At 52.2% G+C, this 104,920-nt stretch overlaps 29 protein-coding genes and 2 non-coding genes across 36 annotated transcripts; 18 read left to right on the top strand and 13 right to left on the bottom strand.

Moving 5' to 3' along the window:
- The first annotated feature begins 266 nt into the window (after nucleotides 1-266).
- Nucleotides 267-3,460, top strand: NCU00090 (pH-response transcription factor pacC/RIM101). Its single transcript, XM_952121.3, has 3 exons — nucleotides 267-1,120; nucleotides 1,176-1,476; nucleotides 1,597-3,460. Exons 1-3 carry the CDS (start codon nucleotides 782-784, stop codon nucleotides 2,820-2,822), a joined length of 1,866 nt encoding a protein of 621 aa, XP_957214.2. The 5' UTR covers nucleotides 267-781; the 3' UTR covers nucleotides 2,823-3,460.
- Nucleotides 3,461-3,908: 448 nt separating this feature from the next.
- NCU00089 (MYND domain-containing protein) lies at nucleotides 3,909-7,059 on the bottom strand. Of its 4 annotated transcripts, none has more exons than XM_011395441.1 (2): nucleotides 6,343-7,059; nucleotides 3,909-6,272 (listed from the first exon to the last, which is right to left on the bottom strand). In XM_011395441.1, exon 2 carries the CDS (start codon nucleotides 6,152-6,154, stop codon nucleotides 4,454-4,456), a length of 1,701 nt encoding a protein of 566 aa, XP_011393743.1. In that variant the 5' UTR covers nucleotides 6,155-6,272; nucleotides 6,343-7,059; the 3' UTR covers nucleotides 3,909-4,453. The 4 variants fall into 4 exon arrangements, with proteins under 4 accessions (XP_011393743.1, XP_011393744.1, XP_011393745.1 ...); XM_011395442.1 differs by having other exon boundaries at nucleotides 6,442-7,059; XM_011395443.1 differs by having other exon boundaries at nucleotides 6,484-7,059.
- A 1,641-nt stretch (nucleotides 7,060-8,700) lies between these two features.
- On the bottom strand, nucleotides 8,701-10,563 carry NCU00088 (4-nitrophenylphosphatase). The gene is made up of 3 exons (XM_952119.2): nucleotides 10,007-10,563; nucleotides 9,841-9,931; nucleotides 8,701-9,779 (listed from the first exon to the last, which is right to left on the bottom strand). Exons 1-3 carry the CDS (start codon nucleotides 10,070-10,072, stop codon nucleotides 9,016-9,018), a joined length of 921 nt encoding a protein of 306 aa, XP_957212.1. The 5' UTR covers nucleotides 10,073-10,563; the 3' UTR covers nucleotides 8,701-9,015.
- Nucleotides 10,564-13,807: 3,244 nt separating this feature from the next.
- ppm-1 (pentose phosphate metabolism-1) lies at nucleotides 13,808-15,478 on the top strand. The gene has a single exon (XM_952118.2). The coding sequence runs from the start codon at nucleotides 14,018-14,020 to the stop codon at nucleotides 14,801-14,803; it is 786 nt and encodes a 261-aa protein (XP_957211.1). The 5' UTR covers nucleotides 13,808-14,017; the 3' UTR covers nucleotides 14,804-15,478.
- Nucleotides 15,479-15,795: 317 nt separating this feature from the next.
- NCU00086 (glycosyl hydrolase) lies at nucleotides 15,796-16,949 on the bottom strand (the record flags this gene model as incomplete). The annotated part of the gene is made up of 2 exons (XM_952117.2): nucleotides 16,272-16,949; nucleotides 15,796-16,169 (listed from the first exon to the last, which is right to left on the bottom strand). The coding sequence occupies exons 1-2, from the start codon at nucleotides 16,891-16,893 to the stop codon at nucleotides 15,796-15,798; spliced, it is 996 nt and encodes a 331-aa protein (XP_957210.2). The 5' UTR covers nucleotides 16,894-16,949.
- A 2,745-nt stretch (nucleotides 16,950-19,694) lies between these two features.
- On the top strand, nucleotides 19,695-23,265 carry NCU00085 (hypothetical protein). The gene has a single exon (XM_952116.2). It carries the CDS (start codon nucleotides 20,170-20,172, stop codon nucleotides 22,876-22,878), a length of 2,709 nt encoding a protein of 902 aa, XP_957209.1. The 5' UTR covers nucleotides 19,695-20,169; the 3' UTR covers nucleotides 22,879-23,265.
- Nucleotides 23,266-23,786: 521 nt separating this feature from the next.
- On the top strand, nucleotides 23,787-26,561 carry NCU00084 (hypothetical protein). The gene is made up of 4 exons (XM_952115.2): nucleotides 23,787-24,045; nucleotides 24,750-24,848; nucleotides 25,005-25,151; nucleotides 25,294-26,561. The coding sequence occupies exons 1-4, from the start codon at nucleotides 23,865-23,867 to the stop codon at nucleotides 26,463-26,465; spliced, it is 1,599 nt and encodes a 532-aa protein (XP_957208.2). The 5' UTR covers nucleotides 23,787-23,864; the 3' UTR covers nucleotides 26,466-26,561.
- A 586-nt stretch (nucleotides 26,562-27,147) lies between these two features.
- NCU15230 lies at nucleotides 27,148-27,244 on the top strand. Its single transcript has one exon. It is a non-coding gene; the product is annotated as a tRNA-Ile (tRNA).
- Nucleotides 27,245-28,344: 1,100 nt separating this feature from the next.
- On the bottom strand, nucleotides 28,345-28,997 carry NCU10301 (hypothetical protein; the record flags this gene model as incomplete). The annotated part of the gene is made up of 3 exons (XM_001728437.2): nucleotides 28,345-28,646; nucleotides 28,717-28,792; nucleotides 28,933-28,997. The coding sequence occupies 3 exons, from the start codon at nucleotides 28,995-28,997 to the stop codon at nucleotides 28,377-28,379; spliced, it is 411 nt and encodes a 136-aa protein (XP_001728489.1). The 3' UTR covers nucleotides 28,345-28,376.
- Nucleotides 28,998-29,478: 481 nt separating this feature from the next.
- Nucleotides 29,479-32,371, bottom strand: NCU00083 (hypothetical protein). The gene is made up of 2 exons (XM_951300.3): nucleotides 32,227-32,371; nucleotides 29,479-31,749 (listed from the first exon to the last, which is right to left on the bottom strand). Exon 2 carries the CDS (start codon nucleotides 31,700-31,702, stop codon nucleotides 30,620-30,622), a length of 1,083 nt encoding a protein of 360 aa, XP_956393.3. The 5' UTR covers nucleotides 31,703-31,749; nucleotides 32,227-32,371; the 3' UTR covers nucleotides 29,479-30,619.
- A 2,074-nt stretch (nucleotides 32,372-34,445) lies between these two features.
- On the top strand, nucleotides 34,446-35,361 carry NCU00082 (hypothetical protein; the record flags this gene model as incomplete). The annotated part of the gene is made up of 3 exons (XM_951299.1): nucleotides 34,446-34,763; nucleotides 34,905-35,142; nucleotides 35,300-35,361. 3 exons carry the CDS (start codon nucleotides 34,446-34,448, stop codon nucleotides 35,359-35,361), a joined length of 618 nt encoding a protein of 205 aa, XP_956392.1.
- A 1,273-nt stretch (nucleotides 35,362-36,634) lies between these two features.
- NCU00081 (DNA topoisomerase 3-beta) lies at nucleotides 36,635-40,363 on the bottom strand. The gene is made up of 6 exons (XM_951298.3): nucleotides 39,897-40,363; nucleotides 39,639-39,836; nucleotides 39,379-39,557; nucleotides 39,147-39,316; nucleotides 37,768-39,098; nucleotides 36,635-37,671 (listed from the first exon to the last, which is right to left on the bottom strand). The coding sequence occupies exons 1-6, from the start codon at nucleotides 40,062-40,064 to the stop codon at nucleotides 37,630-37,632; spliced, it is 2,088 nt and encodes a 695-aa protein (XP_956391.3). The 5' UTR covers nucleotides 40,065-40,363; the 3' UTR covers nucleotides 36,635-37,629.
- Nucleotides 40,364-40,556: 193 nt separating this feature from the next.
- NCU00080 (DUF1295 domain-containing protein) lies at nucleotides 40,557-42,432 on the top strand. Its single transcript, XM_951297.3, has 3 exons — nucleotides 40,557-41,133; nucleotides 41,195-41,483; nucleotides 41,544-42,432. The coding sequence occupies exons 1-3, from the start codon at nucleotides 40,756-40,758 to the stop codon at nucleotides 41,963-41,965; spliced, it is 1,089 nt and encodes a 362-aa protein (XP_956390.3). The 5' UTR covers nucleotides 40,557-40,755; the 3' UTR covers nucleotides 41,966-42,432.
- Nucleotides 42,433-43,272: 840 nt separating this feature from the next.
- NCU00079 (hypothetical protein) lies at nucleotides 43,273-45,218 on the top strand. Its single transcript, XM_951296.2, has one exon. The coding sequence runs from the start codon at nucleotides 43,931-43,933 to the stop codon at nucleotides 44,501-44,503; it is 573 nt and encodes a 190-aa protein (XP_956389.1). The 5' UTR covers nucleotides 43,273-43,930; the 3' UTR covers nucleotides 44,504-45,218.
- NCU00078 (hypothetical protein) lies at nucleotides 43,300-46,108 on the bottom strand. Its single transcript, XM_951295.3, has 4 exons — nucleotides 45,959-46,108; nucleotides 45,862-45,895; nucleotides 45,457-45,763; nucleotides 43,300-45,367 (listed from the first exon to the last, which is right to left on the bottom strand). Exons 1-4 carry the CDS (start codon nucleotides 46,003-46,005, stop codon nucleotides 45,201-45,203), a joined length of 555 nt encoding a protein of 184 aa, XP_956388.2. The 5' UTR covers nucleotides 46,006-46,108; the 3' UTR covers nucleotides 43,300-45,200.
- A 242-nt stretch (nucleotides 46,109-46,350) lies between these two features.
- mus-52 (mutagen sensitive-52) lies at nucleotides 46,351-49,775 on the top strand. Its single transcript, XM_951294.3, has 7 exons — nucleotides 46,351-47,074; nucleotides 47,139-47,199; nucleotides 47,250-47,765; nucleotides 47,825-48,222; nucleotides 48,278-48,489; nucleotides 48,548-49,032; nucleotides 49,102-49,775. Exons 1-7 carry the CDS (start codon nucleotides 46,440-46,442, stop codon nucleotides 49,111-49,113), a joined length of 2,319 nt encoding a protein of 772 aa, XP_956387.3. The 5' UTR covers nucleotides 46,351-46,439; the 3' UTR covers nucleotides 49,114-49,775.
- A 21-nt stretch (nucleotides 49,776-49,796) lies between these two features.
- On the top strand, nucleotides 49,797-52,995 carry qip. 2 transcript variants are annotated; one of them, XM_011395439.1, is made up of 7 exons: nucleotides 49,797-50,118; nucleotides 50,203-50,445; nucleotides 50,627-51,082; nucleotides 51,138-51,190; nucleotides 51,249-51,992; nucleotides 52,068-52,472; nucleotides 52,537-52,995. In XM_011395439.1, the coding sequence occupies exons 3-7, from the start codon at nucleotides 50,657-50,659 to the stop codon at nucleotides 52,709-52,711; spliced, it is 1,803 nt and encodes a 600-aa protein (XP_011393741.1). In that variant the 5' UTR covers nucleotides 49,797-50,118; nucleotides 50,203-50,445; nucleotides 50,627-50,656; the 3' UTR covers nucleotides 52,712-52,995. The 2 variants fall into 2 exon arrangements, with proteins under 2 accessions (XP_011393741.1, XP_011393742.1); XM_011395440.1 differs by having other exon boundaries at nucleotides 51,138-51,197.
- On the bottom strand, nucleotides 52,954-54,566 carry tim14 (translocase of inner mitochondrial membrane-14). Its single transcript, XM_951292.3, has 3 exons — nucleotides 54,304-54,566; nucleotides 53,987-54,114; nucleotides 52,954-53,706 (listed from the first exon to the last, which is right to left on the bottom strand). Exons 1-3 carry the CDS (start codon nucleotides 54,352-54,354, stop codon nucleotides 53,568-53,570), a joined length of 318 nt encoding a protein of 105 aa, XP_956385.1. The 5' UTR covers nucleotides 54,355-54,566; the 3' UTR covers nucleotides 52,954-53,567.
- A 106-nt stretch (nucleotides 54,567-54,672) lies between these two features.
- On the bottom strand, nucleotides 54,673-56,332 carry NCU00074 (hypothetical protein). Its single transcript, XM_951291.3, has 2 exons — nucleotides 55,903-56,332; nucleotides 54,673-55,789 (listed from the first exon to the last, which is right to left on the bottom strand). The coding sequence occupies exons 1-2, from the start codon at nucleotides 55,993-55,995 to the stop codon at nucleotides 55,331-55,333; spliced, it is 552 nt and encodes a 183-aa protein (XP_956384.1). The 5' UTR covers nucleotides 55,996-56,332; the 3' UTR covers nucleotides 54,673-55,330.
- Nucleotides 56,333-62,726: 6,394 nt separating this feature from the next.
- On the top strand, nucleotides 62,727-65,735 carry NCU00073 (hypothetical protein). The gene is made up of 3 exons (XM_951290.3): nucleotides 62,727-63,742; nucleotides 63,849-64,438; nucleotides 64,574-65,735. Exons 1-3 carry the CDS (start codon nucleotides 63,728-63,730, stop codon nucleotides 65,382-65,384), a joined length of 1,416 nt encoding a protein of 471 aa, XP_956383.3. The 5' UTR covers nucleotides 62,727-63,727; the 3' UTR covers nucleotides 65,385-65,735.
- Nucleotides 65,736-66,364: 629 nt separating this feature from the next.
- NCU00072 (hypothetical protein) lies at nucleotides 66,365-68,338 on the top strand. The gene is made up of 3 exons (XM_951289.2): nucleotides 66,365-67,104; nucleotides 67,239-67,320; nucleotides 67,430-68,338. Exons 1-3 carry the CDS (start codon nucleotides 66,746-66,748, stop codon nucleotides 68,105-68,107), a joined length of 1,119 nt encoding a protein of 372 aa, XP_956382.1. The 5' UTR covers nucleotides 66,365-66,745; the 3' UTR covers nucleotides 68,108-68,338.
- Nucleotides 68,339-70,848: 2,510 nt separating this feature from the next.
- NCU00071 (hypothetical protein) lies at nucleotides 70,849-71,687 on the top strand (the record flags this gene model as incomplete). Its single annotated transcript, XM_951288.3, has 4 exons — nucleotides 70,849-71,138; nucleotides 71,228-71,281; nucleotides 71,376-71,474; nucleotides 71,561-71,687. The coding sequence occupies 4 exons, from the start codon at nucleotides 70,849-70,851 to the stop codon at nucleotides 71,685-71,687; spliced, it is 570 nt and encodes a 189-aa protein (XP_956381.3).
- A 1,136-nt stretch (nucleotides 71,688-72,823) lies between these two features.
- Nucleotides 72,824-76,665, top strand: NCU00070 (hypothetical protein). The gene is made up of 2 exons (XM_951287.2): nucleotides 72,824-75,616; nucleotides 75,995-76,665. The coding sequence occupies exons 1-2, from the start codon at nucleotides 73,097-73,099 to the stop codon at nucleotides 76,139-76,141; spliced, it is 2,667 nt and encodes an 888-aa protein (XP_956380.2). The 5' UTR covers nucleotides 72,824-73,096; the 3' UTR covers nucleotides 76,142-76,665.
- Nucleotides 76,666-76,827: 162 nt separating this feature from the next.
- Nucleotides 76,828-77,850, top strand: NCU16653 (hypothetical protein). The gene is made up of 2 exons (XM_011395737.1): nucleotides 76,828-77,194; nucleotides 77,314-77,850. The coding sequence occupies exons 1-2, from the start codon at nucleotides 76,942-76,944 to the stop codon at nucleotides 77,691-77,693; spliced, it is 633 nt and encodes a 210-aa protein (XP_011394039.1). The 5' UTR covers nucleotides 76,828-76,941; the 3' UTR covers nucleotides 77,694-77,850.
- Nucleotides 77,851-78,109: 259 nt separating this feature from the next.
- Nucleotides 78,110-79,132, bottom strand: NCU00069 (hypothetical protein). The gene is made up of 2 exons (XM_951286.2): nucleotides 78,626-79,132; nucleotides 78,110-78,459 (listed from the first exon to the last, which is right to left on the bottom strand). The coding sequence occupies exons 1-2, from the start codon at nucleotides 78,965-78,967 to the stop codon at nucleotides 78,331-78,333; spliced, it is 471 nt and encodes a 156-aa protein (XP_956379.2). The 5' UTR covers nucleotides 78,968-79,132; the 3' UTR covers nucleotides 78,110-78,330.
- A 1,726-nt stretch (nucleotides 79,133-80,858) lies between these two features.
- On the top strand, nucleotides 80,859-85,400 carry NCU00068. 2 transcript variants are annotated; one of them, XM_011395438.1, is made up of 3 exons: nucleotides 80,859-81,521; nucleotides 81,584-81,662; nucleotides 81,789-85,400. In XM_011395438.1, the coding sequence occupies exons 1-3, from the start codon at nucleotides 81,515-81,517 to the stop codon at nucleotides 85,015-85,017; spliced, it is 3,315 nt and encodes a 1,104-aa protein (XP_011393740.1). In that variant the 5' UTR covers nucleotides 80,859-81,514; the 3' UTR covers nucleotides 85,018-85,400. The 2 variants fall into 2 exon arrangements, with proteins under 2 accessions (XP_011393740.1, XP_011393739.1); XM_011395437.1 differs by having other exon boundaries at nucleotides 81,756-85,400.
- On the bottom strand, nucleotides 85,320-86,549 carry NCU00067 (dolichyl-phosphate mannosyltransferase polypeptide 2). Its single transcript, XM_951284.2, has 3 exons — nucleotides 86,275-86,549; nucleotides 86,087-86,167; nucleotides 85,320-85,959 (listed from the first exon to the last, which is right to left on the bottom strand). Exons 1-3 carry the CDS (start codon nucleotides 86,275-86,277, stop codon nucleotides 85,771-85,773), a joined length of 273 nt encoding a protein of 90 aa, XP_956377.2. The 5' UTR covers nucleotides 86,278-86,549; the 3' UTR covers nucleotides 85,320-85,770.
- A 119-nt stretch (nucleotides 86,550-86,668) lies between these two features.
- NCU00066 (pre-mRNA-splicing factor cwc-22) lies at nucleotides 86,669-90,274 on the top strand. Its single transcript, XM_951283.3, has one exon. It carries the CDS (start codon nucleotides 86,933-86,935, stop codon nucleotides 89,963-89,965), a length of 3,033 nt encoding a protein of 1,010 aa, XP_956376.3. The 5' UTR covers nucleotides 86,669-86,932; the 3' UTR covers nucleotides 89,966-90,274.
- NCU00065 (tRNA-dihydrouridine synthase 1) lies at nucleotides 90,236-92,567 on the bottom strand. The gene is made up of 2 exons (XM_951282.3): nucleotides 92,212-92,567; nucleotides 90,236-92,124 (listed from the first exon to the last, which is right to left on the bottom strand). The coding sequence occupies exons 1-2, from the start codon at nucleotides 92,398-92,400 to the stop codon at nucleotides 90,424-90,426; spliced, it is 1,890 nt and encodes a 629-aa protein (XP_956375.3). The 5' UTR covers nucleotides 92,401-92,567; the 3' UTR covers nucleotides 90,236-90,423.
- Nucleotides 92,568-93,647: 1,080 nt separating this feature from the next.
- NCU00064 (hypothetical protein) lies at nucleotides 93,648-98,873 on the bottom strand. The gene is made up of 5 exons (XM_951281.2): nucleotides 97,599-98,873; nucleotides 96,222-97,353; nucleotides 95,136-96,114; nucleotides 94,704-95,077; nucleotides 93,648-94,638 (listed from the first exon to the last, which is right to left on the bottom strand). Exons 2-5 carry the CDS (start codon nucleotides 97,218-97,220, stop codon nucleotides 94,591-94,593), a joined length of 2,400 nt encoding a protein of 799 aa, XP_956374.1. The 5' UTR covers nucleotides 97,221-97,353; nucleotides 97,599-98,873; the 3' UTR covers nucleotides 93,648-94,590.
- Nucleotides 97,774-98,809, top strand: NCU14114. The gene has a single exon (XR_897855.1). It is a non-coding gene; the product is annotated as a ncrg41 (non-coding RNA).
- Nucleotides 98,874-104,920: the final 6,047 nt, after the last annotated feature.

Genomic DNA, 104,920 nt, shown 5'->3' with positions numbered 1-104,920 from the left:
ACCCCAGTTGCGCCTTGTCCGCACCGGGACCCCTCAGCATCGACCAAAGGCACGCCACATTGCACCACAAACAGAGGGTACCTGTGCCGGATCACGCCTAATGATATGGTCCAATTAGACGGGCTGAGCAGGCTTGGCGTCCGAGCCCGCGACCGCCAAGAGAGGCTGCCAAGTCTTTTCGCCAGTACCGCCAAGGAGCAAGGCCAGAATAAAGACAGTGAAGGCCCGCCTGTTGATCCAACGTGTTTTCTCTCTGCAAACATCTTAAATCATTCAAGACTTTGTGTTTGTTGGGTCTTTTTTTCCTCTTGCAACTTCGAACAGACGACCTGAGCTTTTTGGCGATTCTTCCTGCGCGCGCATCAACCGACTGCAACTGGCACCCCATCCAATTGCAGGTACCGATAACCGATTTGTATCAGCAGCTTCCACCCAAGCTGACTTCCTATTGGAGTCGCCGGCAATTTTTTCTTGGCTTTTCTTGGTGGGGTCTCGTCTTGAACACCTCCCACGTCCCAGTCCCTCGTCTGGCTGTCACTGTCCCGGCATCTTGACTCGGACGGCTGTCACTATCACGCGCCAACCGACAGTGTAGCACATTGTCGCGCTTTCGTCCAACCGTCGCCCAACCGCACCCGGACCGACCACTGAAAATCGGTCGACCACACACTCGGCGATATCGGCACCCGGGATAACCTGATCTCCGTTGTACTCGGTACTTGGGTTTGTGTGTACCTCGGTATACCACTTATACGCCCCATCCGGTCACACAGCAGCAACCATGTCGTCCACACCAGCCCAGGAAAACGGCACTGTCAACGGCGCCAATGCGGCCCCGGCCCCGGCCCCGGCCCAAACAACGCCCACTCCGGCTCCTGCTACCGCTGCCACTCCCACCACGGCCCCTGCCGCTTCCGCCAACGGAACTGCTGCCAATGCCATGAAGCCTGAGGCTTCATCCAACTCATCCAACTCTGCATCCAACGGCACCACCCCCGCTCCCTCTACCACTCCCACCACCGCCAGCAACTCTTCAGCCCCTGCTGCTGCTCAAGATGAGAGCCTTGTCTGCCGATGGGCTGAGTGCAATGAGCGTTTCACTAGCGCCGAGGTGCTTTACGTATGTCAACACTCTGGGGACTCGCCACGTGGAGATTTCCTAACATGATGAATAGGAACACATTTGCGAGAAGCACGTTGGTCGCAAGAGCACCAACAACCTTAACCTCACATGCCAGTGGAACTCGTGCCGCACCACCACGGTGAAGCGCGATCACATTACTTCGCATGTCCGTGTTCACGTTCCCCTGAAGCCGCACAAGTGCGATTTCTGCGGCAAGTGCTTCAAGCGCCCTCAGGATCTCAAGAAGCATGTCAAGACTCATGCCGACGACTCGGTTCTGGTGGGTCGCTCTCCTCAGGACCAAAACGGTGGCATGAATGGCGCTTACAGAGCTCAGGCTCCAGTTCACAAGGGTATGTATATAACCACTACGCTCCGATTTGGTCTTCCGGAAATCTAGGAGACCAGTTTCCTTCAGTTTGGCCTCGTGCTGGGCCACCCTTGTATGCTCTTTGAGGCTAATTCGCCTCTAGCTCCCTCCGGTTTCTATGATCACAATGGCCATATGCGCGGTACTAACCAAGTCCCTTTTGGCCAGCCTCACCAGAATGGTCAGGCTAGTTACTACCACGCACAGTACCCAGCATCCCAGCCCTATCACGCCCCCATGTACTACCCAGCCCAGACCATGGGCGGCCAGCGTAACGACTTCACCGGCCACCAGGCTGCTCCCTTTGACGCCCGGAAGCGTCAGTTTGATGACCTGAATGACTTCTTTGGCAGTGTCAAGCGCCGTCAAATCAACCCGACCTCCTATGAGTCGGTTGGCCGCGCTCTGATGCCTCTCCATGCTCCCTTGGGGCTTCACTCTGGAGGTCTGGCTACTGAGTACATGGCTCAGCCTCCTCACACTCTCGGCATGGCCAGCGCCCATCATCCCCTCACCCAGCACTACTACCTCCCACCCATGCCCAATCTTCGCACCAAGGAGGACCTCCAGCAAATGGACCACTTCCTTGAGCAAATGCAAGCAACTGTCTACGAGAACACCGCTGTGGATATGCGCCACCACTCGCCCACGTATGCAACGCGCCCAAGCATCGACCCGTATCATGGCGCGTCCCTCGCCTCCCCGCTTAGCGCCACCTCTCCTCACTCGGCCGGCACCCCTGCTGTTACGCCCACTCCTAGCAACATGTCGTATACTTCGGGTCACTCACCAAGCACCTCTTCCACCAGCCTGTCTCCCACCTCTCGCCACAGCTCTACCCCCTCGGTCTCCTACCCGACTCTGCCCAGCCGACCAGGTCTCCCCTACCCCTCGACCTCGGGTCTGGGCTCTAACTTCACCCATAACGAGCGCCGCCTCTCAGGCGGTGTCCTGCAAAGCGCGCGCCGCGCTGCCGATGAGGCCGACCGTGCGCCCACCCCCAAGGCCAGCGAGCAGGCCACAGTCAGCTCGCCATCGGAGGATTCGGAGACGGGTGATGTGAACGGACCCGAAACCTACGACGACTGGCTCCAGCACATGCGCGTCATTGAGTACCTTCGCCAAGGCATCCGCGCCCGTCTGGAGAGGCAGGACTTTGATGAGGACGACACTAGCAGGATCGACCCAATGGTGCTCGAGTCGTCGGATCGGAACCAGCAGCAGCGTAACCAGCAGCAACAGCAGCAGAAGAGCCCGAATGAGCCGACTGCGGCGGGTCCTTCGGCACCGGAGAAGCCTCTTTATCCAGTTCTTCCTCGCATCAACTAAGCTCCCCATGTAAGGAAGGCACAAGAGAATCGGGGCTTGGATGGGCGTTAAAGGCTGATAGGCGTGATGGTTGGAATTGAACTGTGTTTTCCTTTCTTGTGTGTGGAGGGCAAATGGTTGACTATGCCAGGCTATTGTTTCTTACTCGGATGCGTGGTTACGTGTGCTACTTTTCCTTGATCGAAGGAAGGAAGGAAGGAAGGAAGGAAGGAAGAGAAGGAATGAAGGCCTTGGCTTTTAGCCGCGTACGTGTAGTTGTTTTGTCTGTCAAGGGTGCATGCTTTTTGGCGGGTATGCACGGATGGGATATCAGGAGAAGGAAAATAAGAAGTTTGCTTGCTTTGTTTGATTGTAATTATACTTTGCTACCAGTCGCTGCGGTCTACGCAAACCTTTCAAAGATACCTCTTCCCCTCTTTCCCGACTTGTTCATCTTTGTGTAGTTTGTGTGGAATCTGGCCGAGAGGTGGCTTAGAGGGAGTGTCTGACCTCATGGTTGCTTTTGTTATTCGTCAGAGAGATGGTGAAAAATGGCGGCAAAGCGGCTACGATGAGAGACCTTACTAACAATGTACGAACTCCGGATTGCATATAATCGAAGTAATCTCATTAGCATCCACCGATGGAAGGCTGTACACCAAACCGATCCCTATATTACCCGATTGTTTGTACTTTGTCGGTTATGCTATGATTTTTTTTGGTGACGAAATTGTATAAGTCAAGTGCCTTTGAATCCTGCTTTTATATCTTTCGATACTTTCAGTCTCGGAGTACTTTCCTCCGCTTAACACCCTTGCCATTGTTCTTCATCTCGTAGTTAACGGTGGAACTTTATTGATATCATCGATGAAAAGGAAACAGATATTGCTTGCAAATCAACAGCTGCGAATCATTCGCGGCTACCAAACATCGACAAATTGGAGGTGCCAGGGATAAGGTGAGCGATCAAGGTGTGATGCCGCACCGATAATGATCCACATTGATGTTCGAGGTGAGGGATTAGGTACCAGTGCCCAAAGAGGTATTTTGTGATGTTCACCCTGATCTCGATCCCCAAATGCCGGTCAGTCCTCTGGAAGCCCGGGCGGGAGGACAAAATATACTTGGCAACTGGAACTGCCCGATGTTCACTAGTGTTTCAACTGTACAATATTCATGCGAATTCCCGGGGTGAACAACAACCCAACCCGGATCTCTTGATGTGGCCAACATGCCGTGTGCTCGCTGGAGGGTCAAGGAACAGAAAATATAAAAAAATAAAAATAAAAGTATAAAAAAAAGAACAAAGGAATACTTAAGAAAAAAAAGGAACAAAAACCAGAAATAATTCTTTTTAGAAAAAACATACCAAGAACAACATATCAACGACGAAGGAGGGATTAATCCAAGCACAACCTGCCAAAACGTATGAGGGTATCGCCGCGCAGCATACTATGGTATGTCTGATGTAGCCTAAATTCCCACCATACTTTTTCCTCTAGACAAGCCATTCGACAAAGAAGTGAAATCCACAATCAAATTTCTTCCCTGCTTCTGTCCAATCATACCAAAAAGGGGTAAGTTCCGTTATCTTTTCCCCAGCCATGTGTTTATCCCAATGTATTCTCCACCACAGCACATTCTCCTTTTTCTTAATCACTACCGTTTGCTGCGGCAGCTTCATCACGACACCTCCTGCACATACACCAACCGCCCAACGCTCCTTGAGCCCATTCCCTTCGGTCCTTGACTGGCAGATCGACGTCGCAGTAGTGATTCAGGATTTCCTCGCCTGCCTTGATGCCACCTGGCCGATTGCCGACGACTCGAGTCTCCCGAGCGAACAATGTCATCCGACCACCCCATTCCCAAGTCACGTTTGGGTCACAGTCGTGGTTAGCCAAGCACCAGAAGGGATGAACAGCTGCTACCTCGGGACGCCCATCACGCAAGCCCTTGCGGGCAGACGCAGTGCCACGAAACTTGCTGTACGCTGTGTTGAAGACCCACAGGTCGTGTTGAGGGAGCGTCTCGAAGATGTCGATGTCCATCTTTTCAAGGACATGAAGAGGGATCTCGATGTTATACTTGAAGGAGAACGGCAAGGTCCACTCGGGCGGTGGGCCGGCGTTGACTGACAAGTCAATATCGTTAAGCTGGGTGGGAACGAAGTCTCCCCAGATGTACTTGATCTCCTTCAACGCCAAAGGATGAACCTCTTGATGGTTTGACATTGCCAGCAGACGAGCCAAGAGGAGGAGGTACAGGGATTCGGCAACATCCTTGGCCTCGGGGTCCTTCGCAATTGAGTCAACGTCCTTGTCGCAAACCGCCGGGTGGTACTGTTCATTGGCCTGAGAGAAACAAAACTCGTCGCAGAAGACAGTATCATAACATTCTGGGCAATTGACGGCTTCTGTTTGCATTTTGAGCGGTGGTAGCTCAGTTCCGCAGGCATCGCACGTGGATTCCTTGTGACGATTGTTCGCCGTCAGCAACGAGTACTCCTTCAAGACAGCCTCGCCAGGGGCAATATCCTCTTTCGCAAAGAGACCCAGCTGGTTACAAGTCGGGATGATCTCGTATTCGTCGGTGTTGCTTTCTCCTTCAAGGAGAACGGGTAGGCACGAAACCTTGACGGCGCATTTGGGCGCCATCGTTTCGAGCTGACCGTTCAGAAATGACAACGACTCCTCCGAAAACCGATCAGGCTCGTACGTGTTCCAGGGGTAGATCTCGCGGCGCACAGCACCAGTGTCGGGAAGATCATGGAAATCGATCGGCTCGTCGGGCTTCAAGCGCAATCTCCTCCTGGCAACCTGTTCGATATATCCCTTAATTTCTAGGAGCTCCTTGTTTCCGGGAAGAATCTTAAGACCCTTTTCGACAAAGTCGGACGCGCTTGCTAGACAACCGCACAGGAGAAGACTGAGTGATAGGATCTGGAAGCAACGAACAGAGGCCGTGGTAGCCAGTTGACGGTACGGCTCGGATCCATCACCGTCTTCGCCGTCGGTCGTGTTTTTGATGTTGGCAAGAAGGTTGCCATGGTCCAAGACTTTGGGATAAGGGTTGGTTGAGTGGGTCTCAAGAGATCCCTTGGCTTGTTCGTGATATTCGAACCCTTCGTTAAGAACTTCGTCTGTCAAAAGGAGAGCACGGTACGCATCGCCAGCCGCAAGGTCGGGGTACGCTAGGTCAGAATAGACGACGGCTCGTTCCAAGTAGAGGATGAGATCATAGGGAGCAAGCGCCAGGGCATCGGTTAGGCGCTGACGGCGATCGACAAGGGCAGCGCGCCGAACCTCCCTCTCGTCAGGGACGGATGTGGCGGATGGGGATGAGCTTTCCATGGTGGGAAACGAGGCGGTTGGCTGCTTCGGTTACTGGTGCCGCGAGTTGGTCGAAAAGAGGCCCGGGTGGTGTAGAAGGGTCAACGAGGTGGTGGTATACTCGTCTGTATTGGTCGGGCTGTTCGGCCTGGTCAGCCTGGTACGGCAGGTGAAAGGTGTGACAGTGAAGGGTGACAAGGACGACAGACGATAAACCTGATGGTGTGCGCGGGAGAGATCAAAGATCGACCAAAACCCACTGCACGTTGAAGGAATATCAAGTCCATGTTGAGGAGCAATGACGGTACCTTGGGAGGATATATAAGATATCGAACAAAGAAAGACCTTACCCTGTCCTCGATGGAGAAATATCTCGGCCCGCGAACTACTGGGGACCGTCGACAAGAAAGACGGAAGAGGGGAAAAAAGAAGGCGTGCCTACCTATCGTCCCTTCCTTATTCCGCCCAATATCTTTCCGGGTCCGCAGCAGCCCGAGCAGAATTACGCCCGCTGCAGTCCGGATACTACTACAGCCAGCACCCAGCTCTACACCCTGAACAAGATCTACTTGGAAATAGTGGGCAGTAGCGAGTGGGCGGATGACGGAGGAATGGGGAGAGTCAAGATCGATGTGACAGGGAACCGAAGCGGAAGCTACCCGCCTTGTATCGCGTCCAAAAAGAACGGGTGGGAGAGGCGAAATGGGTCAAGGAGGGTACTGGGGTGGTGGAAAGGAAAAAAAATAAAAAATAAACGGAAAATACAACGACAAAATCAGTTGAGCGGCTGTATCCAGGTGAATTGCACCTGCCTGCAAAGACCAGAAAAGGACGCCAGTGGTACTAGCAGAGTCGCTAGAACGATCCTGAAACGACGTTATTTCTCGCGTCAGAGTTTTTATTTTTACCTCGCCGCTGGGTTGTGTGTTATCCCCGCCGTTTGGTCCCCCATCTAGTGTATCCCGTCGACGAGTTTGAACCCTGCCCAGGCTCTCCAAGGTACCATCACCGAAAGGGTTGATGCCAGGTGAGGGCTGTCCCTTCCAGGTCCTCGCAGCCGTCGCAAATGCTCCGGATTCGCCCAAGCTAGGCCGAATGCAGAACGCTTATAGCGGAAACCATACTGCGAGGGGGTGGGTGCAACCTCTGGTCAATTGACTGTCGAGAACTGGAAAGCGCTTGATTGACTGTCAAGATGAAAATGAGAGAAAGAATTATAAAAGTTGCAATTTGAGAATGCCCATGGTGTGTACATGGCTGTCACTAGTCAAGTAATCAGGATTCTTTGTGAAAAAGATACAAGAAAGAAAAGACTTTTCTAGTTACAAATTTACCTACTAGACATGAAAGTTTGCATTTCAGTAGACGTTTCAAAATTACAACGCTCAAGGTAATGAACGGTCAACTGACTGCGGGCTTGCAGCCATCCCCCTTGCTGACGGGATCGCTGTAAGTACCTTGATCTAATATCTAATAACGCCGGCCGGCCTGCCAACATCTTCCACTTCTACTGAATTACCGGGTCAACTGTGGGGGGGTTTTGGTCCCGTCTGTCGGGCATTCAAGAAACACCAGTCCTCATCCACTGGTGTCAGGTTTTTGTGGCATGGGCATATTTGTCACAGCACGCCGATTTAGACGTTTACTTGACAGGTAAAAGGTTGGGCTCCAATGAAAGAGGATGAAAAGACTGGTCGACAGAGCTCCTGTCCCTTTCGTACGTAAACGAAAGGTAAGGTCTGGAAGCTTCTTCAGGGCGGCGGAATAGACCTTGAGAGCTCGAGAAGTACAAATGGACCCCGAACTAATGATGTTGCCAATATTACGGTCGCCGTACTGATGAAAGGGTATTCATGGGGGCATCTTTACCGAGGACTGGGTCATGAGAGGACCCTTGGAATCCCGTCGATCTGAACCCTTAGGAACGGCTCCAATGAAATGAACGTGACCCTTGGCGTCGACTTTGGGGACACCAAAAAAACAGGGCGGAAAAGGCAAGGGTTCACACCCACGTCTGCCGGGGTGGGTTGGCCGGCAGGTCAGCGGCGTTGAGCGACAGGCTCGACATGATGTTGTCGTTGAGCGCTTCAGGTTTGGTAAAATTCAGGGTCCTTCCCCAACTGATGGCTTGCATATTACACACCCTCCTTGTCCACGACTAACCGTCAGTCTAGGCCCAGGGTTAGGCTAGAGTTACATCAGCACCTGTGAGCAGGGTCGGCGCACCAGAATGTCAGGGTTATACAGCCGGTTACGTCATGGGCTGCCCAGGGCTTCCAGGCCCAAGTCGAACTTCGATCTGAAGAGAGACAGAACAACGAGGGGGCTTCCCGTAGCCGGAAGAGCCCGGGAAGAAGCCACTCCGAAGTCTGAGTGTTCCGAGCCCCGAAGATCCAGACCGGCCACACTGTCCCTACACTTTTGAAATAAACATGATCACATGTGGCTTTTTTCCTTTCTTGCTCTCTCCACTATCTGCACTAGTTGCCATCAAGGAAACTTCCCGACATACCAGACACCAACATGCGCATCTGCCATCCAATACCGCCAGACCCTTTGCCAATGGTCCATGTTGTCATTCCTCATTAACTATCATAATCAAACCAGCGATAGGGGGACGTGATGGCAGACGGACAAGCAGGACCTTGTTATTCCCTTCCCGGCCGTCTTTGTGTTCCTGTGGCCGGGTCTCGAATCGTTCACTTGTTCTAGTCTATTCCATTGGCTGCCTCAATTTCTTCTATGCTTGCTCTCTATTAGAGCAAAATATGGCCAAAAAGTCCACGCCGTCTATTCTAGCATCTATAGCCCCCGGTCTTACCAGGCTTCCGTAGCTCCTCATATCCGCACCCTGTACATCACCAGTTCCTGGTTCTCCACCTTTATTGCGCTGCAGCCCTAAGGTCACTAAGCTTGTCGACGTAAAACGATGGCACAGCAACCGCATCCGCCGCCTCCCAGTCCTCCTTCTTGTTCACGCCCGTCAGGACTGCAAGCGTGCCACCCAGCCGTCCCTCGATGCCGAACTTGATATCGGTGTTGAGCCGATCTCCCACCATGCACGTCCGTGCGCGGTCCAGGTGGAATTTGCCCTCGATGGCATCCATCATGGCCTGGCTAGGCTTTCCGAGCGCCACGGGTTCCTGTCCCGTCATGTGAACCAGCGGAACACTGATGGAGCCTGCGCCGGGGAAGAAGTTGTTGTTCATGGGGAAGGTCGAGTCCACATTCGTGGCCAGAAACACGGCGCCACGGCGAAGGTATTGGTATGCATGCGACAGCTTCAGGTAGTTGATGTGCCAGTCTAAGCCCACGAGCACACAGCCGACCTCAGGGTTGAGTAGAGATCCGTCCGCAAGGCCATTGAAGTCTTCTACTGTGACGTCTCTCCGGAAGGATGGGTCGGTGCCACCGATGAAGGGGATGTTCTCGGTCGTCAACTCCTGCTCGATGCCTGCCTCTCCAATAACAAAGACCTTGTTCTTGGGCGGCGCCAGCTTCAGAATCCTTGAGATGTAGATGGCAGAAGAATATGCGGAGCCAAAGATCTCATCTTCATCTGCTGGGATTCCTAAGCCCTCAAACTTCTTTTTATACTCGGGACGAGACTTTGTTGAGTTGTTGGTGACAAACACCGTCTTCTTGCCTGTCGTCAATTTTGTCAGATTGGGTCCCATATGAACCTTGACAGGCTGGGGTTGTTTAACCTCTTGATCTCAGCAACTCGAGCGTCTCGACAACACCCTCGAAAACATGTTCTCCAGACCATAGAACACCATCGCAGTCGAACAAAAACACCTGTTTTTTTTTTGTGTGTGAGTATTGCATCCGCATTCATGGTATTACTGATGGTTCCATCCGAGAAAGACTAACATCGAACTTGTCAATGAACTCGTTGATGGCGGCAACGTCGCCACTTAGGTATTTCGGCTGCGCCATGGTAGGGTTTCTAGGTATGTTCTGAACGCAAATAGCTTTTGAATCAAAAAGAGGATGGGCGCCAAGTGGAGGATTGACCTAGGTAACTTTTCGGAGATGTTCGTTCGAGGCTTTCTGAAGGAGTAGTGATTGCTCACTGAATCAGATACTGTGGACTTGACCACGTCTCCAAGGCGTGGCGATCGTGACTCTCACAGCATCTCCGAGCCCGGCCGCCGCCCCGTTCCTGCGCCTGCCGCTTCCAGAGTCACGACATGATTGGTCATTGGCATGGTTGCGGCGCCCAAAATGGATCTAGGTAATTCGGGGCCAGTGGAAAGCTGCCAAAACGAAGCGCCAACAAACAACTGAACAAGCTGGCGCTCGTTGGTCCTGGTTAGGCAAACGATCGCCAGAACACATGGAAGGTGCCGCAAGATGAAGTCTGTCAGTGTCCACTGCTTACTCATGTAGTCCTCAGCGAGTGCTTCATCAAAGCCACACGATTGTCGAGGCTGTTTGGCGATAACCTCTACACTACTTGTACGCTACAATACATTTCAACATCATTCATCTACTCTGTACCTGGCAGTTGGGTACGCAGTACCTTACCTAGAGGTAAGTATGCCGCTTATCATTCTGGGCAAAACGGTCCGTGCCAGCCCGGGACCAGACTCAAAAAACTTGAACCTTCGCATCCCACCCACCGTAACCCGATTAAAGAGCAAAGCAAAGCAGGTGCGTTTTCTTGGATGTGTTTCCGTTCTTGCGGCATTGATTGAGATTGCTCGAGATCATGGTACTTGCGTTTCGTCTGGAACTGAGGTGCTTAAGACTTGGCGAGACAAAATGTGCAAACCAAGAAAGCGCCGAGATTGTAATAATCGATTCCCACACCTAAAAGACAAACAACTGACCTTATCAGTGACGCAACGAACAAGGGCGTTTTCGAGCTACCTCTGCGACCCGTCGAAAGTAAACAAAATTACCCCGCCATGGCCCGCCTTGCGAGCAATAACTGGCCTTGAAATCAGCAACCAGAATAAATCCCTTTCCTCCGGGCTGCCTAGCGATATTGTCAATTGATGAGGCAAGGCAAGGCAATTCCTTGCCGAATGGATGATAGGAGGGTCTTTGCTTGGAACTTGGATTTAACGAGGTGTTTAAAGTTGTCAATCCACATCGCCAAACCGGAACATCGTGGGGGGATACCTTCCCTCTGAGCGGAAATGATCAAGACGAGCTGCCAGCAACAGTGGATCTCCCGTGCCCGTCAATCTCCTGAACTTTCCACTTCCGGGGTATGTCATTGGATTTCATTCAATCTTGCAATTGCCTTGCCAGTATTCAAGGTCCTAGCCTTGCATGTATCCCATCCAACTCCTATCCTACAATACCGAGACAGTGCCGGCCGTTGCCTTTTTGGTGTAGTTGTCACTGCGGCTGTCGTAGATCTTCGCATCGTGCCCCTTCAAAGGTTGAAGGGTGTCTCGCCCTGCGAATCTGAACGACGGGTGCGGGACCAACCAGATGGAACCCTCTTCAAATTCCCAAGGACGGAAGCTCGGAACATCTTCCTTCGAAGCTCGTTCGGTCGGTACTCGGGAAAATCGAAGTTCAGACAACAAAGAAGTATTCATGCCATTGGTCAGCAGGCTGAGAGCGATCTGCAAGTGCATATGCGGAGAGCACATGGCTGGGACATAAGCAGGATATCGTATGATATCTGCATCATATAATAAAAAGATAAAAGAAACAAAACACCTCATTGCGCAGAGCGCTCAAGTTCTTCATTTGGGTATTTGTCAAAGGAGAGCAATAATGAACGATGATGAGAAGTGTTGACCTCCTAGTATATCTAGAAGCTTAAATAAGACTTGAAAGTAACCTCTAGTTAACCTCTACTTTGAACTATGTGTAAACTGATTTGTGATCAAATTAGGCTGTTTCGTGTGAGAGAGAGTTCATCTAGCATAAACTTTGGTAGCCAGTAAGTGATTTACTCAATTAGTTATGCAGCTTTGTGTGATCATTAGTGACGTACTTAGAGCTAGGGTTGTTCACAAAAATTCTCATTGCTCATACCACAACCCAAAAGAGATCAAACTTGTGAATTTTTATATTGGCATCCAAACTGGTAGAGACACAACTAGCTTCAGTAGGTAGAGAGTGGTTCATAAAAACATATTAAAAAAACCCAAGGAGTTGCCTCTTCACTTTCGCCCGGGTACTATGCCGTCATTGAATGGCCTTCGGAACTTTCCAGCTGTCACTCGCGTTTGCTTTCGGACCTATCGACGTATCTTCCTTCCCCTAACCTTGCATAACATACCATGCGTACAAGCAACATATTGAGATTAAAGCCAGCACTTTGTCAGGTCGGTACCTCTAGCTTCATCGAAGTATTCCATAATCATGACCTGCTAGTGCTGGGGCGTCGGCAGGGTAGGATCAAATGGAGGCAAGAAATAAAAGGTTGACCATGACGATGTTGCAAGACTGGGAGCGACATGGCGTCTTGATCTCACTATGACGGATAGTACTTTCAAGAGGCAAAAGAAACCCAGCCTTCACAACAACGGGCAAGCCAAGACTACTCACCAAATTTGTTCTTCAACCATTCAAATGTCGTCCCTTTCCCAAAAAAATGTGTTATAGCGAAGTCAAGCACAGCATCCACAAGACAACAGTATGATATCATAGGGTGAGACACGATGCCGTGGCTTTGTAGAGCTCCAGATCTATCGTAGTGTAGTGCCAGAGTGAACCTTCCTTTGCGAGCAGGCCGACACATACATACAACTTGGCTAGCCTCCAATGACTGACATCGAACCATTACACTTCTATAAGCAGGATGGGGGTCAAGATATGTGATCTTGAGAAACATATGTAGCAAATTACCCCTCAAACCCCTCTATTATCACGGACCCTTGAGTTATAAACCCGCGTGGATGGTGATGCTATGTCCCGCTGTCTCACCCATACCTAGTAGATGCCTCTATCACCCCCACGTGCATCGGTTATCGACAGGGTGAAGGGTGTTATCGCAGGTGCTGTTGGGACGGGCACATCTACGTCTGTTCCGTAGGAAAATTCCCAGACTTTTCTACATGATTCCACGACAGTGTCTTTTGTTCCCACAACCAACCTACCAACCTTACTCGTTGTTGGCTGGTGTAAGCAGCTCCTTGCTCTTCATAGGGTGACCCTGGACTTTGTCTTTACCGACAACCTCCAAAAGCATATGAGGCAAACATAGTTCTCGGAGCACAGAGTACTAGGGTAACTTCGTTCGAGCTCAGACACAATGATCGGTTGGCCGAAAAGATGCGAATTGCGGCTTTCCATGACCATATCGTGAGTACCGAGCGGCTTTGTCTGCCATGAGCTGTTATCGTGGTGTTGGGGGGACACCATACCTGACGTATACCTCCCTAGGTGCCTCTACTACTGCAGTACGTCGCTACCTGGTATCTGGAGGGCCTTCAAACAGGGGAGGTGCAATTTTGATACATCTTGATTGGTCGCAAAAAAAAAAAAAAGCTTTTTGGTTCATTAGTTCCCTGGAGTTCGCCCATTGGTAGTTCCCCACTGTAAAACAACGACGCTCAGAGCTACTATCGCTACGGCCACCGCTACGGCTTTCAGTGACTGACTGTACACTAAAAGCTGGTCTAGTGTGCGCTATCGTCCCGGCCCCCGCAGTCATCGCACGGGGACAAGACACCGACAGACCATAACCCCCCCCCCCCCCCGTTTCTCTTTCCCTTCCGCCCCCCCTCCACGACTCTGAACAATCACGAAGTGAGTAAAACACACAAAAACCACCCACGAAAAGTGTAGAGACCTCCTATCGCTGGTCATCGTAATTGAACAGACCTAAAACGTCGCCGTCCGAAGCAGCACCAACATAAATCCCCCACCACAACATCACAGCAACCTCCTGCGATAAGCCAAGCAACAGCAATGGGCAAGCAAGTCAACCTCTACTCCTTCCCCAGCGTCGATACGCTCGCGACCGCCCTCCGCTCCTACCTAATCTCGTGCCAGGAGGCCGGCCTCGAGCGACACGGCGTCTTCAAGGTCGGCGTCTCAGGTGGCTCGCTGCCCAAGACGCTCGCGCAAGCGCTGCTGGCCCCGGCCAAGGACGAGTCGGACGAGGTTAAGTGGGAGAGCTGGGAAATCTTCTTCGCGGACGAGCGCGCGGTCCCTCTCAATCACGAGGACTCCAACTACGCGCTCCTCAAGAAGGAGCTGCTCGACAAGCTCCCCCAGGGCACCCCGCAACCGACGGTACACACCATCGATGAATCCGTCCTCGACGACACGCAGGAGCTGGCGGACCGGTACGAGCAGACGCTCGTCCGCTCTTTTGCTTCGCGCGACTCGGTCAAGCTGCCCATCTTCGATTTGTTGTTGCTGGGCTGCGGGCCCGATGGACACACCTGCTCCCTCTTCCCCGGACACGAGCTGCTGCGCGAGACCGAGGCCTGGGTCAGCCCCATCGAGGACTCGCCCAAGCCGCCCCCGCGCCGCATCACCCTCACCCTCCCCGTTGTGACGCACGCGGTGCGCGTTGCGTTCGTGGCGACGGGCAGCGGCAAGAAGGAGATCATGAAGGATATCTTTGAGGAGGGCAAGGGGTTGCCGTGCGCCCTGGTGAACGAGGCGACGGGTGAGCGGTGCAGTTGGTTCGTGGACAACGCCGCTGTTGAGGGAGTCAGCTACCCCAAGAGGCCGTTTAGCCTATAGAACAGGACGTGATGTCTTGATTATTTTTTCTTTTCTTTTCTTTGCGGGTTGGAAGGAAGAAGGGAAGGGAAGATTGCGATTCGGCGTATTGCTCAGGGAAAACCCGGGGATATAGAGGTAGACAGGACGGTGAAGGGAAAAATACTCAAGGATGAGAAGGAGGGACAGGGAACAGGGTTGAAAAGGAGGAGGAAGAGTGTCACAAGCGGTTTGCGTCACGCCCTACACGACAGGCTAGGACGAAGCGATCGATAAGGGAATAAAATAAGATAGAAGAATACACGAGGAAGGTTTGAATGGGCGGAATTGGGGGCCTGAGCGGAACAACCGATTTTCTTGGTCAACACATCCCCAAAAGCATCAATAGACACTGGGACGGCGGACGCGGAGGTTGGAGTTGATTTTTGGGATGAAATCGGAGTGATTGGAGTTTTTCAGATTATCCCGTACGTATGTATGTACAGGTAGCGGCGGGGGCTTTGTCTCTTTGCGAACGACGTTGATGATACTGATCTCATACGCACAATGTTAATCTTCATTGCGGTATTCGACAAGGAAAACAGGCTGTTGCGGTGGTGAGAAACGCGGTCTACTGACAGACACTCACTTCCTTCCATCTACCCATTCTTCAAACACCTCATACCATAACGAAAAATATATCCTACGATACAGGCTATGACCCTTGGACGGATCAAGTATGTCCTGCTATTATTCTCAAGTCTCCACAAGTTATACGGCGTCACCAATTGGTCAAGAGGAAGGCTGCAATGTCCCATAGCAATGACTTTTTATCTTTGCTCCCCTTTTTCCCATCTTTTATCTCCCCCTTTGGCCTTCTTATATGTTCGAGGTCCAGGAACCGTAGCAGTGGCGGATCATAACCTGTGTCCGCTCACACCCATCTATTAACCATTCCAGGTCTCTCAGGACCGAGTTCAAAACCATCCCCCGCCCACACAGCTGCCGAAAGATATCAAACCTGCATCCTTTTCCTAAAGTAGCGCAACCCACAAGCTCGCCGCCGACTGCTGTTTTGCCAAACTGCTTCCATCAAACGGTCCCGACCAGCTTGTACCATACGTATCATCTGCGTTTCGTGCCTTCTGATAAGCCGAGTTTGCGTTCTGCTCCAGGTATGTGCGATACGGTCGTCCCACAATCAACACATCGAGCTCGCCGAGGTTGCGAGCAAATATGCCCTTAAAGCTCTGCTGGTCGTAGTTACAGCCCGCGGCGGTGCCCTCGCAGGCGTAGTCGGTTAGAACACCTGTGGAGGGGGGAGTGAGTTGGGGCGAGGAGATGACGGCGTTGGCGAGGGTTGCGGCAGAGCGGATGTAGGTTTCGTTGAGTGTTGTGCGAAAGAGTTCTGGTTTCAAGGGTTGGGTTGTTAGTTGTTTTCCGTTCATTGGCTGTTTCGTTCCATATACAATATTATAAGAAAGGGGTTGGAACGAAGGGGGTACCATACCAACTAAACCGCCTATTACCACTCCCTGGAGGTACGACCACGTCGGTCCCTCGTTGTTGAAGCACACTCCATTAGCCTTATCTTGCGTCAACCCGTCGTTGACCAATTCCTCTGCGTTGATCATGCCCGATTCCACGAACCACTGGTGCGCCTTGAGCGCCCTGGTCAGATAACGAGCATCACCCGTTCGAAGATGCAAACCCGCGGCCAGCTTGATATACAAGGCGTTGGCAATGGCATTCTTGTACGTCATCGCCTTGATGTCCACATAGATGCCGCCGCCACACTCCGTGTCCGTCCAGTAGTTCCAGATGTACTGCTCGTCCTGCATTGCAATCGTCAGGTATTGCTTGTCGCCCGTAAGGTCAAACATGCGGAGCATGGCCAGCGCCCACCAGCCCGTATCGTCGGTCGAGTCAGCCCTGAAGTTACCGTCGCCTTGTGGCCACCAGGGCAGGGGGGCCTTTTGCTTTTCGATGATCTCGTGCGCTTGAGAGAGGTAGTCCCGTGAGCCGGTAACGTGCATGTAGTCCAAAACCGCCTGGAGGGCGGTACCGGAGATCCACCAGGCGACATCAGGAGACCAGCGGCCTTCGGAGGGGTTGTAGAAGGCGTTGTTCATGGCGTCGATGGCGGCTTTGGCGGCGGTTGACGCGTCGATGACCGTAGAAGCTTGGATGGGGCTTAACATGCTTGCGAGGCCCGCTATGCCAGCCAGAATCTGTAGAAATCTCATCGCGTCTGGGTGTTCGGCGGTTGATTCTGCTTGATTGTAGGAGGTAAAAGGGAGACAACCTCACAACCACACAGCTAGTTATTTATAGATGATCTTAGACGGCTCAAGGGCAGTGAAGTGTTTACCAGCGAACTCTTCACCACGTTGATGCTCGGTGTGCCTGTTTGCCATCGTAGAGGCTCCATGGAGGAGCCGATACAGATGACATGAGCAAGTTCCAGTCTGGACGAAGGGAGTAAACGCCTCCGCCGCAGCTTTTTCTCAGCGGGGCGGTATTGAGGGTCACCGCATTGTTATTCTGCCGTCCCGATACGAGGGTAGATCATGGTCGTGTGTTGTTGGTTTGGCAGGAGGGGGCACCGACCAGCTTAAAGGATAAACAACAACAACAACAACAACACCACCAACTCTTAGGACGAAGTCAATGCCCCTTCCTCCACTAGGGAGTTGGCCTGCCAAGGCCGGGAACACCGCCGCTTGGGCAACGGACGCATCTGTGCCATGCCGGACCCATCATCACAAGGTGGTCATCAGTATAGTCTTGGGGCACAGGACGCGGATGACTTGGCTTGGAGAATACAAGTTCTTTTCGAGAACATAGACAGCCTTGAGTCTCGCAATGCCAAGGCAACAACTGGTGTAAGTGCGATACGTCAAAACCCCGGCCCAAGTGGTCGTCTCGTGAACAAGCGTCATCCAGTTGGCAACATATCTCGTCGCGGCTGCTGCTACTTGCAGTTGTCGTGCAACCCTGTCCCATAGCGGACATGGCTCTCCCAAAACGAGAGCGCGAATAACCCCAGAAGTCCCAATCCATCTCAATAAGTGGTGTTTGTGTGCCGAGTTCTTGCGGCGACGAGGGTCATCGTATTTAAACCTCTTCAGTTCATCATGTAATGACCCGGACCCAAATGTTACTCTGTGTCTCTGGGACCTGCATCAAGCCGAATTGGTGTACATCCAACCTGAAGCTCGGGAAGCTTCTTCGAAGCCAAGGATGATTGGTCTGGGTGCTATTGCGGGTTACGTTGAAAGGCACAGAGAGCCCCAGACTTACTTCGTCGATCATTTCAACGTATGGCGTAGGTGTGTACACGTAGAAGGAGAAGGGTGCCAGGAATTGAAGAACCGGATCGGGGAAGTGGACGCGGGAACAACCGCATGTACCTCTAAACTCCAGCTGGATGACAGACCTTCGATGCCAGGAAGAGAGAGGATGGAAAGGAGAAAAAGGAAGGAACGCGAGGGATAAGAGCCAGTAGGTAGTCTAGATACTACTGTACACTACATACACTATATGCGGAGAACCGGATGTTCCCTTGTCCTGCATCATGTTCGCCGTGCATATCGGCACCGAAAGGAACTGGAGTGTAATCCATGCGGAGCCCGCTGCTGGCCGTAGAGGTTAGAGGTGCTCCGTATCCGCCCCGCACAATGTTTGCCAAGTAGAGGTATGTAGCAGGCCATCCGTGCTCCCTCCGTATCGACTTTTCAAGGTCGCAAACCGAGGGTCGTGCGACGATAGCAATTGGCTATTACGATGTATGAATTTGTCTTGCCAACAAGTCTTACGTCCTTGTGTTTTGTTAGTCTCTGGTATTGTGTGAGTGTGGCTTGAAGTGATGACTGGAATGCTTTTCTTCTTTTGCTTTCTCATGTTGAGGTTTAGCAGTTGCGTCATGTGAAATTCTTCAGGGGGGCAAAGGATCACGCTTGCCAGGAACGGAATAGCGTATCCTGGCTACAGACGGAATGTCATGCATAAATTGAAGGAAAAATTCGAATCTCGGGACCCATTGTACTGAATTCTGTATCCCGGGAGAATCTTCAACTTGCTTCATCTAGGTGGACTTTTATGTTTCTAGTCTCCGTCTGAACCTCGGTTTGTCACCGATCCGGCCATACTTTCGTCTGAAGGTTCAGATGATGTTGATGATGGCATTAGGGTGATTCATTTGCATTGAGGCTGTCACCCGGTCTTCGGTCTTCGGTCCCAGCGTCGGGTAAAGGGGTATCTCTTCCGAAGCTATCCCCTTGCACGCTGCGGGATTACTACCATTCATCTACAAGTGCCGATGTACGCAACACGCCTGAAGCCGTTTGCGCCACTTCCTGGCATCCCATGATCCATCTGATTTCTTCCAGAACCACACAGATGCACCGAACATGGCTTCAAATCATCTTCGCAGAGTGAATGCTGCAATTCGCTCTCGGGTTAAGTGCAGACTTTGCATATACAGTATGTGACATATCGTTGCGCATCTGATGGGCCTGTGGATGTTTGTAGACGTCCAGCAGCCCGAAGGCTTTTACTGCTTGGTGAAGATGTGAAGATCATCAGACATCTGTGATTAAGGGCAAGCCTCATGTAACAGCAACAGGCAACAACAACAACAACTGCACGAGCGACTTTGACTTCGTTCGTGCCAAATTGAATATCACAGACTTGACCGTTTGGCTCATCGTGAGCGGCTGTTTCAGAAGAACATGGGACAATGTGACGGCAGGGGAAAGGGTCCCTTTAGGGCGATCCAACTAATTTCCATATGGGCCGCCTCGAGTCTTGCAGGGAATAGGGCTCATGGGAGCCAGGGGGGTGAGGTTACCTCTATGTAACCTTGTCGAAATGCGACTTCATCGTCTGCAGTGTCGTCTCGAATTTTATCGAGTTGCCGTCTTCGCATATACCTGAGCTGACCTACCTACCGTACGCACGATTGCTCGTCTCAAACTCTTTCGCGTGGCCATCTATATCTCTTGCACGAAGTAAGGTCTCACTGCCGCCAGTGGGATTCCGGCGCAGTCGTATCACCATCTCTTCCCAACCGGCAACCCGCCGGGAGTCGCCTCGACGAAGATCATACGAACCCTCCCACTTCATGTGCAACACCACATGCGGGCCTTGTTTCTTGTCCTAGAGAACCGCCGCATCGATCACACTCAACCGGACTTTTGGAGTTGGACCAAATCGCTGCCCTCAGACCATCCTGCTTGCCATTCTGTCTCCCAGTCCTGAGCCGAGTCACACGATATCCTCTTATTGACAGGGAATCTGGAACTCGTATCCTGTGCTTTCCGGGGAAAGGGGAGATACTGAGACACGCCTAGCACCCGAGAGACGGTTTCTTGAAGGAGCATCGAGTCGGACAATCACTCTCCATCATGGAAGCAGCTGCAAATTTCTTGAGGAGGAAGCGGTCCGCTGGGGGAGAGAAGGGCAGATCACTTTTCTCAAAAGCACACCCAACCCCGCCGTCCAATGCCGGACCAAACAGATTGGATTTGGACCTCCCCGATCTTCCCAAACTCGAGCTCTCTGAGTTGCTTCGTTTTGACGGGGCCCAATCGAAGGCTCCCGACCAATCGTTGCTATCGCCAGAAGCAACCACAGGAGGAGCAACAACCAGAAGTCCAGCACCGCCCAAATCCGCGCCGCCAACGACAACAACAACAACGCCCATAGCAGCAACGCCGACATCAGCAACGTCAGCTTTGAGCCCATTGGACAAGAAGCTACCTGTTGCACCAATCCAGACTCGTACTGGTATCTCTGGTCCCCCAACTGGTCCTCCCACTGCGCCGCCTCCTCCGCCGCCACAGCAAGCAAAACCAAAGTTGCTGCCAGCGCCTAGATCTGCTGTGGAAGCACCCAGCTGGGAAAGAACGGCCGGGTCGCAGCATCTCGGAGCTGATAGGCAGAAGGCAGCTACTATGATCACGACTGCCAACGCGGCCTCCACACCCCCTACCCCGACAGCCGCTTCCAACGCCAAACCTTGGAATGCTCCGCTGCCGCCCCTACCGCCCATGTCGATACCCAGACGGCCTGTTCGTCCTGGCATAAGTTCCCCTACTTCACCTTCGCTTGTGAATTCTCCCACGTCGGTTGCGGTTTCCCCAGACTCGCCCACCCTAAAGCCCATCGCAGCTTCCCGGCCATCCTCACCACCCCACTTAGCCCCAGTCCCGGCTTCGGTTCCGGCTTCGGCCTCGGCGTCAGCAAATCTTAAGCCCGCCGTGTCGCCCGAAACTTCGGTTCCCGTGTCACCAGCCGGGTCCGTATCCAGCATCGTGTGGGCATATTCGGATGGCAGTCCTGGATCAACCCCGAGATCCTCGACAAACTCTACCCATAGCTTTCCCGATTCCAAGGAGCCCAACTTAAGCACAACGTCTTCGAGACTGGTCGGACAAGTCCCATATTCCAACAGCCATGAACAAAAAAGGGAAGCAGACAGGTCTCGAAATTTCGCACAATCAGAGCGAGAATTGCCGCCGGCACCGCCCGCGCCTCCAGTGAAAGAGAAAGACGCGCATCTTAACCGTCCAAGGCCAGAGACCCCGCCGAAAATAGTCCGACCAGAAACAGAACAAGCTTCGACAGGGGCGCAAATCGCGCCGATCTCGATCAACGGCTCAAACACTTCTCCCCAGCACGGAGAGCTCTGGAGACGGAGATCGGTGAAAAGTGAAAAGAACTTGGTGGTTGCGGACCTGAAACTTGATTCCAGCAACGGATCCACGGCCGAATCAGGCCAAATTCAATCTTATGCTGCTTCGCGCACCGCCGACGCCCAGCCAACAGTAACACCGCCTTTGTCGCCAGGGCACGTCGACGCATCCCCACCTGCAGCCAATAACAATTACCGTGCCCCAGCGCATAGAACCACTGCTAATGCTCTTCCTGGGAGAAACATCCGTCCTTCAGCCTCTCGTCAACAAGTCATTCCCCAGGTTCAGGATACGATGGGCCAAGCCAAATCCCACTTGAGAAAGAAGAGCCGCGACGACACACCGAGAGCGGGTACGCCCGCAGAAAAGGCAGTGTCGCAACCGCCATTCGAAACCAGCAATGGGCTGCCTGCCGCCACTACCGCTCCTTCCGTCGCCTACCATCCCGCACCCGACTATGGACAGTACGAAGTCAAGCAGCCGCATTGGGAGCCGTCGGTACAACAAGTGCCATCGACAGATGTACAAGGTGGAAACAGACCCGCGATTCAGCGGAAAGCAGTTGGAGGGTACGACTCCCAGATGCGGTCGGTGAACAATTCAAATCTGGCTCCAAGCGAACAAAACAATGATGCCGCCGGGCTCTCCGTGCGCTCGCCTGTTGGACTCCCCGCTTCTCCTGCGGCCAACCGGGGGCGCCCTGTAGAGCGGCCCCCGGCCCCCAATGCAGCCCCGTTTCCCACTCGAACCACATCCAAAACCGGCAACGGATACCAACCCGCATATCCTACTCCCCAAATTCAAGTCCAGGACGAATATCACCAATACTCCAATGGTACCATAGATCATGGCTCCGTATCCGAATCCGGCTCTGCTGTATCTGTCGAGACCCTCCGACCGCCAAAGCAGAGATATGTGGACAACGAGATTGCCGTGATCTCGGACGAGGAGGAGCCCGAGGAGCAGTCCTGGCCCGAGAGGACCGATAACCCCGGCGTGGCTTTCTTCCTGAAGAAGAAGAAGAAGAACTGGTGCACACCATTGCCAGCCGACGGAGTACTCGATGCGCCCCCTCTTACGGACAAACACTACCGGTGCCTCACGAGCCACAGGTACATGACGCCGAGCCGACAGAAATATAATCGAATTGCCTGCCGCACTTGTGGTGAGAGACAGCATGTGGATTGCTACATTTGCAGTGCCTGCGCCCTCAACATCTGCCTTCCCTGCACCAAAGGTTTGAAGGTGTTTGGAGGCAATTTAAAGCAGCTTTTGCGCCATGTGGAAGAGAGCAGACGATTCAATGAGGAGGATGAGAACGGCCAAATAACCCCAGGAGTCCAATACGCGGACCAGAACGGTTTTAGCAGCGGGCCACCAACAGAGAACGGGGTGCTTTATGCCGTTGAGACACAGTAATCGCAAGGGTGGAGTGTTGAAAATTAGGAAACAAGTTTGGGAGGAAGCATAAAGAACTGCATACTGCAAAGAGAAAACAGGCGTTGGCGTAGGAATTGCTTGATGCTATTTGTCGCATGGCTGGCAGTAATAAGTTGTAGAGTGGGTTGGCATTTGGGGTACATATGTTTGACGTGATTTGCGAGGCAAGATACTGAAAGAAGTCATTGGTATATCTGATTGGATGGGAAACATGATGGTGATGCACTTTTTTTTCTAATTTTCTTGGGGCCTTTCTTTGGATTGACTTTGCTGTAGGTAGTGGTGTATGGATGATGGAGGCACACTCCATTGAAAAATGATAGAGCCACTTTACTTTGTAATGAGAACTCGACAATGTTTTCCTGAAGAAGTAACTTTCTGAAGCCCGGTGTGAAAAAGACTAACGGGCGTTTGGTTGAGCTCAGTCGCAAGTTGAATACAGTATCGGATGGGCTGCCGTGGTTTAGATCATCCATCCAGGTCCCGCTGGATCTGCCCTGGCGATCGGTCCCGCCTCTTCGGCTGCAGGTGTACCTAGTGTAGAGTGACGGGCGTCCACCCTTCCACCCGGAATTCAGTAACGGCCCGCAGTGACAGGCCCCAGCTTTTAGCGGGTTCCAGGGGTGTGAAGGCCGGGCACGCTGAAGACTTTGTGGCAACCACGTTGTAACCCCCTGGAGACGGCCACCGAAACATGGAAAGCAGGAGCGGGAACGGGGACGTATCCGAACATGCGGGAACACGTAAAATACTGTACGCGTTCCCATGGTAAGTAACAAATGTCCGGTTTTGAACCATAACTGCCGACCTAACCAACCTGCATTGTGTACATCCATCGAACAATTGGGTTGTTCGCAGTGGCTTCGTCTAAACTCCATCCCAATATCTTCTGGACACACAAGATTGATCTTTCCAACCCGATAATTCAACAGACCAGCACCCATAAGTCACAGCTTCACGAATGAATGACGGACACTGTTGACAACACCATCACATCCCCGCCTCTCAAGAGGAGGAAACTCTCCGGTACCATGTCCTCCCCAACGCCTTCCTTAAAGCCAAGTGCACTGGATCGCACTCAATCACTCCGGAAACCAATGAGCACCGCGGGACTGATGAAGGATACTACCATTACCGCCGCAGTTGGTACGTCTGCTGGCAGCAATATCGCTAGGGGCGCAGGAGTAAGAACGTCAAAGCAACGGCCCGTCTCGATGATTCAAACGCCATCAACAACAAAAGGAGCTTTGGCTGCGCCAGGAATGGTTTCTCGGACTGTCGCCACCAGCAACATTGGCACGGCGATCAGCGGGAGCGGAATCAAAAGGACGGCTAGTGTTACTGGTACTAAAAGCGGCACCACCAGCAGCAATATCAAACCACCATCCTCTGGAGGGCTTAATCGACTGGCTAGTACTAGATTGAAGCAAGAGGGGAGGAAAGTTGAAAATGCAGGCGAAAGGACTGGCGCGGAAGTTGGAACTGGGATCTCCAGTGGTTCTGGGAACCGGGTTGTATCGGGAGCAGCAATGGCACTACAACCATCAAGAACATCAACAACTGCCACAAAGTCGACAACATTGTCAACAACTAGCCTCAGACAACCTCTCCGTAATCGCGCTCCCAAAATACCCGCGACTGATGTGACCGCGAGAACTACTCCTCTATCACCACCTACCACAACACCGCCATCATTTTCAGGATCGTTTGGAATGACTCGTCCAACTACTTCGTCGGGTGCAGGTTCATTAGCCACCATCACTAGCCCAAGAGTAACAGGTGCATCTGGTTCTAGGTCCAAAATAGATACAGGCATTGGTCAAAGGGGGAGAGGGCATGCGCGTACTCAGTCAGCAACAATAAGCTCGCCGAAACCAACAACGCCGAAACCGGTATCAAGAAGCACAGCAGTATCAGGAATTTCTGCCACCGCGTTCTCAAAAACTGCCGTAGGTAAAGACATCAGTGTTTCTGGAGTTGGGAGTGGGAGTGATCCGCCCAAAAACGCTTCCAAAGGAGTTCCACCACCAAGCACTCCTGGTAAAAGTAGGCCACAGTCACTCATATCGGCCAACGCACTCAGACGGTCTCCTGCCACCGCTAAGCCAGAGATAGCAACGACAGGAGGGACGCCCAAAGCAGTGACTGGAACCGGACTAAGGTCATCACCAGCGCACAAACGGCAAAACTCAGCATCTTCAGTTTCTACTACCAATATCGCGACCACCACAGGAACAACGGAAAGGACAGCGGTGAGTACAACAACGACACAGACTCAGCGTCTTGCTGCTTCCAGGAGACCACTCTCCTTACAAGCCCCCGAAGCAGCAATAGCAAATACTGTAAAGCTGGCACCAAAAGTATTATCCTCAACTAGGCCCCCTTCTACAACAGCAACCACCACAACCGCCGTCACCAAATCCCCTCCCTTGCGCCAGCCAATCACGGCACCCTCAGCCGCCGCGACCAGGAACGTTGTCAAACTAAAGCCCAAACCCCATATACCCGAACCTCTTGCGTCTTCGACATCCTCCCTCGCCGCCCCCCAGCAGCAGCAGCAGCCCCGTCATAACTTCGACACGTACCAACAACACTACACTCCGGCCCAGATCCCGCTCTTGCCCAAGCCACTGACATCTTCCTTCCTCGCTCCTCCCACGCCCTCCAAGCAGCCGGCAAACGTTGCTCTCTCCGCCGAGATTTCTCGGCTACAGACGGAACTGTTGCAGTCGCACTTGCTACATCAGGAGGCGAAGCGGGTAAAGGAGGAGTGGGAGGAAGATGCTAGGGGGAAGTTGCAGGAAATGTGGGAGAGGGTGAGGGCGGAGGAGAGAACGGTTGGGGAGATGGAGGGGAAGGAGGGGGAGGAGGGGGTTGTGGAGGGCTTGCTTGCTATGGCTGGGTTTGGGGGAACATTGGACCAGACAAAACTACAGGCGTTGGATGAAGTGATTTCGGGGGTGTGGGCTATGAGCGACCTTTCGTCTCCGTCTTCTTCATCGGGTGTTACCATTGGGAAGTACACGCGTGTGGTGCGCGCCTTTGAGGTGTGGGCTGGAAGGGCGGGGAGGATATTGGAGGAACGGAGAAGAAGCGCAGCGGATAATGAAGATGGCCGGGATGGGGCGTTGATGCTAGATGCGAATGGGGAGGTGGAAATGATCGGGGGTATGGATCTTGAATGGAAGAATGAGTGCGTTGCGCTCGGGAGGCGGTTGGAGAAGTGGCGGAGGATGTTGGGGGAGCTGGGCGGAGTGTCGTCGAAGGCCAACTATGGGTCTTCTTTTCGGTCATCGCGACCAATAAAAGGGGTTGAAGCTATTGAGAGGGAAGCGGACAAGGGAGAGGAAGGAGAAGATGACGAGTCGCCTCTGGTCAGGACGCTTAGCAGATTCGGAAGTTTGGTGGATAACATGCTCGCTGAGTTACAAATCATGGCGCAGATTGAAAGGGAAGCCGTGGCGGAGGAGATTGAGTGGGTGCGTAGACTAAATAGGGTCGATGATGAGAAGGAGGGAGAGGAGATCATGGGGAAGCGAGCGACAGCTATTTGGAGGGTTATTTGATGGGTGATGATTTGTCGGTTCACGACTTGCATGAAAGGAGTACGAAATCAGGAAATCAGGGGGGAGGCACTATGGATGTTTTATGGTTACCTGCAACTCTTTCGTGTGGGATAGGATCCTAAATATACATGTATGGAAATAGACAGTTCTACGGCTTGGTGGTTTCGTTCTTGATCTTCAGTGGCGTTAGAGAGTCCTGCCCCGTAAAGGCCTGTCCAACTTGGCAGGCTAATAAACAATGTTCTCGCTCTTGTCCTCCTTCTGCTTTCCAACTGATCTCTCACACATTGACGTTATAATATGATGCGGTTTGGCTTTTCACTTGTCTCGCTTCCGTAAAGGCTCCTTCTTAAATAGTCGTCAGTATGATCCTCCGCGCGACTATTCTTCTATCGTGCACGGGAATGTACGAAGGTAAGATATGCATCCATCTTCAAGCTGTTCATTGCACATGTATACGGAACACCAACGCCATAAGTATGCCCAGCATAGCGACTAACAGAGGACACTTGTGCCCTAACCCCCTCATTCATTTTCTCGCCTTCTATCGAACTTGAAGCAATTTACCAAACGTTTCCTAACGATCAAACATCTGTCTGGGTAACAGCTCCACGCCGATGTTCCTAGGTTTGTGGAACGATTCAAATATAAGGCTTTCGCAATACACTGCAGTCAACCAACAGCCCGATTAGCTCAGCTGGTTAGAGCGTCGTACTAATATCTGCTCCCCGAGATATCAAGTCATGCGAAGGTCAACAGTTCAATCCTGTTATTGGGCATTGTTTTTGCTTCCTTTTGCTTTCTTTTTTTTTTTCTTTTTTCCTTTTTCTACTTTTGTAAATCATTAATATTCTCCCGCGTGTGTCCGTCCGGCTTTCTTTTCTTCTCTCATCTTTGTTGTAATAATCCAAAACCATTCGTCCGGTTTATACAGGTTAGGAAAGCCACTTGCACGTTGCATCCAAACGCAGTTTGCTACATTATTATTAAGCGCAACCGGGAAGGTTCGATCTACTTGTACGAGGCTCGGGAAGCAATGTTCAAAGGGACCATTGGGAAGGACCTCTTCGAACGAACATGGCAAAAGTCATTACAAAGTTGATTAGAGACGTAGGTTCTCTTGATACGAGGTGTCGAATTGCCTCTTGCCTTCTTCCTTGAGTCGTTCATCTGTGCATCCTTTCAACGGGATGTATTTCAGACAGTATACAGTAGTTCCGACTCCGAACTCCTCTCAACGGATGGCTGGCTTTACAACAACCCCGAAAGCGATACCCATTGCACCCCGTCCACCGGGCCCGGATGGGGCACAAACCCCGCTCCGATATCGGTTATCCCGACGTCCCATCTACATATCTCCGTTGCGGACCGGACCGGGGCCGAGCCAAGCAACTGAATACACCCCCCCCCCCCCCCCCCCCCCCCCCCCAACTGAAGCATAAAAACCCCCGCCGTTTCTGTTCGTTCAAGAAACACGAAAAAAAAAAAAACCTTACAAAACCATCACCAGCATTCACCAAATAGATCGGGACGTCATCCTGCTCTTTCATTTCCCAATGTCTACATTTCCCCGCATAACCAGCGTTCCCATCCTCGATTTTCTTTATCACTTGCATAATGTGAGCAATGCGAACAGCGCCATGCAAGATTGAGTTGTACCTGCGTATATGCGTGGTGCGTTATGCGGATTGACGTTGTCACCAGACACTACACGGTGACGTGTTGCCAGCCAGGTGAACTCATGTTCGTCGTCGCCCCTCTCCAACACGCTTACCCCCCGATTAAACTCAACAAGGTAAGTTCTCTCGTGCGTATTCTGTGGTTTGTGTGCTGTTCGTTTTGTACGTAACGAATCTGCACGTCTAACTACGGGGGCCTTCCAGTAATTTCCGTTTCCGGTATCTCTTTCTTCTATTTCTTTTGGCTACCGCAGTGGTTTTGCGTATTGAGAGCCGGCCGGCTGCGGGCCCGGGCAAGTGGATCCATCTCCCATTTCATCGGGGTGTCGGCGGCGGCCCCATTGCCTCCGTCGCTCGTCGGAGTCATCGCACCCAGCTCGCTCGGGCCGGCCTCTACCCATACATAGATTCTCCTCAGTTTCCATGTCCGCCGCACCATTCCACTCAGACACAATCCGCACAAACCACACAAAAATAACAACAAAAGAGAAGCTTCAAATATCTGAAACATGTCAAGTGTTGGCAACACGTCATCTGCATTGGCGCTAACAGCTAGGTAGGTACTAACTAACCTGACTAGAGCTCCGCACCACATGCCTATGATGTGTTGAGATACGGTTGCAACCATACTCCGTAGTGGTGGCCAGTCTTCAGGTTTTAAAACATTAAAGCTCAAAATTTGTTTCAAGCAATTCCCAAGCGCCGAAACGAACGGCCGGGTCCAGAGCCTCATCCGTCTCCCTCCCGTCCCGCCCCGCCCCGCCCCGCCCCGCCCCGCCGTGACCCACCTTGCTGGTTCCGGAACGAACGTCGTTCGCCGCTCCACTGACAACTCGCTGTTTCCGACCCACATTGCGCTTGTCCTTTCCCGTATTAGGCTCAGGTACCTAACCCATAGTGGATCGCAGGATCGATGGCTGCCCGAAATAAAGACAGAGGGGTGTGCGAACTGCGAGCGATTCAGTGTCCCGGGGGGGGGGGGGGGGGTGGTGATCAGTTGGCCAGTCACTCGAGGGCCCGGGGGAGGGGTGTTTGGTTCCGTGGAGTCGGTCAACGAGCTTGCGCTGTCACCGCCTTTTGCCTTGGTGCGGACCGCACCAGAACTTCCCCGGTTGCAGCAGGTACGGATCGGGATCGATCCGCGAGCGGCCCATGCCCGTTCGTTTCGTTTCTCCTTCGCTCGTTCGATGGAAGCGTCGATATCCACGGTATCATGTTCTTGGTCGTTTCCAGAAACCCGAGAAATGTTTCTCCCATGCCTTCGCCTACATAACCTTGCAAAGCCCTAAGCCCTAGTTCATCCCTCATCCATCATCAATCACCAAATTCGTCAATAGTAGTATAGTCGTGATGGTAGCATAGTTCCAGAAAAAGAAAGTGAAACGAATAAAACAAGTGCTTCTCACGCCCACGCAATGCCTGCTTTCATTCATCATTACTTGTTCGTTGTTCTGTTCATCCTTTCCTGTTCTAGGGAAATTGTGTCAGAGTTGTATGTCTTTATGTTCGCTCGCGCGCCGTCCTTTCTGCCTTGTCCATATCTCTCCTAGAAATTAAGCAACGTTCTCGTCCTTGCCCCAGTGTTCTGCTTTTTAAAAATGAATAATCAAAGTACGGGCTACCGGCCTCAGAAGGTTGACCGGAAAACATGTACACAACGAAACCCCAGGATAACCCGTGACCGGCACCCAGGTGAGCATTAACCTCGAATTGGGTGACTGTTCCGTCGTCTCCTCTGATTCAGAATCGGCAGTCGCGCGTGCCTGTTTCCGTTGCCTTATCACAAGCCAGGAAACATGGCAAACTCCAAATTCGACGGCGCACTAAAAAGGGTATCAAGGGGTAGGTGAAAGACTTTCTTTCAACCAGCAAGGGAAACCAACGCCGCTGATATAGCAAACCTGAGCAATCAAGGCGACATAGCCAAGACGTCTAGGCTAGTATGATCTTGCTCCTAACTGATACTTCCAAAGCGGGCCAAGTGGTTTATGCAAGGTGCCTCTCGAAGCAAACGTGGAAAGGCTATTCAGATCCACGGCGTCCCGTGTGACGAGAGGCAAGGCAATTATGTAAAACTTGCCAATCTCCAGCTCTGGCCGATCAGGTGGATTAGAGCTCACTGTGGTGGAAACCCGAGCGTCTGGTAGCCAAGATGTTCTCCTCCAGGGATAGCATAAGAAGCGAAGTTGAGTTGAGTGTGATCGTTGAGACGCCAAACGCCTCGTAGCAAGAGTAAAAAGCCGATGAAGTCAAAAGTCGATATGAATGCTTTGTTGGCGAGATGGCGCCGTCTTTGGTCGTGTATGAGTGAAGAAACCTGGTAGATGTGGCTCCAAATCCCGAGCACGGAAACCAAGTTTCGTGCCCAGCGAAAAGAGATGCCAGAAATCCCTCAAATGACCGCCAGCGCCCAATTGGGTGCCTAATGTTATGCCCTGCCCCTTGTTGAACGCCGAGCCATGCATGTGTGTGGTATTATACGGATCCAAGTCGAAGGAGAGCCTCGACGGCCTCCCTTTCTTGCGCATCTGACGGGGTCGTCAATGCGGGTGTTGTTGTTGCAAAGTTGAAGGTGCGGAACTGTGGCGAGCGTGCCATTCCCACTGATGAAGAGAATGACCGTAGCCCACCAGTAGCGTAGACACTGTTCGCGTTGAGGAACCGGTCTGATGGGGCTTGATATGAAGTCGCACGAAGCGCAGCCGCACCAACAGCGGCCCAGTCTTCATCATCTGTCGCGTCTTCCGTGTCGTCATCCATAGCAATATCATCGTCGTCATCAGGTGCCTCTGAGCAGGAGGCCGACGCCGAACCATCCAAGGACATCCTGTCCACTTCGTGGTCCATCATGTGCATAGACCGATCGTCAAAGGAGAATGCCGCGCAAGATTCACCGTCGAGGGAACCAGCCGCTGCGATGCGCAAGCGATCCAGGTTCCAACCGCCATTCCTGGTGATGGGAATACTTGCGGGTTGACTGTCACCGTGTGGCGATGCTCGGCGTGCTGCCATATACCCGGAGGGCTGGCCACACCTCCTGGCTTGCCATATTCCCCAGCCCACCTTCTCGAATTGTACGTCACCGTCCAGACCGCCGCCTTCGCCTCCACTTCCTCGACCTTCCAAAGCACCCACAACCAACCTCCGAGCCTTTGTCGGAGGAATCTCAGCAAAGCCAGGGATAGAGCTCGTGAGATAACCCATGATATGACGGATCGCAAGCGGACCGTGGTTCAAGAGGATTTCTGGTAGATGGAACTTGGCCAACATGGCAGCGTTGATGCCGGCCGACTCGTATGGGGGAGAACCGGCACTACCGTTGTGATCGGTGTCGTGATCGCCATGGAGGTCCAGATCCGAGTCGACGTGTTGGTCCATCCGAGCTCTCTGAAGCTGGGCCTTGAGCCCATGGGGAGGCAGTGTAGGGGACATGGAGTTGGGAGGAGTAGGGAGGGGGATCGGGTGAGTTGCCGTCACAGGGACACTCCGGGCCGCTACAGCAGTTAAGTTGTCTCGGCCGAGGGAGGTCGTAGTGATATCGCGAACAGCAGATGCCATGATTGCCTTGTTGACCTTTGTTGACGTAGGTGTGCTTCGAGACGTGTCTGCGAGTCGGCGCCAGTGGGTGTCAGCACGATACGGCGGGAGGAGGGCAGACACGCGACGACGCGTTGGTGAGAAGGTATGATGGTGCTGTTGCTTGTGATGATGATGGTGATGGAAGGAGGAGGAGGAGGAGGAGTGACGGACAACGGCGGTGGCGGTCTTTTTGTTATCAGTCGTGATGCCGACCAGGGCCATGGACCATGTACAACTGCTATACTATAGTATGTATGATACACACACACACATACATAGACGCACACAGTACGGTGTAGGTCCAAGTATAGCCAAGGTACACCAGTCGATATGACGATGTGCCCTAATCGCACACACGCACTCGTCGTGGTCGCAGGCTGATGCGCGGCACCAAAGGGGGGGCGTGGGCCATGGGACACAATGCCCGTGGTTATTATCAGGGGGGACGTGGGTTGGGTTGAGGGGGGAAGTGGTATTCTAGGGTCCGCTCCTGAGTCACTTACCAGATGTCCGAAGGAGATGCGCAGCTGGCAAAGTAACTCTTGATCGGGCCAAAGTGGATTTGGTCGGATCAAAAGTGTGGAGGCAGGGAAACGGCAGAGCTGTTGTTGTCGCGATGATCTCTCTGTGACAGGAGATGACTCTCGGTGCTGAATCGATGGTGCAGAAGTGCGTGTTTGTTTCTTTGAAGAAGGAAAAGAAAAAAAAGAGAAGAAGAAGAAGAAGAAGAAGAAGAAGAAGAGAAGAGGAGGAGGAGGAGGAGGAGGAGGGAAGAGAAGGAGATGGGATGAATGCCAGTGATGATTGATTAGTCCAATCCATTCTTCCTGCCCTGGGTGTGCGCCCCCCATAGAACAGGTACAGACAGCTAGTACCATACAAGTACGGCGTAGGGAGATGACCGGAGAGGTACCACTTACAACAACTGGCAGCCTGACGGGCACCCGACACAACGGGCACAATCTCGACGCGCACACGGACTGGAAGACAGGCAGGACACCATCTCACCTACTGTACCGGTAAACTGTACTGTACTTTACCATTGTCGCGAACACCTTCTGGCCCTCGCTTCCCATTGTCTTGTTCACCTGTCATCGCTGTTTGCCTTGGGCAACCTCTTCTCGGAACCTAGGTACCTACCTAGGTATGTAGGTAGGTAGGTATGGGAATGAACCAGGGGCTCAGCTGCAGTCATCAAAAGGCGCCGCAGAGCAGTCACCGTGTTGCTTCCGCGCTTGCGTACCTGCTGAACCGTGTACCAGAGACAACAATTGGCATCAAAATGGGCATGGCATGGAAGAAGCATGGACTAGGCCATCAGATCGAACAAAGCAACAAAGCCGGTCCAAAGGGCTGTCTTTCAATATGCCAGTCACAAGATCATTTGAGCTTGTCGATAATTGGGGGCCCTGTTGCCATGCCATGGGATGTGTGTGATGAGTGATTAGGGCCTGACTGGTTGCAAATAAATGGGCTGCTGCAGAAACACAGAAGGAATGACAAGCCTCGACAATGGATGGTGACAAAAGAGCTGAGGTGACATCTCTTTCTCCCCGCGCCACCTGGGGTGCACATAGTGGCCATGAACATGTGCGCCTCCCCAGCATATTCTGTCTTTAGTCCAAAGGGAGAGCGTACCGTGCAAATACCAACCTCATCGACTGGCTACTTGTGTTCAGCTTGAAGTGTCTCCATAGAGGTATTGTCTCGTCGAAGAGGACCGCTTGCAAGGGAAGCAGCCAAGGCACACCAACTAACACCGACACAAACCCCCCCACCTCTTTGACTAGTTGACCCCTTCCGCCGGCGCTCCTTTTACGGGTTCCTTGGTCACGATATCCGGCCTACTACCAACTCTCACTCCCGCCTTTTCGCAAGTTCCATCATCGGTCGTCTATTTTGGCACCATGTGGCTAATTATTTTGTGCTTTGTGCGTTCATTTTTCCACCGTGTTGTTGTTGGGTGATCTCGTCATCTTGAATATGACACAAAGATAGATAGTCTTGGTAAGGGTAATCAGGTATATCTGACAGTACAGGACAGATAACAATGTCGTGACAACGTTCAATCAAGCCCACACATAGCCAGACCAGAGAGGTTCTCAATTTTGCACAATTTCGGCGATAGGCTGGCAATTGGAGTTTCACTAGCACACATGGGGGCAAAAACCTAGGGCTTCTCTCCTGGGTCTGAGAGCGGCCTGTTAGTGCGGTGGGCGACGAGTGCGGACTACCTCTACAGGCCTAGGTACCTAGTGTACAGCAGCTTTCTAGCGCTGTAGGCTGTATAGACCTATGTACAAGGCGACGTACAATGCATGTTGCACAGATAGGTGGGTATGTCGGTACATACAACCTCAACACCGTAACCGGGCAGGCTGCTCCGCCGTCTCATTCCTTCACGTGGTGTTGGAGATGCTTCCGTCTTGTCTACAAATTCAGGGCACAACCTGAACTCCCCGTTTTTCCGTTCTTGATGGACAACATACTGGTTGAACTTGATACCCAAATGGGACCGCAAGGGTAACGTAGCTGCGGCGCAGAGGACATCTACGCGAGAGCGGATACTGATATTAAACCCCCCCAGCTCATTCAGTGCTACATGTGTAGTTGGCTTCCCGCCGGTCCCGGACACCTGAAGTCCATTGGGAAGCAAACTACAAGTGCATCATGATGCAGGTTTGCGACGGACGAGTGCACCGGGTGCTGACCATTCAGCCATATGGGCTGTGTACGACTGATGGATTACACGGCCCACGAACCAAGCAGACAAAGCCCGGCCAAACTGCCGCCGTCAGCCCCGTCTTCCCGCCATGGCCATTACCGCCGGTCGCTGCCGGTCCGAAGTGCCTGCGTTCGTACGATTGCCTGTGAATGGGTAATCCTCTCCGTATCCCGCACCTGGGAAGTCCAAACCCCGGGCAACCGAGACTCTGGAACCCCGCCCAACACTGGCTTGACGGGAACGAGAAGCAAGGGGCTGACCTGCCCGAGATGTTCCGCAACCTGGCTGGGAGTAACCTTGCTGGGAACAGTCGCAGTAGGTCAGTCGTCGCACGGGCTCCGTAGCCGCATGGTCAACGAATTGGTTGGGGAGGTGGTAATCGTGTTAGATACCGCACACAATTATCCGTCGATCGCTCGATGAGCCTCTTGGTACATCGTGTAGTCGTCGGTTTAGACTTTGGGCAACATGAGGCGAAAGCAAGGAGATTCCGGGCGAACAGCCACTCATCTCGCCCCGTGTAGTATGTCGCGGACGTCCGAAGGCCACAGAGTTAAAGGAGCACAGGGCAACGAAATGATCTCCGTCCATCCCCAGAGAAGATCAGATACCATGAATTCCAAAAGGGAAATCACGTTGGATAAGACGCTCGTTCTGATTGGATGGATGTTCGAGAATGGCGATGGCCTATCGGGTGAGCACAACCGAAGCACACCTCTTCGCCATTGGATTCCTTACGTACCTCATTGTGTGTGGGGGGGGAGCAGATGTCCGGAAGAATTAGCGAACTCGACCGCCGGAACGTTCCCTTTCGGTATTATTAGTCTAAGTTATTGCCCGTCGTCCACTAGTCACCAGCCCCCTCGGTAAGAGAGGGGAACATAGTCTCAGTTTAGAAAGTCACAAGGCCTAGGTTGTCGTGAGATCACAGATAACGAATGGCAGTAGGCACGGCTTGGCATCACCATCCTGAATATCGCTCACCACATCGATTCCGTATAGTTCCAGATAGCAGGGTCTTTTTGAACTGGGGCAGACAATGCACACGCACAAAGACAAAACAAAGGAAAACAAAACCTCCAAACCAAAAAAAAGTCCATTCCCAACCCTTCGCTTCTCTTTCGGGGACGTCGAAAACCAACCACTTACGTACACCCCGGTTACAGAGAGAACAAAATCTCGAAACCTTTAGGACTTAGGTCTAGTAGAGTGTTCTATAGCGTTACTGGCAACTAGCAAGTGGTAAAGTGATGTGAAATGTCCATCATGCGACGACGATCCACTGGGTTCTCAACATCTCAGAATGACCGGGAGTCAATCCGTGGTCCACCTGTTTGGACCGTGGCTGACCTGTTGATGAGCCAAGCTGGCGGTCCCGGTTTTCTTAACCCCAAGTTTCAGCATCCGCGGCGGTTTCGGGGGACTGCGGAGAGCGGGGCGGGAGACGGGAGCGGAGATGATGCCGAGTCCACTAGCGCTGTCGTCTACTGTATATCGTGAAGGCTGCCTTGCTTCCGCGGCTAGTAGGTAACCTTCTCAACAAAACGCTGCAACAAACTAACCCATTCTACCCAAGACAGCCAAGACAACCACCTCGACGGTTTGAAGCATGAGAGGAAACACATGGGTCTTGTAAGGGTCATTAGCCTCGAGGCCCATGGTGACCGAGGTATGCGATCGTAGAATCAAGTTGGGCAGAGAGGTGACTAATCAGTAACCACGTCAGGAACAAGCAACTGGCAGTGTACATCATGTAGAGAATAGAACACATGTTGGGGGCAAGGGAAAAGCTAAACCACACAATGGGTTACTAATTGCCGGAACATCTCTTTTCTTTGTGCACCTGAGAACCTTAATGGCCTGTTACCTTTGCATTAACCTCCAGACATCAGTCGAAATTTGTCCTTTGTGCGCCCGTATCCGTTCGATTTCTCGGCGAATAGACTCCAAGGTTTGACACCTCAGGCCCGTTGCTCGTTCCTTTCAATGTCGATGTCGGTACCAAAACCAGGTCCTGTAGCGGTAGGTACGGTAGCGCCAATATTTGAAAGAGTGCCATGAAATCCACACCATCAGATATCACGGCCGTCTTTGCCAAACCTCGTCGCGAAAAGGGACAACACCCACCCATCGATATCGTATCGTGGGTAAATTTGAGCCGCGCGTATGCTTCAAATCTTAGTACTAGCGCTTCACAGTGCGGCAATGCCTGGAGCACCCTGCTTACAAGAAACGTAGGGAATGAAATGTACTGACTGGAAGATTACATCACCTTCCGCCGGCAACAGTTGATCGGACTCGGAATGTACAATGTGCCAAAATTCGTGGAGAGGACCCTTGACCCACTCTCAAATATTCTGAAAAGTTGAACCAAATGACCATCATTTGACTGGAGTCGGATGGGCAGTTAAGTGGAGGAGGACGACACACCATCACCGATATCGCCTTCTGCGCATGCGAATGAGCGTCGACTATTTGGTATCGTCCTGTCCTTTTCGGTCCTGCCCTGCTACTACTTGCGCAAATAGAGAGTTCGTAGCCATACCAGAATATACACTCGTCGTTGGGCTTTTGAGGTATACAGTACTTATTCGGCGACAAGCAGAAGCTGGCGCTGCTGAAAGTGCCACAACCCCCCGAATGGAACACTGTATCCTCCATCGAGAAGGTCGAGTCGGTGTCTAGTTCTATGGGTAGCAGGTTGTGTAACGACACAAGAACCTGCTTTGTGTATGGGACCAAGTGCTTCTGCGGCCCAACACACCACCACCACAACTACAACCGCGACGACGTTATGTAATCTGTAGTATGTGCTGCATCGCAGCCACCCACGACAAGACACGCCTCCCATTACGACATTGAGTTGGAATGGATGGGCAGTTGGGCTCGGCTCGGTTCGTGTTTGTAAATTCGCGAGATGGCTAGAATGTTCTCTCGGCCTTGGACATTGTATTGCCACGCTAAATCCATTCCAACTTCAGGTAGGAGATATAGTGATATTGGGTGGCACCAGGGCAAACTGGGGCGTTTCGATACGATGATCCCCATGTTGAGGTGTCTGCTCGGCCCATAATCACACGCTGTTGAAGCCTGAGTTCTGTGAGGCATAGAATAATAATACTGCTCTCATACCAAACTTGGTGAGGACTCTCCACCACCGCGAATGTTGACCCTCTAGAATTCAAGCCCCGCCATTCTGGCCAAATACATACTGTCTACAGGCCTAGATTTTCGCTTCTGTTAGTAAATGTAACAGCACTGATAGTTCCATAAGGAATATGGGAACAAAGCGATAGGGATCTCGAAGGAAGTTACTTACAGCTTTCAGCAAGTTGACCTCCTCCCGTGACTGATCATAAACTTGACGATAACTCGCAATACTCTCCCGCAAGAGGGCATCCCTTGTAAGCCGACCTTCGCAAATTGCCTTCATCTTGAGCTCCATCTCCTTGCGGAGGAAGGGCTTGCCGAGGCTGGTTTCGAAGTTCATCCTCTCAAAGCCCTCAATCAAGGCGACACCCAGGCTGGTCGGGATAAACTCCTTGACACCACCGCGAGCGCCACCACCGCCAACTCCGCCTCCTCCTCGTCCGCCCCGCCCACCACCTCTTCCACGTCCTCCCCGGCCACCGCGTCCGCCCCGTGCGCCACCAGCTGCACCGTCATCCTCGTCGTTACCGCCGCCTCCATTACCTCCTCGCTCAACCACCTGCACATACTGTCTCTCCTTGATCTTCTCAATATGCTGGGCCATGGTCGCATCGGTGCCAATTCCATTCGCGTCCATGAGGGCAATCAGATCCGCCTCGGTCAGATAGCTAGGGGCAGTGGTCTTGCCTTCGGTCATCATAGCTTCGGTCGGTTCAAACGTCTCGCCCACGGTGAATTTCGGTAGCCCGGCCGTTCCGGTCCAGTTTTCGTAAGGGTAAACGTCGAGGTAGTTGCGCTGGTGGACGATCAGGCCATGGGCGACGAACTTTTCTTCGCCGTAGGTAATTTCCACGTCGGTGGCTGCTCCTCTGGCGTCTTCGGAGCAGCAGGCGAGAAATCGGCGGACCACGAATTCGTATAGTCTTTTTTCCTGATCGTCAAGCACGGTGGGTGCCGCATATATGATGGGATGAATGGGAGGATGGGCCTTGTCGTCATTCCTACCTTGGCGAGGTTGTTGGAAGGCTCCGTCGACCAGATTCTGTGCGAAGGGACCCCAGCGTTGGTCCTGGGTTTGCTTTTGGACGAGCGCCCGCAAGTTCATGCCCTTGTCAAAGCGGTCTGTTTCTGTTCTGGGGTAGCTGATGAAACCCTTGTTGTATAGTTTTTCTGCTACCGTCATGGCTTCTTGACCCGTCATCCGAAGAAACCGTGTGGCCATCTTCTGAAGCTCGACGGTGGTGAGGGGAAGAGGCTTCCATTTCTTGGTTTGCTTTTCTTTGACTTCTGTGACCTTTGCAATCTTGGCGGCGAGACATCGCTCGTAAAGGAGGAGCACGGACAACCTGTCGAACAGACGGTTTCTGGACCAGTTGAAGTTGACTTTGACACCTTCTTTCTCGTGCATCACCTTGATAGACCAGAACGGTTCTGGAACAAAGTTTCTGACGCGGAAGTATCGGTCGACGACGAAACCAAGAGTTGGGAACTGACAGGATCCTGTTCAGTCAGACTCATAATGACAGTATAAGCTCCATTCGGACTTACCATAGCTGAGCACAAGGTCGGCCATTGCCCCACCAAGGGGTCTCAGACTTAACGTCAAAAAGCGAGTGAATGCAGATCCGATTCTCAGGTCCAACTCGATACGCGCAGCGACTGCTTCAGCCTGTTTGTCGTCCAAGGCTACCGGACGTCGGGCAGCAGACAGGATATGTCTGGATATCGGGTTCGGCATGTCAGTTATGCTTGGGTTTAGACACCTGGATGGCGAACTCACGCTCGTTCAATGTTGCTGAACCTTGCTCTGTAGACTTGAATGTTCCTCTTGCCCTTCCTTGCGGCCTCCCGGATCTCACTTCCAATGTGCTCACCTTCTCGATCGCAATCCGTCCAGATGTAGAGTATGTCAGCTTGCCGAGCCTGGTTTTCGATGTTCTGGGCAATATTCTTCATGTCCTAGCATGAATCCCTTTGTCAACATCAAAAATGCAAGCAAGGATGATGTGCCCGACACTTGTTGGCGATGGCGAGACATACATGCGGATAGACTGTCTGGACAGGCGCGTCAAAGAGGCGATCTGGTGGTGGGTATTCCCACTTCTTAAACTCCTGGTGAAAGTCTAGCTGCGTGAGATGTCCCCTCACAGCAGTCATGGTGACCGTAGATCGTCCCCAGGGAGGGCCGAAATCGCAAGTGAAAACATAATTTTTGGTATACCTGTCCCGAGTGTCATGCTGCCTAGCACGTTAGCAATGATCTCTTCCAGACATTGTGAAGACGAAGCGGCAACCCACGGTTTGATATGAGCCACCAGACAGATGTGTAGCGACCGCCTTTGCAATCGACGGTTTTTCAGCCACACACAGGATTCGCGGCATTTTGGAGGAGTAGAAGCGCACAGAAGGAAGGGACGATACTCCCGGAATGAACCCGCCCCTTGGAAGCAAGGGATAGCGGGGCATCAAGCGGTCGTCTGATGTTCCGGTGAAGTAAATATGAAGTGAATCCCATTTATGACGAAACAAAGAGGCGTTCGTCGTAAGACAGACGAAAGGGCCGGTGCAGGTTCACTTGAACCGAAATTTATTGCGGATACATCAGCTCCTGGATTCCGAGAAATTGACAACCTTGGGGCTCTTCACAGCCTTTGCCAGTAATACCTGTTGCATGCAGATATCCGTCTTCGCCGGGCTGATCAAGCAGCTATGGAAGTCAGTTGATGGTTGATGGCGAGGGGAGACGCGCTTCGCGTCTGGTGTTGTAGTGTAATCCTTACATTCAAACGATTTGGTCGAGTCGCATTACATATTGATTTATGCGAGCTATGCATGCAGTGCACTCATGCGCTTGCGCTAAAAGAGGTATGACGATGCAGGTTGCGTTCATGCCCCGCCTTTTATGGGCGAACTACTGGCTGGAGCCCCGGGCTGGACGGATACTTGTGTACATCAACACATGACGCCAATCCTCCGTCATTCACTGGTACCTCCAACAACATCCCGCCGGATTCTTCGATTCGGTGAATCATTCTTATAGGGAGAACTCGAAATACACGAAAAGTAAACAAAACATCCATTTTCAATTCGGAAGCCTTTGACTGTGCCCATTCTTGCTTCTTGCCTCGTCCACCGATCAGCTACACAGCTGCCCGCCATGATACTGCCTTACGCCACGGCTCTGCCCAAGTTGGGCGCACTCCAAGACTGTTCCGACTTCTCAAAGACAGTCACCCCTTTCCTGCCCCAACTTTACGCCCTTCCGCGTCAAACTTTGGATACCATTTTCAATGGGGGGAGCTTCCTTAAGCTGTACATGGAGACCAACCCCTTCATCAGCGGGCTCGGGATCTCCATTCTCCTAGGCGGCGTGTTTCTCGTTGCTGCCGAGGTCAACAGGAACTACTCGCAAGTCGACCGCTTCTGGAGCATACTGCCGACCCTCTACATCGCCCACTTTGCGACATGGGCGCGTCTGGCCGGAATCCCCAGCCGGCGCATCGATGCCGCGCTGCTTTTTAGTACCATTTGGAGCGTAAGTCCAGTCGCAGACTGCGAATAGCAAGAGTACCTACTGACAACGGCAAACTCTTTAGATACGCCTGACTTATAACTATTGGCGCAAGGGCGGCTATAACGTTGGTTCTCAAGATTACAGGTGGGATATCGTTCGTGCTTCGATGCCGAAGTTGGCTTTTCATATCCTGAACTGGACCTTCATCTCCTTCATCCAGAGCGTTCTGCTTTACATGCTCGCTTCTCCTGTTTATGTCCTTCTCCTGGCCACTCAGTTCGAGCCTGAGCTCTCTACAGCTGATATTGGCTTCGTCGTCATGGAACTGGGTCTTATTCTTACCGAGTTCATTGCTGATCATCAACAATGGGGTCAGTGTTGTGGTACATGTATTCCTGTGGGGAGCGCCCGCTAACATGAAGCGCGTGTAGTTTTCCAGTCAGCGAAGATCGAGTACAAGACCTCTGGTCAGATCCCGGCCGGCCACAAGCAGGCTGATCTCGACCGAGGCTTCATCACATCAGGTCTCTGGGCTTACAGCAGACATCCGAACTTTGCCGCTGAGCAATCCATCTGGCTCACCCTTTATCAATGGGGCTGCTTTGCGACCAACACCCTCTACAACTGGACCATTGTGTCCCCCATTATGCTTATGAGTGTTTTCCAGGGCTCCACGTGGCTGACAGAGCGCATCACCGCCGGGAAGTACCCAGAATACAGCGCGTACCAAAAGCAGGTCGGCACGTTCGTACCCAAGACTTTGAAGGGGTACAAGACCCCTGTGCCCAAGTTTATCCGCACCAGCGATCTTGCCAAGAAGCTGCAGGAGAAGGAGAACAAGAAGCAAAAGTGAAGACAGCCCAAGACCTTGGCCTTTTCCATTTTGTGACTGGCAAGACAACCAACTGCGATGGCTTTGGCATATGCTTGAAGGAAATGGCCGGGCTGAAAGCAGTGGATGGAATCTTGGCGGCGGGCTCGGGAGTACATCATGCAGGGGGTTTTGGATGCAATTTGCTATGGCGAACGTCTACCAACCCTTGCAACTCCAAATTTACGGAGTCCATCATTTTCACTTGCGTCTGTGTCGGGTCAAAGTGGCCCAAGGCTGATACTCATACGGACTATGAGTGATGGTGAAATGCTCTACCTAGGTTTCTGGGGCATCTAGCACCCTCAAAATTTCAGTGTTGTTATTGCATTAAGCTCTTCGAACACAGTGGGACGGCAGCTCAATCAGAATCCCAAAGTACAGGAAAATAGCACGTGAAATATGGAATTTCAACAATTCGTTAATAATGTGTCAGGGGTCCGCCGTGATCCCACATGACCACCCGTGAAATTACGCCGTTGATGCTTGTTCGAAGCGTGGAGCTCGCTAGTGACCCGACGAATGGTTGTAAGAACAAACCGAACACGTTACGGTTGGTAAATTACATCGGGTGTTTACTCTCACCAGGCATCAAAGCAAGCATCGTTAGAGGTAATATACCTTTGAACCTAGATTTCAAGCAGTTCCTGAATGGAACATCCTTTATCAAACGACTCTAGCCGATGTGTTTCCAACTTATCGTGATCCCTATCACTGCTATTTACGCCTGTCAGAACCCAAGCGGGCTTCAAAGGACTGTGCATGTTAGTTTATATTCACGACCACTTCGCCTAAAAACCTTAGCATGCACCAGAACACGGGAAAAAATTGGGACCTCTTAAAATCCCTGAACAAAACGTGAAGAGCCTAACTGATCACAAACCCCTGAAGTGCCCGATGCACGGTAGATCTTCACACAGGCCCCGGCCCCCGGGACCCCTATCCCGGCAGAGCAACCGATGGGTCCCCTGGGCAACAAAACATTAAAGAGGCTCCGTGAAATTTCCAGATTGCCAAAATCCAAGAGGATGACACGACGCACGTTCCATCTCAAGATGGAATCCCTTCATATCTGTGATGCTTTTTTTGAATTATTGATGTGGAGACGTGCTTATGAGATTTTGCAAGGGGCTCGCTCGGCCAGACTTTCCGCGCCAGCACAATTGGGTGTCCGTAATTTATTGGGTAGCGAAGTCCGACGAAGGCGACATCTGTCAAATCGTGGATATTTGTGAAGTATAAAGAAGATATCCTACCCCTCGTTTTGACTCCTGAATCTGGACCTTTTGTCTGTTTATTCCTCTTTGGTTGCCTATCTCGGCCTTGGTACTTCATTCACCTTTCTGTCACTCGTTCTCCGACATTGATCCTACTAATAACTAATCCATACTAACGCTCTCTCATCTCTCCGTTGTTCCATCACTGCCGTTGTACTTCGAGCCGGGCACATCCCAATACTTTTGGCGTTTTCCAACATCTCATCCCGAATTTTGCATCACTGGTACTCTGGAACCGAACAACTCCACCCGATCTCTTGCGCATGATCAAACACCGAACCTGACGATCTTTCGCCTCACCTGTCTGGTCTTGAAAGCCCAGATTTGCAAACACTCAGAAATTAGAAACCCAATTTTTCATCGAAACAAGTTTTCGTTGGGGTTATCTACTTTCCGTTCGAAAACCTGTGACAACCTGGTGTAAAGAGGACAGTATTGGGCCCAAACCAAAATTACCGACGGAAAAAACGGTCAATCCAGAACAACTTGACACTCACGATAGTTCCTTACAATACGAGTTGTACCCTTCACTCGCGCATCTTGCAGCCGTTGAGTCACCAGGACCAGGGCTACAGCACACACACACACACGCGCGCGCACATAACCTTGCAGTTATCATTATATAATCCCGCACCCCACATCTACTTTTTTCCCCTCCCGCTTCTTCACGATGGCCTCCTTCTCCCCAGAAGATCCCTTCTTCAACCTCTTTTTCACTCCGGCACCAACTTCGTCCGCCAGGAACGCTAGAAACGGCGGCAGCAGCGTGACAAGGAGTCGCAGCCCATCGCCATTCCCCCCTCTTCCTCCCACATCTACCGCAACCCCATCTTTGGTCAGGGCGTTGATGTACTCGACGTCTACCCCAATGTCCATCATGCCGTCCTCCAAGGAAACTCTCATCAGCAAGTCGCCAATTCTTTCCGCCTTGCGCTCCCCGGCGGGCACCGCGTCTGGTCGTCATCGCAGCTCCATTTCCTCCACCACCTCTTCCGTTGTAACCACCTCCACCATCTCAGATGCTGCTGTCGTCGAGGTTCGAGTTACTACCAAGCCCGCGGAGGAGGCTACCATCGAGGAGCTGCTGGCCCGCCCTCCCCCCAAGCACTCGCTCAGCTACTACGTCAAGAACGCGCGCGACAGGCGCATGCCCGTTGTTGACCCTGAGGAGGAAAAGATGCGCTTTGAGAAGGCGAAGGCGGAGTTGTTGGCTGCGAAGGCGGCGTTTGACCTGAAGATCTAAAGCGACAAACACCTTGGAAAGTTTCGACCTCTGGTCGCGATCGCTTCCATCTCATCATCCATTACCTATGCAACACGGCAACTTTGGTTTTCTGGGTACCGGCAATCAATTTGGCAAACGCTGTTGACGGATGGGAGCTTTGCTGCCTCAAGCGACAGTAGCGAGCGAGCGAGCGACCATGAAGCTCGGCACCCAATTTCGGCGGTTTTCTTGAATTATTCATTCTATTCTCATTCAACAAGCAACTTTGTTTGGCTTTTCGGACTTTTTCCTCCTCGTTTCTCCTATCGACTTAGTCTTGGATCGGCATCAGCCATGTCGAGTATCAACGAGACGGACATAGACAAGGGAAAAACGCGGATTATCAAGTTCCTCACGGAACAGGCGGCGGCGGCGTTAATGGAGTGTTTTTATTGGTCCTTTGTCAACCACGGAGCCGAGAAACGTCAAAAGGGATAAGAAGCTGATGCAGAGAGGATTTCGTATGCATTATTGAGGAGGAGTGAAGAGCAAAGGGAAAAGGAATGGAGAAGGCAAACCTATATAATTTGGTACTAAGGGGAAATGGGGTGGATATATGGCTTGCAATCATGCTTTGCGCGATCCAACAACTAGACAGCAGGGAAATGGATGTGCCTCAGTAGCCCTTGAACAAACTTGAACAAACATGAACACACCTGTGCATCTATGCCCTCCTCTAGTCAAGACGTGAAGCCAATGTGAAGCCATACACGACAGTAGCGATGAAGTTGCCCAAGTTAAGGAGCGATGAAATGCCGTGGAGTTGGGAGAAGCGCTTGTTCAGCGCAGTCATCTCCTGAGAGTGTGGGGGAGCATCATAGCTCTTCTTGCCGTCCTTGGTTTCTAAAAAGTTTACAAAATTACACTCAACGTCAGTAACGACACGATACCTCATCAAAGTGAGCAAAACAGGGCCGTCAAGATCAACTCACCCTGATGCTTCCTCTCCATCATACACTTGGTAGTAGCGGGCCCAATCACGGAAAGGTTGGCCAGGCCGGTAAAGAAGATGGTAGCAATGGGGGCCAGAACAGACCACCTATTATCCGGGTCCAGAACGCCGGCGATCCCAGCTGCTCCAGAGGATCCGAATGCGGAGGTAGCCGCGGGGTAGGTAAGGGCAAGAACGACGGGGATGGCGGTTTGGATGGAGAAGTAGACGGGGAAGATCTTGGTCATGAGCGCGGAAAATTGCGGGCGGGGAAGGACCTGGAAGGCAATGATGCCACCCACGAACGACTATGTTGGGTACGGAGGTTAGTGGGAAGTGTCCGCTTTCGTGACTTTGACTCTGTGACTTCTGGATGGTATATGGCCGTGTTGGCGAGGGTTCATACATGGAAGAATGTTGTCCCAAGCAAGGTGCCATAACTGTGGTGAAAACGGGGCGAGGTTAGCAGTTGAGAACAGGGAGGAAGCTGTGATGTCACCAACCTGATAATATGGTAGGGACCTGGTGAGACTAGGCTTGAAAATGACATTTTGACTGTTGGATACGCACGTATACAAATGATAAGGAAGGAGCAAAGATGTTATGATAGGTTTTGATAACCTCAAGACGATGAGGTTCAAGGGATGAAGTTGGCGACAACAACCCAAATACATAAGCTCCCCACTGCACGCATCACGCTCTTATGCAATGCATTAATGCATGCATAAAGCGGAGCGAGGCCGTCGCTTCCAGATTGGTGCGCAGCTACGTCACCACAGTTGACCAATGAGACATCACGGTGAGTTGCATGTCACGGATAACGCGAAAGCATGTGCCTTCGCGCAAGCACACAGTGTATTGTAACGTAATTCACAATATTAAACGCCAACACCAATTCAGCTCCCGTTACAGCGTGTAGTTACTTAGGTTGCTCCGACCTGTCTCCAACCCTGGCGATGCTGCCTAGAAACCCACCGCGAATGAATGCGAAGCGAACGGGCCACAGCAGAGTCATGCCAGAGATTATTTGTCTCGGAAACTCCAGTCTTCTCCTGTGACTCGAATTCCAAATCCCATCATCGTCGCCAATTGCAACTCCACGGACAATCCTCACCTTCCCTCACCATGGCGGACAAGGAAGCCACAGTCTATGTCATCGACCTGGGTGAGTCCATGGCCGACTGTCACAATGGACGTAATGAATCCGATCTCGAGTTTGGCATGCGCTACATCTGGGACAAGATTACAACTACCGTGGCAGCCAGCCGCAAGACCTGGAACGTGGGTGTCGTGGGCCTCAACACCGATGAGACCAACAACAACGAAAACAGGGAAGAGTATCAGGGTTACGAGAACATATCGGTTCTCCAGGAGCTTGGGCCCATGACCATGGCTTCTTTACGAGCACTAAAGAGCAAGATTGAGCCATCCAGTACCTCCAGCGCAGACGCTATTTCGGCAATCGTGGTTGCCCTCAGAATGATCCAAACCTTTACGAAAAAGTTGAAGTACAAGCGGAAGATTATCGTCGTAACAAACGGGGAGTCGCCTATCGATGATGATCAGTCTGAAGAGGTAGCGAACATGCTCAATGACGTGGGAATAGAGCTTATCGTGCTGTGAGTGGTCGCCTTCCACGAGAGAGCTGCTGTTGCGAGTGCTTGATAGTTGACCATCAGGTAGCGGTGTGGATTTTGACGATGCCGAATATGGCTTCAAGGAGGAGGATAAGCCACGCCACAAGGTGAGGCGAACACCACTTGGCGATAACTAAACATGCTAACAATTCCCCAGGAGCAAAACGAGAAAATCCTCAAAACGCTGGTAGACCACTGTGAGAGCGGCGCATTCGGCACCATGGCACAAGCAGTGGAAGAGCTTGCCACTCCCAGAATCAAATCCGTCAGGCCTTTCAAGGCATATGATGGCCCTCTGACGCTCGGAGACCCCCAAAAATACCCGAGCGCGCTGAGCATTCAGGTTGAGCGCTACTTCAAGACCAAGAGAGCAACACCCCCGTCAGCGAGCAATGTGGCCAACCCTAACGGACCGCCTCAGACGCAGGTTTGGAACGAAGACGACGGCGTACCATTTAGTGGCGTGGGGTTGCAGCCAGTCAAGCAACTGCGCACTTACAGAATCGAGGACTCCAAGGCAGCAGGAGGCAAGAAAGACGTCGACATGGAGGACCTTGCCAAGGCATATCAGTATGGCAGGACCGTAGTCCCTTTCGGTAAGAGTGAGGAGGACTACCTGAAATACGAGACAACGAAGAGTTTCACAATCATCGGCTTCGTTCCCATGAGCAGCGTAAGTTGTAGTTTGGTTTGTTGACATGTGCCATCGAGCGCTAACGAAAATACCCATAGTATGAGCCATTCTTGAACATGGGAGAGACAGGCCTCATCGTTGCTCAAAAGGTAAACGAGGAAGCGGAGCTCGGTCTGTCGGCTCTTATTCATGCTCTCCATGAGCTTGAGTCCTACGCTGTGGCCAGATATGTCAACAAAGATAAAGCACCACCCCAAATCCTTCTTCTTAAGCCAAATCCGGCTATCGAAGACGACATTGAGTGCTTGTACGATATCCCGCTGCCGTTTGCGGAGGACGTCAGGAGTTATCAGTTCCCTCCGTTGGACAAGGTGTTGACTATCACGGGGAACGTACTCACGGAACATCGCCTTCTACCCAACAATGATTTACAGCAGGCGATGAGCGACTACGTCGATGCAATGGACTTGACTGAATATGGGCAGGATGACGATGGGTAAAGTTCCCCTCCCCTAGAATTTGACTTTGGACCAATGCTAACGGAACGGCAGACACCCTGCGGAATACGCGCCCATTGATGACCTGTATAACCCCGTCATCCACCACATGAACCAAGCGATCCGTAACCGCGCAGTGAACCCTGATGCTCCTTTACCACCCGTAGCCGAAATCCTCACACGCTTCACGCATCCGCCTGAACCACTGCTAGCGAAAGCCAAGACAGAGATCGACGGATTGATACAAGCAGCAGAAGTCAAGAAAGGTAAGTTGACACCTGTATTCCCTTTCGGTGTTACACTCCATCTCACACCTTCATCAAGTACCCCCAAAAGTACAAGGCAAACGCGGCAGGAAAGACACCGTCAAACCTCTATCCGGGCTGGACATCGACGCCCTTCTCTCGGAGACCCGACCGCGAACGAAGAAGACGCCCATTATATCCACGGAAAATGCGATTCCCGAATTCAAACAAATTCTGGAAACAGCCGAAGACGACGAGACCATTGAAATTGCCGCCAAGCAGATGGGCAATATCATTTGCAAGCTTGTCAGCGACAGCTTTGCGGATGTGCTGTACCCGAGAGCTGCCGAGAACCTCCGGGTGATGAGGGAGGAGCTAATAAACATGGAAGTTCCGACGCTTTACAACAAGTACATTACAAAACTCAAAGAGAGCCTGCTCTCAGGTAACTTAAATGGGGATCGAAGGGAGATGTGGTTCCGATGGATTGTTGGAGGGCGCTTGGGGTTGATCACGCAGGATGAATCTGAAGTGTCGGAAGTCAGTGAGAATGAGGCAAAGGCTGTGAGTGTCTAACCTGCAAACTACTTGTACCGTTCAGAAATTTGAGACTAAACTAACATTTTGTACTAGTTTCTGAAGTGAGTAGTCCTAATGCGTCCAGGTGGTCGGAATTAGGGGAGCAATATCACGCAGCTTGTTGCTGGAAGGGATTCAAGGATGTCGAAAGCAGCCACGTCTTTCGATTCCTACATAGTCTACTAGGACTACACCGTGCAGAGCAAGTCTATGGGAGGGTCGCTGACAGGTTCTGGAGAGGACACTGACGAAGAGCGGCAAAGGAAGCACCCCTTCAGTGCGCAAGAAGTCGGGTGAACAGGAGAACGGAGGGATGCATTTTCCGGAAGCAAGTGCAACTCAAGACACACAGTGTCATGTGTTGTGGCACGATAGATTCGTGACCAGATGATAGGGCTTTTCGGCTTTGCTGCCCAACGTCTGTTCACCTCATCTACTGCTCCAGGCTTGTTTATTCGATCAATACGGCCGCCAAATGTCAAGACTTTCAAGCATTATCTTGTTCAAGGCGGTGCAAGCGAATGTATACAAACAGCATCTTTTTGGTCGATATTATCTGGTTGTCGGTCTTATGTGTGATGCTTTGTTTACTTGTTCGTCACTCCCTCCGTCCTCCCAACGAATTTGGGTCTGGCATGCACAGTGCCAATTCTGCTACCGGCATTTAGGCAGACTACGCATCCATAGTAGTGCAACGACTAATACACTTCAACTTATCCAACCGTTTGCATGACATGCCTTTATCTGATCACGAGCAGTCATTTTACTTGTGATTCAGTCTGTAAGGCCGGCCCAGGGAATCGTCTTTTCCCTTCACAGGAATTGCCCATTTCTCCTCTTTGCCAAGTGGGGTCCTTTAATTCAACACTTACTTATTGTTCCGTCCTTTGTGAACTCTACAGTGGGGCACCTGTAGGCCTCATACCGTACCTCAAATCGTCACCACCTCAACGGGTAGTTGCGATTCTGTTCACTTATCTGTGATCGCTCCTTCCATTTTCGTCCCTTTCTAGTGTCCTGTTGGGAGCCTCCCACTGACGCGCCCGCTCACTCGCACCTTCCGCGTTGGTTGTAAGTACTGCTCAAGACCATTATTCACTTGAAGAATTAAGGAGCCTAAATCCGTTTCATCAACTGACCATCTGAACAAAATAGGTTTTCGGATGAGAAGTTTGGCCACTATCCAGGGCTTCCCATTCACTTCCATTGTGTCTGCCTAAGGACTATTTATATTTCCCTCGCTCACCTCTTCTCCGAAATATCTATTCCCTCCCGGACAATCGCTTTCGCGCAAGCCCTCCGCCCAGCAACGACAACCGCCCTACGACTGCGCGCGAGCCCACTTCGTTCAAGCGACGCTTTTTTCTTCCCTTCATTTCGCATCCTACCCTACGACACGTAAGTGGAATATCGTAGCAGAGACACCTAGGCTGAGATCTCCATTTGCCGAAAACGTCCCTCTCCAGATCAGCCGCCCCCTCATATTGCTGGCCCTATCACCACACCCGAGAGACATCACCAGATCCAAGATTAGAATCGCCGGCGTCGACTTCATGTCCAAGGCTAACTGATCTCTTAGTCACTCCTAACCGAACTATCGCTCGCCACCATGGAGGACGAGCAGTTCATGCAACAGCTGCGGAACCTTACCTGCCAGACTGTGGACTGGAGCGGATTCGATCCTTCGAAGTGGCGCGACGAAGACATCAATGACTGGGACATTAGTGATGACGCCCAGGGTGATGAGGACGACAATTATGCATCCGACGCTTCTATCCTGAGCGCCCGCCATCTGGATCCCTTTAACGTCAAACCTGCTACTCGCCCTCACCATACTGGCCCTACCTCCTTGCGCATTGAGGACGTGACCGACGAGCAGGAAGAGTACCGCGATGCTTCGGACTTGGAGAACATCAGCTGGCCAGAAGTCAGCGTGGAGCAGGGCGAGATCGATCCCATTACAGAACTCTTTACTCCCTGGAGAATGGTTCTGGAGTATCCCAACCTGTTTGTTGGCAAGCGCAACGGCGCGAGGGTGAGACCCATCATCGCAGTATGGATGAGTGTGACGCTAACAGTTCGTTCCCAAGGCTCGGCCTCTTTTTACGCTCGAGAGCCTACACGAAAACCGCATATGGGATCTGTAAGAGGTTGAGGTCTTATCGGGGTTGAGTCCACGACACTGTGTTAACACGCTCCAGATTCTACCTCTACCGGCCGTCCAACGAGGGGAACAATAATCCCTTGATCTTCGTCCCAACCTACCAGATGCAGCACCTACTCGACGTCATAAACAGAAAACTTGACGTAGAGTTCACGTTTCCTCGCGGACATCAAGACATGTTCGCCATGCCATTTGGGCAGAGTAATACAGCGAAACCGCGATTCCTTGGCCGTTCCAGATCTGCCGAGGAATGGAAGCAGCTTACGAACAACGTCCCGGCGCGTAAGCCCGGAGACACGTCGGAAAATGCTCCTTTCCTTGCCAAGCAGGAGCTCACACGCCGCTTGAACAGCATCTTTTCAATCCAAGACAAGAGCAAGAAGACCAAGAACAACCAGTACAAGCGAAGCAATCTTCACCGCGCCTGGGGAAAAAATATCAAGAGGGTTCAGCGGTATCTCGGTCTTCGCCGCAGAGTTTTATCTGACCCGGAAGTGTCATCATATACCCCGCTGGATCTCACCCAGCCTACTGGCATCCAGCCGGAGAAGTCTGTCGTGTTTGTGGCGATTGACCTTGAGGCTTATGAACTGGACCAAAGCATCATCACCGAGGTCGGCCTGGCAATTCTTGATACCGCGGAGATCACAAATGTTGCTCCTGGTGAAGGCAGCAAGAACTGGTTCGACTTCATCAAAGCACGACATATTCGCGTCAAGGAGTTTTCGTGGGCCCAAAACTCCAGGCATGTCCAAGGCCGCGCCGAATACTTTGACTTTGGGTATGTGTGATCTCATCCCTCATCCTTGCCCTGTCCCTGCCCCAAATCCGAAACCGAATTACTAACAATGTCCAGCGAGAGCGAGTTCATCGAGGTCGCGAAGATCGCCAGCGTTCTGAAGGAGACCATCGAGGGAGAGTCCTCCATCGGTGGTGAGGGAGCAAAGCGCCCCGTGGTCCTTGTATTCCACGACCAATCTCAAGATCTCAAATACATTCGCATGCTTGGCTATGATGTGGCCAGCGCGGACAACATTTTGGAGGTGGTAGACACTCGAGAGATGTACCAGTATCTCAGCCGTTCGAACAACGCCTCCAAACTTTCGAATGTTTGTGGCTACCTCGACATTCCGTGGAAGAACATGCACAACGCTGGAAATGACGCGGTCTACACTCTTCAGGCCATGATGGGCTTGGCCATTGACATGCGGCAGAAGAGCTTGGAGAGGGCTGCTGCGAAGGCTTCAAAGGCGAATACGAGGTAAGTCTTCAAGAAGAAAGGCCACAGGCCGGACGAAGTGCTGATATAATCATGTTTCTTTTAGTAACGATGGTTACGTTACTTACTCTGAATTCACCGCGACGAAGGAGGACGTCGATGAGGGTTGGATCAGCACCGGGGAGCTGTCTGATGGTGGCGAACCAAGCTTGGTGATGGCGGCGAGCACCGTCCCTAACTCCGTCGTTGAGACTACTGTGTGTGAAAACTGGGAGTTGTAATGGCTATGAGACTACCATATTTCCACCACCACTGCCCAGGGCGTAGGTGTACCTGGGAAAAGTTAGCTGATAAACTGGAGTCGAAGCAAGGCAAAGGGGCACAGGCAGGCAAGAAAAGGTGAAAAGGGCTGCACTCCAGCCAAAGCGAGCATCAAACCAGCATCTGGCAATGTTGTAACGCGCATCATCTAGTCTACGGCGTGTATACAGTGAAAAGGAGAACCGCTAAACTATTCAGTCCATGTGGCACAGAACACAATAATCGTATTGGTGCTAATATTTTTACATGGGTATGTTATTCAAGTTGTGCAAAGCGTACAAAAGCCTCCTACTTTTTTTCCATCCAAGCCACCCGCAAAGCCAAAAACCCGTCAACGCCAGTGCTATGAAGAACCATATGTGTGTTTTTGTTGTACAAGAATAGGGTAAGGAGCTTGTCTGAGGCCAATGTGTAGTAGCAGGCCGTATCATCATGGCGTAGGTGCTTTCTGATCGAACTCTGTCCTGTCTCGCGGCTCAGGCTTGACGAGATGCTGCTTGTAATCGAGTACCGCAGTGTTCCGCTAGCAGTGTTTGACGACTACCGTAGCCGGAGCTGCATACCCCAACCACTCAGCCCACTGAGGCGACACTGGTATCGTCGTAACAGACAAACTCGAGCTGGAGTTGGAGAGTGGTGTAAGGATGTCAATCTGTATTGTTCGTCTGTGTAAGACCTCCAAGAGACTCTAGACTCGCCTCTCACAGTTCCATCGTCGAGATCGATCAAATTAATCGCCTCGCATGGCGTTGCACTGCATCGAGACGGATTGGACCGAACAGATTGATCGGTCAACGAGATCAATCAAAATGGAACCTAGACGCTCTTTTCAAGGAACTCCTTAGCCTCGTTGACCTTGGTGGCCAGATACGGGCTGCCGCCACGATCGGGGTGGTTGAGGAGCATGAGGGTGCGATGGGCCTTGCGAATCTTGTCCTTCGTGATGGTGCGCTCACTGTTGGAGGGTAAGTGTTAGTTACTGGTTCCCTTTCGATTCATGGGGCTGACTCCGAAAGGTGGAACGCTATGTAGATGCGGGTGTGTGTGATGATGGGTAGGACGGAGCAACGGATGGATGAATGTATGAGACAAAGAGGTTCGTGGCCGGGCAGGCAGGCAGGCAGGCAGGCCATGAGGGACGAAGCAAGAAAGGGAAGAAAGAGGCATGGAATGGATGGGCACAACGACACAGGAGCGACAACGGACAACGACAAGGCGGACTGAACAAGACATACTTGAGCGAGAGAATCAACGAAGCCTCCTTCTTGTTCATCCGCGGCTCGAAACCACCCTTGTAGAAAGCCTTGCCGAGGGCGCCAACGCCGCCGCGCGAGCGGCGCCATGCTACGAGACCTGCGCGGCCCTGTTTTTGTTGGTAGGAAGGTTAGCTGATTCTTATTCTTTCCTCTTCCATGATCAACAACGACGTGGCTCAGGCATGACATCTGTTTCCAGTGGCTTTTTTTGTTGTTGAGTGATGGTAGAGACAGTGATTAAAGTGTGATGCCTGCCGGTGCGGGATCCATTCGCGAGCGATGGGAGTAGGACTCACCAGGAAAGCGGCGACGGCGACGCCGGCGCCAATAGCTACTGCTGACGACATTGTGATTGTGCGGGTTGGGTTTGGGTTGTATTGGGTTTATGGGAGTCGGTTGATGTTGACGTCGTCCGGGGACTGATGCTCAGTTGAGGCTGTCGTCAGTGATCAAGTGCGGGTGGGTTGATCTTGGGCGGGCCGGCGTATCGATGTACGGATACACGGGTAGAATGGGATGGATGGAGTTCGGTGATGCGAGGACGGGACGGCGAGGTTTGTCCGTTGTTTAAGCGAACTTTTTTGCCGGCAGCGGCAACGTATCAGCCCTTTATGGCGGGCGTTATCGGGTTTGCCGCGCGTGTTACGGCAGGCAATGGCGGGCACCTTGAGCGCTGCCAAGCGTTGGGAGGTGAATATGCGACTAACAGAGGCTCGGACTCGCTTAGCGCATAGGCAACGCTTCGTTACACACATCATAGACTATCATCACTATCGTCGCCGTCCGCTCACACCTGCTACATGTTGTCAACTATCGCTCAACCAGCTTATACAATTCGTATGCTGAGCCGATAACTTGTGCGGACTGCCCGCACGTCAATGTCGAGATTGATGCCGCTTCCGTGGAAGTGAATGCTTTGCGTCAACTCCACCTAACGGATGATCAAGATCCGAAAATGATAAACATACATAAACGTCGTTAACAAGGCCTCCATCGCAAATTTTTGGCTATCGGTAAACAGCCCTGCTTCTTCCCGTCAGTCTGACGGTGTCGTAATCCAGAGCCCGCTCAAAACTTGCCTGCTTGAGGGGACTAAAGGGGGTATCATTGCCCATTACACAGCATACCAATCGGTTCCTCCTACTTCCCGATTGTAGCGATGTGCATGGGTTTGCTTGTGCATCGTTTTCCATCTCTTTCCCAAACTCCCTTTTGACCAACCCAACGAAACGTGAACAGAACCAGAACCATGACCACCCATCTCATCACACATATCCCTTCATCCACCTTTTTTACGCAGACCCTCATCATCAAGGGTACGTCTCAAGGCTCAGCAGACACCAACCTCTCATGCTTTAGCTCAAACTTGGCATGATACGCCGGTCTCGGCATTGCCAGCCCGGCCTCCACATCCTGCAACACCCTCGCGTTAAGATCCTCTATCATCTTGCGCTGCTGCTCTGGGTCCAGTCGATGCTGGGCGCTTCGCGCCGCGTTATCGTTGTAGTTGCCCGCGCCGCCACGCCCGCTCAGCCGGCCGGAGAGGTTCGGCCGCTGGATGCTCGCCGTCACGACGCGCGTCAGCTCCTCGAGCTCGGCCTCCTTCTCCTCCTCCTGCTGCTGGGCGGCGGCCGCGTCGGTTGCCGAGGCGTCGTAGAAGTTGCCGGCGCCGCCGCGACCACCGGCTCGCGAGCTGCTGAGACTGGTTTGTGCGGTGATGGAGCGCTCGAGGGTTGTTGGCGAGGTAGAACCGGAAGAAGACTTCTTTTGCGCTTCGAGATCCTGTGGGGTTGGTTTGAGAATGGCGAACAATACGAAAAGACAGCCGAGGCACAGGCGGATCAAAGGAGAAGTGTTTGTCCGATTTCGTGTGTGCAATGGATGGGTACACTCACAGCAGCCGCCTTCTCGGCATCCTCAATGTCCTTTTTACTATACCAATTGCCCGCACCTCCGCGGCCCACTCTGCGGAAGACTTCCGATGACATTTCGAGTCCGCGCGACGAGAACGACTGGTAACCAAGTAAAAGATAAAAGGGCGAGTGGTAGGTAGGTAGGTAGGGAAAGGTACGTAAGCACGACTGGTAGGTTCAACGCCCAACAACAGCAGCAGCAGCAACAGGCCAACAGGAGTCCTTAGACAACAAAAGGGTAGGAGTAAGTAGCGTGAAGTAAGCTTGGTTCTTGACGAGAGAAAAAAAAAAAAAAAAAAAAAAAACCTTGTTTGTTATGTCGCGGCCAGGTTGACGAGTTTCAGGGAGGCAACGCTGATCCGATTGAAGACGGCGCACACCCGCCGGGAACATCCAATTGCTTGTGTACATGTAGGGGACTTTATTGCGGGGTTGTTGATTTTTCACATTAACACATGCATCCCATGACATTGCCAATGCCACACGTAACCAATCCGTCTTACTCATCTCCAAACTTCTAATTAGAGTGCCAGAGGCCTCCTTGGAGTGTCATCAACAGCCCGAGGAAGTTAAGCCGGGACCACAAACTACGTAGGTACTCCTTGTTATTATCGTCAAGGCTTGGTCCGGTCAGGCCCATTCCCTCTCTGCTAGACTGCCACAGCCATTTCGCGTGATGCTCGTACGAATACATAGGAGCTACGGCCAACAGCGCCATGCCACTCGGTAGATGTAGCTATCCTTTACAAGTATCACTACTCGACTTCACTACGAATGAGTATTCAACATTGTGGCCTCAATCTTCATGTCTGGCTGTCAGGGTACCGCAGATCCAAACAGTGGTCCGCCTCGGGTTGGTTATGTCGATCAAGTAAAGTATCTACACTAGACTACATGATGGCTTCGGCACCTCCCGGTTCCCGTCGACCGTTGCGAAAGCACAAGTTCCATGGATTTCCTTTATACCACCCCTCTTCCTCTCTCCATGTTCCATTCTGAGAACTTCGTTCTTTTGAAAGGATGCTGCGGGCTTGTCCAGGCCAGTACTATATACCATGCCTACACCTCCGGTTATGCATCCAGCAACGGCCCAGGGCGCGAGAATATCAATAAGCCTAGACCCCTGCTGCGCTGGTATTGATGCAGGTACAAGCCGACCACAGATACTTCTTGATCTCAAGCTTTTGTTATCAGATAATGAACTGCAAGTTTGTCACGCATCCCGTGCTGGTACCGTCTTTTCCACAAAGGTCCCATCAGTGATCTGGAGTTAGATGTTCAACTTGCGTATCCTTCTCCAGCGCGGTCGAGCCAACTCACCGGTTTTTTTTTTTTTTTTTTTTTTTTTTTTTTTTTTTCGGTGTGATGCCTGAAGCCGAATTTGATGAACACCGTCAACTGTTCCACCGTAAAAACGTGCGGGGTAGAAAGGAGTCCTTCTCACTTCCAGCGTTGATTGGTGAGGTGCACAGAAGTAGAGGACGAACTCTTGTCAAGGTACGTGTACAATGCCTAGAATAGAATGCTCCTCCTTGAATGGATAGGTGTGAACACCGATCATTAAGACGTTGCGAACTCTGTACTGACCCCGATCGACCTACCTAACAAACTCAACAGATTAGGTATAAACGGGGAAGTAGCAGAGGATCGCAAAAGCCAACTTCGAAGTCCAATTTTTTTTTTTCTTTTACACTTAAATCCGACCCCGATCATATCAAACAGCCGGCGACTAAGCCGCCGATCTCGTCACATGTTTTCATAAAAACGGAACCATCGTCTGCCGAATAAGGCTTCCACTGCCCGCCGGTCCGTGAGGAATTCCAGTGCCCCATCATTGACGGAATATTTCAGCACATATGACCCACGGGAGACTTCGCCGTCAAAACACTGAATCCAAGGACGGAGTCAGACTTTCAGAAGTGTCTCTACAAAGCCCGCCATTTCCCGGCCGGGACCGGAGGGATCGGATGGGAACTGGGCCTCCACTTGTCGTGTGTCTGCCTTTCTTGGAATCCTTGCTAGGGAAGTTCAACCATGTACTTGGTCAGACTGTCCCGTCGGTTTCCGCTATTCAACGTCATTTCGTGGATCGTTCCACGCGAGCGAGGAACGTCGCAGAAGAGAGACCACATCCCCAGCTGTTTCGCAATTGATACATGAATATCTTGTACATTTATGCTGCTGGTGACCTGCCTTTTTGCAATTACTGTGCCGCTTCCAAAGGGTTACAGAGCACAATCCGTGGCACATGCCTTTCTTTCTTTCTTTGGATCTTGTAGTGTGTGAGTATCTTTCGTGAGAAGAAATGTGACGGACACTGTAGCCCGTTTTCACCTCGTGTGCTCATGGGTGTATTTTAGACAGTCTCGAGGCCTGGCTGGCAGCGCGTCCCTTACGTCGAATGCAGGTGACGTTGGGCGGCATCTGGCTCGAAGGCAGGTGACGGACAATCTCGAAAATGGTACATATTCTGTTGGTCAGCGGATAGGCTACATAGATAGAAGGTAGGTGTCGTCCGAAAAGGCGAACCATATTGGAATGAAGAGCATAGTAAACTTCAATGTACATAGTACTCTTTCCGATGGCCCAACAAAACCTTAAAGCCTCTTCAGAATCCGACACGGAGAAATTCAACGAAAAAAACATAAATAAACAAATAACTGTGACTGGGAATTGTCAATCTGTCCCACTGCAGCCTTACCTCACCTCCATGCGAGCCAGTTGGATATCGTCCAGCTTGCCCAACTTACCCACTCTTTGCCCTGCCCGTCCTGATGATCTGTGCCTTAGCCTGATGGGCTAAACAGGCAGAGGTTTTTTTGCCACTGGACGACCGCCGCGAAGCCTTAAAAGTAGTGTAGGTCTGATGAAGTGACCAGACCCACCGGTATACAGGTACAAGTATGCCCTGCTACCAAAATCAGACCCCTGTCAATACAATTTCAGACCACTAACCGTTGCAATTGCACGTTATAGTTTTTACATCAGAGGGGGGTGCGGGCAGTCGAAATCCTTTGCAAAAGAGGGGGATTTGCTTTGTATCAACAGGGGTTTTAACTGTATTAGGGTCTCCTTCAACCAGAAAGCCCGGGGGCACTTTTGACGATGTTGAGAAATGGTTGGATGTCGGCTATCAATGTCGTCTTGTTAGGTATCAATAAGATGGAGCTTCCCTCCATGTTATCATGAGCTCTGCCTTTTTTTTTTGCCCCTCTCTTTCCTCTTGGACAAGTTTCGAGTTTGGCATGCATGTCTTGCGGCTCAAATCCCGAATGGTCTCGAATTGGGGCATCGGAACCCCAAATCCCCAACACTGGGTCTTCTTGCAAGGGGGAAAAAATGACTTTCACCGGGTTAGCATCGGTTGGGAGTGTAGTCTAAACCCGAGAGAGCCTGCTAGAAACTCCGTTCCGTCACTCGCTGGGTCCATCCACGAAGCTCCGCTCAGCTCATTTTCTCTCCATTCTTGAGCCAGGTCCAGAATGGTTACTGGAAAGTCAGAGGAGGAGATGTGACAGGTGGAAAAGCCCAGGACAGACCAAACGGTAGCTTAATTCTCCAAAAATCTGGGGAAGCAAGAAAGCTAGGGGAAATACAGTAGGGTTTCCTTCCTTGGCGATCTCGTCATTCCGATGGTTGGTTTCAACGGCCCACTTGAGACTGTTCTGCTCTTTTGGGACGGGTATTTCTCCCAATGATCAAGTTGGGTGATTGGACGAGCTGAACAGGGTGAGACGTGAGATTGATGAGGACTTTTGTTGGAGTGAAAGACGTTTAGAGGTAGGTACAGTAAGTTATGATGTACCTGCTCTAAGTCATTTATGATGTGGCAGTGGACCTGTCGTCGATGCCTTCCAGTTCTCATCTAGGTACCTAGGGAGTTGGTAGCCCAGCAATGCTTTAGTCTAGTAGCTTGCTGAGCTGAGATGGTTATTTTGGATGAGATGTTGAAGGGGCTTTCCTCATCAAACCGCGGATGTGCCAGTATCTTGGCTTCCTGATGTCCAGTACCTGGCCGCACAACGCGCGATGTACGCAGTACAGCATGAACAGGGAGCGTGGATGTTCAGTTGGCTTAGGCCGGGTTAGGGGTGAATCTAGTATCGACACAATGCCGCCTGACAGTCCTGCACAGTGTAATCCTAGACACAAGCTTACAGGGTACATATCATAAACAGAAATTCGGGAAACAAGCAATCATTCTGTCCCTCTTTGAGTGCCGGGCAGAGGGCAGATTTGTACAGGGCAAGCCCGAGTCTGTACATTTTAGAATGGTGGGAAACGTCCTCGAGTTTTCGCTAACTGGACAAACACATCTGCTGGCATATGCTGGCTCATGTAGCGCTCGTCTACCTCTATACCCTGCCCGGCGCTCAAAGAGGGATAGAACGCACAATTTGCCTATTCCCCGAGTTTCTACGGCAGTGCGTGCCTCTGTGTGACAGCCAGGTTGGGTGGTTGAGCGCTTTTCATGTCATCAACAAAAACATTGAAACAAGCGATGCCAGCACGTTGGGATTTGGGAAAGATCAGATGCAGGTCCACGGAGAACATCAAACTGCAGAGATGTCCAATTGTACCAACTGTCCTCATGTGGAGGACCCATGAATGTACATCTATGGAGACGAATACTGCTATTTAAGTCATCTTCAAGTGGACACCTTCCCTTTTCCCCGTCCAGCCATCATGCATTCACCGTACCTTTCCAAAGAAGAAGACCGGCATTTCGTCCACAGAATCCCACTTTGCCAGACATTCCCGAATCACATCGTCGATTGGAATGCGTAATCGGACAGGGACAGATGGGCATCCGTGCCTGTTGTGGTGGTTCCTGGCTTACTTGGGGCTCAATAGCCTCATGTCGCAATTGATGCCTCCTGGTTTTTCAGTTAGGCTGCCTTTTCTCATCCGAAAAGCAAATGACTTCAAAGGAAACCGATGTAATTCCCCAGTCACGCATCCAATGTCTTTTGAAACCTGAAGCTGTTGCCTTGGCCTGGATTCCTCTCTACACCATCGAGATGGCTGTTATAGCGTGTAACTGTTTTTTTTATTCCCCGCCCCCGTCCCAGCTCCTGCGAGATGTTAGCCGGCTCCACAAGACCGGACGGGAAAACCCCTCTTCATCTCGTGGCTCTATCAATTGGAAGATAATTGCTACCACACATGGGAAACACAGCAGGGCGGGGTAGCCAAAGCCGGGTATCACATCCCATTCACTTGTGAGGCGACAGCACCAACATGATGAGATCGTGAAAAGATTTACCTCATTGTTTGATGGCTTGGCGGCTGAGAATCGGAGTGGTTTTTTGTCATGTACCTCTAGCTTGCCATTGGGTCAGGGACTGCCTTATTTGACTTTTGTTGCAGTGTGGCCGGCTTACCACTCCATGCCATCTGAACATTCCTGGCAACAGGCGGACTAACATCGATCCCGAATCATCCAGACTCGCGACAGTGCCGCGGCACTGGCACCGCTTCTTTGTCCTAGCATAGTATCTTCAAGGGTCACAAGGCAGTGTGTGAGACAAACGAAGCTTGATTGGATGAGGCGAGGCCATGAGAAGTAAAAGAGAAAAGGGAATTTGTGAGATCCAGCACCAGGATCGGAGCTTCACAGGCCTTTTTCAATCTCTTTCTTATTTATTGATTTTTTATTGTTCTTTTAATCGTCCTTTGCCTGCCATCTTCCCTGCTATTCCGAAATTCGTGGACATTGTCTCACACACTTCAGCCATAGCCACCTTGTCAAGCTCCAATTTGCTTCACACCCCTTTTGTCCATGTTTCTACATCGCCTAATCACCAGACACTTCATCGGAAAAGTCTATCGAGAACTCGAGGCGTTCCGAACATTCATGTAGATTGGGGTCCCATGCTTGCAATGTATGAATGCTGTCTGTCCCTGGCCCCGATGTCGTGGATACGGTACATAATCGTTCCTTGCGTAGCCAACTATGGCACACAGTGTAACGAAGTGAAAATTCACCCGAATTAGTCATTAACCAAGTACCCACGCAGCTTGTCTACCGCCATTTGTACCGCCTTTTTGTTGATGTCTTCCCTGGCCCTGAATAAAGGGCAATGCGGCCCTTTTGTCTCTGAGACACCGTACCTGGTATCCCCGCTGTAGTGTAGACGGGTCAGCTCCTGACGAACATGCCAGAGTTGCGATTGGAAAACAGATGACGGGAGGTCGTGGTGCGGTCCGCAGTCGGATGTGCCTAGATATACATATGTGCGGCCATGAACTTGGATTGACTGGAACGTCACTTTCTAACCACCATGCACTGGCAGCAATGCAGATTGTAAGCAGCTTACCTCAAGTGAGCTAGAGTAGACGCCCAGCACAGACCGTATAAGGAGAGGGGAAAAAAAAAACAAAAAAAAAGAAACAAAAAAAAAAATAGTGCTCAGCACAAACATCAATGGTGGGTGATGATCGTGTAGCGTCCACTAATCGGGACCAAAAGTCTAACAAGACACATGGCCCAGATTGCAGGAGTAACCTCTGGCACACTTTGGGCTCGAGGCTCTCCCTGGAAAGGGGGGGGGGGGGGGGAGGGGTGAGGCAAGGAAACTTGAATATCAAAGGCAAAGAGCGGGAGTTGAATACTAGTCTAGTCCTTGCCCATCCAGAGCCAAGGGAACCGCCATCATACACTGTGTCAGGCCAGCAAAGTACTTCCGTCTGCTCTTGTGGGGTACCTGTCAGTGCCTCCACCAGTCTTTGTGGATATGGGTACTCCTCTCGTACCCAACCGGGCTTTTGCCAGTTCCCACCTTTTTCTATTCTCGCAATCGGAGGACGGTTGGAGCTGGCAATCCGCCGGCCGGCCCTCCTTCTCCTTCTCTACCTACCTCGTCTACCACCAGCTCAAATCAGCGCTCTAGAACCTGATGGGAGCGATGAACGAGGTGCTTCCACTTGGTGCCATCCTGCTCAAGAAAGTCTCGGACTCTCTCCATTCATCCAGGGCCGGCGATAAGCCAGTAGAAGTGCCTCATTCAACCCATCCATCCAGGACCCCTTGCTGCGTCTCGGCTGTCTGGTGTCTGGCTGCTGCGTCTGCGTCTAGGTAGCTTCCACGCCATCCCATTTGCGACTAACCGTCTGCAGCCAACCAACATCCAGTCCGCCGACCATAGAATCACCTCAGCGGACAGCAGAGGCGCCTGTCTTGTCTCTCTCCAGATCTTCTTTTCCTGGATGTTTTTTTTTTTTTTTTTTTTGGAGACAGCTTGCCCTGGACTTGTATCTTTTGCACCTCCATCGTTCCTCGTCGGAATCGCTTCACATCCCCTCAAGAGCACCCGGTCATCAACCACACCCATTCAAGGCAGCCCGCAACCATCCCCTACTTGGAACTGGCTGCGAATACCACCGTTTCCTCTCCTACACAGTATTGATCTCTCTTGAGGCACAGCCACTCCTGCCTGCTCGTCTTGGACGAACAACCATCTGACTGGTGTTGGCGTTGCCTGCATTCTTCCTGCTGCCCAGCTGGTTAACTTTTTTTTTTTTTTTCTTATCCTCTCTTTCCCTTTCCACGTACCTCATCTTATCGTGGCGGGAGACGGAGCACCGGTTCACCAACCAACCCCTGGCCGATCCCGAGATTATTATTATTTCCCCGCCTTGCTCCTTGCCTGGCCTTAGACGAACGCTACTTCTTTGTGATCGACACTTGGCCGCCAAATTTCACGACATAGCAACAATATTTTCCGAGCTTTCTCTACTCTTACCTTGTCATCCTGCTGTTTACGCTCGACGACAGAGAAAAAGGGGCACTTTGCATCGCTTGGCAATGGCTTCGTTCAAGGTAGACTTCCGCTAATGTCCAACGACTCCTTCTCCCTCCCTTCCTCCCAGTAAACCCACTTGTGAACCAGCCCATTCGTTGCTGATGATCTCGGTTATTTTTCCAGGAAATGCAACAAACCTCACGACCGCTCTCGCACCGTCCGTCGGTGTCTTCCAATCCCATTCCCGCCCTGTCAGTCGCTCGACAGCCGCACTCACGCACCAACTCCCACTCCCTGCTTTCCGGATCCCTCAACGGCACCCACCGTGTCACACGCCGGAAGAGCATGACAAACACGGGTGCGAACGTCGCTGCTCTTGCTGCCGCCCTCCAACAAGAATCCGGTGACAAGGCTATGCCACTGCCCATTTCCATCAACGCACGCCGCAACACGATATCCAAGAACGGTCTTTCGCGATCTGCTGTCGTCGGCAGCCTACCCTCCCCACCGGCCAGCCTACCAACACACAAGTTCGTAACATCAGACGGGACAGTCAACATGCAGGACAGCGCAATCGATGATGAGGTTCACATGTCTGGAGATGAAGGAGACAACAGCAACAACAGCAGCAGCGGGGCGAGCAAGAGCCGAAACAGGAGGGCCAGTGACGGCCAGCCGGCGCCCAAGGAAAGCCGAAGAATCAACCGCCCGGAACTTCGCTGTGAGAAGTGCGGGAAGGGATACAAGCATAGCAGCTGCTTGACCAAGCATTTGTGTGTGCCCATTTTCCTTTCCTCCCCTTTCCCACTCCCTGTTCCATGACTGTTGAGTGTAAAGGATTGGTATTGGCCACGGGACTCGGGCAATGCTTTTGGAGAGCTTTTGTGTTGACTTGTCTCTACCGTCAGGTGGGAGCACACTCCCGAATGGTCATATACCTCGAAGCTCCTGATTTCCAAGCACCAGCAAGTGCAGCTTCTCGAGGCCGCTTCTGTTTTGGTAGCTATGAACAACAAACCAACAACCGGGACCACGCCTCCTGACTCGACCCACGACTTCAACAGCGATCAGGATTCGGCATCCCCAGCAGCATCAGGCTATTCGGATCAACCAGAGCGCAGCTCTGCGGACACGACCCCACCGCCCCAGCTGGACACCCTAAGCAACATGACCGGGTTCCCCATGAGCTTCACCAAGCGACAGAGTACCGGCAGCGGGTTTGCGCAGTCGTATCAATCTGCGGCATTCGGTAGTTCGGTGGCGGGTAGCGTGCCGGTTGGTTCGCCATTTGGAAATCATTTCCGCCAGCTCAGCCTGATGAGCCAGGATCACAGGCCAACGTCGTCCGGCAGGAACGCAACCGGCAAGGAAGATCGGGATTTGGCTGCGGCAGTGGAAGGTCTTAGCTGTAGCTTTAACAGCAACGCTGGCCCTCGGTCGTTTCACCTCGGAGCAGACGCACCCCTGGTGCCACCTCTGCCAAACCAATACCTGGGCCAGTCTTTCGGCCTTATCACTGGTAGCTTCATCAACAGCTTTCCTAGTAGAGCTCCGGAAAGCTTTACTAGGGGGGAGTTACGCCAGAGCTGCCAGAGCGAGCGGGGCGACGTCAAGATGGACGAAGATAGCGTCATGGACTATGACGACGACGAAGACATGCGGTCCCGGGCAAGAAGCGACGAGGACGACGACGGTGTCTTTGGAAGAATGGAAGAATGAGCACGCCGAAGCGGTCCGTTGCCTGTATTATATTGCGGAAGCAGCTCGTGGACGGCGCGGGAAGAGAAGGAACTCATGATGATGATGAAGGATTTCCTTTTGTAATATATCGAAACCATGTTAATGAGGCACTTTGCTCCGCCAACGACACTTGGCACCGAAGAGTGGGGAGCACTGTAGTTGGCGAGCCATGGCTCATGGGCTGAGAGATGCCAGCGCCAGAGGTGTCGTGGGACGCAGTCAAAACTCCACGAGGTTAAAGTGAGTGTCGTGAGCGAGCGTTGAGCAAATACTTGGAAACTTATTTAGTTAGCGAGCGAACAAATACCAAATGAACATACAACACAACCATGGATGGAGCCAAACTTGCCTGTGTAGTTTGTTTTGCTGGCGAGGGTAGTGGTGGAACAGGAGGGAGGGGTTACATACCAGAGAGATGTCTGAGATGTTGGTGGTTGATGACTTTTCCGGCTGTCGCCAGGGTAAGTGAGGTTAAGTCTCGCTAGAAATCAACCTTAGGTTCCTCGGAAAATAGAAAGAGCTTGCGAAGATATGGACAAAAGTAAGGCAGAGCGTCTGAACTAAATACTTTTTGATGTCGGCTGAGGGCCCGTAGGCTGGCAAAGTTCAGGTCCGTGGTAATATCTTACCTCTATGTACATACGGTACTGGTAATGTCCAGTATTTGGTTGCAATGGTAGGTAGAGGTAGTGATTGTTTCTTGCTTGATGCCTGGCGGCGCGGGTTTATCTGGCTGTGCCGCGTGGTCGGGCGGGTTGATGAAGAGCTCCCCTCGACCTGCTGTGTTTACATGCCTCCCCCAAAGGCGGGCAGTGGGGTGGCCGGGGATGCGGAGGTTAGCGCGGCAGGACGGGAAGGGGGGACCTCCGACGGTTGACTGATGCAGTGGCCTTAGGCGACAGACGTCACTGCTCCACCTGCCCACGCATCAGCAGCTTCCCACCATACCTTGGTACCTAGGCCCAGAGCTCTTACCTCTAGGTAATTACTACTGGTAACTTCTTTTCTCCATCATCATCTCCCATCGTCATCATCCGACGCGGCTCTTGCCGTTTGAAAACAAAACCGAAACCACCCAAGGCTCTCTTCATTCTCGTCTGTCATTTGCTCTACACACACCAAGTGCCTTGGTTCCTACGAATCCCGTGCACGTCTCGATCAACGCCGCATTAGTCAAGCTCAACAAAAACAGAAAAAAGTCCGCAAACTTGCGCGTCACCTCTGATCAGGCCCGCGAAGATAAAAAAAAGAAAAAAAGAAAAAAAAGGAAGAAGCAATCCGTGCCCCGCTCGAACACGCATCTACCTCGCATCAATAACCACGAACGGCACTAGGTACCGATGGCTCGACAGAAGTCTGTGAAGAAAGTAGTAGACACGGTGGCGGCAGCGGTGGAGGACGCAGCTGGAGATGCGGTCAAGGCTGCGGACCCCGTCGCACTCGCAACTTCGATCGCCATGCCAGCCGTAGAGGCTGCCGTCGAAGTTGCCCAGACTCACAAAGTGGTGCCTGCGCAGTTGAAGCGTGCGCGACTACCGGGTGCTGTCCGCTTTGCCCTGGTTGCCATCCTGAGCTTTTATCTTGAGTCTCTTGGGCGTTCCTTGGTGGCGGAATACACTCACGGCGAGCTGGCCAAGGTTGTTAGGCCTGCCTCGTCTCTAACGCAGACGGAAGCGCTTGCGTTAGCCGGTTGGAAATTGTAAGAAGCTCCCTGGTCTTTGATCATGACACGCGTTTATGGCTCGCTTCTTTGGCAAACAAACCCCTGTCGTAGGGCTGAAAAAGAGACGCCCGAGATACAGCTCCATCGTACTAACGTCAATGGCATGGCAGATTTGGACTTGCTCTGGGTTGGTACGGAAACTATGACGGTTTTGACCTTGCTGCTCTGGCTGTCCTTTCTCATGGCCCAATGGTGAGTTTCCATCCGCTGTCTACCATCCCATCCCCATCCTGGCACACACACACACACACACACACACACACACACACAAGTAGACGCAGCCAACTGACATGTCCCACAGGCCTACCTGATTTCTACTTACTATGGCATCCGTGCTTCGACTGCCGGCGCCTACCTTGCCGTTGAGGTCGTATCGACCTTTGTTCCCTTCCTCCTCTTGCGCCAGCTGTCGGGCGCCCACTCAGCCGCACCTGGTATCCCTAATCGGGACATTGTTGTCGACAGGCAGATCCAGGTGCTTACATCGCTACTTTCCGCCCTCGTCTACAGCGTTACACTGTTTTTGGCCTGCCGGACTTTCCTCCCCACGAACTTTGTGCTCTACTTTGAGGGTATACGTACCATTGAGCCTGCTCAAGACGCCCAACTCTTCAGTTTCAACCGCCCGCTGACGCAGATCCTTTGCCTGCTCTTCGGCGTGGCTGCGCGTACCCTGATATTTACTCCTTCTGTCACGGCTTCGCCCACCATCAGGGACCAGGAAGTTGCGGAGTTTGATCCGGCCACCGCCAACCTTGGACAGACCATCTACTGGAACCTTTGGGGGTACACCACCCCGACCAAGGTCTCAGTCAAGAGGACTGCCGTGGCCATGCTTTTTGCTGGAGTTGATACCTATTTGCAGGCTACCACTGTCCTCAGCGGCGTAGACTCGTACGGAGCAGCTGTCTATGCGAGCGTCTGGGTTCTGGCTGCCGCAATCACGGGCCTGGCTTTGAGATATGTAGGAAGTGTGTAGGCTACCTCCGGTTGCGGTTAGGGGATGTTGGAGATAGGCAGCACTTGCTGGATTAAATTTCTTCACCTTTCAGAATGAAGTCATGTGTCACAGTACATGTTCTCTTGGACGCCAATGGTTTATCCTTTCACATAGAAGTATTTTTTTCCCCCCCAAAAAAATTCAAAAAAATCATGAAACTACGCAATACGCGCAGCATCTCACCGAGCGTGATAATGTTGATCTGACGCCCAAATATGCCACGTGGGTTTTAGGCTGGGACGTGGCCCACGTCAACCCCATGCTTGGAATATTCGATCTTCCTCAATGTTTACCAAACATCTCACAAGGCTGGAGTCGCGGTCCAGGACCAAGATGGGCATGCATCGCGAACTCACATTCCCTTTTACAAATCCCCATAATACCTACTGCATTTCGAAAGAAAAGGGCATTGACACTGTTCTGTGCCATGCGGTCACCGCTTTCGGCATCTTTAACTGAAGAGCTGGGGTAGTAAGTGGAACACAGGTCACGGGCGGATGTCCGGCCAAGGCAGCTTCAGCGCGAGGCAAGGCTGTTTCATGGCTGAAGATCTTGGAATCGGGCAACAACTAAGGTTCTGTCTGCAAGCCATTTCATGCATGGAGCGAAATATCCGGAACTGAATGGACAAGTCTCACGATCGGTCGGTCGGTCGGTGTGTTCCGTTCGGTAAAGTCACTGTCACTCTTTGTCAGGGCAGGGGAAGCAGGGTGTTACATATGCCGTTGTTCCCGATCTAGACTTACCCCCCGCATCCCCCTCCTCCCCCTTCTTTTGTCGTGAGAACTGTTGGTTAGCCCTGCTGCGCCGCCGCGCCATGAACCTTATTGGCGACAATCGGCAAATCTGGCGAATGGTAAGCTGTTACAACCCTCCTTTTTGGACATAACGACGCCTCATTTCTAGCGACAACAGAGCCGAACGAATCGAATTCGAACACCGGACTACCGTTTGGTTTTAACGTGATCCACCACCACCGAGCGTCGTGAACGGGTATGTAGTCGGCTGGCTACTACTGTACATAGTCTAATGTAGTGCTATGGGCGGCCTCCTCGAGAGCTCCATCTGTCGGTGGCTTGTCTGATTGTAACGCAGAGAGTTGCAGTTCTACCATACACCATAACGCCATGTACATAGACGCAGCTTTTCTTAAGCGAAGAAGCGCGATCTAGCGCAAGGTAGCTCGGTGAACTAACCTCAACTCCAACGTCGGTCGGCAAGGGGCTAGACATGGACAATACCAGACTAACTACTGCGTCTTTGTGGCTCAGAATCAGGACCATCGCCGACTGTCTTCGTTGCTTTGCCTTGCTTTGTCTCGTCTTGCCCCCAATCCTTGTCCCTGACATGTCCTGTATGCACAAGTGAAGAAGAAAGATACCTAGGTTCCCCCCAACAAAAGGGGTAAACATAACGGATTCTGTGAACAGAATGTTCCGTATAACAAACTACGGGAAGCCAGAGTCATCTATTGGATATCATTCTTGACTAGGTGGTACTGGGCCAGAGGTAGAGGTGCAGGACTTTTTGTTTCTGATTGTTGCTACTGTCGTTGTTATAGGGCACCAAGAATGTTCATACTAATATAGTAGCTATCTAGGTACTCCGCTCTATGTCGTTGAACTTCCTAGTGTTTAATCCATTGACGCCAAGAGATACCGGGATGTGGGTTCGGTACACATTCCGGGCTTGGAAGACGTGAATGTGAATGTAGATAAGTGGCGGCAGTGGTGGTGTTGATGCGTAAACCTGGCATGGACGTGGTGGCTTACTGTGTACTGACATAGGTATCCAATGTATCATCACAGGCGAGGCGTAGCAGCGGAGATATTTCATGATATTGTTTATTGATGTTGACAAAAGCTGCGTGCAGTAGCGGTAGTAAGACTACCTCTAGATAGGTACCTACCTGTGTGTGCTTCTGGTGATCTGTGGCTTGACATAGAACAGCAACCATCATGTCGTTATGTGTTAGTTCCCTTGTGATGACATACCGACCGGCGGTCAACTTGCTCCATTGTCCGTGGCGCCCATGGGAGATGGGGGGCATAGCTGTTTTCATAACGTCAAGTCTCAATGGGGAAAGGGTAACGAAGAACTCTCGACTCTTTCAAGGCTCCCAAGGCTCATGCCGCGGTCATATGGATACCTCTAGAGGTACATCTTCAGGTCAGGCTGGGCGAAGCTTCGCCGGTCGGTGTTTGTAATATGGTCAGAGTTCCGACAGATGGTCCTGGAAAACCTTCGAAGCGGACTAATGCCATATTCGTCTGGTTTGGAGCTTCACTAGTTTTTGTCCTGCTCCTGTCCTTTAGCTTGGAGACATCTGACCCTCACCCTACATGCAGTCGCTTGGGTAGGCTACAGATTTTGGGCTTCAACATCTACTATATAGCTCCATCTAATCCCCCCGTTGGCAATGGAGGTTGACACTCTTCGATATCATAAGCCTCATCAGCATTCAGAATCCAACAACATTCATACCTTGCAGTTGTATCCTCGGGAACATCACTCAGCGGGTCTACTACAACGACAGAGGATTTTGGCAACAGGTCGTCAGACAAAGCCAACAGTAGCATCCTCATATTCCTGACAGAGCTTCTTCCTCGTCTACTTCATCCTGTTTTTCCGGTATAGTAGCAACACCATTGGCAACAGCACCAACCGCACCAACATCACCATTAGCACCCTTTGAAGCCGAGCTTCCGTCCGCGACAACAATGTACCAATACGAGAATAGCATGACCTTCGATTCCCAGGGGCAGGGAGGAGTCTACAGCGCCAACGCCAGCACAGGGTCTCCCAACACAAACAGTACCCGACAACAACACGCCACAGTCAAGAGAAGGAATAGCATCGAGTCAGACAGCTCCCTCGAGTTGAGAGGGCCAATGGAGGTCGACGGATTGGTCAAATCCGGCGGAGGCGTTGCGTTCTCGGGGAACTTTGCAGTGAGAGATCGCATTGAGGCGTATGGGGATATTAGTATTGTTGGGGATTTGAGGTGCAGGTACGTCTGTGCTCTCCTTCTCTTCTCTCGCTTTCGCTTTCTGGATGTGAGATTGGAAAATGGGCGATTCTAATCACGTCGAAACACAGTAGTAGGATTAAGGCATATGGAAACGTCAAGATTGATGGGAGTGCGCTGTGTGTGTAAGTTACTTCACCTCCCTCCCTCCTCCATTTTCCTTTGCTCTCTCTCTTTGTCACAGAACCCAACAGTTCTGACCACCATCCTTCCAAACAGCGACAGAGTCAAAATCTTTGGAAAACTAAAAATCAACGGTACCTTTGAGGTCCAAGGGGACTTGGAAGTCTGGGGAGCCATCACCATCAACGGGTATCTGTGAGTCACCTGTGGCATTTATTCAGCCACTGTTGAACAAACAGTCAAGCCCAGGGCATATATGCTGACCAAAGTCACCATTGAAGGAAATGCAAAAGCCTAACAGCATACGCATCCATAACCACCGTCGGTGACCAATCTTGGTATCAAACCGAACAGGGCGAGATTGTCCATGGTGCTAAGCTCATCCAGAGGACTAACTATGAGGGATAGAAAGCTCACTAGATGTATAACTTGGCTTAATTATTCCTTGGTCGCTTTTTTTCAACTTCTTTTCAACTTCTTTTCTAGACGTTGGAAGACTTTCTCTCTTAGACCTGGTACACCGTGTGATATTGTTGGTGTTTTCATTTTATAGTCCATGGGCTTGATTTGTGTTGTGCGCGTTGTCATTTCGGTGTTCGTCAAATATATATTGATATATTTCTTTGAATGTTCTGTTTTTCCTTGTTGTTGTTATCCTTCATTCTTTTCCTCTCGTGTCATCTCATGTCGACTTCGAATATGGAAAGAGGCACTATGATGTGATTGAGGTACAGAATTTGTTTGTTTGGGAAGAAGTTGTGGTGGCCACGGCGCGGTCAGGGCTTGGTGTAGATATGCTATCGTTTGCTTTGCGTCTCGTTTCTTCCCTTTCCGGTTCTTGTTTTTTTCTTTTCATTTTTTTTCTTTTCTTTCAATTACATGTTTATATCATCAGGGAGACGTACAGTCGAAGTTCTGAGGGTGGGATGGTCAACTAGGTAGGCAGATAATAAAGACTGGGATCCTTTTAGAGGAGGAAAATCCACACACAGAGTCAATTACACGGACCGTGCTTCGAAGACCGAACACCACGAACAACTGAGGCAATCATGACAATAACCCAGTTGGAGGATCTACACTGACTGTCAATAATGGGTAGGGGGAACAGCAGGCAGTCTTTCCTTGGCTTGCTTGGTCACTTGCGGAACCAACCAACTTTGAACCATCTGTCAACTACGTAGCAAGGGAGCCAAAACTGGAGGTAGAAAAACCAAATATCTGAGTTTACAGCACCTAGACTTAGTTGCTCATGCAGTAGAGCTACAGTAGGTAGTTTGCCATTATCAGGAGCCTACCGATGTACCAGATCTGGGAAGAGGAACAAGAATTCATGGACCCTGAAGAATGGCGAATGAATTGATTTGCGAAGCACGCTAAACCTGTTAAGGTGTTGGTTCCTGAGCGCTGCAGACCTGCAGTTGACTGCAGGAAATGTGGGGCGCCAAGTTCCTTCCACTTCCAGCCCACGGTCCCTTGAGGTTCTCCACAAAGGCCGATCACTGGCAGGCTCCACAGACCCGTTTCACAAGCTCGGTTCCCTTTCCACTTGCCGTCCTTTGACCTCACGCGTTCCACTGCACGAAACGACGACATCATCGGCCACCCGCCCGCATCGTGTGTGGGACTTTTGCCCTCGTCCAAGCCTCGATAACGCCACGACTACCAAGTGTTCCTCTTTCTGCTCGGCGACTCGGACAACAACTGAACCAAACCGAGGCGACCGTCTTCTACCGCGCGCGACGCCTAACATGAACCTGCCCACCGATCTATAGCCCCTTGCCTTATCGCCCTACGAGTTCGAACAGTCCCCGCTCAAGATGTCTGCTGCCGAAGCAATCGAGCAGTCCAACGCGATGAACGAACCCATTTCCCCGCGTCAGGACGCGCCGCCCATCCAGCAGGCGATCCAGACCCTCGGTGCCCTCAACCCTCTCAACTCTCTCGACATGCCGGCCGACCCCGATGCTCAAGCTACCGTAACCGATTTCCTCGATTTTACCGAATACCTTCCAGCAGACATATTGCGCTCCCTCACCCTCATCGGCAAGCTCGACGAGACCCACGTCAACGCGTCCACCAAAGTCCACGAACTCGCCACCAAATGGTCTCAACTACCCAACATCCCACCCCCCGAGCGGACCAGTGCCGTCGATGTGCGTGCCAACATCTCCGAACAGCTTCAGCAAGGCATGAATGCCCGTGTTTCCGCCCACGCGGAAGCTGTACGAATGGATGGAGAGGTTAAACGACACCACAGTCGCATCAAAACCATTCTCGCCAAGCTGGAGACCATGTTTGAGAACTACCCGCCCCCAGAAGAGATCAAGAGTCCTGTTGCAACGTTCAAGTCGCCCCAGGCAGCGGCAGGGTCGAAGGCACCCCTAAGACTGGATGGTCAGAAACCTCGACGACATGCGATCCCACGAATCACAGTCCCTGGAGAAGTTTTGGCGCCATACGAGCTCAATTATGAACCGTTTACCAGCGACAGCGAGAGCAGCTCCGAGGACGAGGATGTGGCATCTCTGTCCACCAGCCGTGTAACCCCAGCACCCCAGCCACGTATCAAGGTTGTGAAGGCTCCTGCCCGACCCCCTAAAGCTGGAAAGGCACCCAAGCCAAGGACATCCGTACCTCCGCCGCATGTTCCGGGGGGCGAGCAACCGCTATCTACGAGCGCTGCGCTGGCACAGCTGGGTCCGCCTCCAGTGAACCCTGTCATCGGCAGCCCGGACGCTCCTTGGGGTCAGCTTACACCGTTCGAACTCGCCAAGCTGAGGAAGAAGATGAAGAAGAATGCGGCATGGACCCCCTCCGTCACCATGATCGCTCGAGAACTCCAAGCGTTGGGCCGCGGCTATGAAGCCTTCAAAGCTGCACAGCAAAAAGCGGAACAAGAGGGTAGGGTCTTTGAAGGAAAGATGCCTGTTCCGGTCAAGAACCCTACCACTGGAGAGATGCAGATGCCCGTGGGCGCGGTCTCGGAAGAGGCTTTGGCTGCAGACGAGGCGAATACCTATAATCGTGGCATGAAGTTGAACGAGGCCAAGAAACTCAAGAGAGTCCAGTTGGCACACCAGGCTGCGATTGAGGCTGAAGAGTCGGCGAAGCTCCTGGACAATGTTGCCCGGATATTGATGAACAACTCGCAGCCTGCCATTGCCCAGCCAACCCCAACCCCTACGATAGTCAACAACAGCCGACCTAAGCAACCGAAGAAGCGCAAGAGGGAGTCTGTCATCGAGGCCGATGCGACGAAACCGGAGTCGCAGATCAAGCGGATGAAGAACGAGACTCCTGTCCCTACTCCGCAGCTAAATCTTCAACCACACCAAAGGACGGCAGTGCCTACACCTGTCCTGCATTCTACAACCCCCATCCCTCTCCCCATTCACGCCCAAGATCACTCCAGCGCTGTCAAATCTAGTGCCTCCGTCGCTTCGGCGACATCTCCCGCCCCAAGCAGCATCGCCGGTAGTTCCAGTGCGGCACCTCCAGTTCCGCCCATAAAGCTACCACCCGCTGAAACCCCGATCCCGCCGCCGCTACGGTCGCCCAGAAAGTCTACAACTCCGATTCTTCCTCCTGTTAGAGAGACGAGGAAGACGCAAATGACTCGCACCCAAGAGCAGCAGCCACAACAACCGACAACACAACCGCAACCGCAACCACTACAACAGCAGCAACAGCAGCAGCCGCCGCAACGGCTGCCGCAGCAAAACCAACCACAACAGAAACAACAACTACAGGTGCAGCAACAGCAAAAGGAAATACAAAGTGCGTCTCGTGTAACAACTCCAGCTGCAGATGTACCTAGTCACACACCAGATCAAGAGGAACAAGCAGTATCCACAACAGTGACTGCGCCTCCCAGTGTGGCATCAACCACATCTATTCGTCGCAAGGCTTCTAGTTTAGAACCCCAGGCTTCTCTTGCATCAGATCGCCCTCGTCGCACAAGTACTGCCCGGAACACCCCTGCACCAGACAAGGCTCCGGCAGAGACTACCACAACCACACGGACGACCGGAAAGCGAACCAAAAGACCAGCGCCAGGTGTTATTAGTCGGACTGTGAGCGGCGGCAATAGTGCTGTTGGGAAACGAAAAGCCGCGCCGAAGAAGAGCGCCCGCACCGGGAAGGGTAAGGACAAGGCAGCTGTGGAAGGTCGACAAACAGCGGCGGCAGTAGCAGCAACGACAGCCGCCGCCGGAGCCAAAAACGAGATGGAAGTTGAGGTGGATGACGAGGGGAACGTGATCGATCCCGACGAGCCGAGGTACTGCCTATGCAACCGTGTGAGCTTTGGGATAATGATTCAATGTGATAACGTCGATGTGAGTAAACAACCCACCAAGAAGAAGAAGTCAGCATCAAAAAAATCCGGCAAGGCCGCAGCAAGTCGAGGTTCGGCAACTTCTACGTCTACTATGTCCATTTCTACAAGGTCAAAGACCGACGAAAAAGGTCTCAGGCGAAAACAGGAAACAAAGGAGGATGTGCATGAAGAAGAACAGGACGAAGAGCAAGCGCCCAACAAGGAAAATGCAGAAGAAAACGCAGAGAGCTATCCCTCTCAGACGGGAAAGAAGAGGGTGAGAATCGCCCGGAGCCAGTGCTCGAACAATTCCGACGACAAAGAGGATGGAGAGAGTGGGGGAGGGAATCAGAACAACCAAAAGGGACACAAGGCTAACGATGTTGTCAATCCACAGAAATGCCAGCAGGAATGGTTCCATCTCGAATGCGTAGGACTCACCGCGATTCCGGCGAGGACGACGAAGTGGTATTGTCCCGACTGTCGCAAGGCGCTCAACATTGGCGAGAAGGGCGAAGTCAGTGCCAGAGGCATCAAGGCCTAGAGAACTGGAGGCATTAGTGCCTACGTTGAGAGCCCAGGGGGCTAGAGCGCTAAGAGAGGCCTTGAGATACCTCTAGGGTCCGTGGGATGTTTTGTTTCCTGTCTTGTTCAGTACAGCGTGGAGCCAAGCTGGTTGCGTGATGGCAATGCACTGGGGCGTTGGTTTTCGGTTGGGAAGGCGCTGATGCGTTAGAAGTCATTTGGCAGCGCGTTCTGGCATTTATAACCTCAGCCTGCCAGGTGGATTATCGATTCCTTTTCACCATACATGGCGATTAATTAACCTTTCAGAGTAGGACATTGGGCTACAGACTTTAGTAACATGACTATGACAGATCGGACTGTTAGTAGTTAAGCTCAAAGGCTCACCAAAAAGAGGGCACTTATACTGCTTGGAAATGGCCCTTGTTATGGAGCGAGAATGTATCCCATAGCGGAAGTTGACGGGCGAGAAAGCTGCGACGAACATGTATATTGTTTTATACAACCATAGTATACCAGGTGTTCTTATGCGATGCACACGAGACGGTCTTGGAAAGAACCACGAGTTGGTGTTGATCTTCAAGGTGTGCCTGCCAAGCCATGACGACAGTCGCGGGGATCATCGCCATCGAGGGACGAACGGAGGAAGCGGAAAGGAAACAGTCCCATCTGGCAATCCACGTGTCATACTCGGCATCGCAAGGAGCCTAAAGTCAGGCCGCGCAACCTGCCTTTAATCACCAGAAACGACCATTGCTTTACCAACTGGCCTACGTACCTACACGACAGAGGAACTTACTTCGTTCCCTACTCAGCTACATGCTCACCCACCACATAATGGATTCTCAAACCCAAACCCACGGAGATCAAGACCAACAAAACCCCTCTGGCTACGAACCTACCTGGCCTAAGGACCTGGGCATCTCCCCCATGCCGGCGGCCTCAATCTTCCAGTTCATCACCCGCTTCTACCAAGTATCCGACAACCCGGATCTGACCGAAGAATGGCTCAGCTTTTTCGGGGAGGAAGCCAAGGTCGTGATGGGCGAGAAGGTTGCTGAGGGGAAGGATGGTACGCAACCCCATACATCTCTACCTGCCTCTATACCCCTATCGTCATATGTTTCCTTGCCGAAGATGTGGCCAAGAGGCGGAGTTCAACCAACTAAATCATTGAATGAATAATTATAGAGCTTCGTGTCCTAAGAAAGGGAATGTGGGAAAAGATCAAGACGAGGAAGCATACAGTTCAGAAGGGGTTTCCGGGTATGTTCCCTCTTACTGGACCGTTGGGAGGAGGGGGGGTGAAAGGTGACGGTGTCCTGAACTTGGAGTTTATGATATATGGGACTGTGCTTTATACGTTGAGGGAGACAGGCAAAGAGGAGAAGATGGATTGGGCGGCGCATGGGATATTGGTTAGAAGGGAATTGGAGGACGGAGAGGAGAAGATGAAGAAGAAGGAAGGTGGTGGTCGTGGTAGTTCTGATGGCAAAGCATCCGCAAGGGGAAATACTTCGCCATTTGTGTTTGGGAGATATAGAGTATATTTGTCTTCTGGCGTTGAGTAGTGTAGTGGGAGGATAGACACGTGGAGATTCCCTTTGTAAGATGACAAGATAGCACTTGGAGATTTGATGGAAGAGTATGGTCTGGTAATGGGATTTGGATTGCGATCGTGGTTTGGGGTGATATTCGTTGTAGACAATTAGTATCAGTTTCGCACTATCAACATTTCGGAGTCGTGATCTAGATACTGGGCTTGCAAGAATGTGTTGAGTCCGGTATTTGCGTCATGTTGTCTCAGACCTGATGGGCGTAGGAGCGAAGGGTGTTGAGAAGGGGAGTTTTCGGTATGGGTTGAGGTGGGTCCAGTGTACTAACATCAGTCGGCACTCTATACGACAATATCCGTTAGTACAGAAAGACATTGCTAACAGCACATAGGCAGACAGATGGCACGCTGTTTCTATACAAGAAAATACGTGCTCATTCTGCTCTCCACAATTTCACAATCATGAACGCTTGATACACCGGGTTCGCAACAATCAAGCATTCATGGCTATGTTCGCTTTTAACTACACGATTCCAAACAGTTCCAAAAGCCACATGAGCCAGGCGTTGCCGTAAACCCCCGAAGTCAACTAAACAAACCCCACCTCCCTTTTCGATACGTAACTCCAGCAACCCACATGATATGCCGGACTGTCACCCGCCCAGACGACGGGATAAGAGACAATGCACATGCAGCCAGCAGCTGACTGAAACCCCCTTGCCTTGTTCTTCTTCCTGGGGCTGTGTTTGGTCTCGCTTTTGCTTGTCTGCCATAGGACAATTCTGCGATAAGAAAGTTAAGCCAGGCATCAGAGATCAGCTACCAGTAGGTCAAGATTCTCGGAGCGGGGTATATACGCTAGGGTACCGGCGAGAGACAAACGGAGGAACGACGATGGCCTCAACGAGTGCGGGGGACATCGAAGGGAGCACAGCGTCTTATACGTACCTCAGCCAGCCGCGGATCAGGCGAGCGGCGTGTCACGACCTGGCCTGAAGTGACTCCTTTTGGGTTTACCATAGCCTGCGAAATCGGCGTGTCGGTTGCTTCCGGGTGACTTTGATGACTGGATCTTGATGGACTTTGAAAAGACCTCTTGCGTGCGTGGACAGAATGCTCTGTACATGCGTACATAGCTGGCGCCTGGCTGCCAGATGAGCAATGTACATGGCAATGCGGCCTGCCCTGTGAGCTTGTTGAAGCACCACCACCACCACCACCACCACCATCTGGCATACCTACAGTGTAGGTACGATGACGTGAGGTAAGACGGATCTCCTCAGCTATCATTGACTAGGTATCAAGCTTGAGGGAATCAAAAGACATGAGGATAACGAGACCAAAGCCCCGAGGGGAGCGCGCCATGTGCATGCTGAAAGAACCATCTAACCCATCATGTAGCCGACAATGGTGAATACTACGCTTTGTAGATCCCGGAATGACTAAAACAAAGGCCATGTCGACCATGTGCCATGTGAGCCCCCCGACCGTCACCAGCCCTGGGCGGCTATCTTTTCGATATTTCATTTTGCTAGTGTGTTAAGCATCAAGAGGTTGCTTTTAGAAACCTACCTTTCATAGCACTCCCAGGGGTTCGTCGCAGTCATGAAACAAGGATCCATGATCCATCCACCCATCTGGCCATCGGAACCGATGACGTACTTTGTGTGTGCTTGTGTACGAGATGAAATGAACGACCCTACCACTGTGAACTGGTCCTTGCGAACCATCATCCAACCGACTTGGACCATGCCCATCATAGGCAGCAGTAGCAGCAGCCACTTTCGCCATTGGAGGCCATGGAGGAAGCACAGCAAAGATCTCTTTTACCCGTGGCCACAAAGAAGGAGTCAGCTGGTCTCCCACGACAATGTAGTGTAAGAATGAGAGAAGAGAGAGAAGTGAAGAGAAGCGCCGAAGGTCGGTGTGTGAGTGATTAGGTGATGGATACCTAGCGGTGGGAGCACCAGGGAGAGGGACTGGATGACAGATCGCCCCGCCATCGGCGTCCATTCAGCGGTTTCATTGTAACACTTCCCTGCCAGGTACATGGGGGTACTTGTGCCTTGTTGTTCTTGTGAAGATAGGGGCTCTGGGAGGTTTCTTATCTCGGGACACTTGAACCGTCACGCTATCCCGCTCACTAGCACCGGTGGGTACCTCGTCCCTTTGCACCTGCATCACGCCCCGCATGCTTGCACCACCTCCACTCACGACAACCTACACATCAGTCCTGGTAAGTTCGTTAGCTTGGTACCTACAGACAGGGGTTTTGAGCAGGGGAGACGGGGAATGTCACAGCCCGCTGCAAGTACCCTGTTGTTGCCCTATAATTATACCGCTTATAGAGGGTGCGCTGGGTGATTCTAGTTGATTTAGTTAGAATTCGAGGGTTTGTGTGTGGGTGGTTGAATGCCTCCTATCAACCGATTCTCACTTTGAATTAAACCAATCAGAGCTCGTAGATGGACCTATCCCGCCTTGCAGCCCCCCTTATTACCCCCTTGTAGAAAGATGTGGGGCGTGTATGGCGCTAACAAACTTTTAAGGACTGATGTGTACAACCTCCCGTCGCTGAAGATCTCCCCGCCTTGCCCGCTTGTCGTTGTCTCTCATCAATCAGAATCCCGATTCCCGAACCCGCCTTCGTTGCCCGGACTTCAAACGACGTCGGCCTTTTGAAACAACAGCAGGCTGATAGTGTACACTACCTCTACTCTAGACCGTAGGGTAGGTACCTCCAGGTCAAGATAGCCAAGGCGCCTTAGGTAACTGGACCCGTGTGTGGGTTCCACTCTTCCATTCCCTTCTTGTCCCGCATCCCACTGCAGTTGTTCATCGCAGCCAGTAACAGTGATCACAGTGCTCAGGTTCCCGGGTGACTGGACGGGCAGTCAGGAAGGTCCTCAACCCGTCACCCTGACGGGTCACCGCCCACGCAGCCCGGTCTGGTGTAACTTACCTTAGGTAACCAGCAGGAGCCAGGTACCTCCCACTATGTAGGTACCTCTCAATAGACGGGGAGGTACCAAGCAGGACCTCGCGCCAGGCACTGTCCAGTAGGCAGTTGCTGGTTGATCCATCCTGGCCGTTGACCCGTATACTGCCGCTCAATTGGGGAGGGGGCTGTTGACGTCGGCAGTCACCACCTTTCTGACTCTTCCTACATTCATGGTTCACACTTGAAGTTCCATCCGACCTCTTCTTTACTCAACTACAAACCACACACACACGCACACACAGACAGAAACAAGCAACTTAAGGCACCCAGCTTCTACTTCATACCAGGAACAACAGCACCGACTTTCCGACCAGTTACCATCACGAACGTTCAACGACTACTAGCATACGCCGGCGACTTCTCTTTGCTTTGATCACGACACATTTCGGACTTAACACGCTGCTACTAATCTAACCGCCACTTGTAATACAGCGTCACTTCAAGTGCGACTCTACTCTCTCTTTTCTAATTTGATATCATCCTCTTTTCATCTGCCCGTCTGTCGCAGAGTTCGCTCTGCGATTACACTCCTTTGTCCCCTGGTAACAACACAGCACAACTCCCGGACACAGCCCAGTGCTCAACTGCCTCGACGCTCTCGATATTACCGCTCGAATTCGCCAATAGCTCTCTTGTCCTACGTTTCTCTGAGCATACGCCGTGCAACCCACGTAGAACCGTCTCGTTTACCAAGGCTCTTCACCATATACATACCTGCCGTATTCACTCTCTGAACGCCGGCCAGTTGTGTCTCTACGTACATTGAGACCTTTCGACGCTTGTTGCTTCATCCCCTCGGGCAGGAACCTGCTCGACCCTCTCCCGAGTTGCCATTCATGCCAGGTTTGTTGTGCTCCTCAAAAACAATCTCCGTGACTTTCTGTTCTAACGTAAGGCCTTGATAGCCTCTAAGAAAGACCGGAAGAATGGCAAGGACAGTGGCGGAGTGGTCGCAGCGGTGACGAAACAGGGCGCCAAGTTCTCGTGGGTTCCCCTCCTGTTCAACGGATGATCCTCTGTGCTCGAGTGCCCGTCACCACTTAAACTGCTCAATCTAATCATCAATTACCCTATTAGAAACACGACTGACGCTAAAGACGCCTCGTCCAGTCCGTCGCCGACCGCTACCCCGATACCGGCAGTGTCGGTTCCCGATAGCATGCCTTTTGCACCCTCGCCCCGTGATCGAATCACTTCCCCTTATCTCGACGCTGTCTCCACGGCTTCGTTCGCAACAAGCCCCTCGCCGAACGCTAGGGAATGGATAAAGAACCTGCCAACTATGGCAGGCTCGCCCGGAAATCTTATTAGTTTGGCGGGCGAGTCGCCTCCTACTGCTCCCTCGTCATATACTCCTTCATCATTCGATGACACACGCGGGATGTCCTCTGGCTGGTCTTCGCCCAGGCCTCCCAGCAATCTCTATGCAGCTTCGGTATCACCTCCAACTGCGGGCCGCCGGCCGATGAGTTTCCACATGGCTAGATCCCCTGCGGAGCTTCATGGACATTTAGGCGAGCCAGCATCTAGGAGAAGCTCGATGCATTCGCACTTTGCGCGTGCTGGAAATCCACCGCTGCCTCACCAACCGCAACCTCACTTTTACGGTGCACCCGACTTTAACCTAGACACACATCGCCACGATGGCATCAAGGCGGGCGAACGAGGCTACTATTTTGGCTATGATATCATTACCTCTCCATCTTTGAATAATGTTATGAGGAATGACAAGGTCGTCGTGGCTGGATACGAGGGCGGTTTGGAAGTTCACAAGCTTACAAAGGGAGGTCGCTTGGAACCCTTGGCGAGTCTGAAGGGATTGCGTGGAGGCGTATATCACGCCAAGGTTCTTCCTTGGACGGCTGCGCAAGCGGACGTATTCCCGCTGATCGCAGTTGTTGTCCATGGTCCAGATATTCCCCCTATCCAGTCGGCTTCTACCTCGGCTCCCAAAACCGAAGGCGACTATGATGCCGTGTCTGAGGAAAGGTCCGAGGCCATGGCTAACGTCCCACTTGACGCTCCTAAAGATACGCCCGGTGATAGGGCGGTACCTGGTTTCATAGAGTGTTACCAGACGACCGTCGAGGTCTACTCGCTCAAGACCAACAAGCTAATCGACATTCTGCTTGAGGCACCGAAGATCCCATTGAAGACTTCAGTCCTCAGCCCAATCTTCCAAGCGCCTCTCCCGTCGGGTGCTTTCCTCATTCACGCAGATGGCGGAAGTGTTGTCGTATCATCTGGAATCACCGGCGAATGCTGGGTGTATCAGCAGGTGGTAACGGATGAATTGGCGCCGCGTTTCGTTTGCCATGGAAAACTTTGGACAACACTCCAGCAGACTCCGAGAGGCAGCGATGGATCGCAGGACATGGACCGGAATTACACTCCAGTGCCGCCTCGTCCACGGCCTCAGATTGCAATTTTGAGCGTCAGAGGCAAATGGATCGCTTACTGCCCTGCTACGCCATCTTCGCAGATAAGTCTTCGAGCGACTGTCCCGGTTCCAATCTACGGTCGGGCTCCGAATCTGTCTTCGTTGACGCCTGGTCAGCTGCCACCCGTTTCTTCTGAAATCGATCTTCCGTTGGGTGACAGTGTTGTGAACAAGATTGTGCGAGATGCGACCCAGGAGCTTATCCAAGGTGCCAAATGGGTTGGCAAACAGGGTTGGCAGGCTTGGAACAGCTACTGGAATCCGCAAGCAAACCCGACCAGCCGGTCTCCTGTTCTCGCTCCTCAAAGCTGGGGAGGTTCTGCCCAGCCAGACCCTTCCCAGTTTCCTCCGACACATGGTGCCATTACTCCGCCAATTGCGAAGGATCCGAACATGATTTCGATTGTGGATTCAGAGACCTTGTCCTCATCGGCCACTATCCATCCGGTCACCAGCTTCCACATTCCCCAAGGTTGCAGTTTCTTGTCTTTCTCTCCGTCTGGCCTATCTCTCTTCACTGCCAGCTGCAAGGGAGATGTCCAGACTGTTTGGGATTTGATGCGTTTACAGTACACCAAATCGTCGCCCTTGCAGGGTGCCGGCTTGTCTGTCACGGGAGGCCCGAGAGTGCGCCAGGTTGCCCAGTTCTCCCGTATGACAGTGACCCGCATTGTTGATGTGGCCTGGACTAAGCCGAATGGTGAGCGCATAGCCATGGTCACGGAGCGTGGAACCGTTCATATCCTGGATCTACCGGCAAGCGCCTTCTCGTGGCCTCCTCCACGCCGCCGGATCAGGCCGAGTGAGGCAACAAACTCGGCCTCGGAGGGAACTTCTGCAGTTGCGATTGCTTCCAACGCCCTGAGCTCGGTCCGTGAAGTCGCCCGGCCACTCATCAGCCGACCACGCAGGACTAGTAGCAACGGACAGCTTGTAGGGTCTGGAATTGGCGATTATGCAACACACGGTGGAAAGGTTATCGCTGCGAGCATCAGTCATTCTCTCGGCAAAACTGGACATGCCATTAGCCAGCTGAGGCACACAGGCGAAAACCGAGTCTCTCTACCGAACAGCAACTCTGCTCCAGGAACGTCATGCGTGACGTGGGTGACGGGTAAGAGGGGCCATTTGCTCTATGTTCTGGGCAATGGTCTCGTTCGCTCGTTTGTGGTTACGAACCGAAGAACATCCGGAGGCGAGCGACGAGCTCCACGACTTTCCAGATATAAGGATGTGAAGGTTCCTTTGATGCCGGACCTCTCGTTGGCAGCCCGCGCGAAGGCTTTCGTCGACCAGGAAGAGTACTACGAGTTCACGGAGAGGGGCCTCGATACGGGCAATGAGACGTTGGTCCTCGATCGATATCGAGCTAAAGCAAAGATGACCAACCTTGCCATCCGGTCATCAATTCCACAGGCGGAGATAGAGTCTAGCGCGCCGTATCAACCTTTTCACACTGACCGGCGTGTTGCCCTATACGAGGTTGAAGACGGGTCGGACGCAGCACAGCTTTCAGAGCGCATGGGTGCGGCGTCCCTTGACAACTCGGTGATCGAACCCAGTCAGAGAAAGCAGAAGGACCCGCGATCCTCACTGCGCGAATATGATAATCTAAAGCCAGGAGCCTCTCAGGCATGGGCTTTTGGCGGCAATATCCAAGGAAGAAAGCTGGATTTGGGGCTGCATCAGCTGGGAGATGACGATTTCCTGTTCAACGACGACCTGAGGGCTCTTCCTCCTTCTGCGATGGAGCGAGTCCTTGAACGGAACGGTGACACTGACCAGGTTGTTGTCACCACTCGTCGGAAGCGTGGAGTTTCCCGCTTGACCGCCCATGATTATGATGGGTTCTTTGAGGATGATTGTGAGGTGCTCGATTTTGCCGACCAGCGAGTTTGAGCAAAACCAGGAACAGCCGCCCTTTTTTTCCCCCACCGGCGCAGTGTGTGCTTGCTTGTTTGACTTCGTTTAAGGATCTGCTTGGCTGTATTGACGGTGGTGAGCTCTACAACCACAAAAACAAATCAAAGCAAAAACTTTGGATTATACTCATCAGCCATGGCTTCTTCGCATTGGCCATTAGTGGCTCTGCTTTTGAGTCCACCTCTTGCTGGGGCTAGGATGGAGTTTGGGTACCAGCTTTGTTGGAGATGGTTGTGCTGTGAGCATGCAACTTTGATAGGGGACACTGGGCAAATGTTGGGTTGCTACTTGAGTAATTAGCATATACGGAAACCAGTAAAGCGAGACAAGCAAATAATAGACGAACAACTTTGCAAATATGTTCGATCCCTGATGAGAGCATGTGATAGTGCGCAATAGAGTCTGATGATCCGAGACTGCTCCTCCTACCAACCTATTCTAAATATGCGCGGAAGGAGTGTTTACGGACTTATCCAATTCCCGTGGTACTTATGTATACGGAGAAAATCCCACAAACACCCAAGTCGCCGGAGATAGTACCCTGATCCCACACGCTGACCGATCTCGGTGCCGTTCAATTCTTCCCCTTTTCAGATTTCTGTAGTCACCTAGTCTCCCTAGTATATACATATCTTTGCACCTGAACCAACCGATCGTCCTCGATGTCTCCAGCCCCAATGCCAACCGCGATGCGCCTGCCATAGAGGCCGGGCAAGAAGAGCCTAGGTTTTACGCCTTCTTTTTGGCCGCTGCGGCCTTAGCCTTGGCCGCCTTCTTCCTGTTGCTCTTGATCATCACCATGCTCAAAAAGGAGCCGACAACGGATGCGCCAAGCAGGATGAGGATCACGGGGATGCGAATGGCCCATTCGCGAGGGGGGAAAACGTTTTGCAAGGGGTGATCGGAGTCGACAAAGGGCTGGAGATTGGTGGTTTGTTAGTTTTTTTTTTTTTTTTTTTTTCTTTCAAGAAGGAATAGGAAGATGGCTGGATCCTGGGGCATCCTGGGGTTTTGGGGGGCTTTCGGGGGGGGTGTCTAAACGCACCATCAACAGAGTCCAGATGGTATAGTAGAGGAAGACGAAGGTGGCGGCCACGAGCATGGCGAGGCCTACGAGTTTGTCGAGCTGTGGTGGTTTAGGGATTAGGGGTTAGCCGAGTGTTCAATCCTTCGGTTTCCGTCTTGTCATGACGGCGGCTTCGGGGTTCGGGCAGCTAGCGATTGGAAACACACCATTGTCGATTTGATCGAAGAGGTTGGTTAAATGAGTGACGTGGTAGTTGGTGAAGGTGGTTTCGTTGTTTGAACGAGAGAAGAAGAAGAAGAAAAAAAGTAAAGTAGAGGTATCGCTCCCGCGTGGTGGTGAGTTGATGCTGATGTTGCCGTTACTGCAGGTGACTGGCACCTTTGACCCACGGGGATTGAGAACACCGAACACCAGCACTAATAGCGACCTGGCCACTTACGGAAAGCGGAGTCCAGCTGCCATTTGCGAACCGTAGCGTCACTGTTTCAGGGGTGGCGCGTTGAGCACAAGCGGCTCGCTGACGTTAGTGGACCGTGTCGATGGCTTTGCTTTTCAGAAGGAAGGGAACAGCTCCACTTGCTACTTCTGTAAACTCCACACCAGCCTTCAAGGAAGTTTTGGTTGCGGCCACTCCCGTCACCTCTCACGGTCCCGGCAGTTCAGGTTGCCTTGCCTTGCCCTGCCTTGTCGTAAGCAACTTGCGCGAGGCACCAGATTCTAGTGGCCAGCAGTTGGTGACCTCCTCTTTTCTTTTACATCTTGAATCACTTCCTTGGCGAGATCTTGAGACGACACAGTCAGTTCTCAGCACACCGAATACTTGTTTTGAACAAAAGAAAACAGAGACAAGGATAATTCTTCACGATGGCTTCGGCAGACATGTCTCCGTCGCGTAGCCATCCTCACGACGCGACCCGATCCCCGTCCCCCAGGACCCAGTCACCTTCGCCCCGGGACGAAGACGGCTCTCGGTCCCCTGGTGAACGTACACCCTCACCTCCTTCTCGCGATCCGTCGCCGTATCGATCACCAGGCGAACGCACACCTTCGCCATCTCCTCGCCGGGATCGCTCTCTCTCACCAAGAGATCAGCCGCACTCACACCCACGATCCCGTTCGCCTACACCCCGCAGCCAATCGCCTTCCCGACGCTCTGTCCGCTCGCCATCTCCGAGACAGGGCTCACCAGCGCGCCGTGTTGATCGCTCATCTTCCCCTCGGGCACGCTCGCCGCCACCACGCCGTCATTCCCGTTCTCCTCCGCTGAGAGGACAACCCCCTCCTCCGCGCCATCGCGATGCAGGTGGCGACTATAGACCGGTAAGGAAGGAGCGCACCCCGACGCCACCCCCTGTGGCTGTCAAGACCGAGGAGGAAAAGCTTGCCGACGCCAGAGCAGAGTACCAGAAGCTCTTGAACCTACGCAGTCAGGGTGTGTACCTACCCCCGCACAGGCTACGTGCCCTCCAGGCTGCCATCACCGACAAGAAGACCAGGGAATACCAGCGTATGGCTTGGGAGGCACTGAAGAAGTCTGTCAACGGTCTGGTCAACAAGGTCAACACTGCCAACATCAAGTTTGTGGTCCCCGAACTCTTTGGCGAGAACCTTATCCGTGGCCGCGGTCTGTTTTGCCAGAGTCTGCTGAAGGCCCAACATGCCAGTTTGCCCTTCACCCCCATTTATGCTTGCTTGGCTGCGATTTGCAACACCAAGTTACCCCAGGTGGGCGAACTCCTTGTCAAGAGGCTCGTCCTGCGTTTCCGCAAGGCGTTCAAGAGAAACGACAAGGCGGTTTGCCTCTCGTCGACCATGTTCATAGCCCATCTCGTCAACAACCAGGTTGTCCACGAGATGATTGCCGCCCAGATTCTGCTGCTGCTGCTTGCCAAGCCCACGGATGACAGCGTCGAAATCGCTGTCGGCCTCATGAGGGAAGTCGGCTTGTTTTTGGAGGAGATGTCCCCGGCCATCGCCCATGCCGTTTTCGACCAGTTCCGCAACATTCTTCACGAGGCCGATATCGACCGTCGTACGCAGTACATGATCGAGGTGCTTTTCCAGGTGCGCAAGGACAAGTACAAGGACAACCCGGTTATCAAGGAGGAATTGGATCTCGTCGAAGAGGAGGACCAAATCACACACCGGATTGGGCTTGACGACGAAATTGACCCGCAAGATGGACTCAATGTGTTCAAGATGGATCCCAACTGGGAGGAGAACGAGGAGGAATACAAGAAGTTGAAGGCGGAGATCTTGGGTGAGGCTAGCGACGACGACGAAGATGACGATGACGACGACGAGTCGGAGAGCGGATCGGAATCGGAGGACGAGGAACAGAAGGCGTTGGAGATCAAGGACCAGAGTAATGCGGACCTCGTCAACCTCAGGAGGACTATCTATCTCAGCATCCAGTCGAGTGCCGATCCCGAAGAAGCGGCGCACAAGCTTATGAAGCTGCGGCTCCCTGCCGGCCAGGAGGCCGAGTTGGTGTCGATGATTGTCGAGTCATGCGCCCAGGAGAAGGTCTACTTGAAGTTTATGGGCTTGCTAGGAGAGCGGTTTGCCCGTCTTAACAGGATGTGGATGGACTTGTTCGAGGAGTCATTTGCCAAGTACTACTCCACGATTCACCGATACGAGACCAACAAGCTTCGCAACATTGCTAGGTTCTTTGGGCATCTTTTGGCTACCGATGCCATCGGCTGGCACGTTTTCTCGGTTATCCACCTAAACGAGGAAGAAACGACCTCCGCCAGCCGTATCTTTATCAAGATCTTGTTTGAAGATCTCCAGGAGAATATTGGCTCTGCGAAGTTGAAGGCTCGCATGAGTGAAGAGACCCTCCAGCCCAGTCTGCAAGGCATCTTCCCTCATGATGAGCCGCGTAACATTCGCTTCTCTATCAACTACTTCACATCCATCAAGATGGGCTATCTTACTGACGAGATGCGTACCTTCCTAGCAAACATGCCAAAACCTGCCCTGCCAGCACCTCCAGCGGATTCCGATTCCGAGTCCGTGTCCAGCTACTCTTCCTATTCTTCTTACTCATCCCGTTCTCGCTCTCGTTCCCTGACACCTCGGAAGGACACTCGCGGACGTTCGCTCTCGCGCACCCCTCCTCGTCGTGGCAGAGGCAGATCCTACAGCCGGACACCAAGCCGGAGCAGGAGTCGTAGCCGTAGCTACAGCCGCTCCGTCTCGAAATCCGTTTCGCGGTCTCCTCCAAGGCGAAGAGCGGTGGAGTCCCGGTCTCCCAGCCCGCCACCCCGCGGCCGTGGGCGTAGCTACGACCGGTACTCCCGCTCACCCTCGCGCTCGCGCTCTCGTACCCGCTCCCCGGCGGCGGCGCCGCCCATCCGCCGCGGTCGCTCAGGAACCCGTAGCCGTAGCAGATCATATTCGCGCTCGCCATCCCCCCCGCCTGCTCGTGGTTATCCCACCCGTGGTCGAGCACCCGTTAGCAACAACGACAGAGCCGCCGCCGCTTCCGGAAAGCGTCGTAGGGAAGGTTCCTACTCGGCAAGTCGCTCGCCACATCCCCCTCCCCAACAGCGTCTTCGCCGAGGGAGCTACAGTCGGTCACGATCAAGGTCTCCGATACCGATCAGAGGCAACGGGCCGGCGGGTAGGGATACAGGCCGAGCTGGCCCGGCTCCCGCTCGTGGAGGACGGCGGAATCGCTCATACTCGAGATCGCGAACCCGGTCACCTCCACCACTAGCGGATGCCGCCACGGGGTCTAGGAGAGTTGTCAGCAGGTCGCCAAGTCCGGTGGTTGGCAACAACAAGCGGAGGAGATCGTACAGCAGCTCTAGGTCAAGATCTAGATCGAGTTCGAGGTCCAGGTACAGGTCCAGGTCACCAGTTGCTAAGCGGGGAAGAGTTGATTAGAAGCCCTTTTACTATTATTAACGGACTAACGGAAGAGAAGGGAAGGGGAGGGGGTGACAGATGTTGACTTGGAATTCAGAAGAGGCTACGAAATGTATATTGATACCAGAAGCATTGGCTGTGAAAAGAAAAGAAGGACAAAGAATGACAGGCAAGTCTAGTTGTACCAGGGGGGAGTATAAAACTGAAAACCGAATCGACATTCATTACGTTGGAGTCGGGGGCTGATGGGTGCTTTCTGATAATGCAATGACATCACAGTGATTGGAGCGGTACGTTGATCGGAAGAGACCGTATTTGCACTCAAATAAGGGGTATGATACTCTCTAACAATGCTCCTTCTAACATCTATAAACCAAAGCTCCATCACAATATGCCAACATCTCTATACAAACCCAACCACCTTCAAGAGCACCCGGTTAATGTATACATGGCCAGACCGGTAAAGGAAGAGAGATTCACCCACTAACCAGCTCACTCTTGGGATAATTCGTAGTAGTCTCCAGCGACTCCACCGCTGTCTCCCCGCCATTCTGTCCCTGAACAGGAACCAGCGCCTCTTCAGACGCCGTCTTCTTCTCCTCCTTCTCCTTCGACCCGAGATTGGAAGCAACCGTAGCCTCCGCATCACCACCACCACCACCACCAGCAGCCTTCTTTGCCGCCTGCGCTTTCAGTTCCTTCTTGCTCAGCTGCAACGCCCCCTTCGCCAACGCCTCCTTGGGCAACGGCCGAATAATTGGCTGGACCACCCACCAAGGCCTCTTGTTCTCCCTCCTCGCCTGTGCCGAGCTTTCCGGGTCATCTTTGGAGTCTTCCGTTTCCTGGTACAAGGTTTCCAGGACGTCGACGTCGAATGACGAGCCGCCGGTGCGCTCGTACTCGAGAAGTCCCAGGGCGACCTTGCGCTCGACTTGAGACAGGATGGCTTCGTATTTGCCGATTTCAGAACCGTTCCGCGCGCGGGCAAGGAGGTCGCGGACGTCGGTGTGGTGGGTCACGAAGTGCCGCAGGAGGTGGAAGCAGTGGGGTTGCATGGAGACGAGGTTGGGGGAGGTTTGGAGAGCTTTTTTGTCTAGGTGGGGGTTGTTGCTGTTGCTGGTGGTGTTTAGAGAGGAGGAAGAGGCGGCGGTGGTAGTGGTGGTGGTTGAAGCGCTGCCGTTGGCGGACTTGTGCTTCTTTCGTGCTGGTCCTTCACTGTCGTCGTTGGCCTGTGTTGTTTCGAAGGAGGTGGAGGAAGCCTCTTCAAGCCATGCAACATCATCACCCGGCATGAACAGCGGCCTCCTCACTGGCGGCTGCTGCTCCAGCACGTACTTGTAGATGATATCCAGGTATCTCCTCAGCACGGCGTCAACGCGCCAGCCGCCGCGGCTGCCATCCTTGCTACGCCAGTACTCCCTCCCTTCTTCGCCGACGGCCGGCGGCCTGGCGAAGAGGCCTGGGTCGCTGAGGTTGCCCTCGGCGCTCATAACGCCGTCAGCGCCCGTGGCCGCTAAGCACTTCTCCAAGTCCGCGTGCTGCAAGATGTTGCCGTTGGCGAAGATGACCGTCTCCTTGGGCAGGTTCTCTCGCAGGTAGCGGATGTACTCCCAGTCGGCGAGCCCCGTCTGATGCCCCTTTTGCTCGCGCCGCCGGCCATGTACCGTGAGAATGCTGGCGCCGGCGCGCAGCACGTTCTGAGCGTATTTGAGGGTCGCCTCTTTGGTGTCGAGAATGCGGATCTTGGCCGTCACCGGGATGTCAAGTTCCTTATGCAGCGTGTTGATCAGCTCGAAAATGAGCTCCTGGTTCTCTTGCAGAAAGGATCCGTATTGGCCGCGCTTGGCGATGCCCTGCGGGCAGCCGAGGTTGAGGTCTACGGCATCGCAGTAAGGGGCCACGAGCTTCGCGGCGGAGAGCAGGTAGGCGGGATCGTTAGCGCAGAATTGGACGAATAGCGAACGGTCGAACTCGGGATTGCCGTCAAGGAAGGGAACGTAATCGGACGAGTCTGGGCGCGGGCTGTCGGCTGTCAGAGGGCCGCGGATCGGTTGGAAATGGGAGTCACGGTATTTTGGCGCTTCGGTAAACAGGCGGGCGTGGAACATGGGAGTGTAACAAAGGAGCTTATGTTGTTCATCGGCGGGGAGAAACGATCGGGTCAGCATGCGCCAGGCCTGTCACGAAAGCAATCAGTTAGTTGTGCTGTTGTGTTTTATTGAGGTTGTTGCCACTACATATTGTCCACAAGGGCGCAAACTCACAAACTCAGACTGATCCACCATGGGAGCAACGATGTACTTTGGACTACCGATGCTCTCGTAAAAGGCCCTGCCATGAAGCTTCGTTCTCTTGGGCGCTCGGGGTGTCGTGGTCGCATTGGCCTCGGTTGCGCCCAGGTTGGCAGCCGCAGAGGTGAGCGAAGAAGCTGTTGTCGCAGAATGGGAAGCCATCGTGACAAAGGACCTGAACGGTAGACGAAGGTGGAGGAGAGACCTCCTAGCGAGTATCGAAAACGGAGCCACGGTGGTGGCAGGTTGTGGACTTTCTTGAGCAGCAACGCCTCTGTCCTTTCTTCAAAAGTTTACTTTTGTTTACAGGGCAACTGCATCAAAATTTGGGCCTTCTCCGCAAGGCTGACGGCTTGTCATACATATTCGGGGTCGAGTGACCACGGATGATGATTGGCTGCCCCCGCAAATTTCTGCGAACAGGCGAGTGCAATATCTAACAGGGGCTGACCCTGCATTAGGCGTGGGGGCTTCTGGGGGGGTTGAGCAGCATTGCATTTGCCCAGCTTCTGACCAATCCTCGGGAAGCGCTGGCGGGCCAAGAACTTCCAATCCTAGGTAGCCTCGGCCGTTGTTCGAATCATCACATTCCTAACCCGTTTTGCGCAACGCTGTCACTCCTTCGTGTCTTTGTTACGCGGTCCGGATATCTGCTGAACGTTCCCATGATAAAAGATATCGGCTTTCTAGCTTTGTTCTCATCGTGCCACCCGCATGTGTTACCAGCTATTTTAAAATCTATCTTTTTACTCTCCTTCGACTCCCGTAGAATAGATGCATCTCCAAGGTCCCCTTCCACTGACAGACATGTTATGAGTGGGCTTGACACATGGAAATGAGGATGATTTCAAACGACTGCCAGAAACAGAACATGATGGATTGTCCATGACCGGTCCACAAGCTTTCGAAGTTTCATAACCCTAAAGAACTCGACCCATCCACTGTCTGTTTCCCGTTGCAGCAGTTGGTAACCAGAAAGATTCTCATGTCTTTGAGTACCTGTTTGATCTGATAAGCCTCAACAAGCTTTCTCTTGGCATGCTAGCATACTGGTACATGGGGTCTCGCTAAAGAGAGTGCAGTAGTGTCAGGTACGGGTGACGGGTTTACAGTATGTAAAAGCTGTCCAAGTGAAGATCAATTTAGGAATGCGGCATCTCAGTATTCAAACCCGTTGGTGCGGGCGCTCTGCGTTTACATATAAACACCACCTGATCAACACAAATACTGCGTCAGCAAATGATTCAGGACGTCAATACCTGTAAAGGCTTCCAGTGCTTCTCCAACTAACTGCTGCAAGCCCCATGCCACACTGGTACTGACATCAACGAGAAGCGATCGAAGTCATGGCATATAAACGAATGCAGGAGTCGTCGACCACTTGAACCAAACCAATTGAAGATAGTAAACTGTAAAACATTTCACGTGTTGCCTTCGCCTTGTTGACTCAATTGGGGACCATAAACAAAAAAAAAAATGTTCAAGAGATAAAAAATAAAAACCAGATAGGCCTACTTCGCCGGGCGCATTAAGCTGGATGTCCAACAAGCAACGAAGATGCCACAACGATATCGAACGGCTGTAACGCTCCCTGTCAAATTCAACTTGCTGCGCTGGCTTTTAAAACGACCTGGTTGTAGGCTTGCTATGACGTACGTTTTGACTCTCGCTCCTCTTCCAAAACAATTAAGGAAACTGAAAAACAGGATGCCATACCCACTCACTAAAAGAGATTTTGTTCGAAGCAGTCGATGCTCTTATTTGCTGGTTTCCATATCACCCCTCCCATTGGGCTAAATTGGGCCCAGACTACAACACCAATTCCGTCCAGATAGCTCCAAGATGACCAAGAAGGGACGCTTGCTCCGTCCTTTGAACATTTCTTTCCTTTTTGCTTGACCTCCAACATATCGAACAAACAACTGCACCCCACCTCCTCTGTTGCACTTCGGGTAATCCAACGTCTTAACTTTCTGTCCAGTTGACGCCCCGTGGGATCCCCTGTGTCATCGTTGTCGCCATCGGTCCAGCGCGTGTAGCCCAAGGAAGGAGTGGTTGATGCCATTGGAGAACCCTACACCCACACGCGCGCCAAAGAGTCACTCACGACAGCGACAAACACCCCGTTGTCCATATACACTACCATGCAGCCAGCTGTCGCCCCGTTTTCAAAAGGAAAGATTAGGATACTCTTGAGTGAGTCTACCAGGCAATAAAGCCTTGCTGGAAGCGACAAAATCCGAATAACGCCATAAACACCAAACAATGCTCTTTGCTGAGAGAAATAGGAAATGCCTCGGAAACGAGAATTATGGGTGCGCTGCACGTTGAACCGCTGTAACGTTGGACTCGTCAGAAGAAGTGCGTGTAGATTTTAGAGTTCTCGTGAACTTCCATTTCCTAGTGAAAAAGCATAGGTAAGCATATAACCAAGGCGAATATGAACGACGGTTGTTGCAACTTACCATCTTGAAGCTGTTGAGTTCTTCTTTGATTTGCTGGGCCAGCACAGGTGTCAAGCGATTGCAAGTGGCGATTTCACCGCGGCGATCATACTCCTGGCTGGGCCACGTCTCATAGAAGGCAATCCGTGGGCTGAATGTGGCGGATCGCTTCATGGATCCCTGAGGTGTCCCAGGTGCGCTTTTGGTGTCTTGCCGAAGGCGGAGTGCTGTTACAAAATAATCCTCGTTACCAATTGGAACTTGGCCAGCTCGATCATCATTGTTTGGCGTGCTGGGTGCGCTGGAGTTGGGAGAGTCAGTGATGGCACTTGGGGCATCAAGTCCTCGGCCCTCCGCAGGTCGGGGAGATGGGCTCGGCGAGTTGCTGTTGGTGTCTGTATCGGTGGTCAAGTCAGCAGGAGCTAACAGGCGTAATCCATGGAAGATCCTTACGTTTCAAGATTCCCTTGCGGACTGCAGCAAGCACTTCGGCCCTTTCTCGTTCACCGCCGATAATGCTCTTCCTTGCAGCTGATCCATCACTACCCAGGCTTCCCGCACGCTCCGACCCAAGACCTTGCGCTCTGCTGGCATCAAGTGAGTTCCTTTCAAGCCGAGGAAATCCGGTACCGCCTCCGCTTTGGGAGCGAACGTCGGCATTGACGTTCACCCTTTCCCTTTCAGCCTCGACATTGATCATGGACACTGTAGCTTGCGAAGCGTCTGGTGCCTTTGCGTCGGCAGCAGGGACACCAATGACGGACTTAGGTCTGAATAGTCCAGCAAGTGACCTGGTGCTCTTCTTCATACCGCGTCCCATCTTGCGAATCATAACCGAAGCTGAGGAGGCGGTTGAGGAGATGGAGAGATTGTCGGTCGAACCCCCAAATATCCTGGGGCCATATATGTTGCTTCCAATACCAGCCGCCTCTTGCTGCTGTGCGATACGGGCCTGCTCAGCATCCAAGGGCTCATTGGAGTTCTGATCCTTATGCAGTTTAGATGGGCCATTCTCGGCGTCCTGATGATGGACCGCTTTCCTGAACTCAGACGCACTGCTGAATGAGAATGCCCGACGAAGACGCGACGTCTTGCTCTTGGGCTTGCTGTCGTTATGGCTGAGAGCAGCTAGTTGCTTCGCAGCCGGGCTTTGAGCCGGCGGCGGGGAGGGCGTCTTCACCGGCGATGCCGAGCGACCAGCGGTGACACCAGCGGTCGCGTTCCGTCCGGCGTCAGTATCCATAGCCACAGGTTTAGAGAGAGGAGAGAGGTTAGTAAGACGCTTCGTGTTGGTAGCATCGGAAGAAGATCCTCTTGGCGGGATGTTGACCAGTCGAGCGTGATCTTGGCCGTTGCTGTGGTGTTGTTCTGGGATAGAAGAGTGAGCGGGGTTTCCGGTGGGGTTGGCCACATTGGCGCTGAGGTTGGCAGACTGGGAAAAAGAAACCCTGAGTTAGCGAATCTTACTGGACGGCTGCATATATGATTGGACAATGTTTACATGGGGGGAATATGGGTAAGTATCCAGAAGTAACTTACAGATGCTGGGCGGGTTCCACTGCTAGCAGTGCTGCGGCTCGACGAACGGCTATCAGTACTGCTGGTACGTGTATGGGCAGCAACTCGACCAACACTCAAGTTGTTAACCGTTCGTCCGGAAGATTTGGCTTCCTTTTCGCCAGTCTTTCGTGACTTTGAGGACACATCGGTGGGCTGAGCAGCGTAGAGGGGGGCTAGGGGCATCGCAAGACCGGCGGAATCCAATGCAGGCATGCTGCGTCTCCTAGCTCTCTTGACATCCTCTCGGACTTGACCATGAGGGAGAAGCATGTCATCGACCGCTGAGCCCCCCATTGCACCGGCGAAGCTATTTGGCCGGTGTGGGAGTGCTCCGTTTGGACCGCGCAGCATACCGCTCTTGTGCTCCGACGTGTTTGACATGGTTGGTGCTGCTTCATTCGCCCGTTGCGCTGGCCGGCGATACCTCTCTGGCGACACTTTGGGCGGGCCCGCGGAAGCGATCAGAGGTACCGAGAAGGTTTCGCCCAGATGCGCCGAATGAGGCCGAGGTAAAGGAGCGACTCTCCTGCTACTGCCCACTGAAATGACCGAATCGTCTCTCGAACCGCCGGCTGATTGCCCACTGGTAGTTGCAGGGCTGGGAAGATTTGTCATGGAGTTGCTGGATTGGTATCGGGTATGCGCTCCAGACTGATCAAAGTTCTGTACTTGGGGAACGGATGGTGTTGACGAGGTACGGTGTTGCCTGAATTGGTGGTGATGTGTTGCGTGGTTGAGAGCTGGCGCGTTGGTAAAAGCGTATTGTTGCACAGAGCCAGAAGCTTGACGGTACACCACTGGTGCGCCGACTACACCAGACATCCCGTGTATACTGTTTCTCTGGGACATGTTGTGACCATATTGTGGATTTGACTGCGACTGGGCAGGCTGGATGATGCCGGTGGAGGAGGCCGGTCTTGTCTGAAGCATGGTAGCAGTCCCAGATTGCCGGGGATAGCCTTGCACCAAAGCAGCCATTGTCAAACCTGAGCGATCTGTCGTCCCGCCGCCGTGAGGTGAATCAGGACGTTGAACGGTACTTGTAACTGAACCAAGGAGATGGTGTGATTTCAAGGAAAGTAACAGTGGAGCCTTTCGCTAACGAGGAAATCTGGTTACGGCAGGCATTAGCATCTTCCGCGAAACGAAGTCAGGTTTGACAAGAAGAACTAGGAAAAGCGAAATGGCATAGGGGTTTAAGTTGTTGTCGCAAGGCTGTCTGACAAATTGGGGAATTGGTAGGTTGTGTTGGGAGATGCGGCGTCAGGGCTCTTGTTGTGATTGACGGGACTCCTTGACATTGGCGGCAGTGCTAAGGGTAGAGTGGTGATGTTTTGTTTGGGTACTGGCACCTACCTTTTTCCGCCGCTGATAGAGGCAAGAGGATGTTTTTTCGACCTCGAACGAAGCAGGCCTGTTTGAGGGGATAGGGACTTTGGGGGGGAAATGATTGGGAGAAGAATTGTTTCTATAAAGCGAGGGACGCCTGCGGCCAAGGGAGGGGGGAAGAAGATGGGTTGTTGATGTGGCAGGGAAGAAGTCCACTATCACCGTGGACGTCTTGCCCTTCTGTACAAAGTCGAGTCTGTCACGACCCGCCCACAGCGATAAGTGCGACGGAGGATGGGCGCAGGCAATGTCACGATTGACACCGGAGGATGGTCGGTTGTTGGAGCGAAAGCATGGGGGATGATCAGATGTCCGGGTTACTAGAACGGTCGACGCAGATAGTGGAGGAGAGAAGCGATTCGGTGGAGCTCTCGAAGAGTCTCTCAGGCAGTCGAATCTTAGATTTCCGCGGTTGTTGCGGAGTGTCGTCGGCCAGGTCCTTTTTTTTTTTGCTCTTCCTTAATTCCTTTTGTCAAGCTCGAGAGCAGGAACACGAACACCAAGAATCGTTGCGAAGAAGTAGTAGACGACAAAAAAAGGCGACAAGATAGCAGATTGGACGGAAGAGTCGGAGAAGGCAAGAGGTCCACGACCGGGAGGAGGGAAGTGGAGGGCGGAAATTCGAGAAAGAAGGGGCCTTGCCCAAACCAAGGGCGAGAGGCACTTGAGATGGAAGTTGAGGTTGGCTGAACTGAGGCCGTTTCGTTGCGCGGTAGAGGCCCGGTAGTGGTGACTGGTGCTTATGCTTGTGCCTGTGTCAAGCGTGCTGCTGTTGAAAGGTAAGGTAGGCACTCCAGATATGTAAAGGCACGCAGGGAAGCACAGGAGCCTCTTGTGCAGAACAGAAGGGCCCGACGGAGAGAGTTAACCAAACTCAACTCTGTGTCCAGGTCAGGGCAGGGCAGCCACAACCGCAGCGCGAGAAAAATAAAAGAAAAACCCGGGGAAGTAAACAAACGTATGTCGACTCAACAAGCCCAGACCCAAACAAAACCGCAGGGGAGATCGAGGGAAGCGGCGCAAGAACGAGAGACAGATGGCGATTGGGGGGGCAGATGGGATGGAGATGAGAAAATGGAGGTTTTGACGGGTGACAACTGCACCACTCACTGCAAAATGTCTGTGGAGGAGCAGTGGGAGCGTGGATGCGCGAGAGGGCACAGCGGACGGGCAACAACGGACGGAGTTGGGACTTCTTGGGAGAGGGATGGAGCGTGCAGGCCAGTGTCAACGGAACAGAACCTCAATGGCTAATGATGGACAGGAGAGTGGATGCCCTGGTGGATGCCCTGGACTGATGGGCCGTTTTCTCCTCTCGACTTTCTCGGGAAACGGGCATTCAGAGGTGGACCCGATACCCCCTGTCATCTGCACTAGGATTGGTATGGGAAACAGCGGAGCTTCCTAGTGTTGCAACGCATGATACAGTAACAATACCGTTCACGACAACAGCAATTCATTGTTACGCCAGTCCATCTTCCATATCAAGTTAAGTAGACGCCAACCTGATGGCCCTTCGCTCCGGTGTTAACATACTTACCTCTCCTGTCCCTTCCATAGGTATCCAGGTTGACTCTGTGGGAGACCAAGACTCTGTCACGGTGTTCTAGCATAATCCGGAAGGCGTTCAAGGACATTGGCAACCTCGAGATCTATGATCAATGTAAATGGACACCTCTTAAGGAAGGTAGATTCTCGTTCTTTCGCTCTCATTTGTTCAGATGCTCCGGCGCAATACTTTTGAGACACGCACTGCAGGCATAGCAGGGCACCGCCTTTAACTTGGCAATGACTTTGATAGCGTCCACGGCAAAGTCCAAATAACCGGGACCAAGAACACCACTGCGCTTCCATCTTCAATTACACGCAATTTTAGCAACCGGACATGACCCACCCGAAGCACAAAGACGCTTATCTGGAAAGGCACTGGTAAATATCAAGGGAGTGGAAGCGCCTTCAGCTTCATATATTTCCGTAATCTCTTCCGCTTAGGTCACTACGACATAGATTTCTAATTCACGTTCTGGCACGATGTCTTCCTGATCCGTCCCTTTACCGCACCCCAAAAAGGAATGGAAACAAATTGCAACCGATTTGTGTCTTGCCTCACCTTTGCATGTTGCTCCCGTCGTCAGGGACTCCAGACTCATGTGTCCGATCGATGGATCGGTCGGCCGTTGGAGGCAAAATCGAAACGATGCCGTGTATACACGGGCATGTCAGGAAATTTCCATTTAGCGACTGGGAGGGGGAAGGATGCGCGCATGTTGTCACATGATGAGCGCTGCTACTGCAATCTGAATCGCAACGAGCCCGTCCAAATTCTACTTAGCTTGCTGCAACTTTGTGGTGCAAATTCGTCGTCGTTGGTTCGAGATGACCAGACATAACAATACACCAAGGTGCTTGGAAGCAGCCGATGAGAAAGCGAAAGGAACGGATGCTTGGAGAAAGACAGGGACAGAACTAACCAGTGTCAAGAAAGGGAGACAGACAGCTATCAAAACCTTGGAAACCCATGCAAGAACTTGACTGATCATCTGCTTTCCCTTCGTTGCTCTTTCCTCGTGTTCTCGCTTGCTCTCAGTAGGTAGGGAGAAGTTGCAGAAGTCAAGGTCTTCGCTACCACCATCTCATCTCAACATGGGCCTTCATTGGCACTTAACAGCCGCTTGATATTGCCGCAACGCGCCGCCATCGACTGCGTCGTCATCATCAAAAAGAGGACATGCAGGGTTGAGATACCCTACAACTGGCCTGAACCCCAGAAAAAGTCCTTTCGCTCGCGGCCTCGGGTGTCTTCACGATTCCATACATACCTATTCTAATGGGGGCATGCGAGCCGAAATTGTGTGATTGGCCAGGCTCATCAGCGCTCGCCAAGGTCGCGCTAACCAGGTCCGTTGCTACAGCCAACATGTCGCTGAGCTGCCCAGCCTGCGGTGGTGTCCGCAATGTGGTGTGCTGCAGTGGTGGTGGATAGGCATAAAATATCATCCTTCCTTTGTTCATTGATGGACCTCTCTGCTGCCATGATCTGGTGGTGATCAGCTTGGGCTTTGCTATATCTGTTGGGTCAGCCGACAGCAAAGGTATTATCGGCAATAACATGGTCAATTAAGTCCCTCCAACGAGGCGGAGGAAGAAAATACCGTGAGGAAACAAAGAAAAAAAAACGTGTGGAACGAGCAAGGGGTCCCCAAACCTGGAGTCCCGGGCGGATTCCGACTTCGATTTCTCGCCGTTGCGCGTGAGTCTGCGGTGGTGACCCCCGTGTTGTTTCCCCAAGCCCCAGCACTCTTGCACAGTGGCTGCCCTGTCATTGAGACCAGGCCAGCGCGACATGAGGGCCGATTAAGTCGCATCGAGCCTTCAACCTCCGGGTATCGTGGGATCGCGCGAGCGGAGTATGCAATAGTCGTTGCCAACGCGCGTCAAGGCGCTTGCGACATTGAAGGCGACGGCCAGTCCACCAGTCAACATTAATTCTGCGCCTTTCTGCTGCACGATCACCTATGCCGTTTATGGCGCTGTGGAAAGATGAATGAGGCGCCAGTACATACGGAGGATATCGTATCGGCTGCCAAGAAGTGGGTGGGTGGTGCTGTGGTGGTATCCTGAGTGAGCGCGCAATAGTATGTGACCCCTCTGCGGCCCGACCACCTCTTGGTGTACCACATCTCAACGACTTCTGTCTCGTCTTCATCTCCATCCGGAATACTTAATCGGTCGGCCAGATCTGGAGTTCGGCTCGTTGACTTTTCTTTGTGCGACAGGAATGTCGTGATCATCAGGGACGAGGCCGAACGGGTCACCAGGCACTGCCGCGGCTTAATCGGGAACAATGCTCCAGACTGGTACTATACTCACTCTAACTATAAGGGGGGGGCAAGATTCCGATGTTTATACCAGCCAACGCCGATGGATATTATCAATGCGCAAAGTCAAAAGGCTCTTGCTGTTTCGGAATCGGCCACAACTCCATCTGCCTACAACCAACTTAAACATAAGGTAGGGATCAGTCTATGTAGATGCATTACGACCGCAGGACAGGACCGCGCAGTGCCGTAGACCTAGGTAGGAATGGGCAAGTGCGGGAGGGTGACTGCCTTTCCGTTACGGACTGCAGTACATGGAGTACAGTAAGTTACTGTACTGTAAGTACAATCACAGCTCCAAATAGGTAGAGTACCATCTGTATGGTTCCGGGCTAAAGTCGAACTCAACGTCTCGACATTCAACCCCGCCAGCGTGGACAATGCAATCACATTCACATTCGCCGCATTTCGCAACGCCAGCGGCAGCTCGATCAACGGCTCTGCCGACTCCGCTTGCTTTGGCAGATAATGTTATATGCGCAGATCTGTAACATTAGTCCATACGCCATCCACCGTATCATCTCAACAAGTAATGTCAATTCATCGTCGGTCGGTGGCCAGATGAAATAACATTTATTAAATGTTGTGGTTGCGATTCAAGGTTTTACCCATGCTATCTTTCCGTGCTTGACCACTCAGAGACCTACCTACATACCTACCTAGATCGGCCTAGCCTCTTTGGTCTTGGAAGCCGTATGCCCCTTACGTGTTGTCTCACTTGGGGGACGCCCAGGGACAGGCTCAGGAACGCGAGGGTCCAATTGAGACAACAAGAGTCATGATGCTGACTGATTTGACTGAGGGGCACAGGGCGGCCATTCAGGTGTAATCAACGAAAAGGATAGCTGGATATCCAGACATCTCAGGGATGACAACTAGCAAAACGTCAGTGAGTTCTGGAAATGTTCCGAAATCTTCGACTCATGTGGAATGATGACCCGATATGGCGACTCTCTTCACCCCCTTTCATCATACGCAGTTTCATGTTGTGACAGCCTGTTGAGATCAGAACAGCCGGACGGTGAACGTGGGAGTTTCTGACTGTGTTGCTGCCACAGTTTAAAGCCAACACCAAGTCCCATGGTAGGTAGGTATCTGAGCCTGGCGTGGAGCCATTCCGTTGTGTACATACTTACATATATAAAGTGCGGGCTAGTGCGGGTAGGTGTTGGCAGGCAGTGGCAGGCTTCCATCAAATTGAAGCTTTTTTTGGGGAAGTGTGACAAGCTTTGAGACAAGCTCGTAAGGTTGCTGCAAACGTGGGATCCACTTGTTAATCACGTTATGCAATTACGCCATGATGCGGGCTCTTTCTACCTCCATCCCCATCCCCCCAAAGACCCAAGAGCAAACCTCCCGCTTTAGACATGGATCCCTGACAGGAGGGGTTCGTTATTTTAGCACGCCGACTCTGTTCACGATCGGACATCTATTCTCGTCTCGTCATCATGATCTTCCCCTGATCGCCTCCCCATTTCCTTCTCGTCCTTGCACAGTTCCCAGCGGGCCCCATGTTCGGAAGATAACGGAGAATTTACCAATCCACCGGTTCGACGGAAAGTTGGACGCTGGAGTTCTGAAAGGTTCAAGGCAACCAGTCGAGGCAAACTCAAAAGCCTCGACTTTGTGTGCTCGGGACACAAGAGGAACTGGAGGTGAGAACCATGACCGTGCCATATTCGACATGGACAGGCATTCGAGTTCTACCGCATGTTCATCGTCGTCATCGCCCTCCAGCAGCATAATCCGAACATACCAATGCATGGACCATCAGTGGCAAGTCTACTACAACTACACACGTAGATGTAGCTGGTAGCCGGTGGCTGGCAAGCTGGCTCCTGATCAGTTCCAGTCCTTCTCTCCTGTTCATCCGGCGACGACATGCTTCGTCCTCCTGTGCAATGCAGAGATACAGCAGCGGAAGGCTGTCGAGGACGAGCCAATCCCGCCCGCCGTATCATGTCCTTTTCATGCTCTCATCCGTCTGAATGCAAGTGCCTCTTAACCCGGATCGGAAGGCAAACATGTCCATCGCCAATCTGGACTGTTGGAGCTCGCCAAGCGCTACCCGATCAATATAAGCTACCAGCTCACCACTGGACCACCGGAATCCTCCGGTCAAAGTTGTGACGCTTCAGGTCGTAGACTTTGCGGTTTCTGATGCTGCCGGGCGGCCTGGAGTAGTGGACTGTTAAATCTGGTAATCCGGCGATTAACGGTGACATCCACGAGCCTTGGATTTTTTTATTTTTATTTTATCTTAAAAAAAAAAAAATTTTCCGATTTTTTTTTTTCTTCTACGGCGTCGGCTTACGTCGGCCGGCCCCCCACAGCACTCACGCTCCCACGGCACTCGTGGTTATACACGTACCAAGCGGCCAGTTATCGTCTTCTCGACAAAATGAGGGTCCTTTCCCTCCCATGATTCACAAGCTTCGTCAGAATACGAGGAACGGCGGGGCAAGTACGTGGGTCAGGTCCTGTTATCCTGCCCTATTGCTGCTCTCTGCCCATAAAGTCTTGGACCCTTGACATACAGCACTCTGCTATATAACTCACAAGGTCATTGCCTCATGTATGATCGAATGGTCATGTTGCGCAACAATGCACTGCATATCTTGTCTCCGAGCGGTGTTCGGTTTGGGGAGCTGTACCCAAATCCTAGTACCATCTTCGGATCCGTGAACAAGCAACAAGCATTTACCCAGCTTGGCGGATCTTGAGCCATCCCGTTACGCCTCATGCTTCGCCAGCAGCATTTCAGTCCGAGCAGTAGGCGTATAAATGAGAATCAAGAGGACTAGGGTGACAGCCTCGCCTTTACCGACATCATCTCACTGCGCAACCATGAGGTGACGACAAGCCAGTCAGGAAGCGAATGGCCCATATATAGATACTCCCCGCCAACAACTCCCATATTTCCGAAGGCCAAGGCCCGGCCAGCCAGCCAGCCATGAAGAAAGAGCTTTGCTTGCTCAGTTAAAATCTCTAAGCTGACGACCTGGAGATGCCATCAGCCAAACACATGACAGGAGACGACGCTGCCATTATCATTGTTGAAGCACAAAAAGTTCCCCTCCCTCTCGCGGCCGTGAAACCACCAATGTCTTGCCAAGCGTTTTCTTTGGACACCCAACCCAACAACGGGCGGTCAAGAGGCTAGACATACATCTTGGTGGTGGTAGTGGTTGTATAGTAAATGGTGGCTTGTTTTACATATGGCTTAGGACCCTTACCAGTTCAAGATGTCTGCCTCATCTTGATTACCTCCCTTCTCGACATAGGTTGTTTCATCGTTTGTCCGCCTATCGGAACCTTGAATGCTCCAATCAGATCATGTTCATACTTTGATATGATATGCCTGACTTGACGTGGTACATGGAGCATACGCGGGCCACACACAGCTGATAG

This window comes from Neurospora crassa, linkage group III (genome assembly GCF_000182925.2).
Source record: "Neurospora crassa OR74A linkage group III, whole genome shotgun sequence".
In the NCBI taxonomy this organism is placed as follows: Eukaryota; Fungi; Ascomycota; class Sordariomycetes; order Sordariales; family Sordariaceae; genus Neurospora; species Neurospora crassa.
The sequence above is the reverse complement of the archived record's forward strand: the minus strand, read 5'-3'. Positions and strand labels throughout refer to the sequence as shown.

Excerpts from the sequence above, each read along its gene's own strand:
- NCU00072 (XM_951289.2), top strand. The coding sequence starts at position 66,746 with ATGGCTCGACAGAAGTCTGTGAAGAAAGTAGTAGACACGGTGGCGGCA. Across the intron at positions 67,105-67,238 it reads GCGTTAGCCGGTTGGAAATT|ATTTGGACTTGCTCTGGGTT; the intron begins GTAAGAAGCTCC and ends ATGGCATGGCAG. Across the intron at positions 67,321-67,429 it reads TCCTTTCTCATGGCCCAATG|GCCTACCTGATTTCTACTTA; the intron begins GTGAGTTTCCAT and ends CATGTCCCACAG.
- NCU00064 (XM_951281.2), bottom strand. The coding sequence starts at position 97,220 with ATGGCTGCTTTGGTGCAAGGCTATCCCCGGCAATCTGGGACTGCTACC. Across the intron at positions 96,115-96,221 it reads GTGGAACCCGCCCAGCATCT|TCTGCCAACCTCAGCGCCAA; the intron begins GTAAGTTACTTC and ends TCTTTTTCCCAG. Across the intron at positions 95,078-95,135 it reads CCGCAAGGGAATCTTGAAAC|ACACCAACAGCAACTCGCCG; the intron begins GTAAGGATCTTC and ends CCACCGATACAG.
- NCU00065 (XM_951282.3), bottom strand. The coding sequence starts at position 92,400 with ATGGCTTCCCATTCTGCGACAACAGCTTCTTCGCTCACCTCTGCGGCT. Across the intron at positions 92,125-92,211 it reads TGGTGGATCAGTCTGAGTTT|GCCTGGCGCATGCTGACCCG; the intron begins GTGAGTTTGCGC and ends CTTTCGTGACAG.
- NCU00068 (XM_011395437.1), top strand. Across the intron at positions 81,663-81,755 it reads AAACAGGGCGCCAAGTTCTC|AAACACGACTGACGCTAAAG; the intron begins GTGGGTTCCCCT and ends TTACCCTATTAG.
- NCU00074 (XM_951291.3), bottom strand. The coding sequence starts at position 55,995 with ATGTCATCGGAAGTCTTCCGCAGAGTGGGCCGCGGAGGTGCGGGCAAT. Across the intron at positions 55,790-55,902 it reads ATGCCGAGAAGGCGGCTGCT|GATCTCGAAGCGCAAAAGAA; the intron begins GTGAGTGTACCC and ends CCAACCCCACAG.
- mus-52 (XM_951294.3), top strand. The coding sequence starts at position 46,440 with ATGCGAAGCGAACGGGCCACAGCAGAGTCATGCCAGAGATTATTTGTC. Across the intron at positions 47,200-47,249 it reads AGGATAAGCCACGCCACAAG|GAGCAAAACGAGAAAATCCT; the intron begins GTGAGGCGAACA and ends ACAATTCCCCAG. Across the intron at positions 48,490-48,547 it reads AGCAGCAGAAGTCAAGAAAG|TACCCCCAAAAGTACAAGGC; the intron begins GTAAGTTGACAC and ends ACCTTCATCAAG.
- NCU00070 (XM_951287.2), top strand. The coding sequence starts at position 73,097 with ATGTCTGCTGCCGAAGCAATCGAGCAGTCCAACGCGATGAACGAACCC. Across the intron at positions 75,617-75,994 it reads TTCAATGTGATAACGTCGAT|AAATGCCAGCAGGAATGGTT; the intron begins GTGAGTAAACAA and ends GTCAATCCACAG.
- NCU00069 (XM_951286.2), bottom strand. The coding sequence starts at position 78,967 with ATGATAGCTGAGGAGATCCGTCTTACCTCACGTCATCGTACCTACACT. Across the intron at positions 78,460-78,625 it reads CTGATCCGCGGCTGGCTGAG|AATTGTCCTATGGCAGACAA; the intron begins GTACGTATAAGA and ends TTCTTATCGCAG.
- NCU00078 (XM_951295.3), bottom strand. The coding sequence starts at position 46,005 with ATGTCATTTTCAAGCCTAGTCTCACCAGGTCCCTACCATATTATCAG. Across the intron at positions 45,896-45,958 it reads GGTCCCTACCATATTATCAG|TTATGGCACCTTGCTTGGGA; the intron begins GTTGGTGACATC and ends TTTTCACCACAG. Across the intron at positions 45,368-45,456 it reads GATGGAGAGGAAGCATCAGG|AAACCAAGGACGGCAAGAAG; the intron begins GTGAGTTGATCT and ends TAAACTTTTTAG.
- NCU00088 (XM_952119.2), bottom strand. The coding sequence starts at position 10,072 with ATGGCGCAGCCGAAATACCTAAGTGGCGACGTTGCCGCCATCAACGAG. Across the intron at positions 9,932-10,006 it reads AGTTCATTGACAAGTTCGAT|GTGTTTTTGTTCGACTGCGA; the intron begins GTTAGTCTTTCT and ends AAAAAAAAACAG. Across the intron at positions 9,780-9,840 it reads CGAGTTGCTGAGATCAAGAG|GCAAGAAGACGGTGTTTGTC; the intron begins GTTAAACAACCC and ends AATTGACGACAG.
- qip (XM_011395439.1), top strand. The coding sequence starts at position 50,657 with ATGGAGGACGAGCAGTTCATGCAACAGCTGCGGAACCTTACCTGCCAG. Across the intron at positions 51,191-51,248 it reads GAAAACCGCATATGGGATCT|ATTCTACCTCTACCGGCCGT; the intron begins GTAAGAGGTTGA and ends AACACGCTCCAG. Across the intron at positions 51,993-52,067 it reads GCCGAATACTTTGACTTTGG|CGAGAGCGAGTTCATCGAGG; the intron begins GTATGTGTGATC and ends AACAATGTCCAG.
- NCU00080 (XM_951297.3), top strand. The coding sequence starts at position 40,756 with ATGATACTGCCTTACGCCACGGCTCTGCCCAAGTTGGGCGCACTCCAA. Across the intron at positions 41,134-41,194 it reads TTTTTAGTACCATTTGGAGC|ATACGCCTGACTTATAACTA; the intron begins GTAAGTCCAGTC and ends CAAACTCTTTAG. Across the intron at positions 41,484-41,543 it reads TGCTGATCATCAACAATGGG|TTTTCCAGTCAGCGAAGATC; the intron begins GTCAGTGTTGTG and ends AAGCGCGTGTAG.
- tim14 (XM_951292.3), bottom strand. The coding sequence starts at position 54,354 with ATGTCGTCAGCAGTAGCTATTGGCGCCGGCGTCGCCGTCGCCGCTTTC. Across the intron at positions 54,115-54,303 it reads TCGCCGTCGCCGCTTTCCTG|GGCCGCGCAGGTCTCGTAGC; the intron begins GTGAGTCCTACT and ends CAACAAAAACAG. Across the intron at positions 53,707-53,986 it reads TCGTTGATTCTCTCGCTCAA|TGAGCGCACCATCACGAAGG; the intron begins GTATGTCTTGTT and ends ACCCTCCAACAG.
- NCU00083 (XM_951300.3), bottom strand. The coding sequence starts at position 31,702 with ATGGCATCTGCTGTTCGCGATATCACTACGACCTCCCTCGGCCGAGAC.
- NCU00066 (XM_951283.3), top strand. The coding sequence starts at position 86,933 with ATGGCTTCGGCAGACATGTCTCCGTCGCGTAGCCATCCTCACGACGCG.
- NCU00079 (XM_951296.2), top strand. The coding sequence starts at position 43,931 with ATGGCCTCCTTCTCCCCAGAAGATCCCTTCTTCAACCTCTTTTTCACT.
- ppm-1 (XM_952118.2), top strand. The coding sequence starts at position 14,018 with ATGGGCAAGCAAGTCAACCTCTACTCCTTCCCCAGCGTCGATACGCTC.
- NCU00067 (XM_951284.2), bottom strand. Across the intron at positions 85,960-86,086 it reads CCATCTGGACTCTGTTGATG|CCCTTTGTCGACTCCGATCA; the intron begins GTGCGTTTAGAC and ends ACCAATCTCCAG.
- NCU00089 (XM_011395441.1), bottom strand. The coding sequence starts at position 6,154 with ATGGAAAGCTCATCCCCATCCGCCACATCCGTCCCTGACGAGAGGGAG.
- NCU16653 (XM_011395737.1), top strand. The coding sequence starts at position 76,942 with ATGCTCACCCACCACATAATGGATTCTCAAACCCAAACCCACGGAGAT. Across the intron at positions 77,195-77,313 it reads GGTTGCTGAGGGGAAGGATG|AGCTTCGTGTCCTAAGAAAG; the intron begins GTACGCAACCCC and ends GAATAATTATAG.
- NCU00085 (XM_952116.2), top strand. The coding sequence starts at position 20,170 with ATGGAAGCAGCTGCAAATTTCTTGAGGAGGAAGCGGTCCGCTGGGGGA.
- NCU00084 (XM_952115.2), top strand. The coding sequence starts at position 23,865 with ATGACGGACACTGTTGACAACACCATCACATCCCCGCCTCTCAAGAGG. Across the intron at positions 24,849-25,004 it reads CCGCGTTCTCAAAAACTGCC|CCAGAGATAGCAACGACAGG; the intron begins GTAGGTAAAGAC and ends GCCACCGCTAAG. Across the intron at positions 25,152-25,293 it reads GAACAACGGAAAGGACAGCG|CAACCACCACAACCGCCGTC; the intron begins GTGAGTACAACA and ends CTTCTACAACAG.
- NCU00073 (XM_951290.3), top strand. Across the intron at positions 64,439-64,573 it reads AGCTGCTTGACCAAGCATTT|GTGGGAGCACACTCCCGAAT; the intron begins GTGTGTGCCCAT and ends CTCTACCGTCAG.
- NCU00090 (XM_952121.3), top strand. The coding sequence starts at position 782 with ATGTCGTCCACACCAGCCCAGGAAAACGGCACTGTCAACGGCGCCAAT. Across the intron at positions 1,121-1,175 it reads CTAGCGCCGAGGTGCTTTAC|GAACACATTTGCGAGAAGCA; the intron begins GTATGTCAACAC and ends CATGATGAATAG. Across the intron at positions 1,477-1,596 it reads TCAGGCTCCAGTTCACAAGG|CTCCCTCCGGTTTCTATGAT; the intron begins GTATGTATATAA and ends ATTCGCCTCTAG.
- NCU00081 (XM_951298.3), bottom strand. The coding sequence starts at position 40,064 with ATGCCCCGCTATCCCTTGCTTCCAAGGGGCGGGTTCATTCCGGGAGTA. Across the intron at positions 39,558-39,638 it reads TCCAGACAGTCTATCCGCAT|GACATGAAGAATATTGCCCA; the intron begins GTATGTCTCGCC and ends GATTCATGCTAG. Across the intron at positions 39,099-39,146 it reads CGACCTTGTGCTCAGCTATG|GATCCTGTCAGTTCCCAACT; the intron begins GTAAGTCCGAAT and ends CTGACTGAACAG.